Source organism: Anomaloglossus baeobatrachus, chromosome 4 (genome assembly GCF_048569485.1).
Source record: "Anomaloglossus baeobatrachus isolate aAnoBae1 chromosome 4, aAnoBae1.hap1, whole genome shotgun sequence".
Lineage (NCBI taxonomy): Eukaryota > Metazoa > Chordata > Amphibia > Anura > Aromobatidae > Anomaloglossus > Anomaloglossus baeobatrachus.
The window spans coordinates 215074286-215218464 of NC_134356.1; positions in this window are offsets into that span (position 1 = coordinate 215074286).

A 144179-nucleotide genomic window follows, 5' to 3' on the forward strand; every position below is an offset into this window, starting at 1 on the left:
AATTACAAAGTTGTAGGGCATCATCAATTCAATACGAATCGACACCTTGCATACAGAAATGCTATGATATGAAACCCATGACCCCCCCCCCAAAAAAACATTGAATACTGGTCACGCATATGGCGCTCATTTAACTTTGATGCTCAAAGTGGCCACCGTCAGCTGCAATGCACATCTGGACTCTGTACAGCATACTGTATGTTGCTGCACGTTGTGCAATATGGTAGGTGACACGATTGCACAAGCATCTGTGATACGTTGTCGTAGGTCCTGCAATGTTGGTGGAGGGGTCGCATACACCTGCTGTTTGATGTAACCTCACAGAAAGAAGTCCAATGGGGTCAGGTCAGGTGAGCGTGGAGGCCACTCCACGCAGCCACCATACCCAATGACTAGTAGGAAGGTCTCCATGAGGTATCGCTTCACGTCTGCAGTCTTGTGAGTTTTACACGTTCTAATCATAGCATTTCTGTATGCAACGTGTCGATTTGTATTGAATTGATGATGCCCTACAACTTTGTAATTAATTTTTTTCTCTATCTCGTTCAGTTTTCGAGATAAAAATGCTAACTCCGTTGTTTTCCACCAGGTGGCGCTATAGGTGGTTTTATTGCATAGCGCATGGAAACTTTACTATACCTAGACACCACTTCTATGCCTATAGTTGCTGCCGTTCTCAAGTTAATGGCGGTGGACAGGATATGGGTGGACACACTGTATTCTCAATGTCCGCCATCTACCAGAACCAAGAGCTAAGTTGGAAATAAAGAAGTGAGCACCGTCATTAACATGCAAAATAGTGTATTCACATGTGTCTACAATTATTCATAAGATCAATATAAAATTAAATTAATGAAGGCAACCATATCTAAATGTTACAATTAACAGATAGTAATAAAAAAGAAAAGAAAATGCATAAGTAAAATAATCCATCCAGACGAGCCATTTGCTGTTAATATGATTCTTTGATGCGTTTCTGCATCGAAAATGCACTAAAAACGCATGTGCGTGTTTTACCTGCGGATTTTCCACACCTATTGCAGTTCTATGGGGAAAATCTGCACATAAAACTCAGCGTATTCTCAAGTGACATTGACAGGATACAGATTTAAAACACGCACAGGTCAGTTTACAATGAGTAAATAAGAAGCACAAGGGGCGATTTCTGTAAACCCTATCCATTTAGCTACAACTGTAACTGTAAGTCAGTGAAAATACGCAGCTTCAAAAACTCATCATGGATACACAGCTTTAGATAGATAAATGCTGTGTTACTTTTCTTATAGCTATTTTATTAAATATACCATACAGTGGCATGTAAAAGTTTAGACATCCCTGGTTAAAATTACTGTTATTGTGAACAGTTAAGCAAGTTGAAGATTAAATGATCTCTAAAAGGCGTAAACTTAAAGATTACACATTTAATTTGTATTTTAAGCAAAAAAAAAAATATATATATACATATTTTTTCATCTTTTACATTTAAAAAATTATAAAAAAAAGAAAATAATAATCAAAAAAACATAATCCTTTAGTTTATGCTGTTCTTTTCCTTGTCCTGATGAAGAAGGCGGACATGCCTTTGAAACGCGTTGACCTGTCATAGATAAAGAAAAGAATCCATCACATCGTCTGGCTTCGTGGTTTGTAGCGCAGCGTTGAACCCGACTTTTCTATCCACCATTATATTTCTCCATTGCATCATCGGGGCTGCTGCTTGACCAATCTCTACATTCAATTTATGCCTTCATAGGAGTTGTGCCTGTCACAACTTCCACAGGTGAGCACCTGTCCTATCCTCTACACCTGCATTGTTTATCAGATAAGACCCTATGTGTGCTTTTCTCTCCACAGCCTTTCTGATAAAAAAAGAAAATGGGCACATGCAAAAGTTTGGACACCCTTGAAGATTTGAGTGCTCAGATAACTTTGACCAAAGTTCCAGATTTTAATTAGCCCTTTAGGGCTTGTTTTATTATGATCGATAGGAAAGCCAGGAGATATAAATTTCACAGCTTTATAAAAATCCAGCCTCCTCTAAGTCTGTGATAAAAAACAGCAGCCATGGGCTCTTCTAAGCAGCTGCCTATCACTCTGAAAATGAAAATGGTAGAGGCCCACAAAGCAGGAGAGGGCTACAAGAAGAAAGCAAAGTGTTTTCAAGTTTCCCTTTCCTCATTTTGAAATGTAATTAAGAAACACACTTAACAAGAATAGTAGTGATCAAGATAAGGTCTGGAGGACCAAGCAAATTTCTGTGAAAGCTGTTCATAGGATTGCTAGAGAGGCAAATCAAAAACCCATGTTGACTGAAAGACCTTCAGGAAGATTTAGCAGACTCTGGAGTTTTGGTACATTTTTCTACTGTTCAGAAACATCTGCACAAATATGGCCTTCATGGAAGAGTCATCAGAGGAAAAGCACTCCTTCATCCTTGCCATACAATTCACAGTCAGAAATCTGCAAAAGAACATCTAAGCAATCCTGATGCATTTTGAAAACAGGTCCTATGGATCAATGAGATTAAAATAAAACTCTTTGGCCACAATGACCAAAGGTATGTGTGTAGAACAAAGGGCACAGAATTTCAGGAAAAGAATATCTCGCCAACCATTAAGCATGGGAATGGCGTTGTATTGGAGCCAATGTCATAGGGAACATTTCACGGGTAGAGGGAATAATGGATTCAGTGAAATTTCTACAAATTCTTGATGCAAACATAACACTATTTATAAAAAAAAATGTGAGGTTGATAAAGGATGGCTCTTACAAATGGATAATGAGCCTAAACACATGTCAAAATCCACAATAGACTATCTCAAAAGGTGCAAGCTGAAGGTTTTACAATGGTCCTCACAGTCCCCTGGTCTGAACATCACTGAAAATCTGTGGCTAGATCTCAAAAGAGCAATGTATGCAACATGACTCAGGAATCTCACAGAACTGGGAGACGATTCGAACGAAGAATGGATGAAAATCCCTCAAACAAAAAATGAAAGTCTCTTGGCTGGCTACAAAAAGCGTTTACAAACTGTGATATTTCATACGCAAAAGGAGTGCTACAACGTACTAACCCTTACCAGCGTCTGTTGTGGTGGGATGATACTTTAGCGATACATTGTTTATTTGATGACGTATAGGTGCCGGGTGATTTTTACTATTACCATTAACAAACGTCACGTCCGGTGACGTGGTTGATCCGGCCCCTTCCACTAAACGTCTTTGGGATTGTTGTTCTCTGTTGCTAAGAGCATATGGGCGCGCTGGATCTGGTTTGTGCCTCACCAGTGTCCGCTGTGATGGGACGATGCTATGGCAACATACTGTTTACTCGATGATGTATAGGTGCCGGATGGCTATTACTTTAAATAAACGTCACGTTTGTGACGTGGTTGATCCCGCCCCCTTTACTAGCGTCTTTGGCTGGTGATGTTTGTCGTTGCTAAGGGACGTGTCTTAAGGCATTAGCATATTATGACGCGGTGGATTCGACCTCCTTATTAGCATCATTGCGATGACGTACACGTCACATTCTGTGACATGACTGATCTTGCCCCTTCCATTAGCGTCTTTAGTTCTGATGTGTACTGTTGTTAAGAGGCGTGTCTTATGGCACGAGTATACTATGACGCGGCTGACTCGGCCCCTCTATTAGCGTCATCAGATACAGCGTCCTTTGTTGCTAAGAGACACGTCTCATCATTGTAAGCACATTATGCTATCACAGGCGGTTCGGTTAAAGAGTAATCACCTGGGTTGTGTGCAGCCGCCCACACCACTGAGCACAATTGCGTCATTGACTGACATTTGATTCTTCCTATAGCAAGTTTGCATAGACTTGCAGGAAGTCCATCCTTTCCCAATTACGACTTATTCAGTACACTATATATACCTGACCTGCACAACAGTCCACCATACGTCCCCTGAAGAAGAGGTGAAACGCGCGTAGGGACTGGTGGTTGCCTGGACTAGCTGTGAAGTGGTTAGTAGACTTTGGCTTTATAACTGTGAAAAACTGTGGGCTGTGGGTGCGTTAGCCGGTACTATTCCTGGCTAATTAACCAAGGCTTTGGCCGTATTACAACTAGACTATGGACTTGACATATAGATAATGTGATCATATTGTTAACATGCTAGTATTTGAAGTAGGGTACATTACCTTTAAATAGTTTTTTGTAGGAAATCTCAGTGTGTGTTTACGTGTAAACCACTGTATTATATCCTTGTCATAACTAAAAATGATGATCTCTTGTATGTATGTCATGTTGCTAACTGTCCACAACTACTGTTATTGTTACTAACCTAATCCAGCAGTTCAGTTAACCCCTTGAGGACTCACTTGCTGTATTTTAATGTATTCATAATAAAGATTATTTTTATTTAAAAAGGATTTATACCACATTTTCTCTGTGTATAAAGTTGCTTAGTGGTGTTCCGACACTTCCAATGAGTTTGAGGAGTGACCTAAATTAAACGTACTAACCATGCAGAGTGTCAAAGCATTTGCATTGGCAAATTTTTTTGTTAATATAAAAATGTAAAATATTAAACTACATTTTTTTTTGCCTACAATACAAAGGAAATGTGTTATCTTTCACTTTATAGCTTTTAAACATTCGATCATCTTCAACTTGCTTATCTTTTCACTGTAACAGTTACTGTGAGTCATTTTGGGATTCCTCTCTGATGGCATAACATACCACACTGGGAATAGAGTCTTTAGTAAATGCTAGTGAGGGTAATTTTGATTTTATAAACAGTATATATACAGTCATATGAAAAAGTTTGGGCACCCCTATTAATGTTAACCTTTTTTCTTTATAACAATTTGGGTTTTTGCAACAGCTATTTTAGTTTCATATATCTAATAACTGATGGACTGAGTAATATTTCTGGATTGAAATGAGGTTTATTGTACTAACAGAAAATGTGCAATCCGCATTTAAACAAAATTTGACTGGTGCAAAAGTATGGGCACCTCAACATAAAAGTGACATTAACATTTTGTAGATCCTCCTTTTGCAAAAATAACAGCCTCTAGTCGCTTCCTGTAGCTTTTAATGAGTTCCTGGATGCTGGATGAAGGTATATTTGACCATTGCTGTTTACAAAACAATTCCAGTTCAGTTACGTTTGATGGTCGCCGAGCATGGACAGCACGCTTCAAATCATCCCACAGATGTTCAATGATATTCAGGTCTGGGGACTGGGATGGCCATTCCAGAACATTTTAATTGTTCCTCTGCATGAATGCCTGAGTAGATTTGGAGCGGTGTTTTGGATCATTGTCTTACTGAAATATCCATCCCCTGCGTAACTTCAACTTCGTCACTGATTCTTGAACATTATTGTCGAGAATCTGCTGATACTGAGTTGAATCCATGCGACCCTCAACTTTAACAAGATTCCCGGTGCTGGCATTGACCACACAGCCCCAAAGCATGATGGAACCTCCACCAAATTTTACTGTGGGTAGCAAGTGCTTTTCCTTGAATGCCGTGTTTTTTTGCCTCCATGCATAACGCCTTTTTGTATGACCAAACTCAATCTTTGTTTCATCAGTTCACATGACCTTCTTCCAAAATGTAACTGGCTTGTCCAAATGTGCTTTTGCATACCTCAGGCGACTCTGTTTGTAGCGTGCTTGCAGAAACGGATTTTTTCGCATCACTCTCCCATACAGCGTCTCCTTGTGCAAAGTGCGCTGTATTGTTGATCGATGCACATTGACACCATCTGCAGGAAGATGATGCTGCAGGTCTTTGGAGGTGGTCTGTTGATTGTCCTTGACTGTTCTCACCATTCTTCTTCTCTGCCTTTCTGATATTTTTCTTGGCCTGCCACTTCTGGGCTTAACAAGAACTGTACCTGTGTTCTTCCATTTCCTTACTATGTTCCTCACAGTGGAAACTGACAGTTTAAATCTCTGAGACAACTTTTTGTATCCTTCCCCTGAACAACTATGTTGAATAATCTTTGTATTCAGATCATATGAGAGTTGTTTTGAGGAGCCCATGATGCCCCTCTTCATAGGAGATTCAAATAGGAGAACAACTTGCAAGTGGCCACCTTAAATACCTTTTCTCATGATTGGATACACCTGCCTATGAAGTTCAAAGCTCAATGAGGTTACAAAACCAATTTAGTGCTTTAGTAAGTCAGTAAAAAGTAGTTAGGAGTGTTCAAATCAAGAAATTGATAAGGGTGCCCATACTTTTGCACCGGTCAAATTTTGTTTAAATGCGGATTGCACATTTTCTGTTAGTACAATAAACCTCATTTCAATCCAGAAATATTACTCAGTCCATCAGTCCATCTATTAGATATATCAAACTAAAATAGCTGTTGCAAAAACCTATATTGTTATAAAGAAAAAAGGTTAACATTAATAGGGGTGCCCAAACTTTTTCATATGACTGCATATATATACATATATATATATATATATATATATATATATATATATATATATATATATATATATATATATATATATATGTATATGTATATATATGCAGTCATATGAAAAAGTTTGGGCACCCCTATTAATGTTAACCTTTGTTCTTTATAACAATATAGGTTTTTGCAACAGCTATTTTAGTTTGATATATCTAATAGATGGACTGATGGACTGAGTAATATTTTGGTCACATGATACTTTTTATACATGTTGTCCTACTCCAAGCTGTATAGGCCTGAGAGTTGACTCTCAGGCCTATACAGCTTGGAGTAGGACAACATGTATAAAAAGTATCATGTGACCAAAATGCTCATTTGCCTAATAAGTCTGCACACAGTGTACATATAGTATAAAAGTTTGGACATGTTTAGCCCTGTTCTATTTATAAAATATGCAGCCTTTGCTTTAGTTGTCTGCTTACTGCCTGGTTGAGAATTTGGTTGTAAATAGCTCTGAACTGGCATATTTCCTCTGTACCAGAATCCATCTATGTGCTGCCTATAAAGGCTGCATGATTGGTTGACGTCAGGCAATACCACTGAATGAGTATAAGGCACTTTCTGATTATGTTTTTAATAGCTGGCAATGAAAGACAATTATGCAAGCATGAGGCTGATTGTTGCTTTCAAAGCGTATGCAATTGTAAGAGCTACCAATTAAAACTGTGCTCTTATTGGTTTTAGTAGTGGAAAGGAAACACTTTTCTAAAAAATGAGAAATGGTAACCCATTCCATGCCGAGAAGCAAACTCTTCAGCAATGCTAATGGACACAGTGAAGTGTCATGATAATGACCGTGCTTATATCAGTTGGTATGGTGCCACCTCTATTTTCTTGGTCATGTATATTTTCTCTCCAGCAGAATTCCTTGCGGAAATCTCAGGCAGTGATTTCTTGTAACGACTCTGTCCTTTTTCCAAAAGCTAATGACCAGGACATACAGGATGAATCCTGACAATCTTGGTTGCTGCACTGAAAGGATTGCTAGACACATGGTGTGTTTATTTCTCCTGTGTATGTGCTTGCTGCTTACAAGGGAATTATCTGTAGTCATAGTCATTCAGGGTGGGGTAATAGTGGAGCACGACTATTAGCAATACACATTTTTTGGCTTGGTACTTTAAAAACTATACCAATAACAATTTAATTGAGAAAATGTAGTAAACAATTGTAATTACTATTTTGCCTATTGAAGGTTTTGCGGTTCCAATACCTAAAGGTACATAATATGTATTATAAAATGTTCCTTTAAAGGGAACCTGTCACCATGACTAGAGATGAGCGATGTTCGAGCTTCGCCAATTTCATGTTCGAGTGATTTTGGGGGGTGCTCGAGATCGAACTCGAGCTTTTTGCTAAAAGCTCGACAGTTCAAATAACGTTCGAGAACGGTTCGATCACCAAAAGTGTGGCTTTTTACAGTTATGTGTGCAGGGAGCCATCGCTGGCAGCCTGCGGTAAGCTGGTAACCAAGGTAAATATCAGGTATCCAAGCAAAGCGCTTTGGTTAGTAACCCAATGTTTACCCTGGCTACGTATGCAGGGAGCCGACACTTCCCTGCTCGGCTCCGCCCCCTCCTGCACTCGGCATGTACACACACACACTCACACTCACATGTCCCCAGCCATGCAGTCCCCGACACTGACGTCCTCAGCGCCACATGACCCCGCTCGGCTCCACCCACCTCGCACTCCGCCGCCTGCACACATGGCCTCGTTCGGCTCCACCCACCTCGCACTCCACTGCCCGCAAACATTACCCCGCTCAGCTCCACCCACCTCGCACTCCGCTGCCTGCACACATGGCCCCACTCGGCTCCACCCATCTTGCACTCCGCTGCTCGCACACAATACCCCGCTCGGCTCCACCCACCTTGCACGCCGCTGCAGGCAGACATGGCCCCGCTTGGTTGGCTCCACCCACCTCACACTCCGCTGCCGGCATACATGGCCCCACTCGGCTCAACCCACCTCACACTCCGCTGCCCGCACACATGGCCTCACTCGGCTCCACCCACCTCGCACTCCGCTGCCCGCACACATTCTCGGCGGCCGGCTCTTGTGAATGATCAGCTGATCACTCTCATTAGCCGGCTGCTGGGAGATCATCTGTTCGTTCTTACCTGCGGTGATGAAGTCCTGCCCTCCCGACGTCAGCACTGTCCCTGTCCTCCATGGCCGCTGCTTGTCACATCTCCTCTTGCAGCCGACCCAAGACTGTAACTAGCGGTGACGTCAAAGGCTCCCGCGATACTTGGTTGTGAAGGCGGCGGTCATTGAACTCAGTGACAGCGCTGCTGTCAGGAGTGCAGCGATCACCGCAGGTAATGTACCTCGCTATCCTCCTGACAGCAGCACTTGTCATGCCCTGCAGTGACCTGGGCTGACCTATTGATGTTAGCTCAGGTCACTGCATTGCTCTCTCAGTCAATATGGAACATTCTGTTCTTCATTGACTGGGACATTGACTGTGGTATGGATCGTCATGGGAACCCCTTGGATTACACCAGACCTGGATTTGTTTTTCTTTCTAATAAATTGGTGAAAGAGGGAATGTTTTGGGGAGTGTTTTTTCAAATAAAAATGTGTTTGTCATCTATTTTTCTTTTATTACTGACTGGGTTTGTGATGTCAGGTATCTGATAGACGCGGGACATCACTAACCCCAGGGCTTTATGCCAGGTGACATTACACATCTGGCATTAACCCCATATATTACCCCGTTTGCCACCGCACCAGGGCAACGGGATGAGTTGGGGCAAAGCACCAGGATTGGCGCATCTAATGGATGCGCCACTTCTGGGGCGGTTGCGGTTTGCCATTTTTAGGCTGGGCAGAGTCCAATAACCATGGACCTCCCTAGTCTGAGAATATCAGACCCCAGTTGTCCGCTTTACCTTGGCTGGTGATCCAATTTTGGGGGGATCCCCACGTGTTTTTTTTTTAATTATTTATTTAATTTAAAATAACAGCGGGGGGTGCCCTCAGTTTTGGATTACCAGCCAAGGTGAAGCTGCCAGCTGTGGTCTGCAGGCTGCAGCTGTCTGCTTTACCCTAGCTGGCTATCAAAAATAGGGGGAACCCCACGTCATTTTTTTTTAAATGTATTTATTTTTTTGGCTAAATACAAGGCTAAGCACCCCTCAGTGCCACATGAAAGGCACCAAAGGATGCAAAATTACAAAATGCAGGAGACTGGGACATTATGTGTCTTTCTGCCATTATAAAGACATAAAAGACTGATATGAAGTGTACAAGCACAAGAAAATCCCCAGAGCGCTCTACGCTGTGAAAAGCAGTAGAAAATGGCACTGGAGTAAACATGTGACCGCCTCATCTAGGTTGAAGCTGAGTACATTTATGTATTTTCCCTCCTTCAGTTTTTTTGCAGTACGCAAAAAAAACAGAAGGCACACGGATGACAAACGGATGACATACGGACCGTATACGGAACGGAATGGAATCGGATGCCACACGGATGCATCCGTGAAAAAAACAGACCGTTTTTTGCGGACCGCAAAAACGGATCGCTCGTGTGAATGCAGCCTTATTCTGATCTGACATTTATAAACAGCAGGCAGAAATAAGTGAATAGCGCCCCGCAGCGTCAGAAAATCTCCGGGGTTTCAGGGGGTAGCTGAGACCTTGGAGATCATGATTCAGGACGTTTTTTCCGGTCCCCGCTCACGTGATCACCGGTATACCGTATACCGATGAACACGTTACAGTAAATGACAGCGCCGGTAAAAAAATATTTATCTCCCATCTGGCATGAACAAACATGTCAAATGGGAGATAAATCTCCTCCCCGGTCCCTTCTGGTCCCCCGCTGTCGCCAAAGCGCCCTCCCCTGACCCCCTCCCGGAAATCCAAGATGGCCGCGTGCACAGCAGCGCGCTGGCTGCATTCACCCTCCTCCTCTGATTTCTGTCGCATGTGACATGACACATGCGACAGAAAACTCCTCCCCAAGCCCTGCCAGGTCACCCCCTATAATCCCCCGCGGCCCCCTCCTTTACAATAGACACTGCCGCATGCACAGAGCGGCTGTCAGCTCAGCCTCCTGTGTTCAGACACAGTGAGTGGTGGTAACCATGAATCTGTAAGCTACTGCAATACCCTGCTCATGAGGTAAGGCACATAGTTGATCAGGAGAGCTATACTACATTTCCAAATGGAGGTATTTGCTTTTATAGTTGCCCTGCTGAACGACTAGCAAACATGAGAGTCCGTTATACGCCACAAAAAAACATGTCTAAATAGCGAGCTCTGTTTTTTAGAATTCATTCAACTGGATAACTGGACTTAAAGGGGTATTCCATCTCTGAAATCCTATCCCCAATATATAGTAGGTGGAATAGCAATAATATCAGAAAATACTAATATTTGGAAATGTAGAATAGTTCTGTTGATTAGGCATGCCCTTACCTCATGAGCAGGGCATTGCAGCTTTGATAGCAACAGTTATGACATGGACTCTGCTGCTGTGGACCCGGGTAGAGTGGGTGCAGATTCAGTGTACCCACACTCCTCACATGGAGGGGCTGCACTCCTAGAAAATGGGGGATACATTCCCTGAGCATGTCCCCCCATATTCTAGACGGTCACAATAAATTGGTGAAAGAGGGAATGTTTTGGGGAGTGTTTTTTCAAATAAATTTTTTTTTGTCTATTTTTTTTTGTTAGTACTGACAGTTTGTGATATCGGGTATGTGATAGACACCATGACATCACAAACTGCTGGGTTTCATGTCAGGTAACCTTACAGCTAGTGTCAACCCGATTTATTGCCCCGTTTGCCAGTGCACCAGGGCACGGGATGAGCTGGGGTGAAGCGCCAGGATTGGCGCATCTAGTGGATGCGCCACTCCTGGGGCGCCTGCGGCCTGTTATTTTTAGGCTGTGAAGGGCCAATAACTATGGACCTTCCCACCCTGAGAATACCAGAGCACAGCTGTCCGCTTTACCTTGGCTGGTGATCCAATTTAGGGGAAACCCTACTTTTTTTTTGTAATTATTATTATTTATAAAATAATTATAAAAAAGAGCCTGGGTTGACCTCCACATTGGATCCCCAACCACGGTAAAGCTGCCAGCTATGGGTTTTCAGGCTACAGCCGTCTGCTTTACCCTAGCTGGCTATCAAAAATGGGGGGACACCACGTCATTTTTTTTTAAACTATTTTTTTTAAATAAAAAAAATTAATGGGCTTCACTGTATTTTGATTGCCAGCCAAGGTAATGCCAGGCAGATGGGGGTGGCAACCCGTAGCTGTCAGCTTTATCTGAGCTGAGAATCAAAAATACCGCGGAGCGCTACGTCATTTTTTATACTGATTTATTTTTACAGTACTGTGATGTCAGGCAATCAAAATACAGGAAAGCCCATTTTTTTTAGTTATTTAAATAAATAATTAAAAAAAAAAAAATATAGGCTCCTGCTGCATTTTTTGTATTGCTAGCTAAGGGTAATCCAAGCAGCTACTGGCTGCTAACCCCCACTGCTTGGTGATACCTTCACTGGTAATGGAAAATCCCAGGAAGCATTTTTTATTTTGTTTGCCAAAAACTAAGAAAATAAAATGACGTGGGCTTCGCCATATTTTTGTATGCTAGCCACGTACAACACGCAGGCACGGGCTGCCCCTAACCCCCAGCTGCCTATTTGTACCCGGCTGGGAACTGAAAATATAGAGAAGCCCTTTTTTTAATTATTTCATGAATTTCATGAAATAATTAAAAAAAAAAAAAAAAAAGACGTGGGCTTCGCCCCATTTTTGTGTCCAGCCGGGTACAACTAGGCAGCTGGGGATTGGAATCTGCAGCACAGGTTAGCCCAAGGTTTCTGGGCACCCCCTCTGCTGCGAATTGCAGTCCGCAGCTGCCCCAGAAAATGGCGCTTTCATAGAAGCGCCATCATCTGGCGCTGTATCCAACTCTTCCAGCAGCCCTGAAGCCGGGTACCTTGCTGGGTAATGATGATGGGTTAATACTAGCTTTGTTTTACTAGCTAGTATTAAGCCAGAGATTCTTAATGTCAGGCAAGTTTGACCCGGCCATTAAGAATCTCCAACAAAGGGTTAAAAAAAACACTACACAGAGAAAAAATACTTTAATAGAAATAAATACACAGACACACTTAGAGACTCCATGTTTATTACTCCCTCTTATTCCTCCACGATCCATGGTCTTCTGTCTGCTTTCTCCTTCAACCAATGCAGCTCTGCTACATCAGACAGCACTGCATGGGGGAAGACGCTGTGCTCCGTGCAGTACCCACTCAGTGAGAGTGACCACAGTCTGCCGGCTGTAAGCGGTGGCGTCACTGCTGAAAGACGGGTTACCATAGCAATGGTGATCCGATCACGTGATTCCCGATGCCGCTATTTAATGGCTGTGACAGCTAATCCCTGCATGTGGCTGACTCTGTAAAGAGCGTCCACATGCAGGAGCGGGTAGTCGACCATGTACCAGAGCATTTCGCCGGTACACGGACATGCTCAAACGAGCACTGTGTACCGGAGATGCACTGACAGGATCTAGCATGATGTCACAGCCATGTGACCAGTCTGTAGCCAATGAGATGATAGACACATGACTGGTCACATGCTATTTTGACATCACGATAGGTCCTATCATCAGTGCTGGTTACCGGGAGGATGCAGCGATTATCGGATGGAATAGCAGCAGGAGACAGAGTGCGGCATGCGTCACGGGGACAGGTAAGTGTTATGGCAATGTTTATTAACTGTATGTGCACAATTATAATGTGTTTTTACGTGTTTGTGATTGCCTCCCATTGTTGTCATTGGGGTTCGAGAGGTTCGTCGAACGGCTCGCCGAACCGAACTCGAACGCGGCCTCCGTTCGACGAACCAAACCGAACTCGAGTCTCTAGAGGTTCGCTCATCTCTAACCATGACAATGCCATTCAATCGGCAGGCAGTGTGTTAGGGCTCTTACATATGAATGTATAAATTGGACGAGTGCAATGTGAGAAAAAAATCGACTTGCACTTGACCCAATGTTATTCTATGGGGCAGTTCCAATTTGTGATTTTCTTTCTTAAACCGAATCGGTCTGAGGGAAAAATGTCAGAATGCTTCAATAAGCAGCCCGTATCAGTTCATGTGCACCCATACAAGTCTATAAGGTGCTTTACACGCTGCGACATCGCTAGCGATAGCACCCGTCCACGTCGCTGTTTCGTCATGGGGGTGATCGCTGCCGTAGCGTACAATATCGCTACGGCAGCGTCACACGCACGTACCTGTTTAGTGACGTCACTGGAGACACTGAAAAACTCTCCTTTAAGGGGGCGGTTCGTTCGGCGTCACAGCGGCGTCACTAAGCGACCTCCCAATAGCAGAGGAGGGGCAGAGATGAGCGGCCGGAACATCCCGCCCACCTCCTTCCTTCCTCATTGCCGGAGGACGCAGGTAAGATGTTCATCGTTCCTGAGGTGTCACACATAGCGATGTGTGATCTGTGATGCCGCAGGAACACCGAACAACCAGCGTCATGCACCACCAACGATATTATGAAAAGGAGCGACGTGTCAACGATCAACAATTTTTGACGTTTTTGCGATCGTTGATCGTCGCTCCTTTTAGTCACACACAACAATATCGCTCAAGGCACCGGATGTGCGTCACGAACACCATGACCCCGACGATATATCGTTAGCGATATTGTTGTGTGTAAAGTACCCTTATGGGTGCATGGGAATCATTGGTTTGCACTCAGATGACATCAGTACAATCCAATGTACGCAGAGACTAACAATGAAGAAGATGGAGAAATTAAGTTCTCCATCTTCGTCTCACTTGTGATCCGATTCTTGCATGGAGAACAATCTAAGCATAGAAAAATGACACTGTGCTCATGCTCGCAGCAGAGCTTGAGCCAAGTGTCATTAGCAAATCACATCCAATGTTCTCGCATGAGTGACCAGTGTGACCCCGGCCTTAGAGAGCAGGAGGAGCTCAGTAGACTGATACATAGTTTTGTGAGAAAAAAATTCAGTATAATCTGTGTTTTAGTAATTAAATCCTCTGCTCTTTCTGGAATTTTCAGCTCAGTGGCGGTCCTATTAGTGACTAACAGATGTCTATGTATGCACATTTATACATAGAAAGCTGTCAGTCACTGATAGGACCGCCTACTGGGCTGAAAATCCCAGAAAGAGCAGAGGGTTTAATTAAAACTTAGGTTTGACTGAATCTTTTCTCTCAAAACTACTGTAGTTTTCATTATATAAGGCACCGGATTATAAGATACACCCCAAATTTAGAGGAGGAAAATATGAAAAAAAATTGAATGTTAAATTAAGGGTTCGTTTTAATCCTAATGCTCACCAGGGGGGAGCAGCGGTGGTGGAGCGGCTCAGGAAGGTCACAGGAGGCAAGGTCAGTGATGTTGCAGGCTCAGGGGAGGAGGTTCCTGCTCAGGAGGGTCGGCGATATTGCAGGTTCATGGGTGTCGTGACAGTGGGCGCCATTTATCTGCCGGCAGGCTGCGGAGGTGTCGCTGCAGTGGAGCGACTCAGGAGAGTCACAGAATTGGGTGACTCAGCGGCGGGTGCTATTGGTCTAAATGCAGGCTCTGTTGAATTGCCCGCAGTTGACGAGATGAACTTTAAGAAAATGGCGACGGAGGTGGCGCGTGCACAGATAGGACTTCGTGGTAATTTTTTTTAAGTCCATCTCGTCAATCTGCGCATGCGCCACCTCCACGGCCATTTTCTTGAAGTCCATCACGTCAACTATGGGCGATTCAATGCACCCATTGCCGAGACATCCCATCCTGTGACCCTCCTGATCCGCACCACTGCTCCTCTGTGCCCTCAGTATCGCCGACCCTGCATCCTATGATGCTGCTCCACCACCGCCTCCCTGAAAAGCCATATCCAGATTGTAAAACGCATACCCATTTTACCCTTAGTTTTGGGGTAACAAAGTGTGTTTTATAATCCAGGTAATACGGTATATATCAATCTCCTCGGCTCCCACTGCTCTATAACATTGTATCTGCAGATAAGACTGCATTTTTCATTTGGAGAGATTCCTTTAAACAGTCAATTATATCAACTGCTTATTCATATAATTTATCTTTTCACTCTTATCTCAAATGTATCTGTATATTAGCAACATAGGAACAAAGAAAACCAGAGATGTAAACCCCCATAACAAGAAACTTTCTGCTTTTACAGTGTAAGCCTCATTTACACAGGTTTGGTAAGTAGTTTATATCCATGAAGTCAAAATCAAAAGTAAAAAAACCTGTGAACAATATTAAAAAGTACTAAATTGGTTCCTGGATCACTGCATAGTGCAATCATAACTGCTGCCTGCCAAAGAAAAATAAAAATTTCAGTATCTAATTGGAGATTTCAGTTGCGTCTCTAGTGTTTATATCATTGCACATGACAAATATATGGTTTTGTTTAATTTTTTAGGTAGAGAGGGATTTAATGATACACACACATTACAATGGGTACGGAAAGTATTCAGACCCCTTTAAATTTTTCACTCTTTGTTTCATTGCAGCCCTTTGGTAAATTCAAAAAAGTTCATTTTTTTTCCTCATTAATGTACACTCTGCACCCCATCTTGACAGAAAAAAAACAAAAAACTTTTGAAAATTTATTAAACAAGAAAAACTGAAATATCACATGGTCATTAGTATTCAGACCCTTTACTCAGTATTGAGTAAAAGCACCCTTTTGAGCTGGTACAGCCATGAGTCTTCTTGGGAATGATGCAACAAGTTTTTCACACCTGGATTTGGGGATCCTCTGCCGTTCTTCCTTGCAGATCCTCTACAGTTCCATCAGGTTGGATGGTGAACGTTGGTGGACAGTCATTTTCAGCTCTCTCCAGAGATGCTCAATTGGGTTTAGGCCAAGGAAAAAAATATAGATGAAGGATTCAGCACGATTTTTCTTGTTAGATAAAAACATCAAAGTTTTATTTTGAATAATTAAAAATAACAAAAGCGTGAAGACCGAGGTATTTAAGGAATCAAAATGGGAACGTAACACGTTTCGGACTTCATTTTTTAAAACATACAGAGTCCTTAATCATATGATTATCTAACAAGAAAAATCGTGCTGGATCCTTCATCTATATTTTTTCCTTGGCGTACATAACCGGTTGGGACTCACCGGCGGATCCAAAGCACCCGTAAGGAGTAGCAGGATTGATGCAGGTGAGCTGAGAATTTTTTTCTTTTTCCTTCAATTGGGTTTAGGTCAGGGCTCTGACTGGGCCAGTCAAGAATGGTCACAGAGTTGTTGTGAAGCCACTTGTTTGTTATTTTAGTTGTGTGCTTAGGGTCATTGTCTTGTTGGAAGGTGAACCTTTGGCCAAGTCTGAGGTCCAGCGCACTTTGGAAGAGGTTTTCTTCCAGGATATTTCTGTACTTGGCTGCATTCATCTTTCCTTCAATTGCAACCAGTCGTCCTGTCCCTGCAGCTGAAAACACCCCCATAGCATGATGCTGCCACCAGCATGTTACACTGTTGGGATTGTACTGGGCAGGTGATGAGCAGTGCCTGGTTTTCGCCACACATACCGCTTAGAATGATCACCAAAAAGTTCTACCTTTGTCTCATCAGACTAGAGAATCTTATTTCTCATAGTCAGGGAGTCATTCATGTGTTTTTTTGCAAACTCTATGCGGGCTTTTGTCACGGGCAGAGGAGGGGACGCCGCGCTCTCCCACTGCTCGTGTCCGGCTGCCGCTGCGGCTGCTGCGGCCTGCTGCTGCTGCTCGGTGGCTCGAGCGATGGGCCGGATCCCGGGGACTCGAGCGGCGCTCCTCGCCCGTGAGTGAAAGGGGATTGGGATTTGGGATAGTTTATTGTCCGTGACGCCACCCACGGTTGTGGTGATTTGTTGACACCACTGCTTCTCTGTATGGGAATCCCGGGAGTGATGGTATGGAGCAGCTAGATGTTAGTCCTCCCCTCCGTGGGTAGGGGGTTGGTTGTCCCGGGGCCCAGTGATGAGGTGGCTGATGCAGGGCTTGGTGGGGTGCAGGGACACGGGGGCAGCACTGTGCCTTGCGGCACCGTGGTACTCACTCAGCCTGAGACGATGACACAGTTCTCGGTAAAACACACGGCTGGAAAGACGGTTCCCACGGACGGCTGCACTTGCTTTCCCCAGTAGTTGACGGTGACGGTCCCTTTTTCCTGCACCTAAGATGATGATGGTTGCGATGGGTTCCCACCGGTAACCCGCTCCCCGGCTTGGATATGGGCCGGAGGAGCCCTACTTTGCCCGCAGGCGCTGGCCCTGAGAAACTGGTGCCCTGGCGGTGGCGGTGTCTCTCTGTAACGGTTGGACTGTTGCTTTCAATCGGGACTTGCTTGTTGGGAGACCCAGAGGTCCCCTTCACTAACGGATTTGGCAAATTCACGGCGACTCCTAGCCTTGCTGGGATCCGAAAGGCCCCTGCCACTGGTGCTGACTGCTCTTCGTATACCGCTCCGGTACCGCCGGGCCACCACCCGTCCGCGGTCCTTCCAGCAACCTCCAAGCAGTCACCACTGCAAACAGTCACCGCCGTCTGCTGACCTTGCTGTCTCCGTCCGGGGCACATACCCGGACCAGCTTCAGGCTTTACAAACTGTTCCTTTGCACTGTCTCTACTCTTACTCCTCCTTTACCACCTTCTTCTACTTCCACCTCCAAACTCTATCTAAACTGAACTGCCTGGTTCTCCCGCCTCCAGGGCTGTGAACTCCTCGGTGGGCGGAGCCAACCGCCTGGCCCACCCCCTGGTGTGGACATCAGCCCCTGGTGGAAGGCAACAAGGATTTTAGGTTAGCCTTGGTGTTCCTAACTGGGGTGTAGGGTGTGGTGGTGTTATGACCTGTGACCCCTGGCTTGCCCAGGGCGTCACATTCCCCCTTAGCAAAATGCAGACCGTCCGCGGGCTGCCTGTCCAACACCGGTTTTATTTTCTGAAAATATATAAAAAGGTAAAAACATAATACAAGTTATGACATCATCCCACATCGGGAGGTTTGGTTCTTAAACGTTGCAAACATTTTAAACGGTTGTGGCTGCCGCTCTCTCCCACCCAAGTAACCTGGCCCTGATGCTGCCCCTAAAACCCAGGCAGCACCCCTTGACCCTAGTCCAGCACAAGTTACCCGAGCGGGATCTGTCCTTCCCCTCCAGAGGGTAGCCACCGGTTCCTGTGGTGGCTGGGCCCCAGCCTGCTCTACTGTGCGCCCCCCCTCCAACCTGCCTCTCCGGAGGCGGTTACGGTAGCTGCACAACATATTTTTATTTAAAAGCCACTTAACGTTTGGGGTTGCCCTGCAAGTTCACGGGCTTGTCCATAGGAGTTCCTATGCAAAACTTTTCAAACGGTCCCCACGGGGACAACGGTGCTGGCAACGGCCGGTTTCCAAATCACGGTGCAATCAGGTGACTGTTCGGTAATCAATTCTTCATTTTCACAATTTTTTCAAACACACTTTAACACACATGTTTTCTGGTCCCAACGGGGACGGTGCAACGGTGCTCCGCTGCCGTTATTCGGAGTCCTCCACATCCCCTGAGGGAGGGCGCGCGGCGCTCACACAGGACTCCTGGCTGCCCCTAAACTTAGCGTCCAGCGCGAACCACCCCCTCTCCCCACAGTGCCGGGTGTACTGCACGATGTCGCCCGGCATCAGGTTACGACCGGGATGCTCCTCAGGCAGGTGGGCATTCACATCCCGCCGGGCTATAAACACTTCGGCCTCCAGGCCCGGTTCATATATAAACCCATAGCCCCGGCGGACATCAAACCGCCTCACCTGCCCTTCGTACAGCGGGCCCCGGACACGGAACGTTGCCTGACGGAGGCTCTCTTTTTCCCGGATTGCACGGGCCACCAACTCCGCCTTCTTTCTTTCCCATTCACCGATTTCCAGGCCCAACGGTACCGGCTCCCTGTCTCAATACGGCGCTGCTGCGAGCTCCGACGCACGGGTCGGGCCCCGCAAGACCTGTTGGACATTGCCCACTGCTGGTACTCTGGGCGTCAGGTCCTGCGGTGACTTGGCCTTAGACGCTGCCTTGCATCGGCAACCCGGCGCAACCTCAGCCGAGGTGTGGGGGATGGGCACAGGGGCTTTCCGCAGTTGGGCCTTCGGCATGGAGCGGGTCATCGGCTCCGGCTCGGGGACTTTCTCGGGGGATGCCTCCGGTTCGGTTTTTGGGGCTTTCCAGGGCAGCACCTCCGGTCGACTATGGGCTCCGGCTGCAGGTCGGCCCGCCTGGGCGGGTATGCTGGGTATCGCTACCGGTTGCGGTGGTAGCGGGCCTAGTGGCGGGGTCACGGCTTCTGAGACGGGTGGCGAGGGAGGCAGCAGGGGGAGAGGGTTTGGACCGGGTCCGCAGCCGCGATGACCGGCCATCGGGGCGTGGGTCACTCACCCTCCCTTCCTCCGCTTCCTCCTCGCGTGTCCGCACGGTCGCTATGATGTCCGCCATGTCGGTCTCCCACTCCTCCATGAGGAGCTGCATCTTGACCTGCAGCCTTTGGTAGAGCTGCGCGGTCCGGATCTCCACCCACGACGCGGTTCCAGGCGCGTGGGCTACGGTGCTGCGGCACGGCATGAACATGCTGCTGGCGGCCTCTCCCAGGAACAAGATGTCTGCAGGGTCCTGGCGTCCCTGTTTTTATAGCCACGGCTACATGCGGCCAGCCGCCATTTCGTCCCCCTTAGCCTCTTTCCGGCCCCTCCTCTATCGGGGCGGGGTTTTGGCCTTCGCGCCTCTACTACTCGAGAAGACGCTCGAGCGGGAACTTTTCGCGCCAAAGATGGCGACTTCTGAAATTTTCCGGCCGGATACCTCCGGCAGTCACAAGGCGCACCTCTACCCAACGGCAGAGCGGTAAGATCCTGTTCGTGACGCCAAGTTGTCGCGGGCAGAGGAGGGGACGCCGCGCTCTCCCACTGCTCGTGTCCGGCTGCCGCTGCGGCCTGCTGCTGCTGCTGCTCGGTGGCTCGAGCGATGGGCCAGATCCCGGGGACTCGAGTGGCGCTCCTCGCGCGTGAGTGAAAGGGGATTGGGATTTGGGATAGTTTATTGTCCGTGACGCCACCCACGGTTGTGGTGATTTGTTGACACCACCGCTTCTCTATATGGGAATCCCGGGAGTGATGGTATGGAGCAGCTAGATGTTAGTCCTCCCCTCCGTGGGTAGGGGGTTGGTTGTCCCGGGGCCCAGTGATGAGGTGGGTGATGCAGGGCTTGGTGGGGTGCAGGGACGCGGGGGCAGCGCTGTGCCTTGCGGCACCGTGGTACTCACTCAGCCTGAGACGATGACACAGTTCTCGGTAAAACACACAGCTGGAAAGACGGTTCCCACGGACGGCTGCACTTGCTTTCCCCAGTAGTTGACGGTGACGGTCCCTTTTTCCTGCACCTAAGATGATGATGGTTGCGATGGGTTCCCACCGGTAACCCGCTCCCCGGCTTGGATATGGGCCGGAGGAGCCCTACTTTGCCCGCAGGCGCTGGCCCTGAGAAACTGGTGCCCTGGCGGTGGCGGTGTTTCTCTATAACGGTTGGACTGTTGCCTTCAATCGGGACTTGCTTGTTGGGAGACCCAGAGGTCCCCTTCACTAACGGATTTGGCAAATTCACGGTGACTCCTAGCCTTGCCGGGATCCGAAAGGCCCCTGCCACTGGTGCTGACTGCTCTTCGTATACCGCTCCGGTACCGCCGGGCCACCACCCGTCCGCGGTCCTTCCAGCAACCTCCAAGCAGTCACCCCTGCAGACAGTCACCGCCGTCTGCTGACCTTGCTGTCTCCGTCCGGGGCACACACCCGGACCAGCTTCAGGCTTTACAAACTGTTCCTTTGCACTGTCTCTACTCTTACTCCTCCTTTACCACCTCCTTCTACTTCCTCCTCCAAACTCTATCTAAACTAAACTGCCTGGTTCTCCCGCCTCCAGGGCTGTGAACTCCTTGGTGGGCAGAGCCCACCGCCTGGCCCACCCCCTAGTGTGGACATCAGCCCCTGGAGGAAGGCAACAAGGATTTTAGGTTAGCCTTGGTGTTCCTAACTGGGGTGTAGGGTGTGGTGGTGTTATGACCTGTGACCCCTGGCTTGCCCAGGGCGTCACACTTTCATATGTCTTGCACTGAGGAGAGCTTTCCGTCAGGCCACTCTGCCATAAATGCCTGACTGGTGGAGGGCTGCAGTGATAGTTGACTTTGTGGAACTTTCTCCCATCTCCCTACTGCATCTCTGGAGCTCAGCCACAGTGATCTTGGGGTTCTTCTTTACCTCTCTCACCAAGGCTTTTCTCCCACAATTGCTCAGTTTGGCTGGATGCCAGGTCTAGGAAGAGTTCTGGTGGTCCCAAACTTCTTCCATTTAAGGATTATGAAGACCACTGTGCTCTTAGGAACCTTGAGTACTGCAGAAATTATTTTGTAACCTTGGTCAGCTCTGTACCTTGCCACAATTCTGTCTCTGAGGTCCTTGGGCAGTTGCTTTGACGTCATGATTCTCATTTGGTCTGATATGCACTGTTAGCTGTGAGGTCTTATATAGACAGGTGTGTGTGTGTGTGTGTGTGTGTGTGTGTGTGGCGCCCCGGAATATATCAGGGTGCCACAGGGAACTGCATCCTTACTCACGGTGCAGGGCCTACCCCCCATGATTCCAGGTGCCCAAGAAACCGGTGTCACTCCCATCTGCATCACAAAACCCAATCACCTCACATCAGTCACTGCCAAATACACCAGGGGGGTTGGACTAGCTGGAAAATGGGCCAGCCACTGGGGAACTGAGCAGACTGTAGAGAGGGGAGTTGAGAAGTGAGCTCCAGAGAGTGAGGAGCTGGGAGAATTAGCTCCTGGGGAACCAGGGAAAATTGGTTGGGTCGCAAGCAGTGGTTCGGGTCAAGAGGAGTTGGGGACCGGTAGCAGGGACATTGGACAAGGGTGTGACGGACGTAGTCTCGGAGGACTGTCGGCACCAGAAGGGCCCAACAGAACTGACCGGTACCGAGCACGACAGGGTACAAGACCCTAGGTCAGGAGCCGATTCAACGTCCTGACAATTCACCTGAAAGGGAGAGGATCTTTAAGGACTTCCCTAGACACGCAGAGATTGAGGGCATCAGCACAATGAGGGGGACAGGGGTGTTTTCATACACAGTAACCCACTCAAGTCCCAGCCCTCAAGAGCACGTCTACACTACACATAGTAAGCAGGGCCCCCATCAGCTTCAAGCCACGGGGACCACCAACGGACAATAAATTGTGCACGGAGGTGTGAAGCCCTGGGCAAGCCAGGGGTCACAGGTCATCACACCACCAACCCTACATCCCAGTTAGGAACACCAAAGCTACTAAAATCCTTGTTGCCTTCCTCCAGGGGCTGATGTTCACACCAGGGCATGGGCCAGGCGGTTGGCTCCGCCCACCGAGGAGTACACAGCCCTGGAAGCGGGAAGAACCAGGCAGATAGAGTTTGGACAGGAGGAAGAACAGAGTCAAGTGAGGGAAGTGAAGGAGTAAAAAGTGGAGTGGTAGAGGAGCTAAGTGAAGTGAAAGTGAAGTAGTAGTGGAGCAAAGAAGAAAAAGAGTAAAAGTGAGAGTAGTAAAGCCTGAAGTTGGTCCGGCTGTGTGCAGGACAGAGTCAGCAAGGTCAGCAACGGCGGTGACAGTCTGGAGGGGGACTGCTCGGAGGTTGCTGGAAGGACCGCGGACGGGTAGTGGCCCGGCGGTCTGGAGCAGTATACAAAGAACAGTCAGCACCAGGGCAGGGGCCTCTCGGACCCCGGCAAGGCTAGGAGTCGCCGTCTGTCTCCAAACAACCAAGTCCCGATTGAAGGCAACAGTCCGACCGTTACAGAGAGACACCGCCACCGCCAGGGCACCAGTTTCTCAGGGCCAGCGCCTGCGGGCAAAGTAGGGCTTCTCCGGCCCATATCCAAGCCGGGGAGCGGGTTACCGATGGGAACCCATCGCTACCAACACAGAAACATTAGGTGCAGGACAAAGGAACATCACCGTCACCTACTGGGAGAGCAAGTGCAGCCGTCCGTGGGAACCGTCTTTCCAGCCGTGTGGTTTACCGAAAAACTGTGTCAACGTCTCAGGCTGACTGAGTACCACAGTGCCGCAAGGCACAGCGCTGCCCCCGCGTTCCTGCACCCCACCAAGCCCTGCATCACCCACCTCATCACTGGGCCCCGGGATCACCAACCCCTACCCACGGAGGGGCAACACAACAACTGGCTGCTCCATACCATCCTTCCCGGGATCCCCATACAGAGCAGCGGTGGTGTCAACAAATCACCACAACCGTAGGTGGCGTCACGGACAATAACCAATCCCTATACCCAAAACCCCCTTTCACTCACGGGCGAGGAGCGCCGCTAGAGTCCCCAGGATCCGGCCCATTGCTCGAGCCACCGAGCAGCAGCAGGCCGCAGCAGCCGCGGAAGCCGGACCCGAGCAGCAGTGGGAGAGCGCGGCGTCCCCTCCTCCGCCCGCGACAGAGGCAGGCTCCGAATCACTAAGTGACAGTGGTGGAACCGGGCACTTGGACGGGCTCCCAGCAGCGGCAGCTGTACACAGAAACATTGGTTTACCTACAGTGTGTGTGTCTCCTTTCTAAACCTCATCCAGCACCACAACTACCCGCAGTGAGTACCCAGGTCCCTACACACTGTCCTCCCAAATCCACCAACCCCCTGAGCCCGGGGCCTTCCCTACCTGCAGAGGGACTAACACCTTGCTGCTTCCCACCAACTGCCCCGGTACTCCCTCCAGCAGCGGCGGTACTCCCATTACCGCAACCCGCAGGTGTCATCACGAACTTCTCCCCTGTAAATATCCCCTTTTATGGATCAGTGTCCACCAAGCCGGGTCCAGATCCCTCGAGCCACGACGATCCCGGTTCCGAGCAGCTCGACTAACACCCCGGGGCGGTACATGTGCTTTTCCAAAGCAAGTCCTATCAGTTTAATTATGTAATTAATTAAATGAGGTTCACCGCTTAAATCATATACTATAGTAGTGGGGGTGCTCTATGCTTGTGAACTAACTATTTAAAAAGAGAAAAGACAAAGCATTGAAGGAGCACACCACCAACAATCAGAATTAATTATTAAATTTTAATGATACAAAACACAGGTGGGTCAAAAACACATAACATCAATAAATTCCAGAGATGTTAAATAAGAGCCAACAGCAGATAACAAGTAAGTAAGTAGTGCATTTCTATAAAGGGATACTGTTGTCAAAAAAATAGAATAAATGTTGGACACCATGGGAAGAATATATACTCCACAAATAGTACTATAGTACACTGGATATATAAACAGACAGACCCTCTAAAAACCTGACTAAATAAGCTGACCATTACATGAATTCAAACCTGCTGGCTGTACCCTGTAAAGGAGGGAAAATGAATCCAGTGTGAATAGAGGCGTAATGCCCACGTGTGCCCAGGGATCCACCTGGATATGGGGGAATCCAAAAAGTGGCCTAGAGATCCGCATTGCTTGGCACTCAAGTCACTGAGGCATAAATATCCTCCAATGCATATCACTGTGCAAATGCGGCTTCATCAGGGAGAGGCATGCAGCTGAGCTTCCTATTGCAGCCTATTAGCCATTACTACTGTGTCGCCTCTGCAGCGTTCGAACCGCTCAGATCCGGGATTGCTGTGGCTCGAGGGTTTCCGGACACGGGGACTTGCGGCAACTCAAATGAAAAGGGGGGGCTATTTACAGGGGATAATAGTTTGTGATGCCACCCGTGGTGTGTGGTAAGGGGGGTACTGCCGCTGCCGATGGGAGTACCCGGGGGAGATGGAGTGGGGCAGCCAGATGACGTTCTCTCCACAAGTAGGGGAGGCCCCGGGACTCTGGATAGTGGGGTGCACGGGATCGCAGGGCTAGGTGATAGCAGGGGATGACCATGTACTCACTCAGACAGCGTTGATGATGAAAAACAGACTCTGACAACCAAGTCTCTGGGTGCCGCTGCCCTCTTGAGGGGAGCCTGTCCGGGTATCCGTCCCCTACAATACTGCCTGATGGTCTGGAGCCTGCCTCCGTGCACAAATTTAGAAGTGTTCAGTTAGCCCAGTGGCATAAAGCTGTCCGGGCCCCGCTCCCTACTATTGGTAGAGGAGCTTTGCTCTCAAGGGCTCACGCTTGTTATTTCAGTGGGCTGCTTGGGTTGGAAAGCCCTATCCCCCTCGTTGCTCTAGTGCCCCTGATTTCTGAGCTTCATGGTGACAGTCAATAAAGTCACTATCCTCCGCAGGTTAATTGCTGGGTTTCTTGAAGCTACTCCCCGACCTAGGGTCCAGTGCCCCGCCATGCTTTCGGTTTCAGACCAGCTATTGAACTTGAGCTGCTGACCGTCCTCCAAGACTAGGTCCAGGCACCCAGTCCCAATATCCCGCGACCGGGTCTCCGACTCCTCCGGATCCAAACCACCATCTGCAACCCAACCTTTTACTCAGCTTCCCTGGGAGCTCCAACCCCCAGTTTCCTCTACCTTTGAGAGCTACTACTTCCCTTCCTCTCACTTTGCCCCCAATCACACCGGTGTGTCTGACAGGGTGTGGTGTGTGGTGTGATTGGGATTTTGGATGGAGGAGGCAGTACTATAGGTTGGGAACCCACAACCACGGGGGTTTGAGTCCTGTACTAAGAGATAAAGAGTGTACAGTACCCTGTGATGACCTGACTAGTCCAGGGGGGTCACACTACCACCATTTTATAACACAAGTTCAGGTCTCTTAGATTTATATGGGGTTTGGGTTCCGTGCAGAAGTCTGGCCACACCCGCCAAACCCAAACATCTGCGGGTTCACCCCTCTCTATATGTAGATTCTTCAAGGGTCACAAAAACTGTAGCTTCATTTAATTACAGTGATTGCACTAAGCAGACATTACCTATGTAAATCCACTGCGCTATCAAGAGCTAAATTAAAAATACTAATAGTTTTGCTGATATATTTCTCATTGAAACAATCTATTATCTTTGTTTTCATTTTCTATTATCGAATTGTATTATATAAATTGACCTGTAAGACCGTATTTAATGTTATTTTTTTATATTCATTTAAATTAATCAAATTTCAATTACTCAAGTAAAGAATAGTAGATCTTAATAAGAAATAATGTACATCTTTTAGTACTTGTTTTCATCTATTCATTTAATCCTAACCTTCCCCTAGACCTCACAATAATCAATTTTTTTTTATGGGTTAATTAAAAGCAGATCTATGTTTTCCAGCACCTGAGTCAAGAATTCAGATTGGAGTCCCCTCCTATATATAGCACAAGTGGTTTAAGTATCCGTCATGTAATCAGTTATATGCAATTTCTACACTTGCACTCACATGCTAACAAGCTGTTATTCATAATTCTCACAATGTTTAGTAAAAATCTAAAGCCCTGATTCATTGAGAGAAGCAGGAATAAGCCTGCTTTACACGAGTCAATCCATTGTGCGATTTATTTGGCAAAGTCTTTTTTTTTTTTTTTTGTATCGCTGATAGGTAGTTGTCCATGTGTCACACGTTGAGTGTTGTCAAACGACCACAAAGCGCTCATCGATATATTGATTGGCCATGGCGGACGTCCAAAAGGCTTCACACATGTTTTCCTTTGATCAATCTGTCTTTTGTATGGGCGTAATTAGGCAAACTATACAGCCCTCCGTGACGTTGTCTGGATTGTTGCACGCCCTGAATTCTTCTGACCTGCTCAATCCAGTTCTGCTAATGTGGTTGATTGGTTACATCCCATATATATAGTTTCTCTTCTGCGTCTGTCTTTTATAACAGTAATAACCTATCACAACGCATGTGCTACAACCAATCAGATTAGATTAGGCGTGATTATTTAAAACCACAAATACGCCCTGAACGTTTACTGACGTCACAAACAACTACGAGGATGGCCGATTACACGGTGTCACACTTTGCAATGTGTCGTTCATTAAGACTAAACTGACCGATTTTATGGAATTAAACGATGTGTACACGATGGCCGAATTTCAAACGATTAGGCATCGGTTGAACTCGCAAGGAGCTGTCACATGAGGAGATGTCGTTACAAATGACGGAAGTGCGTCACAAAATCCGTGACCCCAACGATGCATCGCACAATAGATCGACTCGTGTAAAGCAGGCTATAGACTTTAGCTGACATATAACTGTAAGTATGACAAATGCATATGAGTGGTCATGTGATGAATGTTGGAATCGGCAAGCATAAATAGTGAGGGTATTACATGCTGTTAGGATTGGCTATGTTAAGGCCCCGTCACACTAAGCAACATCGCTAGCAACATCGCTGCTAACGAACAACTTTTGTGACGTTGCTAGCGATGTTGCTGTGTGTGACATCCAGCAACAACCTGGCCCCTGCTGTGAGGTCGTTGGTTGTTGCTGAATGTCCTGGACCATTTTTTAGTTGTTGCTGTCCTGCTGTGAAGCACAGATCGCTGTGTGTGACAGCGAGACAGCAACAACTAAATGTGCAGGCAGCAGGAGCCGGCTTCTGCGGAGGCTGGTAACCAATGTAAACATCGGGTAACCAAGAAGCCCTGTCCTTGGTTACCCGATATTTACCTTTGATACCAGCCTCCGCCGCTCTCACTGTCAGTGCCGGCTCCTGCTCTGTGCACATGTAGCTGCAGGACACATCGGGTTAATTAACCCGATGTGTGCTGTAGCTAGGAAAGCAGGGAGCCAGCGCTAAGCATTGTGCGCTGCTCCCTGCTCTGTGCACATTTAGCTACAGCACACATCAGGTAATTAACCCGATGTGTGCTGTACTAGAAGAGCAGGGAGCCAGCGCTCAGTGTGCGCTGCTCCCTGCTCTCTGCACATGTAGCTGCGTGAGCTGGTAACCAAGGTAAATATCGGGTTGGTTACCCGATGTTTACCTTAGTTACCAAGCGCAGCATCTTCCACGCGGCGCTGGGGGCTGGTCACTGGTTGCTGGTGAGCTCACCAGCAACTCGTGTAGCCACGCTCCAGCGATCCCTGCCAGGTCAGGTTGCTGGTGGGATCGCTGGAGCGTCGCAGTGTGACATCTCACCAGCAACCTCCTAGCAACTTACCAGCGATCCCTATCGTTGTTGGGATCGCTGGTAAGTTGCTTAGTGTGACTGGACCTTTACAGTAGTTAATATGTTAATTAAAAGGGGTCTTGTAAAGCCTGCCTGGATCCACAGGCTCAAACTGGCTGTAATGGACAGGCTAGAGGAAAGCGACTCACAAAGCAGGACCCCGAGAACCTGAAACCCTTTAACGCCTATACAGGGATTTGGAATTACACAGGACCCTGGAGATCCCTGATAGTCATTCATAGCAGAATCCCTCTGCTAGTATATACGTCTTCTGTATATTTTTTAATGTCTATTTTTCAATAAAGTGATATTTTTTAACCATGGAATTTGATGCTGGATCCAACCCTTTCTCTAACTATGACTGACTACAGCCTGGCCTCCTGAAGGATCACGAGCACGCCTAGTCCTGCTGCACAGAGCTATATGGTAAGCTGGAGTTTCTTCTATATTATACCCTGGAGATCACTACCTGTGGTAGGTTGCAGTCCGATGAGAGTAGTAGCCAGGCAGGGTCAAACCGGGAAGTGCAAAACAGGGACAGAATCAGGCAGGCAAGGACGTAATCAGAAAACAAAGCAAAGGTCAAATCTGGATTGGGCAGTGAGGTATAAATACGGCATGCAGGAGAGTTGTCAGAGAGCTGGCCGGGGTCAAAGCAGGAATCAATAATTAGAGCAAGGGGGAACCAGAGTCTAGCAGGAATACAATATATATCTGGCAATGGCCAGAAGAGGGGATAAAAAGGGTGTGGTGTCTTCCCATTGGCTGAAGCTGAATTGTGGCAACCTCAGCTGGAAGACACATGCCACCCACACACAGCCAGTGGTACTGCAGGCACCAGGAAAACCCAGCCTAGTGGATGAGCGGAACCTGCGCCCATCAGCGCCACGGGCACTGACTCTGTGGCGCCCCAGGACCTGCTCGCCACAACAGCATTGCCCTCCCAAAGGGTTAATGCTGAGCCTGGAGGTAATTGGGAGGTCCATTGGCCAGCAAGTTTAACATCCAACGCAGTTCTCCCTCCGGCCAGCAGGGGGAGCTCTGAACCTGGGATTCCAGGGAGCATCCCTTAAGTCTGATCAGAGGGAGGAAGTAGTGTTCAGTCTGTAGAGAGCAGTAGAAGTGAACAGACGCAGAGTGAGCTGTCCTGTGAATCTGGAGCCTAGAGCTAGAGTAGCTTGGCCCAGAGAAGCAGGAGTAGCTGAGAGGCAGCTGAGAGACTCGGACATCGGAGTCTGTGGCCACCAGGGCTTAAACATACTCCCTGGTAGCCGAATCTGAAGGGCAGGAGAGCTGCAAGCACCTGGCCCATATACATCCCGAACATACAGCTGCAGCATCAGGGCCCGGTGTGGACTCCAGCAGAGAAGCACCAGAGAGAGGGCCTGCGCAGCCTGCTACAGAGGGAAAGGGACGTACCATCAGTCCCAGCGGCAAAGAGGGCCATTGCTGGATTCAGAGACGCAGGGTCCTATCATAACAAAGAAAAGTACAGGAGTAGGCCTCATACTCAGCTGGCCAGAAAGATCACCCCAAGTACTTCCAGGCCGACCGGATCCCCATCACCACCTGTAACGGTCTCCCAGGACTGGACTGTTTCCCAAGTAAAAGAGGAAAAGGTAAAGAGACTGTTGTTTGTGCCTGGTTCTTTCATTGCCTGTCGGCCCTGCACCGTGTTAGCCACACAACCCCATAGACTTCCACGAGCACTAACAGTGTCCCTGGGGCTCCGCTCCACCTGTGGGGAGCAGTACCACCATTGCTGCTATAACATCACCCCGGAGGCCTCACACAGCAGCGGCGGCTTAATAGCCGCAGACCACAGGTGGCGTCACAAACACAAACTGTATTCATCAAGCCACATATTCTACTGACACCCACCAGGGCCACGGAGCCGGGCCCAGCCACCACTGACTACCACCGGACTAGTCCGGCCCGGCACCGGGTGCCCCATAGCCCTGGGGTGGGCGAGTCAACTTTGGCGTCACGAACAGGATTTCGTGCCCGGTCCCACCGGGTACTGTGCGCCTGCAGAAACTGTGCTTAAAAGACTGTGTTACTGTTTGCAAACTGCCGCCGCCATTAGCCCCGCTGAGCTCAGGAAGAAGGGGGGCGTGCCTGACAAAGAGCGCGAAGGGAGCGCGCCATCCGAGCAGAGCGCTGTTAACCCCACGCGACCCAGAAGGGAATTTGAAAAGTGAACGGAGCCTGGTAAGGTTCACTAAGGGGGAGGAAGATGTCCGACTCGGAGGGGGGGCAGGTGGCTGCCATAGCCCGAGACGCCGCAGCACCAGCCGACGCAATCCCAGTCGCCGTCGCCCCAGCCCCCGCTGTAGCGCCGGTAATGCCGATCACAATGCCGTACATCCCGGGAGCGGAGTGGCTGCCGCAGTACTCCGGGGAGTCCCATACCTTGAGCGACTTCAGAGAAAGTCTGCACAGCTTGTTCCGGGTGTATCCTCTGACTGAGAGCCAGAAGGTGGGCATATTAATGGGGCAGCTAGCCGGCGCGGCCCAGCGTGAAGTGAAGTCCTGGCCTGATACAGATAAAGGGACAGCAACCCAGATACTGGCCAAGCTAAAGAGTACTTTTGACACCCGCACCGCAGCAGAAATAAAGATGAGATTCTCTGGGTGCAAACAACGGGCCACAGACAGCATAAGGGACTATGCCTTAAACTTGCAGGAGGCCCTGAAAGCAGTTAAACAGGTGGACCCAGAGAGTGTACGTGAAGAACACAAACTCCTAACTGAGCAGTTCATAGAGGGGCTCCTGTCAGATGCCCACAGGACCCAGCTGCGTATCATGGTCCTGCAGAACCCTGCTCTGGACTTTGCAAAGTTTAAGGACCAGGCCATCCGGGTACTGAGAGAATCTACACCGAATGACCCAGTATCCCTCCGGCCTCTTGCTATCACGTACCCCGGGGTGGTGCCTGCAAAACCAGCTGCTGCAGGGGCCGAGGCGCAGTCCCTGGAGAAGGATCCCACTGCAGAGCTCAGACAGCAGGTCCGGGAGCTGACCAAGACTGTAGCTGCCCTTGCCAAGACTGTGCAGTCTCTACAAGTGACTCCATCACCTGCAAGAATCGAGTTGGCCTCCAGCCCAGATGACGTCCCATGGATGCGACAGAGGAGGATTCCGCCGACCCGAGGCAGAGACATAGACCGGTATGATTCAACGGGACAACCGATCTGCCGCCGCTGCAGCCAGGCGGGCCACATTGCACGACACTGTCCTTTAAATGGGCCGAGCCTGGGGCCAGGAGCCGACCCCCAGGTGTAAGGAAGCCCGGCTCAACCCCCAGCCGCAGCAAGTATGTGGGAGGACAACCGGTCCTTCCTATTGTGCTGGATGGGATCCCTTTGAATGCCCTCCTGGATACGGGGTCCCAGGTAACAACCATCCCCTATAAACTGTACAAAAGATATTGGGCTGATTCAGACATTGACCATGGCCCAGATGATGATTTAACAATTGTGGCCAGTAATGGTCAGCCCTTACCTCAAATTGGGTACAAAGAAGTAACCATTAAAGTGGGGCGGGTAGAATTGCCATGTCAGTGGATGATAATTGTAGATATTGATCGCAAAGAATCTGACCCACTGCTAACCATTGGTACAAATGTGATAGAAAATTGGATTGCCGAAGTGATAATTTTGTTGCAACAGGCGTCTGAAACTGCCAGCTCCGGGCAGCAGCGTGCCCTACAGAGGGAGATCCGAGCCCTGATGAGGAGGCAGCAGGTAGAGCTGGCCGGAGGAGAAATTGGCAGTGTGAGGGTAAGTGACCCCCTCCCCATTGCAATACCCCCAAGAAGTGAAATGTTGATATGGTGTCGGGCAGCAATAGGCCTCAAGGGTCAGGACTACCATGCCTTGGTAGAACCGGTGTATTCAGACAGTAGGCCTGGAGTCCTGATAGCCAGAGGGGTAGCAGACGTCCGCAAGGGGAGAGTGCCCGTCCGTGTCCTGAATTGTGGGGAGGAGGAAGCCAAATTGCCCCGGTACGCCACTGTAGCAAAACTGTACACTGTCAGCAACAATACCATCAAAGCAGTGGAACCCTTGATCCCGTCCGACCAGGCGGAAGACAATGGCTCCAAGGGGCAGCTGGAAGACTGGTGCCAAAAATTACATGTGGGCACCGACTCCACCCCCTCACACCAAAAGCATGGGGTTTACCGGGTGGTACAGGAGTACGAGCGGGTCTTCAGCAAACACCCCCTAGATTTTGGGCAGGTGAAAGGGGTTAAACATCAAATCCCCACGGGTGATCATCATCCCATTAAAGAGAGATATCGCCCTGTACCCCCCGCACAGTATCAGCGTGCCAAAGAAATGTTACGGGAAATGAAGGAGGCTGGGGTTATCAGAGATAGTTGTAGCCCCTGGGCAGCTCCACTAGTGCTCGTAAAGAAAAAAGATGGTACAATGAGAATGTGTGTAGATTACAGGCAAATTAACCGCATTACACATAAAGATGCTTATCCACTGCCCAGAATAGAGGAGTCACTAACAGCCTTAAAGTCAGCTAACTATTTCTCCACCTTGGATCTCACCAGTGGGTATTGGCAGGTTCCCGTGGCAGAGGCGGACAGGGAGAAGACTGCATTCACGACACCAATGGGCCTCTGTGAGTTCAACTGTATGCCATTCGGGCTCTGCAACGCCCCAGGGACATTCCAAAGGTTGATGGAGTGCTGCTTGGGCCACCACAACTTTGAAACCGTGCTGTTGTACCTGGATGACGTCATAGTCTACTCCAAGACTTATGAAGACCATCTGAGGCACTTAGCAGAAGTGTTTGAGTCCTTGTCGAAATATGGCCTGAAGATAAAGCCGTCCAAATTTCACCTCTTGAAGCCAAAGGTACAGTACCTGGGTCATGTGGTCAGCGCAGAAGGTGTGGCACCTGATCCGGAGAAAGTCACCGTAATCAAGGACTGGCCAAAACCCACCACGGTAAAAGAGGTGCGGCAGTTCCTTGGGCTGGTGGGCTACTACCGAAGGTTCATTGATGGTTTCACCAAGATAGCAGTGCCCCTTCAAGATCTCCTGGTGGGCCAGCCAAAGCAGGCTAAGAAGCAGAGCCCTCCATTTGAATGGAGCAGCCAACTAGAAACATCCTTTGTCCGGCTGAAAGGGGCTCTCACGGGAGAAGAAATTCTGGCCTACCCTGACTACAGCCAGCCGTTTGTACTGTATACAGACGCCAGCAATGTGGGACTGGGAGCAGTTCTGTCCCAGGTGCAGGGAGGCAGAGAGAGGGTGATAGCGTACGCCAGTAGGAAGCTTCGGCCCACAGAAAGGAATCCAGAAAACTACAGTTCCTTCAAGCTGGAGTTCCTCGCTATTGTTTGGGCAGTGACTGAACGCTTCAAGCACTATCTGGCATCGGCCAAGTTCACCATCTTCACGGACAACAATCCGTTGACACACCTAGCAACAGCCAAGTTAGGTGCGTTGGAACAGCGATGGATGGCCCGGCTGTCTAACTTTGACTTTACCATCAAGTATCGGGCTGGCAAGAAGAATAACAATGCTGATGCGCTGTCCAGAATGCCTCACTTACCCGAGTCTGGAGACGACCTGGATGAACTCGAAGAGATAGAGTTACCGGCTTTCCATCACCAAGGTGTTTCCCAGTGTGAGCATGCTGTAGGAGTGAAGCGCTCGAGCCAGCATGAGGTCTCGGTCAACCCATTACTCCACCATAATTGGGAAGAGACACAGAACGGTGACCCGGCCGTGCGATTGGTCAAAGAAAAGCTAGCGCAAGCTGAGACTCATCTTGGCCCAGATGCTCCAGAAGAAGCCCAGCAGTTGTGGAAGGAGAGGGGACGACTGTTCACCTACCAAGGCAAGCTCTGCAAGAGATATGTCAACTGGCGAACGAATGAACTCGTCTGGCAGATAGTGGTCCCGCAGAGGGATGCTCCAATGGTCCTAGCAGCTTATCATGATAATGCAGGACACTTCGGGTGGAAGAAGTTGGAGACCCTACTCCGTGATCGGTTCTACTGGGTGCACATGAGAAAGACAGTCGAGAAGTGGTGCTGAGACTGTGGTCCGTGTAACCTGAGGCGGAAAGATGATGCCAGCCAGAGGTCTCCCCTACAGCCAATTGTCACGAAGCAGCCCCTGGAGTTGGTGGCCTTGGACCACGTGAAGTTAACACCAAGCCGGTCAGGCTATGTGTACGCCCTCACCATTGTGGACCATTACTCTCGTTTCCTGGTAGTAGTGCCCGTGAAGGACCAGACAGCCAGAACAGCAGCGAGAGCATTTCAGGCCTACTTTTGTCGCCCTCACGGTTACCCTGAAAGGGTACTGACTGATCAGGGTCCTGCATTCGAGGCAGAAGTGTTCCAAGAGTTCTGTAACATGTACGGTTGTAATAAAATCAGAACCACACCGTACCACCCCCAAACCAATGGATTGTGCGAGAAGATGAACCATGTGGTTATTGATATGCTCAAGACTCTACCTTTGGAAGAAAGAAACCAATGGCCAGAAAAGTTACCAGATCTGGTAGACTTGTACAACCATATCCCGGTAAATTCGACCAACTGCAGCCCTGCTTACCTGATGCGAGCCAGACCTGGCAAGTTACTTTGAGATGGGGACTGTGTCACCTGAGGCGGGTCAGGAAATAGAGGATTGGGATACAGAGCGGCAGCAGCAGTACCGTAAGGTCCAGGAATGCGTAGAGAGGAGCCTGTCTCAAGCAAGAACGAGACAAGAGCAGCATTACAATCAAACAGCCCCAGCAACTCCCTTAGCACCTGGAGAACAAGTCCTCAAGAGGAAGCGGAGGACGCATAAATTGGATGATCAGTGGGAGAACGAGCCCTACACCATTATCCCCTCCAACTTTGACAATAGTAAGGTATGCCTCATAAGTAAGGATGAAGGCAAGACCTATCAAGCAGTTTCTCGGGACCACCTGAAAGCGTGCCCTGAACGATGCAGAACCCAAAAAGAAGTAGAAAAAGTACAAGAAAGTCCCCAAAGTCAAGAAAAAGAGGAAGAGATGATCCAAACAATCCTTGGAAAATTCCCCAAAACTTGGACCCGAATAAACAATCCCATAGTAGTACCAGTCTTGACGTTCCCGCAGTTGGTCGAGCCAGAAACAGAAGAGGTTCCAGATCCACCTAAAGAATCGTCCGCTCCAACACAAGGTGACACGCCAGCAGTGGAACAAGAGGTTCAACCCCCTGCCAGTGGTGAACCTGCCGTACCCTTGGCGAATCTGAGATCCCGTAGGCAACCGACATGTATCCCTGTCAGGGTTAGGCCTACCAATCACACGGGGGGGGCAGACACTCTAAGTAGTCAGGGACAAACCCCAGAGCTACGCCGGTCCCAACGTAGCACTCGGGGACAGCCCCCTCCAAGGTATAGAACATAGAAAGTAAAATATCTAACAGAATGTAAATAGTTATGTGAAATGTCTGTAATGTTGTGTATAAAATGCTTTTTTGTCTTAGGTGATTAAGTAAATGGACAATTGGGCCACTGGACTATGGGTGGCCAACACCTAAATTGTTCATAGTTAGCACCAGTGTGCTCAACACCCCTGAAGAAAAACCCGTCCGGCGTGCATAGAGTGGGGTCATCAATGCTCTGACGCACGCCCAGAGCCTACGTTGGGGGTTTGATCGCGGTGGGTCCTCAATGGAGCAGTGTAATGGACACCCGGCAGGGAGCCACACTGGACTCTTATAGTAGTGTTTAAGTTTGTAACGTTTAAGTAATGCGCCTCCCATAATGGGATGAAATGTTGTAACATGTTATGTTTGTTTCCACAGTCCGGGAGTACTGAATTTAACTAAGGGGGAGTGTGGCGCCCCAGGACCTGGTCGCCACAACAGCATTGCCCTCCCAAAGGCTTAATGCTGAGCCTGGAGGTAATTGGGAGGTCCATTGGCCAGCAAGTTTAACATCCAACGCAGTTCTCCCTCCGGCCAGCAGGGGGAGCTCTGAACCTGGGATTCCAGGGAGCATCCCTTAAGTCTGATCTGAGGGAGGAAGTAGTGGTCAGTCTGTAGAGAGCAGTAGAAGTGAACAGACGCAGAGTGAGCTGTCCTGTGAATCTGGAGCCTAGAGCTAGAGTAGCTTGGCCCAGAGAAGCAGGAGTAGCTGAGAGGCAGCTGAGAGACTCGGACATCGGAGTCTGTGGCCACCAGGGCTTAAACATACTCCCTGGTAGCCAAATCCGAAGGGCAGGAGAGCTGCAAGCACCTGGCCCATATACATCCCGAACATACAGCTGCAGCATCAGGGCCCGGTGTGGACTCCAGCAGAGAAGCACCAGAGAGAGGGCCTGCGCAGCCTGCTACAGAGGGAAAGGGACGTACCATCAGTCCCAGCGGCAAAGAGGGCCATTGCTGGATTCAGAGACGCAGAGTTCTATCATAACAAAGAAAAGTACAGGAGTAGGCCTCATACTCAGCTGGCCAGAAAGATCACCCCAAGTACTTCCAGGCCGACCGGATCCCCATCACCACCTGTAACGGTCTCCCAGGACTGGACTGTTTCCCAAGTAAAAGAGGAAAAGGTAAAGAGACTGTTGTTTGTGCCTGGTTCTTTCATTGCCTGTCGGCCCTGCACCGTGTTAGCCACACAACCCCATAGACTTCCACGAGCACTAACAGTGTCCTCGGGGCTCCGCTCCACCTGTGGGGAGCAGTACCACCATTGCTGCTATAACATCACCCCGGAGGCCTCACACAGCAGCGGCGGCTTAATAGCCGCAGACCACAGGTGGCGTCACGAACACAAACTGTATTCATCAAGCCACATATTCTACTGACACCCACCAGGGCCACGGAGCCGGGCCCAGCCACCACTGACTACCACCGGACTAGTCCGGCCCGGCACCGGGTGCCCCATAGCACTGGGGTGGGCGAGTCAACTCCTCCCCCATCACCTGCACAGTCCACAGCGGGAATATGGCGGCGCCTGGTGACTGAAGCAGAAGTCACAGGAGCGGACTCTGATAAAGAAGTGACAGGTTGTCCAGGTTTGTCATGACAGTCTGCTGTCACTCTATGTGTAAGCAAACTTCTGAATCATCACAGCGCACACACTGTGAAGATTCTCCAGTATTGGCGGCAAGTATTCGATTTGGATACTTTGGCCACACTCCGACTAGACATGCTGAACCTCTCTGAATACAAATCAATTGAGTGAGGTAGTGCACATCTAGTCAGCATGTGACTTCATGTATGTAAGTCACATAGTTGCAGTTACATGACCTCCTGTTCTCACTACTGGTACTAGAGAATTATGACAGTGTGCAGTAGACGCACTGTGAGAATTCAAAAGTCTGCAGGCACATAGGTTGATTGCAGAGTTTCATTTTACACCTAGATAACCCCTTTAAAGGGAACCTGTCATCAGAAATTTCGCCCAAAACCTAAAAGATTCCCCCTCTGCAGCTCCTGGGCTGCATTCTAGGAAGGTCCCTGTTATTATTGTGCCCCATGTGAGACCAAAATAAAGCCTTTATAAAGTTCTACCTTTTTGTATGCAGATTCTGTAAATCCGTCACGGGGGCGGGCTCTCTGCCGTCCGTTATTCTGCCCCCTGGTCCTGTATGCCGCCCCCATCGCTCCTTTCCATATCTGATGCACCGCCCACTGCTCCAGCCATCCCCGCGCATGCCCAGTGCCAGTCTCACAGGACTGAGCACTGTGACCGCTGGTGACGTGTGCGCAGGCAAGTGATTATGGACGGGACTGTGACTGTTATCAGCAAGTACCCGGCCATAATCTCGTGAGCGCGCAAACCTCACCAGCCGTCACACTGTGCTCAGGATTTATGCTAGACTGTATGGGCTGCTTCCAGGGATGACGTCCCTTTGTCATGTGATAGGGGCGTGTTCGAAATACTATCACATGACAAAGGGACGTCATCCCTGGAAGCAGCCCATACAGTCTAGCATAAATCCTGAGCTCAGTGTGAATGCTGGAGAGGCTTGCGCGCTCAAGAGATTATGGCCGGGTACTTGCTGATAACAGTCACAGTCCCGTCCATAATCACTTGCCTGCGCACACGTCACTAGCGGTCACACTGCTCAGTCCTGTGAGACTGGCACTGGGCATGCACGGGGATGGCTGGAGCAGTGGGCGGTGCATCAGATATGGAAAGGAGCGATGGGGGCGGCATACAGGACCAGGAGTCAGAATAACGGACGGCAGAAAGCCCGCCCCCGTGACAGATTTACAGAAGCTGCATACAAAAAGGTAGAACTTTATAAAGGCTTTATTTTGGTCTCACATGGGGCACAATAATAACAGGGACCTTCCTAGAATGCAGCACAGGAGCTGCAGAGGGGGAATCTTTTAGCTTTTGGGCGAAATTTCTGATGACAGGTTCCCTTTAATATACCTAACATAAAATCAAATGGAGTAACCCTTAACTTGTCAGCTTAGATTATTAATATGTTCATGCTTTACATAATCTTACAAGTTATAGATCATTACATATGTAGAAGAACAGAACCACCATCAGTCAGTACAGAAATACACAACCAAAATCAGCATCTGTACTGGAATACATCATCAAGCCCACAATATGTAAATAAAAATATCAGAACCACCAGCAGTAAAGAAATACTTCACCAGAACCACCAACAGTAAATGCATACATCACAAGAGCCACTATAAATACATGACTACAGCACCAAACTTTGTAGAGCAATAAATTGCAATGTCAGGTTAGCCCCATATACAGTTGTTTTTCATGAACTTAAAGCACCCACATTGCTTACCATACAGGAATCACAGTACTGATTAATTGTAATCAGAATCACAAATAAACATTTACATCCAGGTACCTTATAGATAACATATACTCTGATCAGAGTAATTCTTTTTTTTTTCTTCTCCATCCTGCTTAGATGCCATAACTTTAGACATCCACAGCTCGACTCTGCAGACCTCAATCTTCTCTGGTCTTCTGTAGCACATCCTAACATGGTATCCTTAAAAATAATAATGTGATTATAAGGTGTAACGTCTGCCTGGATCCACAGACTCAGATGGGCTGTAATGGACAAGCTAGAGGGAAGCCACTCACCTAGCAGGACCCCCAGAACCCTGAAACCCTTTAACCCCTATACAGGGATTTGTAATTACACAGGGCCCAAAGTGATCACTACCTGTGGAAGGCTGCAGTCCGAGAGAGTAGTAGTCAGGCAGGGTCAAACCAGGAATAGCAGAACATGGACAGAATCAGCAGGCAAGGACGTAATCAGAAAACGTAGCAGAGGTCAAATCCGTATCGGGCAGCGAGGTACATAAACAGCAGGCAGAAGGGTAGTCAGGAAACAAGCAGAATTCAGAACACCAGAATCACTAAACAGAACAGGGCAGAACAGGAACCAGAATATCAGAACTATTTCTGGCAGTGGTCAGCAGACAGGAGGGGAATTAAGAAGGGTGTGGTGTCTTCCCATTGATTGTAGCTGAATGATGGTAACTTCAGCTGGAAGACACACGCCACCTATAGTCAGCCAGTGGTACTGCAGATCCCAAGGAAACCCAGGCACTGCTGGCATCGACTCCTCTCCCATCACCAGCACTACCAATGGCAGGAACACGGCGTCGCCTGGTGATCGGAGTAGAAGTCGCTGCAGCGGACTCCGTTGGTGACGTAACATAAGTTCCTTGCATATAAATATCTGCTATACACTGTGCCCCTGAATTATTGCCCCTCACAATATTCCCTACATAAAATGTTACTCCCACACTGTCTCTCTTATGATATATTCCCTCCACACTGTCCTCTGCATTCCATACTAGGGCCCCCTCTCCACACTGTCCTCTGCATTCCACACTAGGGCCCCCTCTCCACACTGTCCTCTGCAATCTATACTAGGGCCCCCTCTCCCCATTGTATTCTCATACTATGTCCCTTAATACTACCAGTCTTTGTACTGTCTGCCTCCTCACACTCCCCTTTCTGGACATAGTATCACCTCACAGTGTCCTTAAACAATGCGCGCTCTCTATGATGTCCCCTCATACTACTCAATCTCTAAAATGTGCCTCTGCACACTTTTCTCCCCCCACTGTCTCTTCACATCCACTCTCTTTATATTGTCTCCTTAAATATTCCTCCGACATATATTTCTTCTCCCTGCTCTCTCAATCTCCGCTCTCCATACTATTCACTCACTCTTCCCCCATACTGTTTCCTTACCCATTTCCCTCATTCGATTTCCTCATCCATTCCCTCCTCCTAGCATACTGTCTCCTCAAACGTCTCCTTTCACCTCCCACCAATACTGCAGCTTCACAAAATTCCCTATTTCAATAAATCTTTGGTTTCTTCAGCTCTATTAGAGAAGTACCATGCCAAAGCCATCTTGCCTATGTGATGACAGAGAGTGAAGTCAGCAGCGAGATCAGGTAATCTGATTACGCTATTGACATCGGCCTGACCCAAAATTGCTGCATTTATGGCTTCAATTTTACTCGCATCTGAAAGGCTGGAGTACAATCGATTGCTAGTGTCGCGGGCGGAGGAGGGGACGCTGCGCTCTCCCACTGCTCGGGTCCGGCCGCTGCTGCGGCTGCTGCTGCTCGGTGTTGGCTCGAGCGGTGGGCCAGATCCCGGGGACTCGAGCGGTGTTCCTCGCCCGTGAGTGAAAAGGGGATTGATTGTGGGGATTTATTGTTATTGTCCGTGACGCCACCCACGGTTGTGGTGATTTAGGGGACACCACCGCTGCTCTGGACGGGGATCCCGGGAGCGGTGACAGGGAGCAGCTGAGTTATTAGTTCTCCCCTCCGTGGGTACGGGGGTTGGCTGTCCCGGGGCCCGGTGATGGGGTAGGGATTGATGATGGTAGGCGGGTTGCGGGGCCTGGTGAGGTGCAGGGTCACAGGGGCAGCGCTGTGCTGCACGGCACGGTGGTACTCACTCAGCCTGAGACGATGACACAGTTCTCAGTAAAACACACGGCTGGAAAGACGGGTCCCACGGACGGCTGCTGTTGCTTTTCCCCGGCAGGTTGACGGTGACTGCCTTTCCCTGCACCTATGTACTTCTGACGGTTCCAATGGGTTCCCACCGGTAACCCGCTCCCCGGCTTGGATATGGGCCGGAGGAGCCCCTTTTGCCCGCAGGCGCTGGCCCTGAGAAACTGTTGCCTTGGCGGTGGCGGTGTCTCTCTCACTGGGTTGGACTGTTGCCTTCTGTCGGGACTTGACTGTTTGGAAACCCAGGAGGTCCCCTTCAGTAACGGATTCGGCAAATTCACGGCGACTCCTAGCCTTGCCGGGGTCCGAAAAGCCCCTGCCAATGGTGCTGGCTTCTTCTTTCTTACCGGTCCGGTACCGCCGGGCCACCGCCCGTCCACGGTCCTTACGGTAAACTCCGATAGGCCACTCCTGCAGACGGTCACCACCGTCTGCCAACCTTGCTGTCTCGCCCGGGCCACACTCCCGGACGCTCTCAGTCAGTTGCTCCTTTACCACTTTTTCCTCCTACCACTTTCACCTCTCAAACTAATCTCTGTCCACTCCTCCACTCCTCTCAAACTAAACTGAGCTCTTTTCCCGCCTCCAGGACTGTGAACTCCTCAGTGGGCGGGACCAACCGCCTGGCCCACCCCCTGGTGTGAACATCAGCCCCTGGAGGAAGGCAACAAGGGTTTTGTGTCTGGCTTAGATGTGTCTAACCAGGGTGTAGGGTGTGGTGATGCAATTACCTGTGGCCCCTGGCTTGTCCAGGGCGCCACATTCCCCCTTAGCAAAATGCAGACCGTCCGCGGGCTGCCCGTCCATCACCGGTTTTATTTTCACCAACTGAAAAATATAAAAAACGGTAACACAAATACAATTATAATAACATCTTCCCACATCGGGAGGTACTCTTACTTAAACGGTTTCAACGGTTACGGCTTCCGCTCTCTCCCACCCAAGCAACCTGGCCCTGATGCTGCCCCTAGAAAACAGGCAGCACCCCTTGACCCCAGTCCTGCACAAATTGCCCGAGCGGGTTCTGTCCTTTTCAGGGGACCCAAGTCCATGGGGAACCCCTGAAACCCCCAGAGGATTGCCACCGGTTCCGGTGGTGGCTGGGCCCCAGCCTGCTCCACTGTGGGCCCTTCCTCCAATCTGCCTCTCCGGAGGCGGCAACGGTAGGAAGCTGTAACAAAACATTATTTACAAGCCACTAACGTTTGTGGTTGCCCTGCAAGTTCTCGGGCCTGTTCATAAAGAGTCCTTTATGCAACTTTTTGGAACGGTCCCCACGGGGACAACGGTGCAGGTAACAACCGGTTTCAATCAGGGTTTCAAATCAGGTGACTTCGTCGGTTAATCATTTCTTATCATTTTGCAAAACTTTCAAAACTTTCAAACTTTACAACTGTGGTGGTCCCAACGGGGATGGTGACAACGGCATTCCGCTGCCCTTAGGGTGTACCTTCGCCCTCCCCACCCGGCTCTGGGTGGAAGAACACGGGCACTAGCCCCTCCAGCGCATAGCAGGCGCGGCGAGGAAGGGCTGCTCGATACCCGTTATTTCCACTCCGGGGGATGTAAGTGGCCTCCATGTCATGCAGAGCGACGACTCCTTCATCTTCTTCTGAAACGGGCTTGGTGTCAGGCCCGGAATCACTGTCGTCCGTCCCTGCGCCAGGCGGGTTGCCACCAGCTACCGCAGCTTCCAGGCTCGCCACTCTCTCGGCCACTGTTACGAAGGGGTGTACGCCCGACGGGCCAGACGTAACGCGGTGCACGGGCAAGGAGGACGGAGGCGGCATGGGGGCCAGGGGCAGACCGGGTCCCTCAGCCGCATCGGCATGTCCCTCGGGGACACAGGGGCGTGGGTCACTCACCAGCTCCTCCATTATGGCCTCCATTCCATACACTCGTGCGACTGCAGCTACCTCCTCCACCTCCGTGGTCCACTGTTCCATCAGCCTACAGATCTGGCTCCGGTAGTGTCGGCAGATCCCTGCCGTTCGGGCCCTCAGCCATGCCGCTGTCCCGGGCACCGGCTCGGTAGCCTCCACATAGCTAGGTGGAGCGGACATTCTTTGCAGGGGTCAGCGGATTGTGGGGTCCCAGCGTCCCTACTTGTGGAGCCGCGAGCTACACGCGGCCAGACGCCATCAGTCCCCCTTAGTCTCTTTCCGGCTCCTCCTCTATCGGGGCGAGGTTATGGCCTTCGCTCCTCCACTACTCGAGGAGACGCTCGAGCGGGAATTCTTCGCGCCAAAGATGGCGGCTTCTGCAATTTCTCAGCCGGACACCTTCGGCGGTAACAAGGCGCACCTCTACCAGACGGCAGAGCGGTAGGATCCTGTTCGTGATGCCAAGTTGTCGCGGGCGGAGGAGGGGACGCTGCGCTCTCCCACTTCTTGGGTCCGGCCGCTGCTGCTGCGGCTGCTACTGCTCGGTGGTGGCTCGAGCGGTGGGCCGGATCCCGGGGACTCGAGCGGCGTTCCTCGCCCGTGAGTGAAAAAGGGATTGATTGTGGGGATTTATTGTTATTGTCCGTGACGCCACCCATGGTTGTGGTGATTTAGGGGACACCACCGCTGCTCTGGACGGGGATCCCGGGAGCGGTGACAGGGAGCAGCTGAGTTGTTAGTTCTCCCCTCCGTGGGTAGGGGGGTTGGCTGTCCCGGGGCCCGGTGATGGGGTAGGGATTGATGATGGCAGGCGGGTTGCGGGGCCTGGTGAGGTGCAGGGTCGCAGGGGCAGCGCTGTGCCACACGGCACGGTGGTACTCACTCAGCCTGAGATGATGACACAGTTCTCGGTAAAACACACGGCTGGAAAGACGGGTCCCACGGACGGCTGCTGTTGCTTTTCCCCGGCAGGTTGACGGTGACTGCCTTTCCCTGCACCTATGTACTTCTGACGGTTCCAATGGGTTCCCACCGGTAACCCGCTCCCCGGCTTGGATATGGGCCGAAGGAGCCCCTTTTGCCCGCAGGCGCTGGCTCTGAGAAACTGTTGCCTTGGCGATGGTGGTGTCTCTCTCACTGGGTTGGACTGTTGCCTTCTGTCGGGACTTGACTGTTTGGAAACCCAGGAGGTCCCCTTCAGTAACGGATTCGGCAAATTCACAGCCAACCGCCTGGCCCACCCCCTGGTGTGAACATCAGCCCCTAGAGGAAGGCAACAAGGGTTTTGTGTCTGGCTTAGATGTGCCTAACCGGGGTGTAGGGTGTGGTGATGTAATTACCTGTGGCCCCTGGCTTGTCCAGGGCGCCACATTAGGAGCCGCCATGTTACACTTTCTCTGAGCAGACTGTCAGCTTGACAGCCAGCTTAGAGAACTGCTGGGTCTCACTTGAAGGGAAGAGCAAAATGCAACCACTTGGGAAACACCTTGAACCGCATCATCAGGTAGCCCAGTGGTGCTGTGGTGCCCCTGACCCGGTCAGGCGTTACTGAGTACTGCACCCATGCTGGGACAGTACTTCCAGGTAATCCTAAGGGCCAGAATGAGGTGTGTACACACAGACACATAGCAACCAGTTCTCCCACACCAGTAGATGGGACCCTTGGTCAGTCTCCGGAGGGGGCTGGCCTTTAAATCTTGTCAAGGGGTGTAGCGGAGGGGCTAGGAGCTAGAGTGCAGAGGTTGTCAGGAAGGGAGGAGAGTGGAGTTCTGAGGAGGAGGAGAGCCAGTCAGGTGGTGGTGAGCGGTGGTTGCGAGGTGGATAGGCGCGCTGCCACTGGTCAGACCCTGCACGGGGTAGTAACGGTTAGCGGGGGAGAACAGCCACCTGAAAAAACAATGGGGTGTTCCTGGTGACTAGGCACGTATGGGGTATAGGTCCCTAGAGCAGACTCCAGTTTAACTACCTGCTAAACCTGCCGGTGAGGGGAACTACACGTACCTAACCAACCTCACAGAGTCTGAGCCTCAGAAGCAGCGCAAGGACCCATAAGGGGACAGAGCCTGGAGCCATCTCACTTGGTCCACGCTGCCGGCAAACAGGCCAAACACAGGGGAGAAAAGGCAGCAGCGACTCCCTGGATAGACCCCCATGGTACTCCACGTCAGGGGGTTATCCGAACACAGAATGCTAGGAAGTCGAGCTAACAAGTTACCCTCAGACTGGCCCGAAGGAGCCCTGGTCCTACCTTGTTCATCACAGCAACACCCGGGTCAGCTCACCACAACATCCAAATTGAGTAAAAACCAGTTAAAAGACTTTTGAACTCAGCCTGTGTTATCCCGGGACCTGCTATCCTGCTCACCTGAGCCGCTGGGGCCTGCCTCACTCACGGGAGGCTACATCATCTGGCTGCAGACCTCATCAGCCCCAGACGCTCGTAAAACCTTCAGCGGCGGTCATTCACATCCCTGACCGCAAGCCGTGAGTGGCGTCACGACACATAAAAACTGACATTACCTGTTCACCATAGTGAACAAGCCCTGTGGCATCCCTGAACAGGATCGGCACCCCTGGGGCGTCACAGTGCCCACCTACTGGCTGCGCCCAGGGCAAATGTCCCCCTCGCTAGATTTGCCTCTGGTTTCAATATAATTATTTAGGACTCTAAAGGGTTTTCTTCTTTAACAAAATTGAACAAAAGGACTAGCATGTCATGCAGTCAAGGAAACATTTCTTCACAAACTGCAGGAACAAAGAAGGACTAGTCAGGGTTACCATATCATAATTTTAATCGCTGGAATTGATCACATAAATCTTGAGATACAAATTGATATATGAATAAAGAGTTTTTTATTTCATAAATCATGAAAATACACAACTATACAGCATATCTTAACTGAGAATTTGGCTTCTTTCTCTTTTTGAACTGATTTTTCATTCTGAATTTGCTAACAAAATCTGTCTTCAGTGAAGGCTGACTTTGACCATCAATTGAGAATTTCTAGAATGAGCAATCAGTTGAAATGTAAAAGGACAGATTTCTCTAATTAGATACAGTGCTCAACATAGCTGAGTACATTCCCTTTGAAAAGTGTGATTTTAATCAATATCTCAATGAACACGAGAACAATTTCCAAAGTTTTGCAAGACTGAGTTTCAAACATTTTTGTTTTACTTACAATATTAAAGTAAGGTCAATAATATAGTAACTTGCATTACAAAATCTTGAGTTTTAGTCAAAATAGTTGATAATATAGGTGCTGTCGTTAAAAATCATGGAAGTCATACAAAATACTAGATGTAGTTGTTTTTCATTGTAGGGTATAACTATATATATATATATATATATATATATATATATATATATATATATATATATATATATATATATATATATATTATATATATATATACAGTTAGGTCCAGAAATATTTGGACAGTGACACAATTTTCGCGAGTTGGGCTCTGCATGCCACCACATTGGATTTGAAATGAAACCTCTACAACAGAATTCAAGTGCCGATTGTAACGTTTCATTTGAAGGTTTGAACAAAAATATCTGATAGAAATTGTAGGAATTGTACACATTTCTTTACAAACACTCCACATTTTAGGAGGTCAAAAGTAATAGGACAAATTAACCAAACCCAAACAAAATATTTTTATTTTCAATATTTTGTTGCGAATCCTTTGGAGGCAATCACTGCCTTAAGTCTGGAACCCATGGACATCACCAAACGCTGGGTTTCCTCCTTCTTAATGCTTTGCCAGGCCTTTACAGCCACAGCCTTCAGGTCTTGCTTGTTTGTGGGTCTTTCCGTCTTAAGTCTGGATTTGAGCAAGTGAAATGCATGCTCAATTGGGTTAAGATCTGGTGATTGACTTGGCCATTGCAGAATGTTCCACTTTTTGGCACTCATGAACTCCTGGGTAGAGATGAGCGAACCGGTCGCGGTTTGGCTTGAGGTCGGTTCGCCGAACGGGGGTCCCGTTCGAGTTCGGTTCATCGAACGTTCGACGAACCGAACTCGAACCAATAGGCTATAACAGGAGGCAATCACAAACACATAAAAATGCATTATAAATGTACACAAACAGTAACATTGCCATAACACTTACCGGTCCTCGCGATCCCTTCTGCACTCTGTCTCCTGCCGCTATTCCATCCGATGATCGCTTAATCCTCCCGGTGACCTGCACTGCCAGCAGAGAAGCAGGACCTATCGTGACGTCAAAATAGCCATGTGACCAGTCACGTGGCTATTATCTCATTGGCTACAGACTGGTCACATGACTATGACGCGTCATGTAGGACCTGCGAGTGCATCTCTCCGGTACACGGTGCACATATGTGTATCGCCGTGTACCGGCGACATGCTCTAGCACACGGTCGACTCCCCGTTCCGTTAGGGACCGGCTGACACAGCCGGTCATTAACGGAGATCACCGTTGCCATAGCAACGCAGTTAGCGGTGACGTCACCGCTAACCGCGGCTCCGAGAGCACCATTGCTATGGTAACGCGTCTGTCAGCGTTACCGCTGTTACCGCTAGCAGCCAGCACTGATCACTCACGGAGTGAAGGCTGCACGCTGCTTCACGATTGTAGTGAGGATTGTAGTGAGGATGAGGTTCCCCAGCCCCAAGTGATGAGCTGGTGAACCTCATCCTTCCTCACTACAATCGTCACTACTACTACACTAGAAAGAAAGAAGACAGAAAAGCAGGATCGTGGAGGGCTGACAGGGGGTAATAAAGATGGAGTCTCTAATGTGTCTGTGTATTTATTTCTATTAAAGTATTTTTTCTCTGTGTGGTGTTTTTTTTAACCCTTTATTGGAGATTCTTAATGGCCGGGTCAAAAGTGCCTGACATTAAAAATCTCTGGCTTAATACTGGCTAGTAAAACAAAGCCAGTATTAACTCATGATTACCCAACAAGCCACCCGGCTCCAGGGCTGTTGGAAGAGTTGGATACAGCGCCAGATGATGGCGCTTCTATGAGAGTGCCATTTTCTGGGACGGCTGCGGACTGAAATCCGCAGCAGAGGCGCCCAGAAACCTCGGGCTAACCTGTGCTGCGGATTCCAATCCCCAGCTGCCTAGTTGTACCCGGCTGGACACAAAAATGGGGCGAAGCCCACGTCATTTGTTTTTTAATTATTTCATTAAATAAGTGAAATAATTAAAAAAAAACGGGCTTCCCTATATTTTTGGTTCCCAGCCGGGTACGAATAGGCAACTGGGGGTTGGAGGCAGCCCGTGGCTGCCTGCTGTACCTGGCTAGCATACAAAAATATGGCGAAGCCCACGTCATTTTTTTGGTGGGCAAAAAACTTCTGCATACAGTCCTGGATGGAGTATGCTGAGTCTTGTAGTTCTGCAGCTGCTGTCTGCTCTTCTCCATACAGATAGACAGCAGCTGCAGAACTACAAGGGTCAGCATACTCCATCCAGGACTGTATGCAGAAGTTTTTTGCCCCCTGAAAAAATTATGTGGGCTTCGCCATATTTTTGTATGCTAGCCAGGTACAGCAGGCAGGTACGGCTGCCCCCAACCCCCAGTTGCCTATTTGTACCCGGCTGGGAACCAAAAATAAAGGGAAGCCCTTTTTTTATTATTTCATGAATTTCATGAAATAATTAGAAAACAAATGACGTAGGCTTCGCCCCATTTTTGTGTCCAGCCAGGTACAACTAGGCAGCTGGGGATTGGAATCCGCAGCACAGGTTGGCCTGAGCTTTCTGGGCCCCACTGCTGCGAATTGCAGTCTGCAGCCGCCTCAGAAAATGGCATTTTCATAGAAGCGTCATATTCTGGCGCTGTATCCAACTCTTCCAGCACCTGCCTGCTATACCTGGCTAGCATACAAAAATATGGCGAAGCTCACATCCTTTTTTTGTAGTTTTTTGGCAAAAAAAATAAAAAATGCTTCCCTGGATTTTCCATTGCCAGTGAAGGTAACACCAAGCAGTGGGGGTTAGTAGCCAGTAGCTGCTTGGATTACCCTTAGCTAGCAATACAAAAAATGCAGCGGGAGCCCATATATATTTTTTTTAATTATTTATTTAAATAACTAAAAATAAAATGGGCTTCCCTGTATTTTGATTGCTGGACATCACAGTGCTGTAAAAATAAATCTTTAAAAAAATGACGTAGCGCTCCGCGGTATTTTTGATTCTCAGCGCAGATAAAGCAGAAAGCTATGGGTTGCCACCCCCATCTGTCGTTACCTTGGTTGGCAATCAAAATACAGGGAAGCCCATTAATTTTTTCTATTTAAAAAATAGTTAAAAAAAAAAATGACGTTGGGTCCCCCCATTTTTGATAGCCAGCTAGGGTAAAGCAGACGGCTGTAGCCTGAAAACCACAGCTGGCAGCTTTACCGTGGTTGGGGATCCAATGTGGAGGTCCCCTCAGGCTCTTTTTTATAATTATTTTATAAATAATAATAATTACACAATAAAAGTAGGGTCCCCCCCAAATTGGATCACCAGCCAAGGTAAAGCAGACAGCTGTGATCTGGTATTCTCAGGGTGGGAAGGTCCATAGTTATTGGGCCTTCACAGCCTAAAAATAGCAGGCCGCAGGCACCCCAGACGTGGCGCATACACTAGATGCGCCAATCCTGGCGCTTCACCCCAGCTCATCCCGTGCCCTGGTGCAGTGGCAAACGGGGTAATAAATCGGGTTGATACTAGCTGTAAAGTCACCTGAGATCAAGCCCAGCAGTTTGTGATGTCATGGCGTCTATTAGATACCCAACATCATAAACTGTCAGTACTAACAAAAAAAAAAAATATCGACAAAAGAAATTTATTTGAAAAAACAGTCCCCAAAACATTTCCTCTTTCACCAATTTATTGTAAAAAAAAAAATAAAGGGGTCCCACGACGACTCTGGACCGTCTAGAATATGGGGGGGAGACACTCAGGGAACGTATCCCCCATTTTCTAGGAGTGCGGACCCTTCATGTGAGAAGTGTGGGTGCAATGAATCTGCACTCACTCTTCTCGGGTCCACAGCAGCAGAGTCCATGTCGTAATGGTTGCTACCAAAGCTGCAATGCCCTGCTCATGAGGTAAGGGCATGCCTAATCAGGAGAACTACTGTAGAGGAAGCTCTGCTCACTGGTATATAGGTGCTCAGAGGTAATAATAGATAAAATTAGTGAGTAACCTCGGCACTCTAAATCTCCCAGACTAAGTCAGTAAGTCACAACGGATAGTAATGCAAAATCACTCTTTATTGGTCCGTATTAAGAAAAAAAAAATTTTCATAAGCATATATGTTTTTGTCCAAAACAAGTTACAAATGACGTTTCGGCCTGAGCCTTCGTCAGATTGGACTTATCTGCATGTAATCATGAAAAATGACAATAATCAGTATCACATAAGAGTGAGAGAACAATAACATAAACTCGAAAAATGTAGAGGTACAATTGTGATGCAGCAAAAAAATTGCAACACAGCAAGAAATGAAACACATGATACAAATGTCATAATACAGTACAAGGACAATATAGTAATGACAAATATGGGGTCAGAGTAGGCTTAGATAGCTCTGGTACGAAAGAGATGTCAATCATAAAGTAACATGTGCAGTAGGTGTAGAGCTACAGTATGCATGGCAGAGCTAATGGGTAGACTGACCATAGAAAAAGAACGGAGAAAAAGTGGAGAAAAAGTGGAGAAAAAAATGGAGAAAAAGTGGAGAAAAAGTGGAGAAAAAGTGGAGAAAAAGTGGAGAAAAAGTTTAGAAAAAAATGGATAAAAAGTGGAGAAAAAGTGGAGAAAAAGTGGAGAAAAAGTGGAGAAAAAGTGGAGAAAAATTGGATAAAAAGTGGATAAAAAGTGGAGAAAAAAAGTGGAGAAAAAGTGGAGAAAAAAATGTAGAAAAAGTGGAGAAAAAGTGGAGAAAAAGTGGAGAAAAAGTGGAGAAAAAGTGGAGAAAAAGTGGAGAAAAAAATGTAGAAAAAGTGGAGAAAAAGTGGAGAAAAAGTGGAGAAAAAGTGGAGAAAAAGTGAAGAAAAAGTGGAGAAAAAGTGGAGAAAAAAATGTAGAAAAAGTGGAGAAAAAATGTAGAAATAGTGGAGACAAAGTGGAGAAAAAGTGGAGAAAAAAATGGATAAAAAGTGGAGAAAACGTGGAGAAAAAGTGGAGAAAAAGTGGAGAAAAAGTGGAGAAAAAGTGAAGAAAAAGTGGAGAAAAATTGGAGAAAAAAATGTAGAATAAGTGGAGAAAAAATGTAGAAATAGTGGAGACAAAGTGGAGAAAAAGTGGAGAAAAAAAGGGATAAAAAGTAGAGAAGAAGTGGAGAAAAAAAGTGGAGAAAAAGTGGAGAAAAAGTGGAGAAAAAGTGGAGAAAAAATGGAGGAAACAAAATGGAGAAAAAGTGGAGAAAAAGGAGAAAAAAGTGGAGAAAAAGTGGAGAAAAAGTGGAGAAAAAAATGGATAAAAAGTGGAGAAAAGTGGAGAAAAAGTGGAGAAAAAGTTGAGAAAAAGTGAAGAAAAAGTGGAGAAAAAGTGGAGAAAAAAATGTAGAAAAAGTGGAGAAAAAATGGAGAAAAAGTGGAGAAAAAAATGGATAAAAAGTGGAGAAAAAGTGGAGAAAAATAGTAGAAAAAGTGGAGAAAAAATGGAGAAAAAGTGGAGAAAAAAATGGATAAAAAGTGGAGAAAAAGTGGAGAAAAAGTGGAGAAAAAGTGGAGAAAAAAATGGATAAAAATTGGAGAAAAAGTGGAGAAAAAGTGGAGAAAAAGTGGAGAAAAAAAATGGAGAAAAAGTGGAGAAAAAGTGGAGAAAAAAATGGATAAAAAGTGGAGAAAAAGTGGAGAAAAAGTGGAGAAAAAGTGGAGAAATGTGAAGAAAAAAGTGGAGAAAAAAGTGGAGAAAAAGTGGAGAAAAAGTGGAGAAAAAAATGGATAAAAAGTGGAGAAAAAGTGGAGAAAAAGCGGAGAAAAAGTGGAGAAAAAGTGAAGAAAAAGTGGAGAAAAAGTGGAGAAAAAAATGTAAAAAAAGTGGAGAAAAAATAGAGAAAAAGTGGAGAAAAAAATGGATAAAAAGTGGAGAAAAAGGGGAGAAAAAAAGTGGACAAAAAATGGAGAAAAAGTGGAGAAAAAATGGAGAAGAAGTGGGGAAAAAGTGGAGAAAAAGTGGAGAAAAAATGGATAAAAAGTGGAGAAAAAGTGGAGAAAAAGTGGAGAAAAAGTGGAGAAAAAAATGGATAAAAAGTGGAGAAAAAGTGGAGAAAAAGTGGAGAAAAAAGTGGAGAAAAAGTAAAGAAAAAGTGGAGAAAAAGTGGAGAAAAAGTGGAGAAAAAAATGGAGAAAAAGTGGAGAAAAAGTGGAGAAAAAAATGGAGAAAAAGTGGAGAAAAAGTGGAGAAAAAGTGGAGAAAAAAATGGATAAAAAGTGGAGAAAAAGTGGAGAAAAAGTGGAGAAAAAAGTGGAGAAAAAGTGGAGAAAAAAGAGGAGAAAAAAATGGAGAAAAAGTGGAGAAAAAGTGGAGAAAAAAATGGATAAAAAGTGGAGAAAAAGTGGAGAAAAAGTGGAGAAAAAAATGGAGAAAAAGTGGAGAAAAAGTGGAGAAAAAGTGGAGAAAAAAGTGGAGAAAAAGTGGAGAAAAAGTGGAGAAAAAGAGGAGAAAAAAATGTAGAAAAAGTGGAGAAAAAATGTAGAAATAGTGGAGACAAAGTGGAGAAAAAGTGGAGAAAAAAATGGATAAAAAGTGGAGAAAAAGTGGAGAAAAAGTGGAGAAAAAATGGAGAAAAAATTGGAGAAAAAATGGAGAAGAAGTGGAGAAAAAGTGGAGAAAAAGTGGAGAAAAAGTGGAGAAAAAAATGGATAAAAAGTGGAGAAAAAGTGGAGAAAAAGTGGAGAAAAAAGTGGAGAAAAAGTGAAGAAAGAGTGGAGAAAAAGTGGAGAAAAAGTGGAGAAAAAAATGGAGAAAAAGTGGAGAAAAAGTGGAGAAAAAGTGGAGAAAAAGTGGAGAAAAAAATGGATAAAAAGTGGAGAAAAAGTGGAGAAAAAGTGGAGAAAAAAGTGGAGAAAAAGTGGAGAAAAAATGGAGAAAAAATTGGAGAAAAAATGGAGAAGAAGTGGAGAAAAAGTGGAGAAAAAGTGGAGAAAAAGTGGAGAAAAAAATGGATAAAAAGTGGATAAAAAGTGGAGAAAAAGAGGAGAAAAAAATGTAGAAAAAGTGGAGAAAAAATGTAGAAATAGTGGAGACAAAGTGGAGAAAAAGTGGAGAAAAAAATGGATAAAAAGTGGAGAAAAAGTGGAGAAAAAGTGGAGAAAAAATGGAGAAAAAATTGGAGAAAAAATGGAGAAGAAGTGGAGAAAAAGTGGAGAAAAAGTGGAGAAAAAGTGGAGAAAAAAATGGATAAAAAGTGGAGAAAAAGTGGAGAAAAAGTGGAGAAAAAAGTGGAGAAAAAGTGAAGAAAGAGTGGAGAAAAAGTGGAGAAAAAGTGGAGAAAAAAATGGAGAAAAAGTGGAGAAAAAGTGGAGAAAAAGTGGAGAAAAAAATGGATAAAAAGTGGAGAAAAAGTGGAGAAAAAGTGGAGAAAAAAGTGGAGAAAAAGTGGAGAAAAAGTGGAGAAAAAAGTGGAGAAAAAAAATGGAGAAAAAGTGGAGAAAAAGTGGAGAAAAAGTGGAGAAAAAAATGGAGAAAAAGTGGAGAAAAAGTGGAGAAAAAGTGGAGAAAAAAGTGGAGAAAAAGTGGAGAAAAAGTGGAGAAAAAGAGGAGAAAAAGAGGAGAAAAAAATGTAGAAAAAGTGGAGAAAAAATGTAGAAATAGTGGAGACAAAGTGGAGAAAAAGTGGAGAAAAAAATGGATAAAAAGTGGAGAAAAAGTGGAGAAAAAAAGTGGAGAAAAAATGGAGAAAAAGTGGAGAAAAAATGGAGAAGTGGAGAAAAAGTGGAGAAAAAGTGGAGTAAAAATGGATAAAAAGTGGAGAAAAAGTGGAGAAAAAGTGGAGAAAAAGTGGAGAAAAAAATGGATAAAAAGTGGAGAAAAAGTGGAGAAAAAGTGGAGAAAAAAGTGGAGAAAAGGTAAAGAAAAAGTGGAGAAAAAGTGGAAAAAAAGTGGAGAAAAAAATGGAGAAAAAGTGGAGAAAAAGTGGAGAAAAAGTGGAGAAAAAAATGGATAAAAAGTGGAGAAAAAGTGGAGAAAAAAGTGGAGAAAAAGTGGAGAAAAAAGTGGAGAAAAAAATGGAGAAAAAGTGGAGAAAAAGTGGAGAAAAAAATGGATAAAAAGTGGAGAAAAAGTGGAGAAAAAGTGGAGAAAAAAATGGAGAAAAAGTGGAGAAAAAGTGGAGAAAAAAGTGGAGAAAAAAAATGGAGAAAAAGTGGAGAAAAAGTGGAGAAAAAGTGGAGAAAAAAATGGAGAAAAAGTGGAGAAAAAATGTAGAAATAGTGGAGACAAAGTGGAGAAAAAGTGGAGAAAAAAATGGATAAAAAGTGGAGAAAAAGTGGAGAAAAAGTGGAGAAAAAATGGAGAAAAAAATGGAGAAAAAGTGGAGAAAAAGTGGAGAAAAAGTGGAGAAAAAAGTGGAGAAAAAGTGGAGAAAAAGTGGAGAAAAAAATGGATAAAAAGTGGAGAAAAAGTGGAGAAAAAGTGGAGAAAAAGTGAAGAAAAAGTGGAGAAAAAGTGGAGAAAAAAATGTAGAAAAAATGGAGAAAAAATGGAGAAAAAGTGGAGAAAAAAATGGAGAAAAAGTGGAGAAAAAGTGGAGAAAAAGTGGAGAAAAAAGTGGAGAAAAAGTGGAGAAAAAGTGGAGAAAAAAGTGGAGAAAAAAAATGGAGAAAAAGTGGAGAAAAAGTGGAGAAAAAGTGGAGAAAAAAATGTAAAAAAAGTGGAGAAAAAATAGAGAAAAAGTGGAGAAAAAAATGGATAAAAAGTGGAGAAAAAGGGGAGAAAAAAAGTGGACAAAAAATGGAGAAAAAGTGGAGAAAAAATGGAGAAGAAGTGGGGAAAAAGTGGAGAAAAAGTGGAGAAAAAATGGATAAAAAGTGGAGAAAAAGTGGAGAAAAAGTGGAGAAAAAGTGGAGAAAAAAATGGATAAAAAGTGGAGAAAAAGTGGAGAAAAAGTGGAGAAAAAAGTGGAGAAAAAGTAAAGAAAAAGTGGAGAAAAAGTGGAGAAAAAGTGGAGAAAAAAATGGAGAAAAAGTGGAGAAAAAGTGGAGAAAAAAATGGAGAAAAAGTGGAGAAAAAGTGGAGAAAAAGTGGAGAAAAAAATGGATAAAAAGTGGAGAAAAAGTGGAGAAAAAGTGGAGAAAAAAGTGGAGAAAAAGTGGAGAAAAAAGAGGAGAAAAAAATGGAGAAAAAGTGGAGAAAAAGTGGAGAAAAAAATGGATAAAAAGTGGAGAAAAAGTGGAGAAAAAGTGGAGAAAAAAATGGAGAAAAAGTGGAGAAAAAGTGGAGAAAAAGTGGAGAAAAAAGTGGAGAAAAAGTGGAGAAAAAGTGGAGAAAAAGAGGAGAAAAAAATGTAGAAAAAGTGGAGAAAAAATGTAGAAATAGTGGAGACAAAGTGGAGAAAAAGTGGAGAAAAAAATGGATAAAAAGTGGAGAAAAAGTGGAGAAAAAGTGGAGAAAAAATGGAGAAAAAATTGGAGAAAAAATGGAGAAGAAGTGGAGAAAAAGTGGAGAAAAAGTGGAGAAAAAGTGGAGAAAAAAATGGATAAAAAGTGGAGAAAAAGTGGAGAAAAAGTGGAGAAAAAAGTGGAGAAAAAGTGAAGAAAGAGTGGAGAAAAAGTGGAGAAAAAGTGGAGAAAAAAATGGAGAAAAAGTGGAGAAAAAGTGGAGAAAAAGTGGAGAAAAAGTGGAGAAAAAAATGGATAAAAAGTGGAGAAAAAGTGGAGAAAAAGTGGAGAAAAAAGTGGAGAAAAAGTGGAGAAAAAATGGAGAAAAAATTGGAGAAAAAATGGAGAAGAAGTGGAGAAAAAGTGGAGAAAAAGTGGAGAAAAAGTGGAGAAAAAAATGGATAAAAAGTGGAGAAAAAGTGGAGAAAAAGAGGAGAAAAAAATGTAGAAAAAGTGGAGAAAAAATGTAGAAATAGTGGAGACAAAGTGGAGAAAAAGTGGAGAAAAAAATGGATAAAAAGTGGAGAAAAAGTGGAGAAAAAGTGGAGAAAAAATGGAGAAAAAATTGGAGAAAAAATGGAGAAGAAGTGGAGAAAAAGTGGAGAAAAAGTGGAGAAAAAGTGGAGAAAAAAATGGATAAAAAGTGGAGAAAAAGTGGAGAAAAAAGTGGAGAAAAAGTGAAGAAAGAGTGGAGAAAAAGTGGAGAAAAAGTGGAGAAAAAAATGGAGAAAAAGTGGAGAAAAAGTGGAGAAAAAGTGGAGAAAAAAATGGATAAAAAGTGGAGAAAAAGTGGAGAAAAAGTGGAGAAAAAAGTGGAGAAAAAGTGGAGAAAAAGTGGAGAAAAAAGTGGAGAAAAAAAATGGAGAAAAAGTGGAGAAAAAGTGGAGAAAAAGTGGAGAAAAAAATGGAGAAAAAGTGGAGAAAAAGTGGAGAAAAAGTGGAGAAAAAAGTGGAGAAAAAGTGGAGAAAAAGTGGAGAAAAAGAGGAGAAAAAGAGGAGAAAAAAATGTAGAAAAAGTGGAGAAAAAATGTAGAAATAGTGGAGACAAAGTGGAGAAAAAGTGGAGAAAAAAATGGATAAAAAGTGGAGAAAAAGTGGAGAAAAAAAGTGGAGAAAAAATGGAGAAAAAGTGGAGAAAAAATGGAGAAGTGGAGAAAAAGTGGAGAAAAAGTGGAGTAAAAATGGATAAAAAGTGGAGAAAAAGTGGAGAAAAAGTGGAGAAAAAAATGGATAAAAAGTGGAGAAAAAGTGGAGAAAAAGTGGAGAAAAAAGTGGAGAAAAAGTAAAGAAAAAGTGGAGAAAAAGTGGAGAAAAAGTGGAGAAAAAAATGGAGAAAAAGTGGAGAAAAAGTGGAGAAAAAGTGGAGAAAAAAATGGATAAAAAGTGGAGAAAAAGTGGAGAAAAAAGTGGAGAAAAAGTGGAGAAAAAAGTGGAGAAAAAAATGGAGAAAAAGTGGAGAAAAAGTGGAGAAAAAAATGGATAAAAAGTGGAGAAAAAGTGGAGAAAAAGTGGAGAAAAAAGTGGAGAAAAAGTGGAGAAAAAGTGGAGAAAAAAGTGGAGAAAAAAAATGGAGAAAAAGTGGAGAAAAAGTGGAGAAAAAGTGGAGAAAAAAATGGATAAAAAGTGGAGAAAAAGTGGAGAAAAAGAGGAGAAAAAAATGTAGAAAAAGTGGAGAAAAAATGTAGAAATAGTGGAGACAAAGTGGAGAAAAAGTGGAGAAAAAAAATGGATAAAAAGTGGAGAAAAAGTGGAGAAAAAGTGGAGAAAAAATGGAGAAAAAATTGGAGAAAAAATGGAGAAGAAGTGGAGAAAAAGTGGAGAAAAAGTGGAGAAAAAGTGGAGAAAAAAATGGATAAAAAGTGGAGAAAAAGTGGAGAAAAAGTGGAGAAAAAAGTGGAGAAAAAGTGAAGAAAGAGTGGAGAAAAAGTGGAGAAAAAGTGGAGAAAAAAATGGAGAAAAAGTGGAGAAAAAGTGGAGAAAAAGTGGAGAAAAAAATGGATAAAAAGTGGAGAAAAAGTGGAGAAAAAGTGGAGAAAAAAGTGGAGAAAAAGTGGAGAAAAAGTGGAGAAAAAAGTGGAGAAAAAAAATGGAGAAAAAGTGGAGAAAAAGTGGAGAAAAAGTGGAGAAAAAAATGGAGAAAAAGTGGAGAAAAAGTGGAGAAAAAGTGGAGAAAAAAGTGGAGAAAAAGTGGAGAAAAAGTGGAGAAAAAGAGGAGAAAAAGAGGAGAAAAAAATGTAGAAAAAGTGGAGAAAAAATGTAGAAATAGTGGAGACAAAGTGGAGAAAAAGTGGAGAAAAAAATGGATAAAAAGTGGAGAAAAAGTGGAGAAAAAAAGTGGAGAAAAAATGGAGAAAAAGTGGAGAAAAAGTGGAGTAAAAATGGATAAAAAGTGGAGAAAAAGTGGAGAAAAAGTGGAGAAAAAAATGGATAAAAAGTGGAGAAAAAGTGGAGAAAAAGTGGAGAAAAAAGTGGAGAAAAAGTAAAGAAAAAGTGGAGAAAAAGTGGAGAAAAAGTGGAGAAAAAAATGGAGAAAAAGTGGAGAAAAAGTGGAGAAAAAGTGGAGAAAAAAATGGATAAAAAGTGGAGAAAAAGTGGAGAAAAAAGTGGAGAAAAAGTGGAGAAAAAAGTGGAGAAAAAAATGGAGAAAAAGTGGAGAAAAAGTGGAGAAAAAAATGGATAAAAAGTGGAGAAAAAGTGGAGAAAAAGTGGAGAAAAAAGTGGAGAAAAAGTGGAGAAAAAGTGGAGAAAAAAGTGGAGAAAAAAAATGGAGAAAAAGTGGAGAAAAAGTGGAGAAAAAGTGGAGAAAAAAATGGAGAAAAAGTGGAGAAAAAATGTAGAAATAGTGGAGACAAAGTGGAGAAAAAGTGGAGAAAAAAATGGATAAAAAGTGGAGAAAAAGTGGAGAAAAAGTGGAGAAAAAATGGAGAAAAAAATGGAGAAAAAGTGGAGAAAAAGTGGAGAAAAAGTGGAGAAAAAAGTGGAGAAAAAGTGGAGAAAAAGTGGAGAAAAAAATGGATAAAAAGTGGAGAAAAAGTGGAGAAAAAGTGGAGAAAAAGTGAAGAAAAAGTGGAGAAAAAGTGGAGAAAAAAATGTAGAAAAAATGGAGAAAAAATGGAGAAAAAGTGGAGAAAAAAATGGAGAAAAAGTGGAGAAAAAGTGGAGAAAAAGTGGAGAAAAAAGTGGAGAAAAAGTGGAGAAAAAGTGGAGAAAAAAGTGGAGAAAAAAAATGGAGAAAAAGTGGAGAAAGAGTGGAGAAAAAGTGGAGAAAAAAATGGAGAAAAAGTGGAGAAAAAGTGGAGAAAAAGTGGAGAAAAAAGTGGAGAAAAAGTGGAGAAAAAGTGGAGAAAAAGAGGAGAAAAAAATGTAGAAAAAGTGGAGAAAAAATGTAGAAATAGTGGAGACAAAGTGGAGAAAAAGTGGAGAAAAAAATGGATAAACAGTGGAGAAAAAGTGGAGAAAAAAAGTGGAGAAAAAATGGAGAAAAAGTGGAGAAAAAATGGAGAAGAAGTGGAGAAAAAGTGGAGAAAAAGTGGAGTAAAAATGGATAAAAAGTGGAGAAAAAGTGGAGAAAAAGTGGAGAAAAAGTGGAGAAAAAAATGGATAAAAAGTGGAGAAAAAGTGGAGAAAAAGTGGAGAAAAAAGTGGAGAAAAAGTAAAGAAAAAGTGGAGAAAAAGTGGAGAAAAAGTGGAGAAAAAAATGGAGAAAAAGTGGAGAAAAAGTGGAGAAAAAGTGGAGAAAAAAATGGATAAAAAGTGGAGAAAAAGTGGAGAAAAAAGTGGAGAAAAAGTGGAGAAAAAAGTGGAGAAAAAAATGGAGAAAAAGTGGAGAAAAAGTGGAGAAAAAAATGGATAAAAAGTGGAGAAAAAGTGGAGAAAAAGTGGAGAAAAAAGTGGAGAAAAAGTGGAGAAAAAGTGGAGAAAAAAGTGGAGAAAAAAAATGGAGAAAAAGTGGAGAAAAAGTGGAGAAAAAAATGGAGAAAAAGTGGAGAAAAAATGTAGAAATAGTGGAGACAAAGTGGAGAAAAAGTGGAGAAAAAAATGGATAAAAAGTGGAGAAAAAGTGGAGAAAAAGTGGAGAAAAAATGGAGAAAAAAATGGAGAAAAAGTGGAGAAAAAGTGGAGAAAAAGTGGAGAAAAAAGTGGAGAAAAAGTGGAGAAAAAGTGGAGAAAAAAATGTAGAAAAAATGGAGAAAAAATGGAGAAAAAGTGGAGAAAAAAATGGAGAAAAAGTGGAGAAAAAGTGGAGAAAAAGTGGAGAAAAAAGTGGAGAAAAAGTGGAGAAAAAGTGGAGAAAAAAATGGATAAAAAGTGGAGAAAAAGTGGATAAAAAGTGGAGAAAAAGTTGAGAAAAAGTGGAGAAAAAAATGGAGAAAAAGTGGAGAAAAAGTGGAGAAAAAGTGGAGAAAAAAGTGGAGAAAAAGTGGAGTAAAAGTGGAGAAAAAAATGGATAAAAAGTGGAGAAAAAGTGGAGAAAAAAAGTAGAAAAAGTGGAGAAAAAATGGAGAAAAAGTGGAGAAAAAAATGGATAAAAAGTGGAGAAAAAGTGGAGAAAAAGTGGAGAAAAAAATGGATAAAAATTGGAGAAAAAGTGGAGAAAAAGTGGAGAAAAAAAATGGAGAAAAAGTGGAGAAAAAAATGGATAAAAAGTGGAGAAAAAGTGGAGAAAAAGTGAAGAAAAAAGTGGAGAAAAAAGTGGAGAAAAAGTGGAGAAAAAGGGGAGAAAAAAAGTAGAGAAAAAATGTAGAAAAAGTGGAGAAAAAATGGAGAAAAAGTGGAGAAAAAAATGGATAAAAAGTGGAGAAAAAGTGGAGAAAAAGTGGAGAAAAGTGGAGAAAAAAAATGGATAAAAAGTGGAGAAAAAGTGGAGAAAAAGTGGAGAAAAAGTGGAGAAAAAGTGGAGAAAAAGTGGAGAAAAAAGTGGAGAAAAAGTGGAGAAAAAGTGGAGAAAAAAATGGATAAAAAGTGGAGAAAAAGTGGATAAAAAGTGGAGAAAAAGTTGAGAAAAAGTGGAGAAAAAAATGGAGAAAAAGTGGAGAAAAAGTGGAGAAAAAGTGGAGAAAAAAGTGGAGAAAAAGTGGAGTAAAAGTGGAGAAAAAATGGATAAAAAGTGGAGAAAAAGTGGAGAAAAAAAGTAGAAAAAGTGGAGAAAAAATGGAGAAAAAGTGGAGAAAAAAATGGATAAAAAGTGGAGAAAAAGTGGAGAAAAAGTGGAGAAAAAAATGGATAAAAATTGGAGAAAAAGTGGAGAAAAAGTGGAGAAAAAAAATGGAGAAAAAGTGGAGAAAAAAATGGATAAAAAGTGGAGAAAAAGTGGAGAAAAAGTGGAGAAAAAGTGAAGAAAAAAGTGGAGAAAAAAGTGGAGAAAAAGTGGAGAAAAAGGGGAGAAAAAAAGTAGAGAAAAAATGTAGAAAAAGTGGAGAAAAAATGGAGAAAAAGTGGAGAAAAAAATGGATAAAAAGTGGAGAAAAAGTGGAGAAAAAGTGGAGAAAAGTGGAGAAAAAAAATGGATAAAAAGTGGAGAAAAAGTGGAGAAAAAGTGGAGAAAAAGTGGAGAAAAAATGGAGAAAAAGTGGAGAAAAAGTGGAGCACCCTTTGGTGCCTTTCATGTTCTTAGCTTTGTATTTAGCCAAAAAAATGAAAAAAAAAATGAAGTAGGGTTCACCCTAGTTTTGTAGCCAGCTAGGGTAAAGCAGACGGCTGCAGCCTGCAGACCACAGCTGGCAACCTCACCTTGGCTGGTAATCCAAAACTGAGGGCACCTCACGCTGTTATTTTAAATTAAATAAATAATTTAAAAAAAAAAACACGTAGGGGTCCCCCAAAATTGGATCACCAGCCAAGGTAAAGCAGACAGCTGGGGCCTGATATTCTCAGACTAGGGAGGTCCATGGTTATTGGACTCTCCCCAGCCTAAAAATAGCAGGCCGCTGCCGCCCCAGAAGTGGCGCATCCATTAGATGCGCCAATCCTGGTGCTTCGCCCCAGCTCATCCCGCGCCCTGGTGCGGTGGCAAACGGGGTAATATATGGGGTTAATACCAGATGTGTAATGTCACCCGGCATCAAGCCCTGGGGTTGGTGAGGTCAGGCGTCTATCAGATACCCGACATCACCAACCCAGTCAGTAATAAAAAAAAATAGACGACAAACACATTTTTATTTGAAAAAACACTCCCCAATACATTCCCTCTTTAACCAATTTATTAGAATGAAAAACAAATCCAGGTCTGCTGTAATCCAAGGGGTTGCCATGACGATCCACACTGTCCCAGTCAATGAAGAGCAGGATGTTCCCCATTGGCTGGGAGAGCAATGCAGTGACCTGAGCTAACATCAATGGGTCAGCCCAGGTCACTGCAGGGGATGACAAGTGCTGCTGTCAGCGAGGTACATTACCTGCGCTGATCTCCAGCACACTGACAGCCCCTGTCACTGAGTTCAATGACCGGCGCCTTCACACCAAGTATCGCGAGAGGTCCGTGACGTCACCGCTAGTCAGTCTCGGGTCGGAAGCGAGAGGTGATGTGACAAGCGGCGGCCATGGACGACAGTGACAGCGCTGAGGTCGGGATGGCGGGACTTCATCACCGCAGGTAAGCCGAGCGGGACCATGTGTGTGTGTGTGTGTGTGTGTGTGTGTATATGTGTACATGCCGCGGGCAGGAGGGGACGGAGTGAGCTGAGCGGGGAAGTGTGGGCTTCCTGCACATAACTAATATCAGCAAAACCTCAATCAGAGGGAGGCCACTTATCAAATAGTAGTGAATATAGCAATAAGAGGCTAAAATTTAACTTTTAATTCTAATATATTAAAAGCCCAAAAGGGGTACATGTAACCATAAAACTTCCCAGTGCTCTGAAATCTCAGATAATAGCTTGTCGTAGCACAGGGAGTCAATAATGTATAACAAACGTAACAAAAAAACACAAAATACATAAATAATATATTGAGTAGATTATATCCACCCGTGGGACAGTGGTCCACCTACTAGGGAAGAAAAAATAATCAAAAAAACTCAATATACATAAATCAAGAGCTAGATGTTGGTCCTCAATGGAAAGACCAATACAAATACTATTGCTCAATATACAGATAAATGGGAACAATCTCACCCATGTTCAGTGGTCTAGGGCAACTCAGGATCTCCTCCGTGTGGGTCCTCTTTGTGTCATCACGTTGTCACTGACCCTACATAGACCTAGGAGATTGATTTAACCTGTTGCCCAAACTTCTGTCCTGACAAGGACAGACCACAGCTGGCCCTCTCTATATACCCCTACACCGATCCTAGCCACGCGTTTCATCAAATCAGACTCATCAGGGGACTCCGGTGTTTAGATAGAGGCCAGAGGTCCTAAGCCCTCGCTCCCAGAATAACACAAGGGAACCAGAGCCACAGTGATAGAGGGTATATAAATGGTATCAGTCCAATAGGGATTATAGGCCAATTAAGAGACTCACCAGTGGTGATTCTGTTGCGCAGGTGGATCCATATCTAATGTGATAAATAGTGATGTCCCATGATAGCGCCCCCTCCTGCACCGACCTCGTGTTCAGCTGGAACGCAAACAGCGTCCACACCGAGATCTCACAAGGCACTTCCGGTCTCGCGGCGATAAACCGGAAGTGCGTCATAACGAGGGCGGGACTATCGCTACGGGCTAGCGCGCATGCTCCAAGCCAGAGCGGCGTTCAATTCACCTATCGGAAAAGAGGTGATGGGATCGGGAGGCGGTGGGAGTGGCAGATGCGTCATAGAAACATCAAACCGCCCACCGCCCAGCCAGTGAGATCACGGGTAATAATGGCACGCCTTACACTCCCAGTGCTTAGAAAGCACATAGGGAAACAGACCCCGGTCGACTACACATCTCGTGCACCGGATCAAGTCCCAGTCCCACATCCCAAACAATAAGAGGCACAAAAAACACCATCGTCAGGAGGGGGGGGCATCATGCAAATCGCAGTGCTCATACCCCATAACAATAACAAAACCCAACAGATGGGAAGTACCCCAATAGCACATAAAGGAGGGGATCATGGGGCAGGATCACATTACTGGATGCACCTATCTGGAAATTACCACATATCTTAATATAAGTCATCTTAATGATCATATTCAGTGTATTCGGCTTTCATCACACATAAGATTATAGTCATGTTACCCAGATGTTACAAGTGTGTACAAATCCAGGGTTCCACATATATAGAGGGATTAATCACTGTATTCACTGTCCCTCCAAGACTATACAGGTTACATTTACTTCAAAAGAATGGTCGAGGTTATCATTGGCTAGTAATTCTCCTAATGTCTAGATAAAGCTGGCAAATTGAAGCTGTTCATTTAGGCCCCCCGGGGACGAGGTGCCTAGTCTGAATATCCATTTCGTTTCCTGTTGGAGAACCCGCCTGTCCCAGTCACCACCCCGCTTTGGTCTGGGGACGACATCAATACCCACAAAACGGATAGCAGTAGGATTACCACCATGTTTAGCCCAAATGTGTCTGGCTAGTGGTTTATCCCTCTTGTGTTCGATGTCGCCAAGGTCGTCTCCAATTCTTCGCCTAAATTCACGGATCGTTTTCCCCACATACTCTAAGCCACAGTTGCAGGTAGCTTTGTAAATCACTCCTTGAGTGCGACAATTTATGAAATGACGTATTTCAAAATTCCTGTCCAGCACCATACTCCTGAACGTTTTCCCAACTTCCAGGTAGGGGCATGCTATGCATTTAGAGCATCTAAAGCAGCCTTTCACCTCCCTGGACAGCCAATTAGTCTCCTGGTGTCGTTCAAAATGGCTATGCACAAGCCTGTCACCAAGGGATCTCCCTTTTTTGTAGGTAATCAGTGGTCGTTCAGGCAAGAAGGGGCCCACATCTCTATCCATTAAAAGAATAGGCCAATGGTTCTCCAGTATTTTGCGGATCTCAGTCGCTCCGTTATTGAAAGTTGTGATGAAGCGAGAGAAACCATTCTGCTCCAATGGCTTCTCCCGGTCCATCAACAATTCCATTCTAGGGGTGTTCTTTGCTTCATTATAGGCTCTCTTGAGAATCTCCCCAGGGTAGCCCCTCTCTTTGAAACGGTCACGGAGCTCCCTTGATTGGCTTTCAAAGACCCTTTTATCCGAACAGTTCCTCCGTAAACGGAGGAACTGTCCTTTGGGAATCCCCTTCTTCATGTGGAAGGGATGACAGCTCTCCCACATGAGGAGAGAGTTGGTGGCTGTGGGTTTACGGTAGGTTGAGGTGGAGATCTCACCATTTCCACTTTTCTGGATGAGAATGTCCAGGAAAGGGAGATTGTCTTCCCCAATGACATGTGTAAAGGTGAGCCCAATATTTTGGTTAAGGCCCGCTACATAGTTAGACAGTTCCATCCTCGAACCTGTCCATACAATCAGTATGTCATCTATGTAGCGGGCCCATATCTCAAACTTAGATGTAGATTCTTCCATCCCTTCCACAAAAATCCGCGTCTCCTCCCACCAACCCAGGAACAAATTGGCGTAAGAGGGAGCACATGGGCTCCCCATAGCCGTGCCCCTGAGTTGGTGGTAGATCCGCCCATCGAAGGTAAAGATGTTTCTCGTCAAACAAAACTCCAAAAGTTTCAGAACGAATCTGTTGTGTTCCCCAAACTGGCAGCCTCGCGTGTTCAGAAAATAATCCACCGCTTCAAGTCCCTTAGTATGGGGAATAGAGGAATAGAGGGCTTCGACGTCCACACTTCCAAGAAGAGTGCCCTCACTAACTGATATCCCGTCTAGTTTCCTCAATAGGTCTGGTGTATCTTTCACAAATGAAGGTAGGGCTGCAACAAATGGCTTGAGAACTCTATCCAAGTATGTTCCACAATTTTGGGTCAGCTTGTTGATCCCAGAAACTATTGGCCTACCCTTCAAAGGGCAAAGGCCCTTATGAACCTTTGGTAAGCAATAGAAAGTCGCCATTGTTGGTTCTTTCGGGAGAAGAAACTCATACTCAGTTTTACTGATTACCTCGGACATAAGGCCCTCATCCAGGATACTTTTGAGTTCACTCAAATACTGTTTCGTTGGATTTGCAAGGAGTCTTTCATATCCAGTCCTGTCATTCAGGATCTTGATACAAATCTCCGCATACTGGTCAGTATCCATGACAACCACATTGCCCCCTTTGTCTGAGGGTTTGATGACAATGTGGTTGTCATGTTCCAGTTCCCTCAAAATCCCCATCTCTTCCTTCGTTAGATTATATGGTGTATAAAGAGAGGATTGAGAGATGGATTTAAGTTCACGGGTGACAAGTTCCTCAAATACATCAATTGCCGATTGATCCCCCGAGGAGGGAGGAAATTTCGTGCTTTTATTTTTTAGATCGGTAAAAGGTCCCCTACCCTGAAGACTGGGGTCCATAGTACCGATACTTTCCAGTAGGCGTATATCTGGTAAAAGGTCAGGTGGAATATCAAGATCCTGACACAGTCTGGTATCCTGACGCAAAAAGTGTTTCCTCCACCTGATCTTCCGCAGGAATAGATTCAGGTCTTTGATGGCTTCAAAAGTATCAAAATTAGAGGTGGGGACAAAAGATAGCCCCCTCTTAAGGAGTTCAACCTCCATGCTACCCAGAGTTTTTTTAGACAGGTTAATGACCTGTACACTGGAAGTTAATTCCTGGGCTGCTGGAGCCGATTCCTGAGGGGATAGGGTTCTAAAAAAGGGCTCAATGGTAAATTACCTCCCCTGTAACCAGATCTGGAGCCTCTTCTTCCTCTCCCTCTTCCCCTTCCTCTATTCCTGTTATTCCTCTGTCTCCTATAGTTGTCACTATCCGAGAAATCAGTATCCGTAGAGGATGGCTCACATTCAGTCAGTTGACCAGGCAACTGGTTATTAACTACCTGATAGGCCCGATTATCCTTGAAATCAGAATAGTCCCTCATATATTGCTTATGTTTCCTTTCTTTTAGTCTGTATTGGAAACGTTCCAATTCGTCCTTAAGTTTGTTCTCTTTAGTGGTGAAGTCAGACTCACCTGAAAACTTTTTAGTTATGTCGATGCTTTCTTTTAATTTGTCATCCAGCTGGGAGAGGTTAGCTCTTTCCTCCTCCAACATCAATTGCATCAATCGTATCGAGCTATTAGTTGCTTCTCTCTCCCAGTTGGTGACAAAGTCTGGATTTCTATATCTAGAACCCGCCGTAAGGTGAATACGGAGGCCACGTGGGACTATGCCCGCCTTGATGTAACTCTCTAAACTCTTCACCTCCCACCAAGATACCACCTGGTCCTTATACACCTGTGTTAGTTCCTTAAATGCCACTCCATAGGAGGGGGTATATCTCTTTTGTACAAACCCTTGATCAGAGAATATTTGTTGTGCTTCAGCCAGCCAATCATCGGTGTTTAGTCCAGTAGTCAAAAAACCTGCCATACCTCGTTTTTATATAGTAATATCAGCAAAACCTCAATCAGAGGGAGGCCACTTATCAAATAGTAGTGAATATAGCAATAAGAGGCTAAAATTTAACTTTTAATTCTAATATATTAAAAGCCCAAAAGGGGTACATGTAACCATAAAACTTCCCAGTGCTCTGAAATCTCAGATAATAGCTTGTCGTAGCACAGGGAGTCAATAATGTATAACAAACATAACAAAAAAACACAAAATACATAAATAATATATTGAGTAGATTATATCCACCCGTGGGACAGTGGTCCACCTACTAGGGAAGAAAAAATAATCAAAAAAACTCAATATACATAAATCAAGAGCTAGATGTTGGTCCTCAATGGAAAGACCAATACAAATACTATTGCTCAATATACAGATAAATGGGAACAATCTCACCCATGTTCAGTGGTCTAGGGCAACTCAGGATCTCCTCCGTGTGGGTCCTCTTTGTGTCATCACGTTGTCACTGACCCTACATAGACCTAGGAGATTGATTTAACCTGTTGCCCAAACTTCTGTCCTGACAAGGACAGACCACAGCTGGCCCTCTCTATATACCCCTACACCGATCCTAGCCACGTCCCGACGCGTTTCATCAAATCAGACTCATCAGGGGACTCCGGTGTTTAGATAGAGGCCAGAGGTCCTAAGCCCTCGCTCCCAGAATAACACAAGGGAACCAGAGCCACAGTGATAGAGGGTATATAAATGGTATCAGTCCAATAGGGATTATAGGCCAATTAAGAGACTCACCAGTGGTGATTCAGTTGCGCAGGTGGATCCATATCTAATGTGATAAATAGTGATGTCCCATGATAGCGCCCCCTCCTGCACCGACCTCGTGTTCAGCTGGAACGCAAACAGCGTCCACACCGAGATCTCACAAGGCACTTCCGGTCTCGCGGCGATAAACCGGAAGTGCGTCATAACGAGGGCGGGACTATCGCTACGGGCTAGCGCGCATGCTCCAAGCCAGAGCGGCGTTCAATTCACCTATCGGAAAAGAGGTGATGGGATCGGGAGGCGGTGGGAGTGGCAGATGCGTCATAGAAATATCAAACCGCCCACCGCCCAGCCAGTGAGATCACGGGTAATAATGGCACGCCTTACACTCCCAGTGCTTAGAAAGCACATAGGGAAACAGACCCCGGTCGACTACACATCTCGTGCACCGGATCAAGTCCCAGTCCCACATCCCAAACAATAAGAGGCACAAAAAACACCATCGTCAGGAGGGGGGGGCATCATGCAAATCGCAGTGCTCATACCCCATAACAATAACAAAACCCAACAGATGGGAAGTACCCCAATAGCACATAAAGGAGGGGATCATGGGGCAGGATCACATTACTGGATGCACCTATCTGGAAATTACCACATATCTTAATATAAGTCATCTTAATGATCATATTCAGTGTATTCGGCTTTCATCACACATAAGATTATAGTCATGTTACCCAGATGTTACAAGTGTGTACAAATCCAGGGTTCCACATATATAGAGGGATTAATCACTGTATTCACTGTCCCTCCAAGACTATACAGGTTACATTTACTTCAAAAGAATGGTCGAGGTTATCATTGGCTAGTAATTCTCCTAATGTCTAGATAAAGCTGGCAAATTGAAGCTGTTCATTTAGGCCCCCCGGGGACGAGGTGCCTAGTCTGAATATCCATTTTGTTTCCTGTTGGAGAACCCGCCTGTCCCAGTCACCACCCCGCTTTGGTCTGGGGACGACATCAATACCCACAAAACGGATAGCAGTAGGATTACCACCATGTTTAGCCCAAATGTGTCTGGCTAGTGGTTTATCCCTCTTGTGTTCGATGTCGCCAAGGTCGTCTCCAATTCTTCGCCTAAATTCACGGATCGTTTTCCCCACATACTCTAAGCCACAGTTGCAGGTAGCTTTGTAAATCACTCCTTGAGTGCGACAATTTATGAAATGACGTATTTCAAAATTCCTGTCCAGCACCATACTCCTGAACGTTTTCCCAACTTCCAGGTAGGGGCATGCTATGCATTTAGAGCATCTAAAGCAGCCTTTCACCTCCCTGGACAGCCAATTAGTCTCCTGGTGTCGTTCAAAATGGCTATGCACAAGCCTGTCACCAAGGGATCTCCGCGGGCAGGAGGGGACGGAGTGAGCTGAGCGGGGAAGTGTGGGCTTCCTGCACATAACTAAGATAAACATCGGGTTACTAACCAAAGCGCTTTGCTTGGATACCCAATGTTTATCTTGGTTACCAGCTTCTGGCAGGCTGCCAGCGATGGCTCCTGCACACTGTAGCTGTAAAAAGCCCTGCTTTTTGCTGCTAGAACCGTTCTCGAACGTATCTAGAACTATCGAGCTTTTGCAAAAAGCTCGAGTTCTAGTTCGATCTCGAACAGCCACAAAATCACTCGAGCCTAGAACTGGAGAACCTCGAACCACGAACCGCGCTCAACTCTACTCCAGGGTAGCTTTGGCTGTATGCTTGGGGTCATTGTCCATCTGTACTATGAAGCGCCGTCCGATCAACTTTGCGGCATTTGGCTGAATCTGGGCTGAAAGTATATCCCAGTACACTTCAGAATTCATCCGGCTACTCTTGTCTGCTGTTATGTCATCAATAAACACAAGTGACCCAGTGCCATTGAAAGCCATGCATGCCCATGCCATCACGTTGCCTCCACCATGTTTTACAGAGGATGTGGTGTGCCTTGGATCATGTGCCGTTCCCTTTCTTCTCCAAACTTTTTTCTTCCCATCATTCTGGTACAGGTTGATCTTTGTCTCATCTGTCCATAGAATACTTTTCCAGAACTGAGCTGGCTTCATGAGGTGTTTTTCAGCAAATTTAACTCTGGCCTGTCTATTTTTGGAATTGATGAATGGTTTGCATCTAGATGTGAACCCTTTGTATTTACTTTCATGGAGTCTTCTCTTTACTGTTGACTTAGAGACAGATACACCTACTTCACTGAGAGTGTTCTGGACTTCAGTTGATGTTGTGAACGGGTTCTTCTTCACCAAAGAAAGTATGTGGCAATCATCCACCATTGTTGTCATCCGTGGACGCCCAGGCCTTTTTGAGTTCCCAAGCTCACCAGTCAATTCCTTTTTTCTCAGAATGTACCCGACTGTTGATTTTGCTACTCCAAGCATGTCTGCTAACTCTGATGGATTTTTTCTTTTTTTTCAGCCTCAGGATGTTCTGCTTCACCTCAATTGAGAGTTCCTTAGACCGCATGTTGTCTGGTCACAGCAACAGCTTCCAAATCCAAAACCACACACCTGTAATCAACCCCAGACCTTTTAACTACTTAATTGATTACAGGTTAACGAGGGAGACGCCTTCAGAGTTAATTGCAGCCCTTAGAGTCCCTTGTCCAATTACTTTTGGTCCCTTTAAAAAGAGGAGGCTATGCATTACAGAGCTATGATTCCTAAACCCTTTCTCCGATTTGGATGTGAAAACTCTCATACTGCAGCTGGGAGTGTGCACTTTCAGCCCATATTATATATATAATTGTATTTCTGAACATGTTTTTGTAAACAGCTAAAATAACAAAACTTGTGTCACTGTCCAAATATTTCTGGACCTAACTGTATATATATATATATATATATATATATATATATATATATATATATATATATATATATACATATACATACCCTATAATCAAAAACAACTACATCTAGTGTTTTGTATGACTTCCATGATTTTTAAGGACAGCACCTAGACATGGAATTAACAAGTTGGCGACACATTGTAACATCTTTCTTTTTCCAATCGTCAAGAACGACCTGTTTTAGAACGGAATGCCAGATGCTCAATATGTCTCTTCGAAACTCCCCATAGGTGTCCGGTTGAGTTCAAATCAGGACAGATACTTGGTCACCAAAAAACTTTCACCCAGTTCTTTAGAAATGCAACAAATGCATTTTTGCAACAAATGTATTGTCATCATTAGTGCAATACTATTATACATTCAATATGTTGCTATATCTAAAATTATACTTGAGAATAATTGTCAATTAAATTGAAACATATTTATGAAATTTTGTGGAACAAAATTGCCCCAACTAAGAAAATACAGTCATATGAAAAAGTTTGGGCACCCCTATTAATGTTAACCTTTTTTCTTCATAACAATTTGGGTTTTTGCAACAGCTATTTCAGTTTCATATATATAATAACTGATGGACTGAGTAATATTTCTGGATTGAAATGAGGTTTATTATACTAACTGAAAATGTGCAATCCGCATTTAAACAAAATTTTACCAATGTAAAAGTATGGGCACCTCAACATAAAAGTGACATTAATATTTTGTAGATCCTCCTTTTGCAAAAATAACAGCCTCTAGTCGCTTCCTGTAGCTTTTAATGAGTTCCTGGATCCTGGATGAAGTTATATTTGACCATTTCTGTTTACAAAACAATTCCAGTTCAGTAAAGTTTGATGGTCGCCGAGCATGAACAGCATGCTTCAAATCATCCCACAGATGTTCAATGATATTCAGGTCTGGGGACTGGGATGGCCATTCCAGAACATTGTAATTGTTCCTCTTCATGAATGCCTGAGTAAATTTGGAGCGGTGTTTTGGATCATTGTCTTGCTGAAATATCCATCCCCTGCGTAACTTCAACTTCGTCACTGATTCTTGCACATTATTGTCAAGAATCTGCTGATACTGAGTTGAATCCATGCGACCCTCAACTTTAACAAGATTCCCGGTGCCGGCATTGGCCACACAGCCCCAAAGCATGATGGAACCTCGACCAAATTTTACTGTGGGTAGCAAGTGCTTTTCTTGGAATGCCGTGTTTTTTTGCCTCCATGCATAACGCCTTTTTGTATGACCAAACAACTCAATCTTTGTTTCATCAGTCCACATGACCTTCTTCCAAAATGTAACTGGCTTGTTCAAATGTGCTTTTGCATACCTCAGGAGACTCTGTTTGTGGCATGCTTGCAGAAACGGCTTCTTTTGCATCACTCTCCCATACAGCTTCTCCTTGTACAAAGTGCGCTGTATCGTTCACCGATGCACATTGACACCATCTGCAGCAAGATAATGCTGCAGGTCTTTGGAGGTGGTCTGTGGATTGTCCTTGACTGTTCTCACCATTCTTCTTCTCTGCCTTTCTTGGCCTGCCACTTTTGGACGTAACAAGAACTGTACCTGTGTTCTTCCATTTCCTTACTATGTTCCTTACAGTGGAAACTGACAGTTTAAATCTCTGAGACAACTTTTTGTATCCTTCCCATGAACAACTATGTTGAATAATCTTTGTTTTCAGATCATTTGAGAGTTGTTTTGAGGAGCCCATGATGCCACTCTTCATAGGAGATTCAAATAGGAGAACAACTTGCAAGTGGCCACCTTAAATACCTTTTCTCATGATTGGATACACCTGTCTATGAAGTTCAAAGCTCAATGAGGTTACAAAACCAATTTAGTGCTTTAGTAAGTCAGTAAAAAGTAGTTAGGAGTGTTCAAATCAAGAAATTGATAAGGGTGCCCATACTTTTGCACTGGTCAAATTTTGTTTAAATGCGGATTGCACATTTTCTGTTAGTACAATAAAACTCATTTCAATCCAGAAATATTACTGAGTCCATCAGTTATTAGATATATGAAACTGAAATAGCTGTTGCAAAAACCCAAATTGTCATAAAGTAAAAAGGTTAACATTAATAGGGGTGCCCAATCTTTTTCATATGACTGTAAATGTCTGCATGCGTTGTACTTTAAAACATTCTGAAATATTATCACCTCTATTGTTAAACAATGGCTTAAAATTTTCTTCCAATTCCTAAAGAATTTTGAATTAGCAATAGTTATATTTTTGCATTGGTGATATAAAATGAAGACTCCATACCTTGGAAATCATTGGTGACTATATAATGGTCTTGTATGTTGTGTAACAATTATATTGAAGGTAAAAATGTTATTTTACATCACAAAATATGGAGACTTGTTCTGTGAAATCAAGTTCTATATAGTCTTAACATGACTGGCATCACTGAAATTGATTTTTGTGGGGATGTATAAATAAGTCAATATGCTCACAATGCTTGTCATTATTACTCACTGATTCTTAGAATAGAAAAGTAGAAATGCATTCATTACTTTGCTTCCCAATCATAAAATATTTTAGTTACAGTAGTATCGCAAAAGTGAATACACCCCTCACATTTTTGTAAATATTTTATTATATCTTTTCATGCACAACACTGAAGATATGAGACTTTAATACAATGTAGTCAGTGTTTAGATTGTATATAAAAGTGTACATTTGGTGTGCCCACTAAATAACTCAACACGCAGACGCTGCCAACAAAAGTGAGTACACTCTTAAGTGAAAATGGCCAAATTGAGCTCAATTGGTCATTTTCCCTCCCTGGTGTCACATGACTCATTAATGTTACATGGTCTCAGGTGTGAATGGGGAGCAGGTATGTTAAATTTTATGATATCGCTCACACACTCTCTTATACTGGCCACTGATGGTTCAACATGGCACCTCATAGCAAAGTATTCTCTGAGGATCTCAAAAAAGAATTTTTGCTCTACATAAAGATGGTGTGGCACCCTGGCCTAGCCAGGTCGTCAGAAATAACATACAAACACCCCCACCCCCATTAGACAGGGACACCAGCCAAACAAAAAGCCTTGTTGCCTCCCTCCAGTGTCTGATGTCCACACCAGGTGGGGCGGAGCCAAGCGGTTGGCCCCACCCACCGAAGAGTTCAAAGGCCTGGAGGCGGGAAAAGGGACAGTAGTTGAGTGTTGGAGTTTGAGGAGTGAGGAGCAAACACTTGGGTGTCTGGGTTTGTGGCCCAGGCACTGACAGCAAGGTTGGCAGACGGTGGTGGCCGTCTGCAGGAGTGGTGGAGCAACGCGGAACCGTAGGACCGGGGTCGGGCGACGGCCCGCCGATACCGACCGGGGAGCGAAGTGAAGCCAGCACACGCAGGCTGGGCCATCGGACCCCGACCAGGCTTGGAGCCGTCGTCAATAGTCAGATGCGAATGTGACTGGAACCCCAGGGGTTTCACAACAGCAAAAGTCCCGATTGAAGGCAACAGCCCACACCGTGAGGGTATACAGCTACCGCCTAAGGCTAGAGACCCAAGGGCCAGCGCCTGCGGGCAAACAGGCTCCTCTGGTACCCATACACCGGGGAGCGGACTACTGTTGGGAATCCATAGTAGTCAGAAGGAGAACATCAGGGTGCAGGGAAAGACAGCCGCAATCACCTGTCCGGGGAGAGACACTGCAGCCGGCTGCGGGACCCGTCCATCCAGCCGTTTGGTTTACCGAGGACTTTGTACCTTTCTTGCTGAGTAAGTACACCCGTGCCATCTGGCACCGCGCAGCACTGTCTCTGCAACCCTGCACCTCACCAACCCTGCCTCCCTGTCACATCATCGGGCCCCGGGACCACCAACCCCTACCCACGGAGGGGGAAAACAACATCCCAGCTGCTCCTTACCATCGCTCCCGGTATCCCCGTCATCAGCAGCGGTGGTGCCCATCTTCACCACGACCCGTAGGTGGCGTCACGGACTAAATCCCCCAAACCAACCACCCCTTTCACTCACGGGCGAGGAGCGCCACTCGAGTCCCCGGATCCGGCCCACCGCTCGAGCCACCGAGCAGCAGCAGCAGCCGCAGCAGCGCCGGACCCGGGCGTTAGCGAGAGCGCAGCAGCGGCGGCGTCCTCCCCGCCCACGACAATGGCCTAGTCTATAAGAAGATAGCCATTAACCTGAACTGAAGCTCGGTGACCAAGACCATACAGCAGCTTAACTAAGGGTTCCACTAAGAACAGACCTCGCCATGATCGACCAAACATGTTGAGTGCACATGCTCAGCGTCATATCTAGAGGTTGTCTTTTCAAAATTAGCTTATGAGTTCTGCCAGCATTGCTACAGAGGTTAAAATGGTGGGGAATCAGTCTGTCAGTGCTCAGACCATATGCCACACACTGCATTAAATTGGTATGCATAGCTGTCATCCCAAAAGGAAGCCTCTTCTAATGTTGATGCACAAAAAAGCCAGCAAACAGCTTGCTGAAGACAAGCAGACTAAGGATATGGATTACTGGAACCATGTCCTGTGGGCTGATGAGACTTAAACTTATTTAGTTCAGATGGAGTCATGCATGTGTGGTAGTAACCAGTTGAGGAGTAAAAAGACAAGTGTGCCTTGCCTAGAGTCAAGCATGGTGGTGGGAGTGTCATGGTTTGGGGTTGAATGAGTGCTGCCGGGTGTGGAGAGCTACAGTTCATTGAGGGAACCATGAATGCCAACATATACTGTGACATACTGAATTAGAGCATGATCCCCCTATTTTGGAAACTGGGCCGCAAGGCAGTATTCTAGTATGTTAACGACCCCAAACACACCTCTTGGATGACCACTGCCTTGCCAAAGAAATTTAGGGCGATGGCCTATTGAGCATCTGTTGGGCATCCTGATGTGGAAGGGGGAGGAGCAGAAGGTCTAACATCCACCAGCTGAATGAGGTTATTAACTAGATTTAGTTAGAAAACATGAAAATAAGCAAGTTTGCAATTGACTTGCTTTTTCTATCTGTTGTTATTCTCTTACTATAATAGATTTTCGCTTAAACAGTGTATAGGTTTCCATTGAGTTTGACCCCTAGTACTTGTCAAGAGCCTGGCCAAGAATGTAAAGTAGTTACATTTCAGGAGAAGGGTCAACTCTTAATGTACCAACCACTTCTCTCCAGTCCATTGATTTCTTTACACCAGTTACTTCCTCACTTCTCTCCCCCTCACACCATCTCTCTCAGCTCTGACATGCTGCTGTTATAAATTATATATAGGCATCGGCCCCAACAACTGCTTTGAGAGTAGCTCTACTATTAAATAATGGCTCTAAGGGTGGTGTCACACACAGCGACGAAGACAACGACGTCGCTGCTACGTCACCATTTTCTGTGACATTGCAGTGACGTCCCATCGCTGTCGCTGTGTGTGACATCCAGCAACGACCTGGCCCCTGCTGTGAGGTCGCCGGTCGTTGCTGAATGTCCAGCTTCATTTTTTGGTCGTCCCTCTCCCGCTGTGACGCACACATCGCTGTGTGTGACAGCGAGAGAGCGACGAAATGAAGCGAGCAGGGAGCAGGAGCCGGCGTCTGGTAGCTGCGGTAAGCTGGAACCAGGGTAAACATCGGGTAACCAAGGGAAGACCTTTCCCTGGTTACACGATATTTACCTTCGTTACCAGCGTCCGCCCTCGCTGCCAGTGCCGGCTCCCTGCTCTCTGCACATGTAGCTGCAGTACACATCGTGTAATTAACCCGATGTTTACTGTAGCTAGGAGTGCAGGGAGCCAGCATTAAGCAGTGTGCGTGGCTCCCTGCACATGTAGCTGCAGTACACATCGGGTAATTAACCCGATATGTACTGTAGCTAGGAGTGCAGGGAGCCAGCGCTAAGCAGTGTGCGCGGCTCCCTGCTCTCTGCACATGTAGCACAGCGACACATGTCGTTATGATCGCTGCTGCATCTGCTGTGCTTGACAGCTAAGCAGCGATCATAACAGCGACTTACAAGGTCGCTGTTGCATCACAGAAAATGGTGACGTAACAGTGACGTCATTGTCGCTGTCGCTATGTGTGAACCCAGCTTATCGGCTGCGTTCTGAGACGCACATGAAGTGACTATTTACGCTGTGTAATAGAACGCAACGTGCGCACATTAGAGAGCTGTGTGCTTGTTCAAATGACCTGTTATCTCTATGTAAATATACTGATACCAGTGTATGCTCCAGAACAAACCAAGGATAAATGAATGTGCAGAACTTTTGATGAGATTTTATACTATACATTATATATACTACAGTTCTGCTACTCACCATGAATGTCACTTATGGAGGAGTGCCGCCCTACCAGAATTCCAGAAATAAGAAAACTTGAAACAGTGGCGTAACTAGAGTTTGATAGGCCACGGAGTAAAATTTGGATGTGGGCCCCCACCTGCATTTTAGTCAGATGCATGGGCCCTTGTAGTGTTCTAGATCCTTTAAAGACATGCGTGTTTTCCTTCCATGTAATAATCTCCCCATTACTGGCTCCTTCCTGTATCCCCCATCTTCCCCCTTTTCTGTAATAATGTCTAAAATCCTGGCCTTTTCCAATAATAATGCCCCCATCCTGTGCCCCATCATATTAAAATTCCCCACATTCTAGGCCTCTTCCTAGTATAATGTCCCCCATTCTGAGCACCTTTCACATATAATATTCCCCATAATTTATTAATGTACCCAATCCTGGGCCCTTTATTTAACAATGTCCCCCACTCTGGGTTCCTTTCTATAACGATGAACTCCATCCTGGGCCCCTTCCAGTAATAATGTCCTCTTCAATAATAATGTCCTCCATCCTGGGTCCCCTCCTGGTATAAGGTCTTTCATCCTATTATGATGTCCTCCATCCTGGGTTCAGTCCTGGTTTAATGTCCCCAATACTGGGCCCCTTTCTGCTATGATGTCCTTAATCCTGGGCCCCATCCTTTTATAAACTTCCCCATCCTAGTACAATGCCACCCTCCCATCCTAGGTCCTGTCGTGAATGTCATCTGTGTGGGTGCTGTTCTGAAGCTCCCTCTGGTGGCCAGGAATGGTAGTGGAGCTAAATCTGAGCCATTGACTCAGACAGTGTTAATTGGGAAATGGGGAAGTCCTATTCAAGACAAGTCTGGTCTATATAGGAGAGCAATTTCTGCCCAGCTGTCGCCCGTTATAATTGTATATTCCCTGTCTCTGTTCCTGGCTGGAGATTTGTCCTTCCCTGTATCCCTGAGCAAGACTTCTGCAGATAGGTTTCAATTTTGCCTTGCTTTCTTGTTTACACCTCAGGTGTTGTTTTTCCTTGTTTTGCTGTGTATCTGTTTTCTTGCAGGTGAAGCTTTGTTTCAATTTTGTTGTGAGCATGGAGGTTTTCCCTGTGCTGGTATTCCTGCAGGAAAAGGGATTTTTATCCCTGTCTAATTTGATTATTTGCATTTCTGTATTTCTGTGTTCTTTTTTAGTATTTTGTCTCTCCCATTTATCACAGGACTACCTAATATAGTGGGGGGTGAGGTCGTATGACCTCCGGGGCCTTTTTTACTATAAGGAGTTTGGTATTTCTCTATAGGGATTTTGCACTGACCACAATCAGTTCTTTTCCTGTGCTTTGTATCAAGTTAGTTGGGCCTCGCCTTTGCTAATTCTATTTTTCCTATCTGAGAATTGTGTTTTTCTATATCACCGTAATCTTTATATGTTGGGGGCTACCTACTCCTTTGGAGACTGCTCTGAGGCAAGGTAGATTTCCTCATTTCATTCTGTGAGGTGTAGCTAGTTTCTCAGGCTGTGACGCGGTGTCTAGGTTTTTAGGAACGCTCCATGGCTACTTCTAGTGTTGTCTGACAGTCAGGGGATTGCGGTCAGACCAGGTTCCAACTACTCCTGTTTCTTGGTATTTTTTCACCAATGGGTGTTTTTTGTAATCTTCCACGGTTACCAGATCATAACAGGATCCCTTACTGGTATGGCAGCCCCCCATACTGGGACCCTTCCTGGTATAATGGTCCAAATAATGGGCACCTTCTATTAATAATGTCCACCAACGATTATTCTTTATTTCCCCTGCTCCCACCACATGCGGCTTCCTCCTCTAAAGCTTAAAGCTGACTTTTGCATGACACAAAAGACATCACCTGTAGTCACTGCCATGCTACACCATTCACAGGCAAACTCACATCTGCTGCTCATCTCTGTCAGCCAGCATATATCAAGGAGCACTGTAATGAATTGCAGCTGAATGTGTGTCTGAGGATGTACACCCAGGTGAAATAGACACTGGCATCAATGGGCCCCATCTCGCAAGGACCTGTTCGTGCTTGCGCCCTCTGTGACCTCAACTATTACACCCCTGTCAAGAAAGCTGTGTGCATGAGACAACTTGAGAATAACCCTTTGAATCCATGAAATGAAACTACATTTAGCCACAATCTGCAATTACTGATGATATGGGAATATTTCATTTTTTAACTTTACAACAGCACAAAATGTACCATATTTTTTATAAAGCATGCACATTTTGATAGATTTAGTGCAATCTCGAATGTTTAATTTAATGTTAATTTATATGAAACCTACTGTATGAAGTTTGCCTTACAGCTTTAGAGCTATACTATGAACTGTGAGTAATGGTGAATTCCTGATATCTAGAGATGGGCAAACCCACAAATATTTGGTTCGGTGGGTCGAACCGGATGATTTTTAAAAAAAATCGATTCGGGACTGGACATGAACCTGAACATCTGCACCATATAACTCTATGGGGCCCCGAAGATTGTGCTGTAAAATAATGGTAGAAAGGGCTAGGGGGATTAGAGCAGGACTGTTATACTTACCGAGTCTCCAGCGCGACAGTATCACTATTTCCAGGTCTGCTCATTATTTCTCTTACATATACACTGATTCCCCCGCTCACCGGCAGTCCCGATGTTTGTGTTTGGTTGCAGACAGACTGTGCGGCCAACCTGTGTTACAGCATCTGTGATTGCTTCCAATCACACACACTGTCTGCGTCCCTATATTGTAAAAATAAATAAATATATTGGTGTAAGATCCCCCATATTGTGATATCCAGCGCAGATAAAGCATATGGCTACAGGCTGCAGCCCCCATCTGTGTGTTTATCTTGGCTGTGTATCAAAATAAGAGGGACCCGATGCAGCTTTTTTAAAATTATTTAAATAAATAATTTTAAAAAATGGCATGCTGTCCCCTTAATTATGATAGCTAGCCATGCTAAAGCCAACAGCTGGGGGCTGGTATTCTCAGGCTGTGGAGGCCCATGGTTACTGGCCCACCCAGCCTAAAAATAGCCACCTGCAGCCACCCATAATTGTCACATCCATAGATGTGACAATGACGGTACTTTACCCAGCTCATCCCGATTGCCCTGGTGTGAAGGCAATCAGGGTAATAAAAGGGGTTTTGACAGCTCACACTAAGCTCTAGATTAGCAATGAATCATAGAATATTAGAGTTGTAATGGACCTGGGTCATCTAGTCCAACCCCCTGCTCAAAGCAGGATTCACTAAATTATCCCATATTTATGAGACCCCATTACTAATAGATTAAGTGAAAAGAAATAGACACAGAAAAAATCCTTTACTTGAAATAAAATACAAGAAGAACACTCTCTTTCTCCAATTTATTAGGCCTAAACACCCAGTCCACACGAGGTCACATTATGATTCCAGCTCTGCTGCATACTGAAGTCACAGTGTGCAGGCACAGAACATGACTGCACACTGTGGCTTCAGGCAGAGACTGACTGAGCCGCAGCTCTGAGTGGTAATATAAGAAAAGGAGCGCACCACATTTGGGGAAATAATAACAAAAGGGGCGCTACAAGTACAACACAAGAAAAACTATGTCGCAAAGACAAAAAGACATTGCACATGTAAGAGCACAACCCAGAATACGGAAATAGGACACCTTTATTGAACAATGTTAAAAACAGTTTAAAAACAAGGCTGCACAGCCAGCGACCAAAATCCCCATGTTATAATAAACATAGAGTGCATAAATACAGCCAATAATACAGCAGCTGAACCCTCAGTCAAAGAAGTTAGTGCACAGGACAATTATCACAATAGTATATTCCTGTGGAAATGAGGGCAGAGAGCATGCTCCCCTGAAGGATTCCCAGTTAGCTCAATACAGGATATATAATCACAACACAGGATATAATCCTGACAATGTATAGTACATACACAATAGCAATAGAAATAAATACTGATAGTCACCAAAGAGGCTGGGAAAAGAGGGAGGTAAATTCAGGACCCTGTCCAGGGGCTATACCACCGGAAAGCTTGTTGTAAAGGGGCTCCACATAAATGTGGAGACAAAAGGAGCCAGATGGAAGCTCAATGTCAGGGACAGGCTGCCTGGAGAAAAGAGGGCTGTAGTGAGAGATGCAGGGGCAGGTCACGGGGTGGGCAGCGACCCCACGCGTATCGCCGCACGCAGGCGGCTTCGTCAGGGAAAGTGTGAAATAAAGATATTCAGAAAGGTATATATACATAAATGCACTAATAATATAGTGATCACCTGTAGATGTAAGGCGGTGCCGCCGGCTCCAGGAACCAGGAAGTGTGGGCGGACGACTCCGAGTGGTGACATCACTCAATTTATCTGCAGCTACAGCTGGAGATTCCCACGATGCCCCATCTGTGACTGCAGCAAAATTGATCTCACATGACCTCATTGAACTCAATGATCTCACCTCAGCTAAACTTATTCAGTTCAATTTGATCTGCATCTCCTGACAGAAATCTGTTTTTTTTTGCCAAGACATGCAGATATGGTGCTGAAATTTATACACCAAATTCCTGCAACAATACTGCATCTCCTGGCAAAATAATGCATCAAAACGCGATGCAGTTTTGATACGATATTTCACCAGTAGATGCAGGTTTGAGGCTGACATTTATACACCAAATTCCTGCACGAAATCTACATATTCTGGCAAAAAAACACATCTAAATGAGATGCGGTTTTGATGCGAAAGTGATGAATTTTTTTCCCAGACGATGCAGATTTGGTGCAGGAATTTGGTGTACAAATTTCAACACCAAATTTGCATCTCTTGCCAAAAAAAGGACAAAATCGGTTTCGGTGCCTTTTCGGTGCGGTTTTCTGCCAGGAGATGCAATTTTGGTGTAGAAGTCTGATGCAGACGTTTCAGCACCAAATTTGCATCTTCTTGCAGAAAATTGCACAGAAACGGCATCAAAACAGTTTTTCTGAGGGTTTATTTTGCCAACAGATGCAGATATGGGGCTGAAATTTATACACCAAATTCCTGCACCATATCTGCATCTTCTGGCAAAAAATGCATCTATACATGATACAATTTTGATGTGATATTGATTCTTTTTTTTCCAGAAGATGCAGATTTGGTGCAGGAATTTGGTGTATAAATTTCAGCACCAAACTTGCATTTGTTGGCACAAAAACCCACACAAAACGGTTTTGACATTGTTTTGGTGTGGTTTTCTGCCAAGAGATACAAATTTTGTGCAGAACTCTGGTGAAAACATTTTTGAGCACCAAATATGCATTTCTTGGTAGAAAACCCACAGAGAAATGGCATCAAAACCGTTTTTGTGTGATTTTGTGCCAATAGATGCAGTTTTGTGCTGAAATTTATACACCAAATTCCTGCACGAAATCTACATCTTCTGGCAAAAAAACACTTTAATATCACATCAAAACCACATTGTGTTTAGATGCATTTTTTGCCAGAAGATACAGATTTGGGGCAGGAATTTGGTGTAGAAATTTCAGCACCTATCTGTATCTCTTGGCAAAAAAACGCGGTTTTCTGCCAGGAGATGCAGGTCTGATGCAAATAAGTTCACCTGAGGTAAGATCACTGAATTCAATGAAGTCACATGAGGTCAATTTACCGTGGTCCTAGGTAGGGTACTGTGGTAACCTCCAGCTGTGAGTATAGATAAACTGAGTGATGTCACTGCTCACAGCTGCGGCTAAGTCCATCTAAGCCTCAAGCCACAGAGTGTGGTCATATTATCTGCCCACGTGCTGTGGCTTCAGTATGAAGTAGAGCCGGGATCCTCGTGGGACCTGGTGTGGAATAAATATTTTTTTCTGTGTTTGTGTTTATTTCTTTTCACTCACAGTACTAGTGTTACGTCCGGGTGGTGGAAACTCTGGACCGTACACCGGTTTCCCCTGAGGAGGCAGCCAGGCCGGTCACCCCGCCAGAGGGTCCTGATGCACGGCAGCCGAAGCACTATTGGTAGCCAGACAGTCCGTAGAGGAGCAGGAAAGGTGTATGTTGCTGAACCCACGGAGTTCTGGACGGTAGTTCGGGTGACGGGGCTCAGGGTCCGAGGCCGGTTTGTAGGGTCAGGCGGAATCCGGAACCTGCTGAGCGATGGGGTGGGTCACCAAACGGAGCCAGGGACTGGAGACTGGCGGAGCTGCAGAGGTGGTGGAACATCCGCCGAAGTCACCGTCAGGGTCCAGGGATGGACTTGGTTCGGAGCGGCTGGCGTGGCAGGACGGGCTCTGCGAGACAGACAGAGTTAATACAGGGCAAAGCACAGGGTAAAGCAATACGGGGACCTGAACACTAGCTTGCTAAACACATAGAACAGGCCCCGCCCACCAGGAAAGAGAACCCTAATATACCCTGTACCTGTCTATGCAATATCCTGTTTCTGGATGCTAGCCCTTTAAGAGAGGGTCAATGACCGCGCGCGCACCCTAATGCGCATGCGCGAGGCCCGTGTGCCAGAAGCCAGTCCAGGAAGCGGTGAGGAGGAAGCAGGAGCGCCCGGCTGTGTGTCCCATGTCGCAGAGGAGCGCCGGGAGCGGGGAGCAGGACACAAGGAGGGTGCAGGCGAGGAGGACGGGACCGGGACCGGGGTGGTGAGCAGGGGACGCCGGCGGGAACCGGGGAGCGGACCACGGGGACCGGAGTGCGGGGCACGGGGACCGGAGAGCGGGGCACGGGGACCGGAGAGCGGGGCCCGGGGACCGGGAAGCGTGACAGTACCCCCTCCCCCACGCCCCCTCCCCGCAACCGGGACAGGAAGGCACGTATCAGAGGAGTGCCAACATTCTCCCGGGGCTCCCAGGACCTATCCTCGGGACCATACCCCGCCCAGTCCACCAGAAAGTATTGCCGACCTCGCACGGCCTTCATGGCCACGATATCCCTTACCGCATAGATGTCATCGTCAGCGATGGGAGGAGGAGCAGTACCGGCATCAGCGGAGAAGGGACCAAGGACAACAGGCTTGAGCAGGGAGACATGGAAGGAGTTGGGTATCCGCATCGTGGCCGGGAGCTGCAGCTTGTAGGAGACTGCATTAATCTTGCTGATGACTTTAAACGGCCCGATGTAACGAGGACCCAACTTGTACGATGGCAACTTCAATCGGACATATTTGGATGCAAGCCAGACCAAATCACCAGGGGAGAAACACGGGGGATCCAGGCGCTGTTTGTCCGCATGTCTCTTCATCTGCAAAGAAGCACGCTCTAGGGAAGTCTTGACAGAGCTCCATATGGCTGAGAAGTCTTGGACCAGAGCATCTGCTGCGGGGACGTTGGAAGCCGAGGATACTGGCAATGGGACAGAAGGCCGAAGTCCGTAAACGACTCTGAAGGGAGAGCAGGAAGTGGACTCGCTGATGTGGAGGTTGTGGGAGAACTCAGCCCAAGGAAGAAGCGCGGACTAGTCATCGTGATGGGCATTAACGTAGTGGCGCAGGAAGGAGGTCAGGATCTGATTGACCCGTTCCACTTGCCCATTCGACTGAGGATGGTAGGCTGAAGAGAAGTCCAGAGATACTCCCAGATGTTTGCAGAGGGTCCTCCAGAAGCGCGAGGTAAACTGAGTTCCTCTGTCGGACACAATGTGTGCGGGAAAGCCATGCAATCGGAATATATGTTGTATGAAGGAGTCAGCTAGTTCCTGGGCAGAGGGCAGCCCGGCCATGGGAATGAAGTGAGCCATTTTTTGAGAAACGGTCCACCACAACCCATATGACTGTGTGTCCGGAGGATAAGGGTAAGTCCGTAATGAAGTCCATTGCAATATGTTGCCACGGAACGGAAGGAATGGGCAGAGGCAGAAGACGTCCATATGGTAGGTGCTTGGGTGTCTTGTTCCGGGCACAGGACGAACAGGCTGAGACAAAGGTTGCGACGTCTTTACAGAGAGACGGCCACCAGTAGTGACGGACAATCGTACTCCACGTCTTCTTCTGACCAGCGTGGCCGGCGATCTTTGAGGCATGGCCCCATTGCAGGACTCTGTGTCTGTCAGTATCAGAGACATAGGTTTTCCCAGGGGGGTATCTGAGTCAGAGCGACAGGAGCCACCGGAATGACTTTACTGTGGCTGATGATGGGCTGGAACGTCTCCTCCTCCAGCTCAATGGGCACGAAGGACCTAGACAAGGCGTCTGCCCGCACGTTCTTGTCCGCGGGCCGAAAATGGAGTTGGAAATCAAACGAGCGAAAAACAAGGACCAGCGGGCTTGTCGTGGGTTCAGTCTTTGGGCTGACCACAGATACTCCAGATTCTTGTGGTCCGTGTAGATAACCATAGGATATACAGCTCCCTCCAAGAGGTAGCGCCATTCCTCCAAGGCCAGCTTGACGGCCAGTAGCTCCCGATCACCGATGGTGTAGTTGCGTTCGGGTGCCGAGAAGCTCTTGGAGAAGAATCCGCATGTAACCATCTTCCCGGAGCAGGATTTCTGCATCAACACTGCCTCGGCCCCTGAGGAGGAGGCATCCACCTCCAAGGTGAACTGTCGGTTCAATTCAGGGCGATGAAGAACTTGGGAGGAAGCAAACGACTGTTTCAATGAGCAGAACGCGGCATCGGCCGCCGGTGGCCAGTCCTTAGGATTAGCTCTCTTCTTGGTCAAGGCAGAGAGAGGCGCAGTCAGGGCAGAGAAGTGCGGGATGAATTGCCGATAATAGTTCGCAAAGCCAAGGAAGCGTTGGATAGGCTTCAGTCCGGATGGAGGAGGCCAGTTGAGGATGGAAGACACTTTCTCGGGGTCCATCTGCAGGCCGGTGTCCGAGATTACATAACCCAGAAAGGGAAGGGACGACTTTTCAAAGACGCACTTCTCGTATTTGGCGTACAGACGGTTCTCTCTAAGCCTTTGGAGTACTAGCTGCACGTTCTCTCTGTGGGTCTGTAGGTCCGGAGAGAAGACCAGGATGTCGTCCAGATACACCACGACACAGACATAGAGGAGATCTCTGAACACGTCATTTACCAATTCTTGGAAGACTGCCGGAGCATTACACAGAGCAAAGGGCATGACACAATACTCGTAGTGCCCATCCCGAGTGTTGAATGTGGTCTTCCATTCGTCTCCAGAGCGAATGCGAACCAGGTTATAGGCCCCACAGAGGTCCAACTTGGTAAATACACGAGCTCCTCGGAGCCGATCGAATAGTTCGGGGATGAGAGGCAGAGGGTATTTGTTTTTTACGGTGATCTGGTTTAATCCCCGGTAGTCAATGCAAGGGCGCAGATCACCCTCCTTCTTCTTGACAAAGAAAAACCCTGCTCCGGCAGGGGACGAGGATCTCCGAATGAAGCCCTTAGCCAGGCTCTCGGTGATATAGGCAGACATGGTTTCAGCAGGGGACAAGGGGTATATTCTTCCTCTAGGAGGCGTAGTTCCTGGCAATAGATCGATGGCACAGTCGTAGGGACGATGAGGCGGTAGTACCTCCGACTCCTTTTTATCAAACACGTCCGAGAAGGACCAGTAGGCAGAAGACAGTCCTGGTAGAGATTCTGGAACCGGAGGTCGTCGGATGGGCTGGATGGATTTCAGGCATCTCTCGTGACATGAGGAGCCCCATCGGGTAATTTCACCTGTACTCCAGCTGACCGACGGTTCATGTGCCCGTAACCATGGGAGTCCCAGCAGGATCTGATGAGACATGCGCGGGAGGACGTAGAAGGTGATCTTCTCGGTGTGCAGGGCACCGATCCGTAAGTCCACAGGCTTGGTGATCAGTGAGACGGTGTCAGAGAGGGGTCTCCCATCTACAGAGGCGATCACCAGTGGTTTTTCCAGTGGGAGAACAGGCACCTGGTACTTATCCACTGTGGCCTGCTGGATGAAGTTGCCTGCTGCTCCGGAATCGAGATACGCCTCTGCCGTGAACTGGGTCTCTTCTGTAGTGACTTGAACAGTCCATGTAACGGAGTCTGAGAGAGTCCCAGCACCTAGGGTGGCCTCTCCTACCAAGCCTAGGCTTTGGAGTTTCCCGGCTTCTCGGGACAAGAGCGTAGCAGGTGTGTGCCATCACCGCAGTAGAAGCAGAGACCCTTTGCTAGTCGTTCTGCTCTGCGTTGCTCAGACTGCCTCAGGCGGTCAATCTGCATGGGCTCGATGGTAGACGCGCCAGGTGACGCCGACTGGGGAGCGATGGACTTCTGTGGTGGGGAAGAGTGCCTTATCGGACGCCTCTCGCGGGACACCTCTTTGGCTCGTTCCTGAAAGCGAAGATCCACTCGAGTCGCTAGATCAATCAGGGCATCCAGGGTGGAAGGCACGTCACGACCAGCCAGCTCATCTTTAATACGACCCGAGAGTCCTTCCCAGAAGGCGGCGGTTAGAGCCTCATTGTTCCACCCTAATTCCGAAGCCAAGGTGCGAAAACGTATAGCATATTGGCCCACCGTCAGAGTCCCCTGACGTAGCCGGAGGAGGGATGAGGCAGACGCGGAGGCGCGTCCGGGCTCGTCAAAGGTGCCACGAAAAGCCTGCAGGAACTCCAGGATGTCGGCGGTTACCGGATCCTCCTTCTCCCACGAGGGGTTCATCCAGGCCAGTGCTTCTCCCTCTAGATGGGACATCATGAACGCGACCTTGGCTTGGTCAGAGGCAAAAAGGTGTGTCAGCAGCTTGAAATGGAGGGAGCATTGATTTATGAATCCCCTGCAGGTCTTGGGATCTCCGGCGTACCGGGGTGGTGAGGCCAAACGAAGTTTGGAAGTATCCGAGGAGGCTGCCACGGGAGCTGCGGCCGTGGATTGCACAGTGGACACCTGAGATGCCAAGGACGTGGCCGTTGCTTGTAGCGTGTTCAGGCGGGCATCCACAGAAGACATGAAGGACAGCATGCGGGTCTGGGTCTCGCGCTGTCGTGTGAGTTCCTGCTGCAAGGCCGCTAGTGCTTCGGCGGGATCCATGGCCTGTTCTAGCTGTTACGTCCGGGTGGTGGAAACTCTGGACCGTACACCGGTTTCCCCTGAGGAGGCAGCCAGGCCGGTCACCCCGCCAGAGGGTCCTGATGCACGGCAGCCGAAGCATTATTGGTAGCCAGACAGTCCGTAGAGGAGCAGGAAAGGTGTATGTTGCTGAACCCACGGAGTTCTGGACGGTAGTTCGGGTGACGGGGCTCAGGGTCCGAGGCCGGGTTGTAGGGTCAGGCGGAATCCGGAACCTGCTGAGCGATGGGGCGGGTCACCGAACGGAGCCAGGGACTGGAGACTGGCGGAGCTGCAGAGGTGGTGGAACATCCGCCGAAGTCACCGTCAGGGTCCAGGGATGGACTTGGTTCGGAGCGGCTGGCGTGGCAGGACGGGCTCTGCGAGACAGACAGAGTTAATACAGGGCAAAGCTCAGGGTAAAGCAATACGGGGACCTGAACACTAGCTTGCTAAACACATAGAACAGGCCCCGCCCACCAGGAAAGAGAACCCTAATATACCCTGTACCTGTCTATGCAATATCCTGTTTCTGGGTGCTAGCCCTTTAAGAGAGGGTCAATGACCGCGCGCGCGCCCTAATGCGCATGCGCGAGGCCCGTGTGCCAGAGGCCAGTCCAGGAAGCGGTGAGGAGGAAGCAGGAGCGCCCGGCTGTGTGTCCCATGTCGCAGAGGAGCGCCGGGAGCGGGGAGCAGGACACAAGGACCGGGGTGGTGAGCAGGGGACGCCGGCGGGAACCGGGGAGCGGACCACGGGGACCGGAGTGCGGGGCATGGGGACCGGAGAGCGGGGCACGGGGACCGGAGAGCGGGGACCGGGAAGCGTGACAACTAGTAATGGGGGGTCTCATAGACACCTCCCTTTACTAATCTAGGGTTTTGTGGCAGTTGTGAGCTGTCATTAACCCCTTATATTGCCACAATTGCCACTACACCAGGGCAATCGGGATGAGCCAGGTAAAGTGCTGGAATTGTCGTATCTAATGGATGCGACAATTTTGTGTGGCTGCAGTCTGCTAATTTTAGGCTGGGGGGCCCAATAATCATGGGTCTCCTCAGTGTGAGGATACCAGCCTGCAGCTGTCAGCTTTATCATGGCTGGGTATAAAAATTGGGATAGGACCGCATTCCCGTTTTTTAAAATTATTTATTTAAATAATTTTAAAAAAGCCACATGGGGTCCCTCTTATTTTGATAAACAACCAAGATAAGCACATGGCTGGGGCTGCAGCCTGTTGCTGTATGCTTTATCTGCACTGGGAATCACAATTTTATGGAACTCTACACCCATTTTATTTCTTTATTTTTACACCACTATAGAGAGGCAGACAGCATGTATGATTCCAAGCAATCACAGACACTGTCACACAGGGTGGCGGCGTGATATGACTGCCAGTAATCACAGACACTGGGACTGCCGGTGGGAGGGAGAACAAGTGAATATGTATTAGCCTTAATTATCTGACCTGGAGGTAGTGTTACAGCTGCGTGGGAGAATGAGTAAGTATATCCCTCCTGCTTTATTCTCTATTTTCTTTATTTTTTCTTTACTTTTTTCCTAATCATCTGGGTAGCTGAATCAGAACAGTTACATGGAGTTCCCCGAAAGGCATTGGTGGTATAGTGGTGAGAATAGTTGCTTCCCAAGCAATTGACCCGGGTTCGATTCCCCAGCGAATAGTGGCGATATGGGTTTTTAATGGAACTCTTTAAACAGAGGTTGGACGGACATCTGTCTGGGATGATTTAGTGAATCCTGCTTTGAGCAGGAGGTTGAACTAGATGACCCAGGAGGTCCCTTCCAACTCTACCATTCTATGATTCTATGAATACTGTGTGTTCGGGGTCCGTACACCAACACTAAGTATCTGGTACGGTCTGCAAACTTTACAGTTCGGGATCACCTATCACTACTGATATCTTCATGTTCACATTGCATGGATGTGAAATCGGCAGAAAATTTGCAAAAATGTCTGCTTTGAAAATCCAAACCATACTCTGATCTGAGAAACAATTACTGCACAAATGTTGACAGCAACTTCAGAATAATCTTCAAATGTTGACAACCACTTTAGGATAATCATGTTCTATAGATGTATGAAAGCTCTGTCTGAGATGGCATTGGCATATGGACTGTACCACTGTAATAGTTAATATATAAACATAAAATAAAGATAAAAAAAGCATTAGAACAAAAGTGTAACAGATGCATCCATAGATACAATCTCATTTGTGCATTATAATCTTATAGTTTGACCTTATGATTTCAAATGTAATCAAACTCCTGGAAGCCGTATAATCCAGATTCAGTGTGAAGTGTCTGGGTAGCATGATTTCTTAACTGTTAACATAATGGTGAAAGTACTCAGGAGGGTCATTATAGCATCTAGAATTATATTGTGAAAAACAAAATTATTAGCATAAATCAAAATGATTTTATGAGGCTCACATGTTATCAACTAACCTCTTTGGCAACCATGAAGATGTGTGTAGAAACGTGGATACATTAGAGGCCATAACCAGTCTATAAAATAAGTGAACTGTGCCTAAGAGAAATCATTTCTTCATAGATTTGAAAGCACTAGAATTAAAAGGAGCAGATACTTACTAATACACTTGAAACATGAATCCTCTAGGGCTCAATCTTGGATCTACTGCTTTAATAAATAATATATTTAATATAAAGGCAATGTATATTGAAACCCCAGGCCTAACTCAGAGCTAGTATAACTCCTATTATATAGAACATTTATTAAATTCCACCCCAAAAAGAAGAATACTAGCACAAATGTGACACAATAATAAAGCGTATAAAAAAAGAAAACGCTTAAGAATGAAGAAAAAGAAAGAAAAGCTCTGAAATGCTGAATTATCAAGAGCAACGTCTTAAAGTTTAATGCCTAGCATAGTACTTCCAGTAGATTATTGATGTGGCTACTTTGTTTCACATCATTTTTTCACATGACTGGTATTATTATTTTTAGTTATTTATATTACACCATCAACTCCTGTAACACTTTACAATAGAGAGATACAACATAAACAAAGACTGCAAATATATAGGACAAGGCAGGAGTGCAGATTCCTTCCCTTTCTCTGGTTCACCGTGAGTCAATAGAGTTAGGGTCTATGCAATGGGGTCAGCTTGTGGCTGAATTATGGCAATTTTGATCAAAACTGTCTACCAAGTACCTAACTTTTTATTTTAATTAATTGCAGGGTGCCTTTACGTAGTGTATGTGTATGTATATATATATACTGTATATATGTATTGGCCATACACCAATTTGAAACTATGGCATCCTGGCCCTGTTCTATTATTTTCGCTTTCCAGATTGGAGTGTGTCTGACCCCTGGCTTTTGCACCTTTGCCCACCCATCAATCTCAGTCAAATTTTAATTGGAGCTAAAACGAATAATATCTTTCTCAGTTCATTTGAGGTTTGGTTAGACATACAAACAGCTGAGACAATTGAGCTAGAGTCCATCTGTACTGCCCTGCAGAAGTCGGACTGCTCGGATCCGGGGGTTGCTGCGGCTCGAGGGTCTCAGGACCCGGGGGGTTTACGGCCACTCGAAAATAAAAGGGGGACTATTTACAGGGGGTTTAGTGTTCGTGACGCCACCCGTGGTTCACGGTAAGGGGAGTACCACCGCTGACGATGGGAGTACCCGGGAGAGATGGAGCGGGGCAGCCAGATGACGTTGCCTCCACGGGTAGGGTAGGCCCTGGGACTCTGAATGATGGAGATGTAGGGGAGCGTGGTGCAGGACAGGCGGGGAGATTCAGGAGAGAGCAGTGTACTCACTCAGGCCGTGTGGATGTTGGTGCGACCATTAAGCAGACTCTGACACAGGAGTAAACCAAGTCTCTGGGTGCCACTGCCACTCGGGGGAGCTCGTCCGGGAATCCGTCCCCGTTGGTATTGCTGATGGTTCTGGACCTGCCTCCATGCACTATGTATAGACGTTTCTGAGTGACCCCTTGGCCTGAAGCTTTCGTGGTCCCGCTCCCTACTATTAAATAGAGGAGCTGTGCTCTCGATGGCTGATACTTGGGATTTCAGTGGGCCGCATAAGCTGAAAAGCCCTATCCCCCTCGTTGTGTTGGTGCCCTTGATCTCTGATCTCCTGGGGAAAGTTCATAAAGAGACTATCCTCCACAGGTTAATTATCAGGTTGCATGAAGCTACTCCCTGATCTACGGTCTAGGACCATGCTCGGTACCAGTCCGGTTACTAGATTTTCCGGTGCCGACCGTTCTCCAAAACTAAGTCTGGGCACCCTTCTCCAATACCCTGCGGCCGGGTCTCCGACTCCTCCAGTCCCAGACCACCGTCTGTGACCTAGCCAAAGTCTCCCAGGGAGCTACAACTCCCTCCAGCTCCACTCTCTGAGGGCTACCACTTCACTGACTATGTCCCTCCCACCAGTCTGCCTGACCCCTAAAATGGGTGGCCCCTTTCCAGCTAGAGCACCCACTAGTGTGCCTGACAGAGTGTGGTATGAGGTGTGGTTAGGATTTGAATGCTGATGGAGCAATACCAAAGGATAGGATCCCAGAACCATGGAGGGTGAGTTCTGCACCATAAGAGAAAGGAGTGCAGTTCCCTGTGACACCCTGATTAGGTCAGGGGCGTCACATATCCAATGAGGCCTCACTGGTGAAAGGTTTACACAGTTTTGATCAAAACTGTTAACTGTCTTGTTTTTTTATTGTTTGTTACAGTTCTTGAGTTTGTGTATTTGTCACGCTCCCCGGCTCCCCTGTTACGCTCCCCGGCTCCCCTACCACGCTCCCCGGCTCCCCTGCCTCGCTCCCCGGCTCCTCTGCCAGGCGTCCCCCGCTCCACAGCCTCCATGCCCCATCACCTGCGGTCCCCAGGCCGCCCGGTCCCCGCTCCCGGCGCCCGTCGGCAACTCTGCTCCAGCCCGGCTCTCCTGCCTCCTGTTCACCGCTCCCTGCTCTGGCTTCTGGCACCCGGGCCTCGCGCATGCGCATTAGGGCGCACGCACGGTCATTGACCCTCTCTTAAGGGGCCAGTGTCCTCCAACAGGATATTGAAGAATCAGGTAAAGGGTATATAGGGAGATCCTTTCCAAGTGGGCGGGGCCTGTTCTTCGTGTTTTGCTAAGCTAGGAGTCAGGTCTCCTTGTGTCTTGTGGTATACTTACCTATCTCTCTCCTAGAGCCGCTCCTGCCTCGCCAACCGGTCCTGACGATACCCGAACCCCGAACGGTGACGGTCTGCCATCCCGTCAGTTCATACCATCTCCGATCCCTGTGGTGACCCGTCTTCTCGCTCCGTCGGTTCCGGACTCTGCCCGACGTCATCTCGGCCTCAGAACCTGAGCTCCGTCACCCGGACTACCTTCAGTGACTCCATGGTCCCAGGGACTTCTACCCTCCACTCCTCCGAACGGACTGTCCTGCTACCCGTTGTGCTCCGGCTACCGGGCACCTTGCCTTCGGTGAGGTGTTCAGCCCAGTGGATCCACCTCCTGGGTCTGCCCGTCCACCTGGCCCTAACAGTAAGAACAGGCCATGGATCCCGCCGAAGCACTAGCGACCCAGCTGGGCAGCTTGCAGCAGGAACTTGTACGACAGCGCGAGACCCAGTCCCGCATGCTGGCCTTCATGTCCTCGGTGGATACCCGCCTGCACACGCTGCAAGCATCTGCCACGTCCCTGGCATCTCAGGTTACTACTGCACAGTCCACGGCCACGGTTCCCGTGGCGGCTACCTCGGAAGCTTCTAAACTCCGCTTGGCCTCTCCACCCTGATATGCCGGAGATCCCAAGACCTGCAGAGGATTCTTAAACCAGTGCTCCCTCCATTTCAAGCTGCATCCGCACCTGTTTGCCTCTGACTAAGCCAAGGTGCCGTTTGTGATGTCCTATCTAGAGGGTGAGGCACTGGCCTGGATGAACCCCTTGTGGGAGAAGGAGGACCCTGTGACCACTAACATCCAGGACTTCCTGCAGGCGTTTAGAACCACCTTTGACGAACCCGGACGTGCCGCCTCATCACTCCTCAGGCTACGTCAGGGGACCATGACGGTGGGGCAGTATGCCATTCGCTTCCGCACTTTGGCCTCAGAATTGGGGTGGAACAATGAAGCCCTCACCGCCGCCTTCTGGGAAGGACTCTCCAGTCGTATTAAGGACGAGCTGGCAGGCCGCGATGTTCCTTCCACCCTGGATGCCCTGATCGCACTAGCCACCCGCGTGGACCTCAGATTCCAGGAACGATCCAAAGAGGTGTCCCGTGAGAGACGTCCGATACGGCATTCCTCTCCTCCGCAGAAGCCCACCGTACTTCAGTCAGCGTCATCTGGTGTCTCTGTCCACGAACCCATGCAGATTGACCGTTTGCGGCAGTCCGAACAACGCCGAGCAGAATGGCTCGCCAAGGGCCTCTGCTTCTACTGTGGAGAGGGCACACACCTGCTACGTTCCTGTCCAGAGAAGCCAGGAAACTCCAAAGCCTAGGGTTGGTAGGAGAGGCCACCCTAGGTGCTGGGACTCTCTCAGCCCGGTCACGTGGACTGTTCAAGTAACAACGGGAGAGACGCGGTTCACGGCCGAGGCGTACCTCGATTCCGGGGCAGCAGGCAATTTCATCCAGCAGGCCACGGTGGACAAGTACCAGGTGCCTGTTACTCCACTCGACAAACCCCTCCTGATTGCCTCTGTAGATGGGAGACCCCTCTCTGACACCATCTCGTGGATCACCAAGCCGGTGGAACTACGTATCGGTGCCCTGCACACCGAGAACATCGCTCTCTACGTCCTCCCACACATGTCTCATCAAATCCTGCTGGGACTGCCCTGGTTACGGACACACGAACTGTCAGTCAGCTGGTGTACTGGTGAAATCACCCGATGGGGCTCCTCTTGCCACGAGAACTGTCTGAAGACTATACAGCCCATCCGACGACCTCCGGTTCCGGAGTCCCTACCGGGACTGCCCTCGGCCTATTGGTCCTTCGCGGACGTCTTTGATAAAAAGGAGTCAGAGGTACTGCCGCCACAACGTCCTTATGACTGTGCCATCGACCTACTCTCGGGAACTACACCACCTCGAGGACGGATATATCCTCTGTCTCCTGCTGAAACAAGGGCCATGTCTGCCTACATCACGGAGAACCTGGCAAGGGGATTCATTCGGAGATCCTCCTCTCCTGCTGGAGCAGGCTTCTTCTTCGTTAAGAAGAAAGAGGGCGACCTACGCCCATGCATTGACTACCGGGGATTGAACCAAATCACCGTGAAAAATAAATACCCCCTGCCGCTCATCCCTGAATTGTTTGATCGGCTTAGAGGAGCTCGTGTGTTTACCAAGTTGGATCTTCGGGGTGCCTACAACCTGGTCCGCATCCGCTCTGGGGACGAATGGAAGACCGCCTTCAATACTCGCGATGGGCACTATGAATACTGTGTGATGCCCTTCGGCCTGTGTAACGCACCAGCAGTCTTTCAGGAATTGGTGAACGACGTGTTCCGGGACCTTCTCTACGTCTGTGTGGTGGTGTATCTTGATGATATCCTGGTCTTCTCTCCGGACCTCCAGACCTACAGAGAGAACGTGTAGCTGGTACTACAAAGACTGAGAGAGAATCGGCTGTACGCCAAGTACGAGAAGTGTGTCTTCGAGCAGTCTTCTCTTCCCTTCCTGGGTTACGTAATCTCCGATACCGGTCTGCAGATGGACCGGAGAAGGTCTCTTCCATTCTCAACTGGCCCCCTCCTTCCGGACTGAAGGCCATCCAACGCTTTCTTGGATTCGCAAACTATTACCGTCAGTTCATCCCTCACTTCTCTGCCCTGACTGCACCTCTCTCCGCCTTGATCAAGAAGGGGGCTAATCCAAAGGACTGGTCACCTGCGGCCGACGCCGCGTTTGGCTCCCTGAAACAGGCATTTGCTTCTTCCCCTGTGCTCCACCGTCCTGAGTTAAACCGACAGTTCACCTTGGAGGTGGATGCCTCCTCCTCGGGAGCCGGAGCAGTGCTCATGCAGAAGTCCTCCTCCGGGAAGATGGTTACTTGCGGTTTCTACTCCAAGGGCTTCTCAGTGCCTGAACGCAACTACACCATCGGTGACCGAGAGCTATTAGCAGTCAAACTGGCTCTGGAGGAATGGCGCTACCTTCTGGAGGGAGCAGTGTACCCCGTGATCATTTACACGGACCACAAGAACCTGGAATACCTGCGGTCCGCTCAGCGACTGAACCCACGGCAAGCCAGGTGGTCCTTGTTCTTTGCCAGGTTCGATTTTCAGCTCCATTTTCGACCCGCGGACAAGAATGTGCGAGCAGATGCCTTGTCCAGGTCATTCATGCCCATGGAACAGGAGGAGGAGACATCCCAGCCCATCATCTGCCCAAGTAAGATCATTCCGGTGGCTCCTGTCACCCTGGCCCAGATACCGCTCGGGAAGACCTATGTCTCTGAGACTGACAGGCAAAAAGTGTTGCACTGGGGCCATGCCTCGAAAATAGCCGGCCATGCTGGTCAGAAGAAAACATGGAGTACAATTGTACGTCACTACTGGTGGCCATCCCTTCGCACGGACGTCGCTTCTTTTGTCTCAGCCTGCTCCTCTTGTGCCAGGAACAAGACGCCCAAACACCTGCCAAATGGTCGTCTTCTGCCTCTGCCTATACTTTCTGTTCCGTGGCAACACATTGCAATGGACTTTATTACAGACTTGCCCCTGTCCTCCGGACACACAGTCATATGGGTCGTGGTGGATCGGTTCTCCAAAATGGCTCATTTCGTCCCTATGGCTGGACTGCCCTCTGCCCAGGAACTCGCTGACGCCTACATACAGCACATCTTCCGGTTGCATGGCTTTCCATCACACATTGTGTCCGACAGAGGAACTCAGTTTACCTCCCGTTTCTAGAGGGCTCTCTGCAGACATCTGGGAGTGACTCTGGACTTTTCTTCAGCCTACCATCCTCAGTCGAATGGCCAAGTGGAACGAGTCAATCAGATCTTGACCTCCTTCTTACGTCACTACGTGAACGCCCATCACGACGACTGGTCCACGCTTCTTCCTTGGGCTGAATTCTCCCATAACCACCACGTCAGTGAGTCCTCCTCCAGCTCTCCCTTCCATGTTATTTACGGACTTCAGCCTTCCGTCCCTTTACCTGTATCCTCTTCCTCGGATGTCCCTGCTGCTGATGCTGTAGTCCGTGACTTTACAACAATTTGGGACTCTGTCAAGACGTCCCTTGGACGTGCTTCCCTGCGAATGAAGAGACACTCAGACAAGAGGCGTCTGGATCCTCCGTGTTTCTCTCCAGGAGATCTGGTCTGGCTTGCTTCCAAGTACGTCCGATTGAAGCTACCATCATGCAAGCTGGGTCCTCGCTACATCGGGCCGTTTAAAGTCCTCAGCAAAATAAATGAGGTCTCCTACAAGCTGCAGCTCCCGGCCACGATGAGAATACCCAACTCCTTCCACGTCTCCCTGCTCAAGCCGGTTGTCCTTGGTCCCTTCTCCGCTGCTGCCAGTTCTGCTCCTCCTCCTATTGCTGATGATGACATCTATGCGGTAAGGGATATCGTGGCCATGAAAACCGTACGGGGCCGACAGTTCTTCCTGGTGGACTGGGCAGGATATGGTCCTGAGGATAGGTCCTGGGAACCCCGGGAGAATGTGGGTACTCCCCTGATACGTGCCTTCCTGTCCCGGTTGCGGGGAGGGGGGTGTGGGGGAGGGGGTACTGTCACGCTCCCCGGCTCCCCTGTCACGCTCCCCGGCGTCCCTGTCACGCTCCCCGGCTCCCCTGCCATGCTCCCCTGCCTTGCTCCCCGGCTCCTCTGCCAGGCGTCCCCCGCTCCACAGCCTCCATGCCCCATCACCTGTGGTCCCCAGGCAGCCCGGTCCCCGCTCCCGGCGCCCGTCGGCAACTCTGCTCCAGCCCGGCTCTCCTGCCTCCTGTTCACCGCTCCCTGCTCTGGCTTCTGGCACCCGGGCCTCGCGCATGCGCATTAGGGCGCGCGCGCGGTCATTGACCCTCTCTTAAAGGGCTAGTGTCCTCCAACAGGATATTGAAGAATCAGGTACAGGGTATATAGGGAGATCCTTTCCAAGTGGGCGGGGCCTGTTCTTCGTGTTTTGCTAAGCTAGGAGTCAGGTCTCCTTGTGTCTTGTGGTATACTTACCTATCTCTCTCCTAGAGCCGCTCCTGCCTCGCCAACCGGTCCTGACGATACCCGAACCCCGAACGGTGACGGTCTGCCATCCCGTCAGTTCATACCATCTCCGATCCCTGTGGTGACCCGTCTTCTCGCTCCGTCGGTTCCGGACTCTGCCTGACGTCATCTCGGCCTCCGAACCTGAGCTCCGTCACCTGGACTACCTTCAGTGACTCCGTGGTCCCAGGGACTTCTACACTCCACTCCTCCGAACGGACTGTCCTGCTACCCGTTGTGCTCCGGCTACCGGGCACCTTGCCTTCGGTGAGGTGTTCAGCCCAGTGGATCCACCTCCTGGGTCTGCCCGTCCACCTGGCCCTAACAGTATTCAATAATTAGCGGTGTTTTTACCAATTTTAGCCAGACCTATACAGACAAAACAATTGATTAAAATATACATCAGATACTTATGAATATAAGTTTATAGTCTAAAGGAAGTAAAGCATTATAAGAAATAATAAGAAATTATGTAACAAAGTAGGCAGCTGGAGACTGTTCAGGATGAGAGGAGGCTGAAGTATCAGTTGGGAAATATCCAATTTGGTCAGTATTACCTATATTATTAAATAAATTCATAAGTACAAGTGTACAGGTATGTGGTAACTTAAGTACAAACATAGATACAAACAGTTAAGGGTTCGTAAGGTGCTTAGGGTACCGTCACACTTTAGCGACGCAGCAGCGATCCCACCAGCGATCAGACCTGGTCAGGATCGCTGCTGCATCACTACATGGTTGCTGGTGAGCTGTCAAACAGGCAGATCTCACCAGCGACCAGTGACCAGCCCCCAGCCAGCAGCGACGTGCAAGCGACGCTGCGCTTGCACGGAGCCGGCGTCTGGAAGCTGCGGACACTGGTAACTAAGGTAAACATTGGGTATGGTTACCCGATGTTTACCTTAGTTACCAGCGCACACCGCTTAGCTTAGCGTGTGCAGGGAGCAGGAGCCGGCACTGGCAGCGTGAGAGCTGCGGTAAGCTGTAACGAAGGTAAATATCGGGTAACCACCTTGGTTACCCGATGTTTACCTTGGTTACAGCTTACCGCAGGATTTCAGACGCCGGCTCCTGCTCCCTTCACATTCAGGATTGTTGCTCTCTCGCTGTCACACACAGCGATGTGTGCTTATCAGCGGGAGAGCAACAATAAAAAAACGAACCAGCACTGTGTGTAACGAGCAGCGATCTCACAGCAGGGGCCAGATCGCTGCTCAGTGTCACACACAGCGAGATCGCTAATGAGGTCACAAAAAACGTGACTCAGCAGCGATCTCGCTGTGTGTGATGTACCCCTTAGACCTTGGAGGTATTTACTTCACTAAAATAAACATGTTGTCTGCGCACAGTAGTTACCTGGCAGCTCTAAAGACGCTACCACGAACAGGCTTGGCGCAAGCTACTCTATTTCTGAGAACCCAGGGGTTGCCCTTGCCTTGACCCTTTAACCTCTGTACAGAGATCTGGACCTAAGGAGAGGTCCCTGGGTAAGGGCCACAGAGTCAGCTGCTGTTTGGTAGAGCAAGCTGACAAGTAAGATAATCAAGAAGCTGGGTTAGACCCAGGAGGTCACGTCAGGAACATAATCAACAAACAAGCAGGTACTCAAATGTACAGCTGAAGGCGATTAACTGAATATCTGGTTAAAATACAAGAGATTAGAAAAGAGGCACAAACCAGGATAGAATCTCTATTGCCTAGTAATGGGAGCTGGCTCCCTTGGGTTTATATAGAACAGCCCCTCCCAGTGCTTACAGCAGACAGGAGTCAAAACAATGAGATTAACCCCATAGCTTCCAGGAACAAAATAGGATTGTTATATCAAGCATCACCTATAACAACAGTGTGATGCCACTTATGGACCGAAAAGGAATCCAGCATGAATGTTACATTACCCCCTCCATTTATGAGGGGCCTCCACGTACTTAGGACCAGGCTTATAATTTAAGTGTGTGTAATAGATTTTTCTAGTTTGCTGTTAAAAGATTAACGCAGAAAAAAAACAAGTTTTAAGTTGAAAACAGCAAAAAAATTAGTTTATTTTGTTAGTATTACAGGAGAGGGCTGAATCATATGTAACATTTTGAACTCTGTTACTAGGTGTCAAACAGAGTTTTGCATGAACTTTGCCGACTGTCATGGCGGCGTCAGGCTCTATTCACATTGCAGATTCTGACACTCCACCCGATGGTGTCTCTGATTAACACAGGCAGATTCAGGCATCAACCTACTGTGTACTCAGTCACAGTCAGGCTAGCAAGAGTTAATCTCTGGTAGCTGTCTTGTTGGGCTGCTTTGATCACATGTTGTGAGGAAGCCAATCACATCTGCTCCTCTCATATTTGAGCTAAATGAACTCTTCTACCTATGTTAGCTTAAGGTTTTACTGTGTTGATCTGTGTGTTTTGGTGTCCCAGACTATTTGGAAAGTGTTGCTATTTTCTTGGAGTGGTTGTAGAGATTACCCGTCGTCTTGTTGCTTCCTCCCTGCTCTTGTTTTCTTCCTTAATTTTTATTGTCTTATACCTCTGTGAGCACTTACTGTGTGATAGAGTTTTGGTTTCCCCTGTCTGTCTATTTTTATTGGTTTAATCTCACTTCTGTATCAGTCCCCCCTGGGGGTGGGGGTCACAGATCTATGCTGTTCAGGAGCAGGGCCAGGAAGGAGACTCAGGAATCCCCACAGGAGACTTCATCCCTGATTACCGGCAGCTGCTGCAGCGATCGGACGGGATCAGACTCCCGCCCCATCGCTCCGGGAGCTGCCGGTAATTCAGCACATAAGTGAGTATTATTTTTTTTTTTTTTTCTACTGATGCATCAGCTGATTGTATAATCGGCTTTTATACAATCAGCTGCTGTGTCATGTGATTCACATCCTTTAACCTGACACATCATCTGATCGCTTTGCCTTCCAGCAAACCGATCAGATGATATTGGATCCTGATTGGACGGCGCGGGACCCTGACCCAGGATTACTGCGGAGGGGGTTCTTTATTTCAATAAAGATGGAGTCACTAATTGTGTTGTGTTTTATTTCTAATAAAAATATTTTTCTGTGTTGTGTTTTTTTTTTATCTTTACTAGAAATTCATGGTGGCCATGTCTAATATTGGCGTGACACCATGAATTTCGGGCTTAGGGCTAGCTGATAATATACAGCTAGCCCTAACTCCATTATTACCTGGCTAGCCACCCGGCATCAGGGCAGCTGGAAGAGTTGGATACAGCGCCAGAAGATGGCGCTTCTATGAAAGCGCCATTTTCTGGGGTGGCTGCGGGACTGCAATTCACAGCGGGGGTGCCCAGAAAGCATGGGCACCCTGCACTGTGGATTCCAATCCCCAGCTGCCTAGTTGTACCCGGCTGGACTCAAAAATGGGGCGAAGCTCACGTCATTTTTTTTTTAAAATTATTTCATGAAATTCATGAAATAATTAAAAAAAAAAGGGCTTCCCTATATTTTTGGTTCCCAGCCGGGTACAAATAGGCAGCTGGGGGTTAGGGGCAGCCCGTACCTGCCTGCTGTACCCGGCTAGCATACAAAAATATGGCGAAGCCCACGTCATTTTTTTTTTTTTGGGGGGGCAAAGAAATCCTGCATACAGTCCTGGAAGGAGGATGCTGAGCCTTGTAGTTCGACAGCTGCTGTCTGCTGTCCTGCATACACTATTGGATCGAGGATGCTGAGCCTTGTAGTTCTGCAGCTGTCTGCTCTCCTGCATACACTAGTGGAGAATGAAGAACACATTGAAGAAGGAAATGACATCAGACCTTTTTTTTTTTGTTCACTGATAAAAAACGCATAAGGACGCAGTGAGCAAAAACGCAGCAAAACGCAGCAAAAAACGCACCAAATCGCGGCAAAACGCGTGCGTTTTTTGCCGCGTTTTTTCGACGCAGGTGCGTTTTTGTGCGTTTTTAGCGGCCAAAAACGCACAAAAACGCAGCGTCAAAAAAACGCAGCGTGTGCACATAGCCTTAGAGGTATCCCTAAGACTAGGGATACCTAGGAGCCAGTATGAGCCTGTGGGTAAGCCTAGGAGGCTTGGTTTCCAGCTATCCCCATAGTCATTGTGACATTAAGGTAATAATGTAGTGATGTTGAAAGATTAGGATAGTTATACAAAAGGGGAAATTTTATTGTGGCATAGAATTATTTGAGTGTTTATACAATATTCATTTCATACAAGACCCTCCCTCACAAAGCAATAACTGTCTGTGCATACGAATTAAAGCAAGTCTTTATCAGATTTTACAATACAAATGTCATACAATAATAAATAGATCTCTTAGAGTTAGTATACTTCAGGTATATTATCATTTTTGATACTTTAAACTCAATTTCTACCCAACTATCCTAATTGAAGAGCTTACCAGTGTCCCCTCACTGCTCCTGCTGCTGAGATCTCTCACTGCTGAGTACAAGCTGTAGCTGTCAGTCAGACTAGGTGGATGAAAACTGAATATATTTGGACATATGAGCGCTCTCATTCTTTAGCTTTTAATCATAAACTGCCTATTTTACTATCAGGATACAATAGCCTTTGAGATGCATTTTCATGCACTGTTGGTTGCCCTTGAGGGCTGAAGTTGGAGAACACTTGTGTGAAAGGTCCAGTGTGAACATAGTTTAACAAATACTGAAGTAAAATACTCATCAAATTATCAGCGTGTGCACGATGCCTTACAGATACTGAGGTAAAAAACTCACCACTACTGAACGTGTGCACACGACCTTAGGCTATGTTCACCTTAGGCTATGTTCATGTCGCGGGCGGGGAGGAGGGTGTCAGCACACTACGCTCACCCCTTCTGCTCGGGTCCGGCGGCTGCTGCTCAGTGGTGGCTCGAGCGGTGGGCCGGATCCCGGGGGTTTCTCGAGCGGCGCTCCTCGCCCGTGAGTGAAAGGGGGTTGTTGGGTGTGGGGATTGGTTATAGTCCGTGACGCCACCCACGGTTGTGGTGATTTCACCACCGCTGCTCAATATGGGGATCCCGGGGATGGTGATGCGGAGCAGCCAGGTGTTGTGTTGCCCCTCCGTGGGTAGGGGTTGGTGATCCCGGGGCCCGGTGATGGCTTGGGAGGTGCAGGGCCTGGTGGGCGCAGGGACGCGGGGGCAGCGCTGTGCCTTGCGGCACTGTGGTACTCACTCAGCCTGAGACGATGACACAGTTTGTACGGTAAACCAAACGGCTGGTAAGACGGTCCCACGGACGGCTGCAATTGCTCTCCCAGTAGGTGACGGTGATGTCCCTCTTCCTTGCACCTTTGTGTACTTGTTGGTTGCGATGGGTCCCCACCGGTAACCCGCTCCCCGGCTTCAAGCTGGACCGGGGGAGCTCTACTCTTTGCCCGCAGGCGCTGGCCCTCAGAAACTGGTGCCCTGGCGGTGGCGGTGTCTCTGTTGTACAGGTTGGGCTGTTGCCTTCAATCAAGACTTGGTTGTTGGGGGATCTACGTCCCCTTCACTGACGGATTCGGCAAATTATGGCGACTCCAAGCCTTGCCGGGGTCCGAGAGGCCCCTGCCCTGGTGCTGACTGTCCTTCGGAACACTGCTCCAGACCACCGGGCACACAGCCTACGGGGTCCTTCCAGGAACTTCCAAACGGTCCCCCTCCAGACAGTCACCGCCGTTGCTGACCTTGCTGACCTGCCCTGCACTTAGCTGGACTCTTCAGGCTTTACACACTCTTGCTGTTCTGTCACCACTCTTGCTTTCCTCCTTTACTACTTTTCTTTCTTCACTTTCACTTAGCTCTTTACTTTAGCCTTGTCTGGGCTACTCCTCCACTCCTTCCACTTCCTCCTCCCTGACTCAACTCCAACTCTAGACTGCCTGGTACTTCCCGCCTCCAGAGCTGTGATCTCCTCGGTGGGCGGAGCCAACCGCCTGGCCCACCCCCTGGTGTGAATCATCAGCCTCTGGAGGAAGGCAACAAGGATTTTTGGTTCAGCTTAGATGTTCCTACCTGGGATGTAGGGTGTGGTGGTGTGTGACCTGTGTCCCCTGGCTTGCCCAGGGCGACACATTCCCCCTTAGCAAAATGCAGACCGTCCGCGGGCTGCCGTCCAACACCGGTTTTATTTTTCTGCAAAAAGGGATAACAAGGTAAAATAACACATAAATACATTTTCAATAACTCTTCCCAAAACGGGAGGCACATTTCCTTTAACGTTGCATAACGGTTTACGGTTACGGTTTCCGCTCTCTCCCACCCAACGCAAATAGCCAATGGGTAAATTTCAATATTCAACAGTTATAGCAAATAACAGATGGCAACTCTCTCAGTGCAAAAAAATTTTAAAAATTTAAAAATTAACCTTTAATATTTCCACTAAAATGGTCAAATGACCATAGACAAACAACACTAATAGATAGGTTTAACCCCTCCTGCCTCTTAGGGGATATATATAAACCGAAATGAGTTTCAACCTCAGTACTAGATTAGACCCATCTCACCAATTCATGGGTACCTTTAAAGTCTACTAGTAATGATCATAATAAATTGGATTCATCTCACCAAATTTATACAGGTGCTGCTCATCACAGAAAATGGGGTCCAAGTTATTCCATAATGGAGCCCTTAGGAAATTGGATTTATCTCACCAAATTTATAAAGGTGCCACTCTTCATGAGGATATTGGGGTCCAATTCATTCCAAATGGAACCCTTAAGAATGTTTTCTCCCGACGCGTTTCATTCAAAATTCACTCTTCAGGGGAGTCAGAAATCCATCTCAGGTCTCATTCAATATGTACCTGTGAGCTGCACAATATGCCAGAATATACAGAATGACAAAAAAATAATAATAACGGCAAACCTGCAAGCCCTGTTTAAATTCATAAAAAGCACTCACCAGTCAGCCTAGACCCATCAAGGAGTCATAGATGCAGCGGACCCACTCTTAGTCCCAAGATACATGGACTAGATACCTAAATGACACGCCGAAAAATGCACAGTACAACAAGAATCAGCAATTCAGCGGTCCTCAAAGAACCCACATACAAATATAGGTAGACGGGGAACTTACCACGTGGCAGGAGCGGCCGTAACTCTCGCTCTCTCAAGGAGCCGCCGCATAATGCCAGGTTTTAAACGTTCCCCCTCATCCGGCCATGTGACGCTGTTTCCGCCCATTTAGTCACATGACAACGGCCGGATGCCGCGTCATGTTGTTTACAATAACTAAGGCAACCAAGTGCCGTCCTCTCACTGCCCGGTCACGTGAATACCACGTCACACAGGCTGAGTATAGGATTACATCAGTCTCAAAACCGAGACAGCACTCTCATTTAATTCATTAGGGCGAACAGCACAATGTGGTCATTCTTCCAATAAACGGATGTGACCATCATACTAGACAGGAGGAGATTTCATAAAAAGTAGCTAAAATAGCATACAGTATTATTATTGTTAGATTGTTTGTAGCATGGAATGTTCACACCGCTGTAAAAGACGGTTCAACCAACGATTGCCACAAGCAATTTTAAGGTGACTGCATATTGTATTACAAATTATAGCCATGTCACCAAATTATTAGGACACACCTCTTAAACAAACATCAGAAGTGTGTCACCCATATGTATGGCAGTGTCATTATCATCCCAAAAATCAATATTAAAACTCAAAGAATCCCAATAAGGCAAAAGACATCTCCAAGAGAAACATTTTTTTATATACATATATTTTATCATTAAAGAGATCCCATATGTGATGACAATATATGGGGGACTATCCCAAAAACTGACTATGATCTAGAAAGGTGAAAAGATGAAAAGGAGGGTAAAGAAGGAATGGAAGAAAACAGTGGAATGAAAGGGACTGCCCTTGCCCTAAATAAACTAGCTGTAAATTCTGACCCTACCTATCATGTGGGGGTTGGCGCCCTAAGATAGAACGGTGTGTGGGCGCCCCCACTCGGCCGACGTGTGTCCCTCCTCTCTACCACTGACCCTGCACCACCACTAGATAAAGGGTGCAAAGGAAATTTCCTCATTTAGTCCATTAGGATGTAGAGTCTTTAACCAATAAATCCATCTGGACTCTTGTTGCAACAACCTCCTGTCCCAATTTCCTCCTCTAGGTAGTGGCTTAACGTGATCAATACCCTGAAATACAATAACAGCGAGGTCCCCATTATGCATGCGATTTACATGTCTTGCCAGTGGTGTATCGTTGTTCAATCTGATATCCCTGAGGTGTTCACCTATCCGCCGTCTGAACTCCCTGCGGGTCTTACCCACATATTCCATTCCACAGACGCAGGTCGCCTTATAAATTACCCCCTGTGTCTTACAGTTGATGAAGGATCGAATATCATATTCCTTCTTCGTCACCTAACTTATAAACCTTTTGCCAACAAGAATCGAATTGCAGGCTATACAACCGCTACATTTGTAGCAGCCCTTCAGGGTTGGAAAACTGACGAAAGGATTTTTCGGATTGAGATAACTATGGACTAGTCGATCTTTAAGTGACCTTGCTCGTTTATATGTAATGGAAGGCCTATCGGTAAGCAAACTCCCAACATCGCCATCCATCTTCAAAATAGGCCAATATTTCTCAAGGATTTTCCTCACCTCATACGCCCCGTTATCAAAAGTCGTTATGAATCTAATCGTGTCCTTTCCATCATCCTTTGCCATGTTCTTAGGGGGATAAAGAAGGTCTGTTCTTCTGACCTTCCTGATGTCAGCAGCCGCCTCTTTTATTACTTTCATTGGATATCCTCTTTCTAAAAATCTCCTTTCCAGATCGCCTGACTGATCCATAAAGTGCCTCTCATTAGAACAGTTCCTCCGAATTCTTGCGAACTGTCCCTTTGGGATGCCTTTTTTTAGACTGAGTGGATGACTACTCTCCCACCTCAAGAGTGAATTTGTTGAGGTGGGCTTCCGGTAGGTACTTGTTATCAGATTACCCCTCTCGTCTTTTTCAATCAATAGATCCAGAAAGGATAGTTTAGACCTGTCCATTTCAAATGTAAAAAACAGACCCAGGTTATTCGTGTTCAGATCGTTCATGAACAACTTCAATTCATTTTCACTGCCTTTCGACACTAAAAAAATATCATCAATGAATCTGTACCAGATTCCGATGTTCTCATTGGCAGATTCACGATCCTCTCTGAAGACGACCGTTTCCTCCCACAAGCCCAGGAGTAGGTTAGCGTACGACGGGGCACATAGGCTCCCCATCGCTGTACCCCTGAGCTGGTGGAAGGTGTGGCCATCAAAAGAGAAGATATTGTGTGTCAAGCAGAAATTGAGGATATCCAAGACAAAGTTGGTGTGTTCCTCACACTGTATCCCCCTGCCTTTCAAGAAATATTTTGTTGCTGTCAAACCCAGATCATGGCGTATGGATGAATACAAGGATTCAACATCAATTCCAACCAAAATTGTCTCTTCATCAAAAGAAAGTCCCTCCAGTTTTTTCAACAGATCAGTCGTATCAGCTATATAGGAACCCAAACCTAATACAAATGGTTTCAAGATGTCATCCAAATAGACCCCCAAATTCTGTGTTAGATTGTTCACACCAGAAATTATGGGCCTGCCCTTCAAAGGATCAACACCCTTATGCAACTTAGGTAGACTATAAAAAGTTGCCATAGTCGGATGTTTAGGGAAGAGAAAATCAAATTCAGATTTACCTATCAAATTTTTATCCAATGCGGCAAGGAGGATGGATTTTAGCTCCTTCGAATACTGCTGTGATGGATTAGACCTCAATTTTGCATAACTATTCTGGTCTCCAAGTATATTATAACACATAGTTAAGTATTTGTCACGATCCATCACAACAGTATTCCCCCCCTTATCCGATTGCTTGATAATAATATCTGTAGCTCTCCCCAAAGTGTCAAGGCTCTCCATCTCCTCCCTAGTCAGATTAAATGCTGCCCCTAAAGCCCAGGCAGCACCCCTTGACCCACAGTCCAGCACACAGTACCCGAGCGGGATCTGTCCTTCCCTCCAGAGGGTAGCCACCGGTTCCTTTGGTGGCTGGGCCCCAGCCTGCTCTGCTGAGGGCCCTCCCTCCAACCTGCCTCTCCGGAGGCGGCATTGCGGAAAACGGTAACGGCAAACAACATATTTACAAGCCACTTAACGTTTGTGGGTGCCCTGCAAGTTCACGGGCTTGTCCATGGATAGTTCCCATGCAAAATAACTTTTTAAACGGTCCCCACGGGGACAACGGTGCCGGCTCCGGCTGGTTCAATCACAAAAGCAAATCAGGTTACTGTTCGGTAATCATTTTCTTCATTGGCAGAACTTTCAAACTTTCAAACAGGTGGTCCCAACGGGGACTGGACAACGGTGCTCCGCTGCCCTACTCCAGATATGCAGCTAACGCAGCTCCATCCCCCTCCACCAGCATATCCAACATGCACTGACATGCCTGCGGTGACAGGGGCACCCGGTGCCCATTTCCACCGGTACACGGGGCATGGACGACCACTGGGGCTCCTTCAGCTGCAACAGTGGACCCGGAGCTGGGGTAGGAGTCATCATCTCTTGTTCCTGCGTCAGGTGGGTTTCCGCCAGCTGCCGCAGCCTCCTGGCCTCCAGCATCCAACACTCCGGACCCTTCTGCGGTAGCACGGGGCAGCAGATTAGGCGAGCTTACACTGAGGCGCTCCATAAGTAACGGCAAGGGTGATGTATAGGCCGAGCCTAGGCCGGGCCCCTCAGCCGCAGCGGCCGGTCCAGGTAGGACATAGGGATGTGGGTCACCAGTCGGTTCTGCTACATCTATTCCCCTTTCGCACATCGGGGCAGTTGTAATCAGCTCCTCCACCTCGTTGGTCCACTGCTCCAGCATCCGGAAGATCTGATCCTGCTGACGCTGGTGGAATTGTATCACCCGGGCCTTCATCCAAGCCACGGTCCCGGGCACATGGTCTAGCACAGTCTCTACTGGGACTTCTAGCACCACGCTATTAAGGGGCCGCGGTTCTAGCGGTTCCCCTTGGTGCACTTCAGGGCCGTCTTGAACGTCTGCAGCCGGCTGGTCCGCCGAAGCGGCCGGGCAGGGTATCGCTACCGATGGGGCAGGTAGCGGGCCTAAAGGCGGGGCGGCAGCAGCTATTACGGATAGCGGGGAGAGAGGCAGGATGAGCGGAAGCCGGCCGGGCCCCTCAGCCGCAGCGGCCGATCCTTCAGGAATACAGGGGCGTGGGTCGCTTACCCGCTCCTCCAAATCCTTTTCTACCTCGCGTCTCCACATAGCAGCCACCACGTCCGCCATGTCGGTCTCCCACTCCTCCAGGAGGAGTTGCATATCAGCCTGCAGACGGTTACTCAGCGGGACGGTCCGGTCCCTCAACCACGTCGCCGTGCCGGGCGCGGGGGCTTCCTCGTTGGGAGTTGGGTTGTTCATCTTGGCAAGCGTGCCTTCCAGAAACCCAGTATCGCTGCAGAGTCCTGGCGTCCCTGCTTCTATAGCTGCAGCTACATGCAGCCAGCCGCCATCGCGTCCCCCTTAGCTCTTTCCGTCCCCTCCTTTCTCGGGGCGGGGTTTTGGCCTTCGCGCCTCTACTACTCGAGAAGACGCTCGAGCGGGAACTTTTTGCGCCAAAGATGGCGGCTTTTGAAATTTTTCAGCCGGATACCTCCGGCGGTCACAAGGCGCACCTCTACCAGACGGCAGAGCGGTAGGATCCTGTTCGTGACGCCAAGTTGTCGCGGGCGGGGAGGAGGGTGTCAGCACACTACGCTCACCCCTTCTGCTCGGGTCCGGCAGCTGCTGCTCAGTGGTGGCTCGAGCGGTGGGCCGGATCCCGGGGGTTTCTCGAGCGGCGCTCCTCGCCCGTGAGTGAAAGGGGGTTGTTGGGTGTGGGGATTGGTTATAGTCCGTGACGCCACCCACGGTTGTGGTGATTTCACCACCGCTGCTCAATATGGGGATCCCGGGGATGGTGATGCGGAGCAGCCAGGTGTTGTGTTGCCCCTCCGTGGGTAGGGGTTGGTGATCCCGGGGCCCGGTGATGGCTTGGGAGGTGCAGGGCCTGGTGGGCGCAGGGACGCGGGGGCAGCGCTGTGCCTTGCGGCACTGTGGTACTCACTCAGCCTGAGACGATGACACAGTTTGTACGGTAAACCAAACGGCTGGTAAGACGGTCCCACGGACGGCTGCAATTGCTCTCCCAGTAGGTGACGGTGATGTCCCTCTTCCTTGCACCTTTGTGTACTTGTTGGTTGCGATGGGTCCCCACCGGTAACCCGCTCCCCGGCTTCAAGCTGGACCGGGGGAGCTCTACTCTTTGCCCGCAGGCGCTGGCCCTCAGAAACTGGTGCCCTGGCGGTGGCGGTGTCTCTGTTGTACAGGTTGGGCTGTTGCCTTCAATCGGTACTTGGTTGTTGGGGGATCTACGTCCCCTTCACTGACGGATTCGGCAAATTATGGCGACTCCAAGCCTTGCCGGGGTCCGAGAGGCCCCTGCCCTGGTGCTGACTGTCCTTCGGAACACTGCTCCAGACCACCGGGCACACAGCCTACGGGGTCCTTCCAGGAACTTCCAAACGGTCCCCCTCCAGACAGTCACCGCCGTTGCTGACCTTGCTGACCTGCCCTGCACTTAGCTGGACTCTTCAGGCTTTACACACTCTTGCTGTTCTGTCACCACTCTTGCTTTCCTCCTTTACTACTTTTATTTCTTCACTTTCACTTAGCTCTTTACTTTAGCCCTGTCTGGGCTACTCCTCCACTCCTTCCACTTCCTCCTCCCTGACTCAACTCCAACTCTAGACTGCCTGGTACTTCCCGCCTCCAGAGCTGTGATCTCCTCGGTGGGCGGAGCCAACCGCCTGGCCCACCCCCTGGTGTGAGTCATCAGCCTCTGGAGGAAGGCAACAAGGATTTTTGGTTCAGCTTAGATGTTCCTACCTGGGATGTAGGGTGTGGTGGTGTGTGACCTGTGTCCCCTGGCTTGCCCAGGGCGACACATTCACCTTAGGCACGGGGGTGTGTGTGTGTGTGTGTGTTCTGCAACAAAAACTGGAGCTTGTTATTGTCATGTGTTTGCATTAAACCATTAAAAAAAACAATGAAAAAAAACTACAAAACCGCCCTATGTGAACATAGCTTAACAAATACTAAGGTAACAAAAACTCTAATACTAAATGTGTGCACGAGGCCATGGGGCATGTCCATACATTGAGTATTTGGTGAGTTTATTACCTCATTATTTGTAAGGCCGTGCGTGTACATTCAGCATTTGGTGACTTTATTTACCTCTGTATTTGTAAAAAATACTGAGGTAAAAAAACTCACTAAATACTTAATGTGTTCACACAGCCTTATTGTAGTAGTGAAAATATATATGGGGTATGATATTGGTGTGGGCAAATGTCCCCGGCCTGTACACTGTGTGCCCCTCCATTATATCCACTACATACATCATGTACATGCAGAATATCCTGATGGAGGGGCACATACAGTATGTGGAGGCAGACATTGGAAATATCCAAGATGGAGGGAGGGCCAGTGGGGCACAGTGTGCTGGGGTGTTTCACCGATGCAGTTTCAATCCTCCATTCCCAATCTATACATACACAGTGTATGGATTGGGAATGGAGGATTGAAACTACATACATCAGATGCCCCAGAACACTTTGATAGATGACACCCTCATGCCCCACTTTCACACAGTGTGCTGCCATTGTCTGCTGCTAGTGAACAGGTCGGCAGGCACCTCCACAGAACAGGTCACCGGTCCATCTCCACTCTACAGGCTGCTGGACTCCAGCGTAACCTGCAAAAACGCTGTCTGCCGTCACCATTACAGAGGATGCTCCTTTTCGGCAGACAGGTGGACAGGACTCCCTCAGCTGCGCCGCACCCTGTATGTTGCTAGTACGTCCTGCCCAAGGCTGCCACCAGGATTTTCAGGGCTTCATACTGCCAAAATTTTCGGGCCCCCTTCAGACTCCGCCTCCACTACACCTCCGCCTCTACCCCTTGAATCTCGGCAATAGAAAAAAGTTGTTTCCAGCATCACGTCCAAGAAATACGGTTAAAAACCAATATTATTCCATAAGGTTAAAATCAACACTAGGTTGGATGGATGTCCACGAACTCTAAAACAATGGCTTATGCATTTCACACCTACAGTGCCTTGCGAAAGTATTTGGCCCCCTTGAATTTTTCAACCTTTACCCACATTTCAGGCTTCAAACATAAAGATAAAAATTTTAATGTGATGGTGAAGAATCAACAACAAGTGGGACACAATTGTGAAGATGAACGAAATTTATTGCTTATTTTAAACTTTTTTAAAAACTAAATAACTGAAAAGTGGGGCGTGCAATATTAATCGTCCCCTTTAAGTTAATACTTTGTAGCGCCACCTTTTGCTGCAATTACAGCTGCAGTCGCTTGGGGTATATGTCTATCAGTTTTGCACATCGAGAGACTAAAATTGTTGCCCATTCTTCCTTTGCAAACAGCTGGAGCTGAGTGAGGTTGGATGGAGAGCGTTTGTGAACAGCAGTTTTCAGCTCTTTCCACAGATTCTCGATTGGATTCAGGTCTGGACTTTGACTTGGCCATTCTAACACCTGGATACATTTATTTGTGAACCATTCCATTGTAAATTTTGCTTTATGTTTGGGATCATTGTCTTGCTGGAAGGCAAATCTCTGTCCCAGTCTCAGGTCTTTTGCAGACTCCAACAGGTTTTCTTCAAGAATGGTCCTGTATTTGGCTCCATCCATCTTCCCATCAATTTTAACCACCTTCCGTGTCCCTGCTGAATAAAAGCAGGCCCAAACCATGATGCTGCCACCACCATGTTTGACAGTGGGGATGGTGTCTTCAGGGTGATGAGCTGTGTTGCTTTTACGCCAAACATATTATTTGGCATTGCGCCCAAATAGTTCAATTTTGGTTTCATCTGACCAGAGCACTTTCTTCCACATGTTTGGTGTGTCTCCCAGGTGGCTTGTGGCAAACTTTAAATTACACTTTTTATGGATATCTTTGAGAAATGGTTTTCTCCTTGCCACTCTTCCATAAAGTCCAGATTTGTGCAGTGTAGGACTTATTATTGTCCTATGGACAGACTCTCCCACCTCAGCTGTAGATCTCTGCAGTTCATCCAGAGTGATCATGGGCCTCTTGGCTGCATCTCTGATCAGTCTTCTCCTTGTTTGAGATGAAAGTTTGGATGGACGGCCGGGTCTTGGTAGATTTGCAGTGGTAGGATACTCCTTCCATTTCAATATGATCACTTGCACAGTGCTCCTTGGGATGTTTAAAGTTTTGTAAATATTTTTGTAACCAAATACGGCTTTAAACTTCTCCACAAAAGTATCACGGACCTGCCTGTTGTGTTCCTTGGTCTGCATGATGCTATCTGCGCTTTAAACAGAACACTGAGACTATCACAGAGCAGGTGCATTTATACGGAGACTTGATTACACACAGTTGGCTTATATGTATCATCAGTCATTTAGGACAACATTGGATCATTCAGAGATCTTCAATGAACTTCTGGAGTGAGTTTGCTGCACTGAAAGTAAAGGGGACGAATAATATTGCACACCCCACTTTTCAGTTTCTTATTTTTTTAAAAAGTTTAAAATAAGCAATACATTTCGTTCAACTTCACAATTGTGTCCCACTTGTTGTTGATTCTTCACCATAACATTAACATTTTTATCTTTATGTTTGAAGCCTGAAACGTGGGAAAAGGTTGAGAAATTCAAGGGGGCCGAATACTTTTGCAAGGCACTGTAACAGAGGCTCTAAAGGGCACGTTACACGCTGCGATATCGCTAGCGAGCGTACCCGCCCCGTCGGTTGTGCGTCACGGGCAAATCGCTGCCCATGGCGCACAACATCGCTTACACCCGTCACACGGACTTACCTTCCCTGCGACGTCGCTGTGGCCGGCAAACCGCCTCCTTTCTAAGGACGCGGTTCGTGCGGCGTCACAGCGACGTCACACGGCAGCCATCCAATAGAAGCGGAGGGGCGGAGATGAGCGGGCGGAATATCCTGCCCACCTCCTTCTTTCCTCATTGCTGGTGGACGCAGGTAAGGGGATGTTCGTCGTTCCTGCAGTGTCACATATAGCGATTTGTGCTGCCGCAGGAACGACGAACAACCAGCGGCATGCAGCACCAACGATATTATGAAAAGGAGAGACGTGTCAACGATCAACGATTTTTGCGATCGTTGATCGTCGCTTCTGCGTGTCACACGCTGCGATGTCGCTAACGACGCCGGAGGTGCGTCACTAACGACGTGACCCCGACGATATATCGTTAGCGATGTCGCAGCGTGTAAAGCACCCTTTAGTCTTAGACATATCCTGCTAGATTTGCACAAGTAAGTTATGGAATAAAATTGGTTTTTACCTTATTTCTTGGATGTGATGCTGGAAACAACTTTTTTCTATTGTCAGACTTTGCCTCTTTGAACACAGAGATGACCTCCCTGCACCGTCCCCCAGAGAGAGGACCCAGGTGATGCATTTAGCAGGTGAACTGAGATCCTCCTTTGCATACTTACCTCGAACCTTTCACAGTCCCACCATCACTCTTGGAAAATCTCCAATTCTGCAAACAGTCCTTACCAATGAAACATTTACCGCTAGTCGTCATTTTGACAGGCCGAAAAAAGCTGCATGAACCATTTTTTGGGTCATCAAAATGACGAGCCCCAGTCAGAATTAACAGCCATATGTGTATATCTAATATATAAAGCTGAGTGTGTATGTATGCATGTATGTGTGTATGTACAGTGCCTACAAGTAGTATTCAACCCCCTGCAGATTTAGCAGGTTTGATAAGATGCAAATAAGTTAGAGCCTGCAAACTTCAAACAAGAACAGGATTTATTAACAGATGCATAAATCTTACAAACCAACAAGTTATGTTGCTCAGTTAAATTTTAATAAATTTTCAACATAAAAGTGTGGGTCAGTTATTATTCAACCCCTAGGTTTAATATTTTGTGGAATAACCCTTGTTTGCAATTACAGCTAATAATCGTCTTTTATAAGACCTGATCAGGCCGGCACAGGTCTCTGGAGTTATCTTGGCCCACTCCTCCATGCAGATCTTCTCCAAGTTATCTAGGTTCTTTGGGTGTCTCATGTGGACTTTAATCTTGAGCTCCTTCCACAAGTTTTCAATTGGGTTAAGGTCAGGAGGCCACTGCAACACCTTGATTTTTTCCCTCTTGAACCAGGCCTTGGTTTTCTTGGCTGTGTGCTTTGGGTCGTTGTGTTGCTGGAAGATGAAATGATGACCCATCTTAAGATCCTTGATGGAGGAGCGGAGGTTCTTGGCCAAAATCTCCAGGTAGGCCGTGCTATCCATCTTCCCATGGATGCGGACCAGATGGCCAGGCCCCTTGGCTGAGAAACAGCCCCACAGCATGATGCTGCCACCACCATGCTTGACTGTAGGGATGGTATTCTTGGGGTCGTATGTAGTGCCATCCAGTCTCCAAATGTCACGTGTGTGGTTGGCACCAAAGATCTCGATCTTGGTCTCATCAGACCAGAGAACCTTGAACCAGTCTGTCTCAGAGTCCTCCAAGTGATCATGAGCAAACTGTAGACGAGCCTTGACATGATGCTTTGAAAGTAAAGGTACCCTACGGGCTCGTCTGGAACGGAGACCATTGCGGTGGAGTACGTTACTTATGGTATTGACTGAAACCAATGTCCCCACTGCCATGAGATCTTCCCGGAGCTCCTTCCTTGTTGTCCTTGGGTTAGCCTTGACTCTTCGGACAAGCCTGGCCTCGGCACGGGTGGAAACTTTCAAAGGCTGTCCAGGCCGTGGAAGGCTAACAGTAGTTCCATAAGCCTTCCACTTCCGGATGATGCTCCCAACAGTGGAGACAGGTAGGCCCAACTCCTTGGAAAGGGTTTTGTACCCCTTGCCAGCCTTGTGACCCTCCAAGATCTTGTCTCTGATGGCCTTGGAATGCTCCTTTGTCTTTCCCATGTTGACCAAGTATGAGTGCTGTTCATAAGTTTGGGGAGGGTCTTAATTAGTCAGAAAAGGCTGGAAAAAGAGATAATTAATCCAAACATGTGAAGCTCATTGTTCTTTGTGCCTGAAATACTTCTTAATACTTTAGGGGAACCAAACAGAATTCTTGTGGTTTGAGCGGTTGAATAATAAATGACCCTCTGAATAAACTTTTCACAATTTAAAAAAAAAAATAAAAAAAGAAATAACATTATTTTTTGCTGCAGTGCATTTCACACTTCCAGGCTGATCTACAGTCCAAATGTCACAATGCCAAGTTAATTCCGAATGTGTAAACCTGCTAAATCTGCAGGGGGTTGAATACTACTTGTAGGCACTGTATGTGTGTGTATGTGTATGTACAGTATGTGTATGTATGTGTGTGTATATGTATGTGTTTATATGTATGTCTGCTAAAGGAATCCGCACCGTCACATTTACAATCACGATATTTTGCACAGGTACCCCATTTGACTCAGGGGACGTCATAGACTGTGTTTTCAGGGGAAAATGTAACCCTGCGCTTTACAGTTATTCGCCAAAAAACCTCCTTACATTAAAGTCAATAGAGCTGGGAGCTACAGGTCATTAATAGGAGCTGTGATTGGTTACTATAGGAAAGAAGGACATTCTTAGTATAAGAAGCTTGTGAGGTAAGATTATTTCTGTGGAGAGTTGGATAGAGACAGACAGATAGGGAAAGAGTCAGACAGATAGGGAAAGAGTCAGACAGACAAAGAGTCAGACAGACAGGGAAAGAGACAGAAAGACAGGGAAATAGACAGACAGAGGGAGACAAACAGAGAGAGAGACAGACAGACTACATGCACATATACACACACAGCCCTACAACAGGCACATTTACTTACACACACTATACATTACCTCATCTTTCAGTTCCTGATTGATGAAGAGCAGGAGAGGAGCCACTGGGACCTGCACAGAGGCTGCACCAGCTGAACAGCTACATGACCTTCCAGTTCACTAGTCATGTGATCAGGCACATTATTAGTCAGATGACCTGGAATGTCCTTCACCTTCTCAGCCTCCTTTCTGGTCCAGTACATTTCCTGTCCTGCTCTGCACCGATCACATAGATCAGTGCAGAGCAGGAATAAAGCAGCTCTCTATAAGTGATATGGGCCCCTCTCATTGCCCTGATGGTGGCCCCGCCCCCTGGGGCTCGGTGAGAAGAAAATTGAAAGGGGAGGGGCTTGGCCGCTTACAGGAGTCACGGTTGTAATGCCCTGATGGCGGCCATGGTCTTGCCAACATGTTGCAGGCCAGGCGCATGACCCAGCATCTTTTAAATTTTTCACATGGATTTATAATGGGGGCAATTTACTTTTTGGAGCATGGGCCCCCTGGAGTGTCGGGCCCCAGGTGGTAGCCCAGATTGCCCTCATTATAATCCACCTCTGTGCAGGACAGCATAGCAGAGCAATACAGAATGTTCTTCACAACGGAATCATGATAACACTGGCTTAACCCCTTCACGACCATGGACGGATCTATCTGTCATGGAGCGTGTGCCGTTAATCCCCGCCCCCTTCCGCGGGCAGGGTGCGATGATCGGAGCACATACCAGCTTTTTTCAACTGCTGACATGTGTGCCTGCATGTTACGACTGGAATCGCATTCCACCCGTAACATTAACCCCTTACATCTCGCTGCCAAAGTCTGGCAGCGAGATGTATATACGCACGGTGAAGATTTTCACTTACCGCCGCCCCCACTGGAAGTCACGTGAGTGATCATGTGACTTTCGGTGGTTGCCATGGTAGCACAGGGTCATGTGATGATGCCTGCAGCTATGACGTTTCACTTTCATTTTCACTCGGCCTGGAGGCCAGTGAAGCAGGAAGTGACTGTATCTGCTGTTTACAGCTGTATAGCTGTGATCAGCAGATAGATCAGAGCGATCGGATTGCTGATCGCTATAGCCCCCTAGGGGAACTAGTAAAATGAAAAAAAAGTAAAAAAAAAGTTTTAAAAAATTAAAAAAAAAAAAATAAAAGTTCAAAACACCCCCCTTTCACCCCATTGAAAATTAAAGGGTTAAAAAAAAATAAAATATACACATATTTGGTATTGCCGCGTTCTGAAATGCCCGATCTATCAAAATATAAAATCAATTTATCTGATCAGTAAACGGCGTAGTGGCAAAAAAATTCCAAACGCCAAAATTACGTTTTTTGGTAGCCGCAAGTTTTACACAAAATGCAATAACAGGCGATCAAAGCGTTGCATCTGCGCAAGACTGCTACCATTAGAAACGTCAGCTAGAGACGCAAAAAATAAGCCATGACTGAGCCATAGATCCCAAAAACATGAGAACGCTACGGGTTTTATTGGACAAGCTTGTGAATTTTTTTTAACCCCTTAGATACAACTAAACCTATACATGTTTGGTGTCTACAAACTCACACCGACCTCAGGCATCACACCCACACATCAGTTTTACCATATAGTGAACACCGTGAATAAAACATCCCAAAAACTATTGTGCCATCACACTTTTTTTGCAGTTTTTCCACACTTTGGAAATTTTTTGCTGTTTTCCAGTACACCATATGGTAAAACTTATGATTTCATTTAAAAGTACACCTTGTCCCGCAAAAAACAGGCCCTCATATGGCAAGATTGACGGAAAAATAAAAAAGTTACGGCTCTCGGAAGAAGGGGAGCAAAAAACAAAACCGCAAAAACGGAAAGTGCCCTGGGGATTTTGCAATCTATACATACAGTAAATAGTATCTAAATATAAAGCCGGGCAACTATGTAAATGCATATAAAGGGTTATCCGGGATTTTGTGTTTTGTTTTTTTTTTCAGTTATGGGTCTCTGAACTTAACCTGCAAGTAGTTGCTAACTACCTGCCTGTTCTGTCCTGTAATTACGGTATGTGTTCCAGCTAAGGTATTAATTCTCCCTCTGGATTAATTTGACCTCACGTCAACAAAGCAACTCTTGCACCTCCTTTCTAGTATGTCAACAAGGAATCACTGCCAACATCATACTGATTGCCAGTCAGCTCATTACAGTTAGGTAGCAGTAAGCAAGCTGTCAATCTGCATGATATCGGCAATGACGCTCAATCGCTCAATCGACAGAGCAAAATGGAAGAATGAGGTGGTTTGTCACTGTGATGTCACCAAAAGCAGAGGAATCGCCAGAATGAGCAGCCTATGACCCCTCTGAGCCAAAAGAGTTGAGACCAGGGTAGAACAGGTACCATGACTAAGGATAGTAGTATGTTCTAAATGCGTCAATTTTTGCATTGATGCAATATTTTTAATGTATCTGAAGTTTTATAACCAGTACTAATAAATTAGTGAAGATTTAATATCTGTATGGCTTTTATATATGTCTGCAGTTGACGGTAAGTTTTAGCACCAAAGCCACCTAAAAAACACCATGAGTAAAAGTCTAGATCTGCATTCATAGTTCTGCTGGTCGTGATTGGAAGCCAACAAGAAGTTTACTGTCAGACAGAGCATTCTCTTCTCTGCAAGAAAAGATATCTCTGCAGCACTATTCTGTCCATCAATTTGACACTGGTATTGCCACTACGAGCAGAATATCACCACTCCATGTGACACATGTTATTTTAAGGATGGTTGTTACAGATTAAACCAGTGCTTCAGAATATACTACATTTGCTTTTAAAGGTATTTTCTTTGTAAATTGCAGGTTGGAGGATATTTACTTAAACCACTGAAGAAAAATACTATGACGCAGTCGGGAGGACATTGTGAACGTTTCTGTAAACAACATGGTGGAAATATAAGTACATATTCAAAACCTTTCTCAGTGAATCACCATTAATATTGTACTTCATGGTCCCCAAATTTAGCTGCAAATAAATTGTACGAATTTTTAACTTATATAACACGTATAAAATATGGGGAGGCTGTTCTAATAAAGTCCTTTAAGTGCCAATGTAATATTTACTATTTGTTTCTATTTTATTTATTTATTTTTGTTAGGCTATGTGTACATGTTGCTTTTGTGTGTGCTTTTTTTCTGCACATAAAAAGCATGTTTTGGCTGGAAAAAAGCAGCTGAAAAAACGCACATTTTTTATTGCATTTGCGCATTTTTTCACATGCGTTCTTTCCTGCTTTTTTTGTGCTTATTTTTAATAATGGAAATCACGAGGGTTCTGCCGCTGTACCCCTGGGTTACCAAGCTATGGAGAGCCTCACAAACCATGCTGTATCTACGGTGTGTGAGAAGCTGCAATATAATCCCCTGTAGTTGTGGCGCCCCTGAGGCTTCGGTCGCCACTGGGTACTGCACCTTAGTTAAGGTGTGGTATCCATCTCAGGTAAGGAGGGGGGTTAATCATTGGTGTTTCCACATTCAACCTTACATACAGTTAGGTGTTTCTCACTGGGGAGCTGTCTTGGGGCAGACAGGGGGTGGCCATTCAGAGACATGGGACTCTCCAGTAGTTAGGGAAACCGCCAGGGGGCGAACACCATTAGGGGTAGAAGTAGGCGCAACACACTCACACAGACAGACGAGTCGAGACCATAGTTCTGACAATACACCTCTAGAACTCTTTGATCTACACAGGGCCCGGGGCTTGGAGTAGGAGCTCAGCCAGGGTTCCTACCTTCCATGGGAACACCCCAAGGAAAGGACACTCTCTCTTTCTCCTCAAACATCGGTAGTGGCCCCTCACTTGCTTGGGATTGACCGGAGCCCACGTGAGTTAAAAGAACCTGAATCCGCAGTTGCTGACTCAGACTGTGATCAGCGACGCCATCGCCCAGTGCACCGGCGCTTCCAAAGGTCTGCCAACCCCCGTCAGCCACCCGGGGCCCGCTACGCCTGTGGGGAGCGACACCATCCCAGCTGCCATAACACTGGCCCCGGTGAGGAATTCTGCAGCGGCGGCTACTCCCTGGCCACATGCCACAGGTGTTGTCACGACAAACTTTCCCTATCACCCCGCTTTCCCCTCCATTTACTGTAAGCCTTGGGGCAACGGAATCTGGCAAGGGCACCCGTGACATCGCCTGACTCGACCCTCAACGGCCCGACTATGAGTAGGTTAACAACCTGCCCCGTGGGGCACTACATAGTGATAAAACATTGCAGGGGATTATAGAAATGCAGAAAAAATGCAGAAAGAATTGGCATGCTCTGTAAAGGAAAAAAGAAGCAGCGTGTGCACAGCTAGTCAGGATTCTCATAGACTTTGCTGTGATGCTTTTTTCCATGCAGTATTGATTAAAAGAAGCAAGGAAATATGCATGAAAAAATGTGAAAAAAATGCAACGTGCACATAGCTTTATAGTTATGTTGTTATGTTATGTTTTGCTTTTCAGTGTTTAGATTTATTTGGCCAAATGTATAAAAGAGAACAAATAAGTATCACTTCAAGAATGGATTTTTATTGTAGTAATGTTTTCATGGCTACAAACTATTTGTGTTCATGTCATTGGTGAACAGTCTGGCATCAGGCGCACAATGGCGGTGATGTTCCCGTTGGCACTGTCACTGCGCTCACTCTGCAGGCCCAGTTAAACTTAAGAGCTACTACGCTTCGTCACAAGATGACAGTGTGTGAGACGTCTCTCCATCACAGATGGCACATTTATACCATGCTGCTATTTGGGGAGGATAAAATACACAAGCAGTTATCACAACAATCTTACCCCTCATCAGCCAAAGAGTAAAAAGAGCATCAAACCTCCCAGCAGTGCAGAGGTTATCCTTAGCTGCAGGCCCTTCATTTGTGATTGCCTAAGCTATCGAATCTCAGAGGTTGATGTAAACATCCAAGCTTGAAATCCATGTGTTATCTCTTTATTTCCTCTCCTTGATGGCTGAAATAACCAAATCCCATATCAGATCTTACAACCGCCATAAATTCACCCTTTTCCTACGTGTATTTCCTTAATCCCTGTGATCAATGCAACCTTGCTAGCTGCAAACTAGGGCTCGGGCCTCCCACATTCAATGCAGCAAAACGTATTGATCTCTCCGAAGAGATCTGTTCATCTCAAATCACATAGAGGAGAAGTGTTCTGCATTTAATTCTGTCTTTCCGTGAAAGGGTCTAGCAAACTGGGACAGAAAAGGCTGATGAGCGGCAAGGCTCTATTTGTTGAGTAGAAAGAGGAATAAAGATCTACGGACCATTAAAGCATGTTATTTCCAGAAAACTGTTACATTGCCAAAGAAAAGGGTTCTAATGCTTATCAAGGCTATTCTAGTAAAAGCAGAGTGACACAATGACAGAGACAAAAAGAGCCAATAGCCCATCAGAGCTCTTTGTAACATCTCTTTGTTACTTAAATGGTTCGCTATCAGATGTAAAGGACATGCAGGGGATGAGGGGACATTCCATTCTGTCATTTCTTGGTTCTTATTATACGGTCCTTAGAGTCTGCCAACCTTGTGTGACTAGCTAGGAGAAGTTATTATAATCAAGGTCACATGGAGATCTCCAATGTTCCTCATCCTGCTACAAATTTCCTTACAGCCTTAATTCTTGCATTAGTTTGAATGAACTTGTCAAGATCTTTGAGATAATCTGCACTATGTAATTGTTGACCATAAGTACTTCAGGTCATATTCATTTTCTGCAAAAAGAAGATATTTATTATGTAAAATGTTTAGAGTTTTACAAACTTGTAAGAATTTTTACTTTTATTTTTTTTGTCTTTCATCTTACTAAAACAAATTTCTTTACATAAATGACTCAAAATTGCTATTATTATTTCATTTACTATAATGTCATTTATATCACTCTAATGTAATACTAAGTAAGGCAGTTTAGCCTAAGATAATGTAATTTGTATAAATGTGTATACTTTCTGTTCTGAACAGTATGTGAATTTTTTTTTTGGTTCAAAACTGAACATTTAATGGTTCTTCACCATCTGCGATAAAATTACGGCTTAAAGGGAACCAAACATCAGGATTTTCGTGAATAAGGTGCAGTCAGTGCAGTACTGGCACTATCAGGCACATTGTGTACATACCATTAGTGGGCAGCTCGGATGTGAACGCTGTGAAATCCAACTTTATAAAGTTTGAAAATTCATCATCTTTTTGATTGACGTGTGCAACTCTGCTGCTAATGTCTGGGCGGGATATTCACATGATTCCCGCCCCCCCCTGCCGCCTATTCCTCCCTCCGTCTGGCTGTATGTAAATTTCTACTCTTCTGTACACGGCATTAGAGTTAGTGCCTGCGCATAGCGCTCATCTCCGGCGCCATGTTTCTGAAGCCCACAGTATTATTGTGCATGAGAGGGCGGCACATGCGCCCTCGCTTCTTCAGATCTGTTGTGACCGCGGGAGCGCGCGCGGTGTCACAACAGGACTGGAGAACAGCTGATCTCACCCCGAATAGCTGCAACAGACGTCTGCTACGATATCGTCTGCTGCAGCTAATCGGGGTAAGATCAGCTGTTCTCCAGTCCTGTTGTGACACCGCGCGCGCTCCCGCGGTCACAACAGATCTGAAGAAGCGAGGGCGCATGCGCAACCCTCTCATGCACAATAATACTGTGGGCTTCAGAAATATGGGGCCGGAGATGAGCACTATGCGCAGGTGCTAACTCCGACGCCGTGTAACAGAAGAGTAGAAATTTACATACATCCAGAGGGAGGGAGGAACAGGCGGCGTGAGGGGGGGGCGGGAATCCACGTGCATAACCCGCACGGACATTAGCAGCAGAGGTGAACACTAGAGTTGAGCGCGGTTCGTGGTTCGTGGTTCTCCAGTTCTAGGCTCGAGTGATTTTGGGGCATGTTCTAGATCGAACTAGAACTCGAGCTTTTTGCAAAAGCTCGATAGTTCTAGAAACGTTCGAGAACGGTTCTAGCAGCCAAAAAACAGCTAAATCTTAGCTTGGTTTCTGCTGTAATAGTGTAAGTCACTCTGTGAATCAAACTATTATCACATTTCAGTGTATAGTGTGCGTGAACAGCGCCTTCAGATCACTGCTGTTTCTATAATGGCGATCGCCATTTTTTTTTTTTTTTTTCTTGTCTTCCTTCCCTAAGCGCGCGCGTCTTGTGGGGCGGGCCAGCATGTCAGCCAATCACAGACACACACACACCTAAGTGGACTTTGAGGCAGAGAAGCAACGGCATGTGTGATAGGATCTGCATGTCACATGTCCCTGCATTATAAAACCGGACATTTTCTTCACGATCGCCATTATCTGCCTTCTGCGTCTTTGGTGTCAGACATCACTGTCGCAGTTCCGTCCTTTGTCCTATCGCCGATACAGCTGTATGCGCTGCATACACAGCGTTAGACAGCTTAGGGAGAGCACATTCTAGCAGTCCTTTTAAGGGCTCGTACCGGCAGGGTCAGAGAGCCATAGGTGACAGGTCCTGCAAACAGCAACAGCGTCTGTGTAGCCCAGGTCAGGGATTTCCTCCCTGCATTTCACCATTAGGAGGGAATAGAAAGGCAGGCTTCCATTCCTCTACCCAGAGCACCACAATCCTGCCACTGTACCCTCTTGTCCTCTGCACACTCCAACTCATTCTAACTAAGCCATTATACTAGCAAACACTCAGTGTACCTAGTGGCATCCTATCTGTGGCTATTGGACTTTGCTATAGTCCCACTAGTGCAAAGACATTTGCAGAGCACATCTGCCTGCATTGCACACTCCAAGTTTTTTAAACTAAGCCATTTTACTAGCAAACACTCAGTGTACCTAGTGGCATCCTATACGTGGCTATTGGACTTTGCTATAGTCCCACTAGTGCAAACACATTAGCAGAGCACATCTGCCTGCATTGCACACTCCAACAAATTATAACGAAGCCATTATACTAGCAAACACTCAGTGTACCTAGTGGCATCCTATACGTGGCTATTGGACTTTGCTATAGTCCCACTAGTGCCAAGACATTTGCAGAGCACATCTGCCTGCATTGCACACTCCAAGTTTTTTAAACTAAGCAATTTTACTAGCAAACACTCAGTGTACCTAGTGGCATCCTATACGTGGCTATTGGACTTTGCTATAGTCCCACTAGTGCAAAGACATTAGCAGAGCACATCTGCCTGCATTGCACACTCCAAGTTTTTTAAACTCAGCCATTATACTAGCAAACACACAGTGTACCTAGTGGCATCCTATACGTGGCTATTGGACTTTGCTATAGTCCCACTAGTGCCAAGACATTTGCAGAGCGCATCTGCCTGCGTTGCACACTCCAACTAATTATAACGAAGCCATTATACTAGCAAACACTCAGTGTACCTAGTGGCATCCTATACGTGGCTATTGGACTTTGCTATAGTCCCACTAGTGCCAAGACATTTGCAGAGCGCATCTGCCTGCGTTGCACACTCCAACTAATTATAACGAAGCCATTATACTAGCACACACTCAGTGTACCTAGTGGCATCCTATACGTGGCTATTGGACTTTGCTATAGTCCCACTAGTGCCAAGACATTTGCAGAGCGCATCTGCCTGCGTTGCACACTACAACAAATTATAACGAAGCCATTATACTAGCAAACACTCAGTCTACCTAGTGGCATCCTATACGTGGCTATTGGACTTTGCTATAGTCCCACTAGTGCCAAGACATTTGCAGAGCGCATCTGCCTGCGTTGCACACTCCAACTAATTATAACGAAGCCATTATACTAGCAAACACTCAGTGTACCTAGTGGCATCCTATACGTGGCTATTGGACTTTGCTATAGTCCCACTAGTGCCAAGACATTTGCAGAGCGCATCTGCCTGCGTTGCACACTCCAACTAATTATAACGAAGCCATTATACTAGCACACACTCAGTGTACCTAGTGGCATCCTATACGTGGCTATTGGACTTTGCTATAGTCCCACTAGTGCCAAGACATTTGCAGAGCGCATCTGCCTGCGTTGCACACTACAACAAATTATAACGAAGCCATTATACTAGCAAACACTCAGTGTACCTAGTGGCATCCTATACGTGGCTATTGGACTTTGCTATAGTCCCACTAGTGCCAAGACATTTGCAGAGCGCATCTGCCTGCGTTGCACACTCCAACTAATTATAACGAAGCCATTATACTAGCACACACTCAGTGTACCTAGTGGCATCCTATACGTGGCTATTGGACTTTGCTATAGTCCCACTAGGGCCAAGACATTTGCAGAGCACATCTGCCTGCATTGCACACTCCAAGTTTTTTAAACTAAGCAATTTTACTAGTAAACACTCAGTGTACCTAGTGGCATCCTATACGTGGCTATTGGACTTTGCTATAGTCCCACTAGTGCAAAGACATTAGCAGAGCACATCTGCCTGCATTGCACACTCCAAGTTTTTTAAACTCAGCCATTATACTAGCAAACACTCAGTGTACCTAGTGGCATCCTATACGTGGCTATTGGACTTTGCTATAGTCCCACTAGTGCAAAGACATTAGCAGAGCACATCTGCCTGCATTGCACACTCCAAGTTTTTTAAACTCAGCCATTATACTAGCAAACACTCAGTGTACCTAGTGGCATCCTATACGTGGCTATTGGACTTTGCTATAGTCCCACTAGTGCCAAGACATTTGCAGAGCGCATCTGCCTGCGTTGCACACTCCAACTAATTATAACGAAGCCATTATACTAGCAAACACTCAGTGTACCTAGTGGCATCCTATACGTGGCTATTGGACTTTGCTATAGTCCCACTAGTGCCAAGACATTTGCAGAGCGCATCTGCCTGCGTTGCACACTCCAACTAATTATAACGAAGCCATTATACTAGCACACACTCAGTGTACCTAGTGGCATCCTATACGTGGCTATTGGACTTTGCTATAGTCCCACTAGTGCCAAGACATTTGCAGAGCGCATCTGCCTGCGTTGCACACTCCAACTAATTATAACGAAGCCATTATACTAGCAAACACTCAGTGTACCTAGTGGCATCCTATACGTGGCTATTGGACTTTGCTATAGTCCCACTAGTGCCAAGACATTTGCAGAGCGCATCTGCCTGCGTTGCACACTCCAACTAATTATAACGAAGCCATTATACTAGCAAACACTCAGTGTACCTAGTGGCATCCTATACGTGGCTATTGGACTTTGCTATAGTCCCACTAGTGCCAAGACATTTGCAGAGCGCATCTGCCTGCGTTGCACACTCCAACTAATTATAACGAAGCCATTATACTAGCAAACACTCAGTGTACCTAGTGGCATCCTATACGTGGCTATTGGACTTTGCTATAGTCCCACTAGTGCCAAGACATTTGCAGAGCGCATCTGCCTGCGTTGCACACTCCAACTAATTATAACGAAGCCATTATACTAGCACACACTCAGTGTACCTAGTGGCATCCTATACGTGGCTATTGGACTTTGCTATAGTCCCTCTAGTGCCAAGACATTTGCAGAGCGCATCTGCCTGCGTTGCACACTCCAACTAATTATAACGAAGCCATTATACTAGCACACACTCAGTGTACCTAGTGGCATCCTATACGTGGCTATTGGACTTTGCTATAGTCCCTCTAGTGCCAAGACATTTGCAGAGCGCATCTGCCTGCGTTGCACACTCCAACTAATTATAACGAAGACATTATACTAGCAAACACTCAGTGTACCTAGTGGCATCCTATACGTGGCTATTGGACTTTGCTATAGTCCCTCTAGTGCCAAGACATTTGCAGAGCGCATCTGCCTGCGTTGCACACTCCAACTAATTATAACGAAGCCATTATACTAGCAAACACTCAGTGTACCTAGTGGCATCCTATACGTGGCTATTGGACTTTGCTATAGTCCCACTAGTGCAAAGACATTAGCAGAGCACATCTGCCTGCATTGCACACTCCAAGTTTTTTAAACTCAGCCATTATACTAGCAAACACACAGTGTACCTAGTGGCATCCTATACGTGGCTATTGGACTTTGCTATAGTCCCACTAGTGCCAAGACATTTGCAGAGCGCATCTGCCTGCGTTGCACACTCCAACTAATTATAACGAAGCCATTATACTAGCACACACTCAGTGTACCTAGTGGCATCCTATACGTGGCTATTGGACTTTGCTATAGTCCCACTAGTGCCAAGACATTTGCAGAGCGCATCTGCCTGCGTTGCACACTACAACAAATTATAACGAAGCCATTATACTAGCAAACACTCAGTGTACCTAGTGGCATCCTATACGTGGCTATTGGACTTTGCTATAGTCCCACTAGTGCCAAGACATTTGCAGAGCGCATCTGCCTGCGTTGCACACTCCAACTAATTATAACGAAGCCATTATACTAGCAAACACTCAGTGTACCTAGTGGCATCCTATACGTGGCTATTGGACTTTGCTATAGTCCCACTAGTGCCAAGACATTTGCAGAGCGCATCTGCCTGCGTTGCACACTCCAACTAATTATAACGAAGCCATTATACTAGCAAACACTCAGTGTACCTAGTGGCATCCTATACGTGGCTATTGGACTTTGCTATAGTCCCACTAGTGCCAAGACATTTGCAGAGCGCATCTGCCTGCGTTGCACACTCCAACTAATTATAACGAAGCCATTATACTAGCACACACTCAGTGTACCTAGTGGCATCCTATACGTGGCTATTGGACTTTGCTATAGTCCCACTATTGCCAAGACATTTGCAGAGCGCATCTGCCTGCGTTGCACACTCCAACTAATTATAACGAAGCCATTATACTAGCACACACTCAGTGTACCTAGTGGCATCCTATACGTGGCTATTGGACTTTGCTATAGTCCCACTAGTGCCAAGACATTTGCAGAGCGCATCTGCCTGCGTTGCACACTACAACAAATTATAACGAAGCCATTATACTAGCAAACACTCAGTGTACCTAGTGGCATCCTATACGTGGCTATTGGACTTTGCTATAGTCCCACTAGTGCCAAGACATTTGCAGAGCGCATCTGCCTGCGTTGCACACTCCAACTAATTATAACGAAGCCATTATACTAGCACACACTCAGTGTACCTAGTGGCATCCTATACGTGGCTATTGGACTTTGCTATAGTCCCACTAGTGCCAAGACATTTGCAGCACGTCTGCCTGCGTTGCACACTCCAACGAATTATAACTAAGTTACATTGTCAGGGATATTTATTCTTTATTATTCTGCTGTTAATAAAGCTAGACCACCACTGCAATCTTCACCACCTCTCAATTTTTACTACCACATTTTCAGTCCACAATCTTGTCGCAATCAACATGAGTGGCAAAATGACAGATGCTGGTGCAAAGGGGAAGAGGCGTGGTGGAAAAGGCAAAAAATGTTTTGTCAGTGGGGAAGGTGGCAAAGCTCCATTATCATCTGCTGAAGATAGACCATCTACTAGCAAAAGTAAGATGTCTACTACTTATTGTGGACAATCCGATGTGCTCCCTTTTTTACGGACACGAACAAGAGGAACAAAGGTAGATGATGGGCAAAAAAGGAAAATGCTTGAATGGATCTCAAGTGGTCCAACAAGTGCCCTCTCAGCCACTTCAAGTACCGCATCCAAAAAACACCATTCCTCTGAGTTGTCATCCCAATCACACTTGATTTCTCCCAGCTCTGAAGTCTCCATCAGCCCTGCACAGTATGGTGGAACTGAGATGGCTGAGTCTGCAGAGCTGTTCAGTCGCACTATAGCCTGGGAATCAGAGGTCTGCTCCCAAGCTACAGTGAGTACAGAACAGGAAATGGTCTGCAGTGATGCCCAGAACCTTTGTGACTCAGATTCAGGCCGTGAGGACCAAGTTTCTGAGCATAATGTTGACCCTTTGTCACAAACTGTAACACCTGTGGTTATAGACAATGAGGAACATACTGATGAAGATGAGACGCAGATACCCGATTGGGATGACAACTTAAATATTCGGTCAGGGCAAGAAGAGGCTCGGTCTGAGGGGGAGGGGAGTGCAAACACAACAATTGATGATGACGTTCTAGATCCCACCTACTGTCAACCCCCAGTCAGGCACTCGAGGAGGTCAACAGAGGCGGTGGAGGAGGATGCAACCGACGACGAAGTTACCTTGCGCCTTCCTGGACAGAGTCGGAGCACTGGTAGCACGTCTACAACTGCATCCTCAGCCACCACTCTGCCTATGAGCATTATTCGGGGTGGATCAACAGGTCGCATGGCCTCTAAGCCTTGCCTAGCCTGGGCCTTTTTTCACATCGAAAAAGATCGCCCAACTCATGTGATATGTAACATTTGTCATGATTCTGTTAGTAGAGGTCAAAACCTCAGCAGTTTGACAACTTCTTCCATGAATCGTCACATGAATAAATATCATAAGTCCCGGTGGGAAGCTCACCGTGCTGCAATGCCGGCTAGCGGAGCGAACCATCCACCGCCCGCCCCTTCCAGTGCATCCGCGCGCTCTTCATCTTCTAGGACTGTGGGGACAGCTGTCACACCTGTTTTTCCACGCAAAACTTCCACCACTGTAACCGCAACAGGCAGTTTGCTTGTAAGGTCGTCAGTTGGTTTGGAAGGGGAAACAAGTGAGTGTGTACAGCTCTCTCAGACATCGATAGCACCAACGTTGGATGAAGGCAACATCATGTCTCCGCCTGCACTTTCCTCACAAACCTGCATTTTTCCAGGGACACCCTACTCAACACCGTCTACACACAGCAGCCAGATCTCTGTCCCTCAGATGTGGTCAAATAAAAGGCCACTTCCTCCGACCCATGACAAAGCTAAGAGGTTGACTCTATCCCTCTGTAAGCTGTTGGCTACCGAAATGCTGCCTTTCCGCCTAGTGGACACACAGGATTTTAGAGACCTTATGTCTGTCGCTGTGCCCCAGTACCAGATGCCTAGTCGCCACTACTTCTCTAAGAAAGGTGTGCCCGCGCTACACCAGCATGTCGCACACAACATCACCGCTTCCTTGAGAAACTCTGTGTGTGAACGGGTGCATTTCACCACCGATACTTGGACCAGTAAGCATGGACAGGGACGTTACATGTCGCTGACTGGGCACTGGGTAACTATGGTGATAGATGGTGAAGGGTCTGCTGCACAAGTCTTGCCGTCCCCACGACTTGTGTGTCAATCCTCTGTCTGTCCAAGTTCCGCCACAGCTTCTGCATCCTCCACCTCATCTGGGTCCTCCACCTCCGCCCCAAGCCTGCCTGGTCAGGCCACCAGCGTTCTCACTGCGCAGAAGGAATCACGCACGCCTCATTACTATGCTGGCAGCCGAGCGCAACGGCATCAGGCGGTCTTTAGCTTGACATGTCTTGGTAATAAGAGTCACACAGCTGAGGAGTTGTGGTCAGCTCTGCGGTCCGAGTTTAATAAATGGTTGTCTCCACTCAACCTGCAGCCTGGTAAGGCCGTGTGCGACAATGCTGCAAACCTGGGTGCGGCCCTTCGCCTGGGCAAGGTGACACACGTACCTTGTATGGCTCACGTGTTGAACCTTGTCGTGCAGCAATTTTTAACACACTATCCCGGCCTAGATGGCCTTCTGAACAGGGCACGAAAACTGTCTGCTCACTTCCGGCGTTCAAGCGCCGCAGCTGAGCGACTTGCATCGCTCCAGAAGTCTTTCGGCCTGCCGGTTCATCGCCTGAAATGCGATGTGGCGACACGCTGGAATTCAACTCTACACATGTTACAGCGACTGTGGCAGCACCGCAGAGCCCTGGTGCAATACGTCATGACGTATAGCCTGGGCCAACGAGATGCAGAGGTGGGGCAGATCACCCTGATGGAGTGGTCTCAGATCAAGGACCTATGCACCCTTCTGCACAGTTTCGACATGGCGACGAATATGTTTAGCTCTGACAATGCCATTATCAGCATGACGATTCCAGTCATTTACATGCTGGAGCACACGCTAAACACTATTCGGAGTCAGGGGGTGGGACAACATGAAGGGGAGGAACTACAGGAGGATTCATATGCGCAAGGGACAACAACATCACCAAGATCCAGACGTTCATCATCACCAACGCAGCAGGCATGGGACCATGGGGAACAGGGATCGACAAGGGCGCATAGTAGCAGGCGAAATGTTGAGCAAGGTGCAGGAGAACATGAAGAAATGGAGGACGAACTGTCCATGGACATGGAAGACTCAGCGGATGAGGGAGACCTTGGTCAAATTTCAGTTGAAAGAGGTTGGGGGGAGATGTCAGAGGAAGAAAGAACGGTTAGCACCTCTATGCCACAAACACAGCGTGAACTTGGTCCGCATGGCTGCGCAAGACACATGAGTGCCTTCTTGTTGCACTACCTCCAACATGACAGTCGTATTGTCAAAATTAGAAGTGATGATGACTACTGGATTGCCACACTATTAGATCCCCGGTACAAGTCCAAATTTTGTGACATAATTCCAGCCATAGAAAGGGACGCACGTATGCAGGAGTATCAGCAGAAGCTGTTACTCGATCTTAGCTCGGCTTTTCCACCAAACAACCGTGCAGGTGCAGGGAGGGAATCTCCCAGTTGTAACTTGACAAACATGGGACGGTCTCGTCATCTTCACCAGTCTACCCGTACCAGTAGGACCGTATCTGGTGCCGGTTACAGCAATTTTATGGAATCTTTTCATAATTTTTTTAGACCCTCTTTTGCAAGGCCACCAGAGACAACAAGTCTGACACATACTCAACGGCTGGAGAGGATGATACAGGAGTATCTCCAAATGAACATCGATGCCATGACTGTGCAACTGGAGCCTTGCTCCTTTTGGGCTTCAAACATAGAAAAATGGCCAGAGCTCTCCAGTTACGCCTTGGAGATTTTGTCGTGTCCAGCTGCCAGCGTTGTCTCTGAACGTGTATTCAGTGCTGCTGGGTGTGTGCTGACAGATAAGCGCACGCGTCTGTCCAGTGACAATGTGGACAGACTGACGTTCATCAAAATGAACAAGTCATGGATCCAGAAGGAATTTACTACCCCTGTGTCATCCTGGGGAGAGTAAATGCTTGTGGATTTGGAATGTGCTTGATGCAAATCAAAACATCCTGTTTGCAACTAGGGCCCAAGTGCTGCCACTGATGGGGTGGGTGTCTGTGTGGCCCAATTTTTGGAAAAAAGGGAGACTCCGCTTGGAGTAACCCTTGCTTGCTGTGTTTTTAAAAGAAGCCAAGATGAACAGAGCTGGGATCAGGAAAGACTTTGCTACCTACCCCGGTGTCATCCTGGGGACGGATAAGAATGGCGTATTTTTGAATGTGCTTGATGCAAATCAAAACATCCTGTTTGCAACTAGGGCCCAAGTGCTGCCACTGATGGGGTGGGTGTCTGTGTGGCCCAATTTTTGGAAAAAAAGGGAGACTCCGCTTGGAGTAACCCTTGCTTACATTGTTTTTAAAAGAAGCCAAGATGAACAAGTCATGGATCAGCAAAGACTTTATCTACGTACCCCGGTGTCATCCTGGGGACGGATAAGAATGGCGTATTTTTGAATGTGCTTGATGCAAATCAAAACATCCTGTTTGCAACTAGGGCCCAAGTGCTGCCACTGATGGGGTGGGTGTCTGTGTGGCCCAATTTTTGGAAAAAAGGGAGACTCCGCTTGGAGTAACCCTTGCTTGCTGTGTTTTTAAAAGAAGCCAAGATGAACAGAGCTGGGATCAGGAAAGACTTTGCTACCTACCCCGGTGTCATCCTGGGGACGGATAAGAATGGCGTATTTTTGAATGTGCTTGATGCAAATCTAGCTGTGAAGTGTACAACTGGGGCACAACTGCTGCCACTGAAGGGGTGGGTGTGTGTGGGCCCAATTTTTGGAAAAAAGGGAGACTCCGCTTGGAGTAACCCTTGCTTGCTGTGTTTTTAAAAGAAGCCAAGATGAACAGAGCTGGGATCAGGAAAGACTTTGCTACCTACCCCGGTGTCATCCTGGGGACGGATAAGAATGGCGTATTTTTGAATGTGCTTGATGCAAATCTAGCTGTGAAGTGTACAACTGGGGCACAACTGCTGCCACTGAAGGGGTGGGTGTGTGTGGGCCCAATTTTTGGAAAAAAGGGAGACTCCGCTTGGAGTAACCCTTGCTTGCTGTGTTTTTAAAAGAAGCCAAGATGAACAGAGCTGGGATCAGGAAAGACTTTGCTACCTACCCCGGTGTCATCCTGGGGACGGATAAGAATGGCGTATTTTTGAATGTGCTTGATGCAAATCTAGCTGTGAAGTGTACAACTGGGGCACAACTGCTGCCACTGAAGGGGTGGGTGTGTGTGGGCCCAATTTTTGGAAAAAAGGGAGACTCCGCTTGGAGTAACCCTTGCTTGCTGTGTTTTTAAAAGAAGCCAAGATGAACAGAGCTGGGATCAGGAAAGACTTTGCTACCTACCCCGGTGTCATCCTGGGGACGGATAAGAATGGCGTATTTTTGAATGTGCTTGATGCAAATCAAAACATCCTGTTTGCAACTAGGGCCCAAGTGCTGCCACTGATGGGGTGGGTGTCTGTGTGGCCCAATTTTTGGAAAAAAGGGAGACTCCGCTTGGAGTAACCCTTGCTTGCTGTGTTTTTAAAAGAAGCCAAGATGAACAGAGCTGGGATCAGGAAAGACTTTGCTACCTACCCCGGTGTCATCCTGGGGACGGATAAGAATGGCGTATTTTTGAATGTGCTTGATGCAAATCTAGCTGTGAAGTGTACAACTGGGGCACAACTGCTGCCACTGAAGGGGTGGGTGTGTGTGGGCCCAATTTTTGGAAAAAAGGGAGACTCCGCTTGGAGTAACCCTTGCTTGCTGTGTTTTTAAAAGAAGCCAAGATGAACAGAGCTGGGATCAGGAAAGACTTTGCTACCTACCCCGGTGTCATCCTGGGGACGGATAAGAATGGCGTATTTTTGAATGTGCTTGATGCAAATCTAGCTGTGAAGTGTACAACTGGGGCACAACTGCTGCCACTGAAGGGGTGGGTGTGTGTGGGCCCAATTTTTGGAAAAAAGGGAGACTCCGCTTGGAGTAACCCTTGCTTGCTGTGTTTTTAAAAGAAGCCAAGATGAACAGAGCTGGGATCAGGAAAGACTTTGCTACCTACCCCGGTGTCATCCTGGGGACGGATAAGAATGGCGTATTTTTGAATGTGCTTGATGCAAATCTAGCTGTGAAGTGTACAACTGGGGCACAACTGCTGCCACTGAAGGGGTGGGTGTGTGTGGGCCCAATTTTTGGAAAAAAGGGAGACTCCGCTTGGAGTAACCCTTGCTTGCTGTGTTTTTAAAAGAAGCCAAGATGAACAGAGCTGGGATCAGGAAAGACTTTGCTACCTACCCCGGTGTCATCCTGGGGACGGATAAGAATGGCGTATTTTTGAATGTGCTTGATGCAAATCAAAACATCCTGTTTGCAACTAGGGCCCAAGTGCTGCCACTGATGGGGTGGGTGTCTGTGTGGCCCAATTTTTGGAAAAAAGGGAGACTCCGCTTGGAGTAACCCTTGCTTGCTGTGTTTTTAAAAGAAGCCAAGATGAACAGAGCTGGGATCAGGAAAGACTTTGCTACCTACCCCGGTGTCATCCTGGGGACGGATAAGAATGGCGTATTTTTGAATGTGCTTGATGCAAATCTAGCTGTGAAGTGTACAACTGGGGCACAACTGCTGCCACTGAAGGGGTGGGTGTGTGTGGGCCCAATTTTTGGAAAAAAGGGAGACTCCGCTTGGAGTAACCCTTGCTTGCTGTGTTTTTAAAAGAAGCCAAGATGAACAGAGCTGGGATCAGGAAAGACTTTGCTACCTACCCCGGTGTCATCCTGGGGACGGATAAGAATGGCGTATTTTTGAATGTCCTTGATGCAAATCTAGCTGTGAAGTGTACAACTGGGGCACAACTGCTGCCACTGAAGGGGTGGGTGTGTGTGGGCCCAATTTTTGGAAAAAAGGGAGACTCCGCTTGGAGTAACCCTTGCTTGCTGTGTTTTTAAAAGAAGCCAAGATGAACAGAGCTGGGATCAGGAAAGACTTTGCTACCTACCCCGGTGTCATCCTGGGGACGGATAAGAATGGCGTATTTTTGAATGTGCTTGATGCAAATCAAAACATCCTGTTTGCAACTAGGGTCCAAGTGCTGCCACTGATGGGGTGGGTGTCTGTGTGGCCCAATTTTTGGAAAAAAAGGGAGACTCCGCTTGGAGTAACCCTTGCTTACATTGTTTTTAAAAGAAGCCAAGATGAACAAGTCATGGATCAGCAAAGACTTTATCTACGTACCCCGGTGTCATCCTGGGGACGGATAAGAATGGCGTATTTTTGAATGTGCTTGATGCAAATCAAAACATCCTGTTTGCAACTAGGGCCCAAGTGCTGCCACTGATGGGGTGGGTGTCTGTGTGGCCCAATTTTTGGAAAAAAGGGAGACTCCGCTTGGAGTAACCCTTGCTTGCTGTGTTTTTAAAAGAAGCCAAGATGAACAGAGCTGGGATCAGGAAAGACTTTGCTACCTACCCCGGTGTCATCCTGGGGACGGATAAGAATGGCGTATTTTTGAATGTGCTTGATGCAAATCTAGCTGTGAAGTGTACAACTGGGGCACAACTGCTGCCACTGAAGGGGTGGGTGTGTGTGGGCCCAATTTTTGGAAAAAAGGGAGACTCCGCTTGGAGTAACCCTTGCTTGCTGTGTTTTTAAAAGAAGCCAAGATGAACAGAGCTGGGATCAGGAAAGACTTTGCTACCTACCCCGGTGTCATCCTGGGGACGGATAAGAATGGCGTATTTTTGAATGTGCTTGATGCAAATCAAAACTTCCTGTTTGCAACTAGGGCCCAAGTGCTGCCACTGATGGGGTGGGTGTCTGTGTGGCCCAATTTTTGGAAAAAAAGGGAGACTCCGCTTGGAGTAACCCTTGCTTACATTGTTTTTAAAAGAAGCCAAGATGAACAAGTCATGGATCAGCAAAGACTTTATCTACGTACCCCGGTGTCATCCTGGGGACGGATAAGAATGGCGTATTTTTGAATGTGCTTGATGCAAATCAAAACATCCTGTTTGCAACTAGGGCCCAAGTGCTGCCACTGATGGGGTGGGTGTCTGTGTGGCCCAATTTTTGGAAAAAAGGGAGACTCCGCTTGGAGTAACCCTTGCTTGCTGTGTTTTTAAAAGAAGCCAAGATGAACAGAGCTGGGATCAGGAAAGACTTTGCTACCTACCCCGGTGTCATCCTGGGGACGGATAAGAATGGCGTATTTTTGAATGTGCTTGATGCAAATCTAGCTGTGAAGTGTACAACTGGGGCACAACTGCTGCCACTGAAGGGGTGGGTGTGTGTGGGCCCAATTTTTGGAAAAAAGGGAGACTCCGCTTGGAGTAACCCTTGCTTGCTGTGTTTTTAAAAGAAGCCAAGATGAACAGAGCTGGGATCAGGAAAGACTTTGCTACCTACCCCGGTGTCATCCTGGGGACGGATAAGAATGGCGTATTTTTGAATGTGCTTGATGCAAATCAAAACATCCTGTTTGCAACTAGGGCCCAAGTGCTGCCACTGATGGGGTGGGTGTCTGTGTGGCCCAATTTTTGGAAAAAAAGGGAGACTCCGCTTGGAGTAACCCTTGCTTACATTGTTTTTAAAAGAAGCCAAGATGAACAAGTCATGGATCAGCAAAGACTTTATCTACGTACCCCGGTGTCATCCTGGGGACGGATAAGAATGGCGTATTTTTGAATGTGCTTGATGCAAATCAAAACATCCTGTTTGCAACTAGGGCCCAAGTGCTGCCACTGATGGGGTGGGTGTGTGTGGGCCCAATTTTTGGAAAAAAGGGAGACTCCGCTTGGAGTAACCCTTGCTTGCTGTGTTTTTAAAAGAAGCCAAGATGAACAGAGCTGGGATCAGGAAAGACTTTGCTACCTACCCCGGTGTCATCCTGGGGACGGATAAGAATGGCGTATTTTTGAATGTGCTTGATGCAAATCAAAACATCCTGTTTGCAACTAGGGCCCAAGTGCTGCCACTGATGGGGTGGGTGTCTGTGTGGCCCAATTTTTGGAAAAAAGGGAGACTCCGCTTGGAGTAACCCTTGCTTGCTGTGTTTTTAAAAGAAGCCAAGATGAACAGAGCTGGGATCAGGAAAGACTTTGCTACCTACCCCGGTGTCATCCTGGGGACGGATAAGAATGGCGTATTTTTGAATGTGCTTGATGCAAATCTAGCTGTGAAGTGTACAACTGGGGCACAACTGCTGCCACTGAAGGGGTGGGTGTGTGTGGGCCCAATTTTTGGAAAAAAGGGAGACTCCGCTTGGAGTAACCCTTGCTTGCTGTGTTTTTAAAAGAAGCCAAGATGAACAGAGCTGGGATCAGGAAAGACTTTGCTACCTACCCCGGTGTCATCCTGGGGACGGATAAGAATGGCGTATTTTTGAATGTGCTTGATGCAAATCAAAACATCCTGTTTGCAACTAGGGCCCAAGTGCTGCCACTGATGGGGTGGGTGTCTGTGTGGCCCAATTTTTGGAAAAAAAGGGAGACTCCGCTTGGAGTAACCCTTGCTTACATTGTTTTTAAAAGAAGCCAAGATTAACAAGTCATGGATCAGCAAAGACTTTATCTACGTACCCCGGTGTCATCCTGGGGACGGATAAGAATGGCGTATTTTTGAATGTGCTTGATGCAAATGTAGCTGTGAAGTGTACAATTAGGGCACAACTGCTGCCACTGAAGGGGTGGGTGTGTGTGGGGCCCAATTTTTGGAAAAAAGGGAGACTCCGCTTGGAGTAACCCTTGATTGCTGTGTTTTTTATAAATGATCCAAGCTGCACAGAGCTGGGATCAGGAAAGACTTAGCTATCTACCCCGGTGTCATCCTGGGGACGGTTAATTATGGCGTATTTTTGAATGTGCTTGATGCAAATCTAGCTGTGAAGTGTACAACTGGGGCACAAGTGCTGCCACTGAAGGGGTGGGTGTGTGTGTGGCCCAATTTTTGGAAAAAAGGGAGACTCCGCTTGGAGTCACCTTGCGGTGTTTTACATGATTTTAGAAGGGCGTGCCATGCCTATATCTGTGTGTCCTCCTCTTTTTCCTTGTCCAGCTGTTTTGTTTTCGCATGAGTATATGTTCTTGTCATTTTCCAATGTGTTTGAGTTGTTTGTCACCTTTAGGACACCTTTGAGGGTGTTTTCTAGGTGTTTTTCTGTGTTTGTGATTGCCTGCCATTGTTTCCTATGCAGTTCGAGTTCGGTTCGTCGAACGTTCGACGAACCGAACTCGAACGGGAGGTCCGTTCGGCGAACCAACCTCGAGCCGAACCGCGACCGGTTCGCTCATCTCTAGTGAACACGTCAATCAAAAAGATGATGAATTTTCAAACTTTATAAAGTTGGATTTCACAGCCTACACATCCGAGCTGCCCACTAATGGTATGTACACAATGTGCCTGATAGTGCCAGTACTGCACTGGCTGCACCTTATACACGAAAATCCTGATGTTTGGTTCCCTTTAAGAGTGCCATAATACAGGTTGAGTTGCTGAAATATATTTATGGGATCATACACTATATTGCCATCTTGACATGCTGTGCTCAAGTGCTACAAGTTTGTGCTAAAGATTTAAAGGGAACCAATCACCAGGATTTTCCAATATAACCTAAAACCAGTGCTATACTGGCACTATCAGGCTGATTCTATACATACCTTGGTCAACTAGGATGTTTAGGTTTTCAAATCCAAGAAAGTAAACTTTATAAAATCATCAGCTTCTTGAGTGACAGTAGCAGAGCAGCAGATAATATATGGGGGGTATGCATAGTTATCCCCTCCCCCTGTTATAATTGGCATAAGTATTATACAAACGATTTACTTTTTCACTAGCAGGACCTGTGTGAGGTCATACCCATGTGACCCGAAGGGGCGGGGCCTCAGCCAACAGAAAAATGTTGCTTGTGGTATCAGCTTTGATGGCTGAGGCCCCACCTCTTCTAGTGACATCGGTATGACCTCACACAGTTCCTGCAAGTGAAAAAGGGAATCGTTTGTATAATACTTATGCTAATTATAACAGTTGGGGGGTATAACTCTGAATACCCCCCAGATATTTTACCTGATGCTCAGCTGCTGTCACTCAAGAAGCTGCTGATTTTATAAACTTCACTTCTTGGATTTCAATCCGTGCTGACCACTAAAGGTATGTATAGAATCAGCCTCAAAATGCCACTATAGCACTGGCTTTAGGTTATATAGGAAAATCCTGGAGACTGGTAACCTTTAAAGAGGATGGAATAAAAAAAATCCCCATTGTTGCATATTATGTTCCTTTAAAGGGAAGGTGCCATCAAAAAAATATTTTTTTTAATAACTGTAAAAATATAAATTATTAATGTTTTAATGTCATCTTTAAATATTATCATTTGTTTTTAATGAAGCAAAATATGAAAAAATAATTTAAAATTTTTTTAAACAATAGGGGGAGCAGCTGCTGAAAATCAAGTGTTAAAGTAGCCTGGATTACAACTGCAGTAAAAGTGGGCAGAATCTGCTCTCATGTGTGTGATGTCACACCTCCCCTCCCCTTCTGAGTGAAGCTCAGATTACATACCAATTTTGTAAGGACAATCCAAGGAGCTGGATAATAGCAAAACACAATAAAAATTGACAGTTTTCGGTGCTATCCCTAGGCGTTCCTGAACAGGGAGCTTAAATGTCCAGAACTTTGCTACATATGTGTTTACTGATAAACTGCTAATGTGAAGATTTATTGTTATATATTCACTTTAATAAATAGATATTCTGTTTCTGTATAATTGGGTTTTCCAGGCCTGTAGGAGAATGAGGCGTGGTGCCTTGCATTGCTCTTGTATTGTGGTGCTGTGAGTAAACAAATGAGTGAAAGCAGGGCCGGACTAACCATGTGGAAATTCTGGCAAATGCTAGATGGGTTGGGCTAGCAGTGAGACAAATCATCCTGATATTCTTATAACAGTATTGGTGTCCTCTGCACATAGATGCTGTTAACAACTATGGCAGACAAGAGAGCCATTAGACCAATGTTACTCGAGCAGGCCACATACTTCCTTCCTGGATCCTGTAGAAGGCCAGTGCAATGCATTACATGCTAGATGGTGCAAGGATGCCACTTCATTATGCTGCCTGCACAAGGCAAAGGCTTCCTTCATTACAGTTAGGAGCAGTGTATACAGGGGCTCTAAGGAAAGATATACTGCATAATGATGCTTATACACTTAAAGGGAACCCGTCAGCAGAAATTTCGCACTAAACCTAAAAGATTCCCCTCTGCAGCTCCTAGGCTGCATTCTAGCAAGGTTCCTTTTGCTATTGTGCCTCCTTTGAGACCTAAATAAAGACTTTATAAAGTCTTACCTTTTTGTATGCAAATCTTTTTTTATAGTCACAGGGGTGGGCTGTCTTACGTCTGTTATTCTCCCTCCTGCCGCTTTACGCTGTCCCCATTGCTCATTTCCATACCTGATGACGCCGCCCAGTGCTCCAGAGGTCTCGCGCATGCCCGGTGCCACTCTCGCGGGACTGAGCACTGTGCACAGTGTGACCGCTGGTGACATGATTGCGCAGGTGTGAGATTATGGGCGGCGCTGTGATTGTCATCAGCAAGTACCCGCCCATAATCTCGTGCCCGTGCTTCTCACTATGCCTCCACCGTTATGTGCAAGCGCTGGCCATATGACCCCACGTCACCTCTTACCCATATTTCCCTGGAGCAGGAAATAGATGGGTAACTTCTTTTGTGCGTTCTGGATGCAGCTCCCACTCTGTCTATGGTGGGGGCAGCAGCCACAGCGCATGAAATCGGCATTTATTCTGCTGAAACACTGCATCCATTACGCAGCGATTTGAAGCGTTCCTGTCAAATAGCTGTAGAATATTCAGCATGTATGTGCACACAAGCCTTAAAGGCAGCTTTACACGCAGTGTTATCGGTATCGATATCGCTAGCATGCATACTCGCCCCCGTCGGTTGTGCGTCACGGGCAAATCGCTGCCCGTGGCACACAACATCGTTAACACATGTCACACGGACATACCATTTCTGCGACGTCTCTTTCCTAAGGGGGCGGTTCGTGCGGCGTCACATCGCAGTCGTCCAATTGAAGCAGAGGGGCGGAATATCCCACCCACCTTCCTCCTTCCTCATTGCCGGCGGCCGAAGGTATGATGTAGTTCCTCGTTCCTGCGGTGTCACACGTAGCAATGTGTGCTGCCGCAGGAACGAAGAACAACCTGCGCCCTGCAATAGCAATGATCTTCAGGAAAGGAACAATGCGTCAACGATCAACGATAAGGTGAGTAATTTTGACCATTAACAGGACGTTCCTGCGTTTCACACGCAACAACGTCGCTAACGAGGCCAGATGTGCGTCACGAATTCCGTGACCCCCAACGACACCTCGTTAGCGATGTTGTTGCGTGTAAAGTGGCCTTAAGAGTTGTACTATTCAACAAGGGTTCATATTTATTTTAACAGCTAAAATATCTTACATAGACACCTATTACCATCGTTTTTGGCAAGATTTCAAAGTATTAGTTGCATATTTTTACAGCCAACTTTACAAGCATTGCATATCTATGTAATATATCAAAATGTAGTCTGCATCTGATTTTTTTCTCCAGAGCAAAGGTCTCTTAAATACTACCCGTTGACCTCCTTAGACTTCACTTGCCCTTGTGATGCTTCAATAATATATCACATTTATAATAATGCTCTATGTATGACATTGTTCTTCAAGAATGAGCTTTGTTGCCTCTCATTTATTGAGTTATACCAGTGTCAAATGATTAGATGATAATCCAAACTGTTTTGCCATGTACAAACACTGGTAAGGTAAAGTGAAAAACTCAACTTTACCTAGTTAAATTTCATACATACACAACTTTTTTATACTTTTAGAAATCAGGACATTATGAAGCTATGAAAATACTGGAGATGAGCGAATCTTTTTAAATTCGAAATTGCAAATTTACGCTCTTCAATTGCCAAAAAAGACACGTGTAACACTCTGAGGTCTCCTAGGACTATATTGAACACAATTTGAGCTCCTTTACAGAAACAGTCTAAAGCGGGCTTTACATGCTACAATATATCTTGCGATGTGACGGCGGGGTCACGTCGTAAGGGATGCACATCCGGCATCGTAAGTTATATTGTAACATGTGACAGCTACGTGCGATTGCGATTGAACATTAAAATGTTCATCGCATGCACGTTGTTCAATTGCTAAAAATTGAACGTGAGGTTGTTCAATGTTCCCGAGGTAGCACACATCGCAGTGTGTGACACCCCGGGAACGATGAACAGATCTTACGTGCATCCCGCGGCTCCCGCCGGCAATGCGTAAGGAAGGAGGTTGGCGGGATGTTTACGTCCCGCTCATCTCCGCCCCTCTGCTTCTATTGGCCGGCTGCCGCGTGACGTCGATGTGACGCCGAACGTCCCTCCCACTCCAGGAAGTGGACATTGGCCACCCACATCGAGGTCGTATGGAAGGGTAAGTATGTGTGACGGCAAATAATCGATTGTGCGACACGTTCAACAAACTGAACGTGCCGCACATACGATGGGGGCGGTTACGATCGCATACGATATCGTATGCTTAATCGTAACGTGTAAAGCAGGCTTTAGTAATGTCAATGTGCCTTTACCATACAGAATTGATGTTAATTGGTAGTAATCAACACACTGTATTGATAGACTTTT